General features: G+C 35.5%; 1 long non-coding RNA gene across 2 annotated transcripts; it reads left to right on the top strand.

Annotated features, from left to right (window-relative positions):
- Window positions 1-30076: 30076 nt before the first annotated feature.
- Window positions 30077-106743, top strand: LOC125094278 (uncharacterized). Of its 2 annotated transcripts, XR_007125438.1 has the most exons (4): window positions 30077-30141; window positions 37962-38028; window positions 86773-86969; window positions 106596-106743. It is a non-coding gene; the product is annotated as an uncharacterized LOC125094278 (long non-coding RNA). The 2 variants fall into 2 exon arrangements; XR_007125439.1 differs by lacking the exons at window positions 86773-86969; window positions 106596-106743 and adding an exon at window positions 40688-40698 and having other exon boundaries at window positions 37962-38032.
- Window positions 106744-144179: the final 37436 nt, after the last annotated feature.

The following is a 144179-nucleotide window of genomic DNA, read 5'->3' as shown; positions in this document are numbered from 1 at the left end:
TGCCTCTACCTTACTGCTGCATGATGATCAAACTCAATTAGCCCTGTCAGAACAGTGCTTTCATTTTCTGCCCACTGGTCTAAAATAAGGACTCTGAAATGACTTACGTATGTTTTTTGATGGAGCCAGTCCCCCAGAACCGTAGAATTATAAACCCTAAAATTCTGGAATACCAAGCAAAAATTGTGAATAATATGACAGGGCCATTACTACCTTCATCTGTTTTTCAGAACTAGTATGTTGTACTACTTGAGATAATACCATGTAATTGTCATTGGCTGAAGGCAGGTGCCAAATACTGTGTACCATCCATCCACACAGGATGTCATCTCCAAGTTGGCATCTCAGTAACATTTTCAGAAAACAGTTCCATTACCCTGTAAGTCTGGCAGGTTATGGTAGGTATGATAAGTGGCAGAATTAGCATCTGGCATGATCAGGACCAGGATCCTATTTTCATGGTGCACTGCCATAACTCTTGCTTAAACATGAATCCTTTGGTCAGAGGGAATGTTATGCTAGATCCCTCTATGGTAGGTTAGATATTCTGTGAGTCTTTAGGTAGTATCACTGACTGAAGAACTGGATGCAAGAAAAAAAATAATTCATACGTGGAATATAAGACAATTCCAGCCAGTATGAATTGATGCTCTTTCTAGGATTGAAGGATATGATGTAATCAACCTCCCGCTTAGTGTCTGGCAGACCTTCTTGAGGAATTGTGGTATCCTGGAGGTTCAGCATTGGTATATTTAGCTGGCAGGTCAGATATTCAGAAGCAGAGATAGCCAGATCAGACTGAGTGGGAGGAAGAAGTAAGGGTGGGAGGGATTCCATTTTGCTGGCATAGGCTCCATTTCTGCTACTGTGTTTCTTTCATTCATGAGCCCAGTTTGGGCTGGGATGGCTGAGGTCAGAAGAGAGCTGGCATTACAGGTAAAGTTATCCTATCTATATGGTTGTTCAGTACCTCTCTGGATGTCCTTTGATTGGCAATTCACATGTTTGTCCCAGTTCCCACAGGTCCATACGCATGCCTCTTCCTCAAATATTCTTACACTTCATCTTCCAATCTTGCTCATCCTGGGTTTCTGACCTGTTAAGACATTTCCAGTACTCATGAGTCTATGTGAATTCTTACATTGTGTCACCCCTCTCTGTACACAAATGAGAAGATTGGAAACACTCTCCAAAACTCTATCCCTGGGGAAAATTATACTTGGAGTGTATATCATGTATATTCTAAAAAGTCCCCATAGTAGCAGTGGCATCACAGTGCAATTTTCTCCTTGATGCTACATGACAGGTCAATTTGTATACCAAGCTTGAACTTTTTTCTCCTCAATCAAATAGTCAATAAGAAACCCCCATGAGGCCATAGATGAATTGTGCCAAAGGATAGGTATTGATGCATTGATGCAATAGAACTATGTGTCATGAGGGACATGGCCATGTAATCATTCAGCTAACCTTTGCCCTTGGACATTTTTGAACATGAACACATATGTGCTACTTCCATATTACTCTGAGATGATGCTGAGCCTACCTGACTTGGGGGATCTAATATCACATGCTCATAATTGGATTTCTGACTACATAGTCATTTCATGTCTAAGGGTCAGACACTCTGTCTCTACTAGGATCTAATATAACGCTAAAAATGTTACTTTGTTGCAGATGGCATGATGTTGCCCCAAACTCAAATAATCTGTGCTAAAACTTTCAATATTAAGGCTCAAAATGATAGCTTTACCATAGATACCTTTTGCATCATGGAATCTGCCAGATGAAATGGTCAAAGAGGCATGTTGCCTGAACCACAGCTTGGAAATGCTGAGAAAATTTTCTTGCTCTGAGATGCATTCAAAGTTAGCTTTATCAGAGTTCCCAGTTTTAGAATATGTTCCTTTCAAAATCCAAGGAGGCCTACAAACTATTGTACACTTTTTTCTTAGTATTAGAAGTTACAAATTGTGGTAACATCCCTTATTTTGAAGCGGTGTCTAAATATGCCACAGATTGTGGTTTCCTAAACCCTGTATCAATGTGGGCATAGCCTAACTTCAGAACTTTTTATGTTCTATTGTTCTACTTTTTCTCCTTTCTCCACATTGAACTTCAGCTGGTTAGCTCTGCCTGATCCTTCCAATTTTAGCACAATCAGCATTGCTTTAAACAACTGACGTCTGACTAACCTTCCTAGATCCTTCATATGATGTCAAAATCTTGTACTTTCCTTCACTGCACTTGTCACTTTCAAATTTACGTTTCTTTTTGTGGCAAATGTTTCTCTGGCCCACCATATCAGGTGGTTCTTTCTTCCTAATTGTTAAAGATACACTCCAGAAAATGACTGAAGAAACTCTATATGGAGTTAAGAGGGAGACTAAATAAGAATGATTCTTACCATCTTTGTGTTTCCATAGTCACATGTTCCAGTGAAAATCCTTTATCTTAATAAAGGCCCTTGACACCAGACTGGTTTACCCTGTGGAAGTTTGCCCAAAGACAACGCAATATTTACAAAAAGTTTAAAAAAAAAAAAGATAAACAAAAACTTTAACTTTTAAAAATATCCTGATATGTTACAAACTATGGTAAAGTAAAAATAATAAATAAATAAATAAATAAATAAATAACACCAAAACCTAGGGTAAAATGCTGGCAAATTATTTGATAGGTAACTCTTTATATCTGAAAAAATGGAAATCATAACTCCTGCAAGCACTGTGGATGTAGGGACCTAAAGATGAGACTAAGTCACTGGAGTTATATTGCCATCATGTGGTCTTAAGAAATAAAATATTTTTAAATACAGATATCTCATGTAGAAAAGTATATGGTATCTACTGAAAAGATGACATTAAATTTGGACATAGGAATTTAGTTCTTTGATTAGAGATATCACCTCTGAAAATGTAATTAATTCCTTTTATCCAAAATTTGTATGACTTTTAGTATTAGAAAAACCCTTTAGTTTTTGTTCTTCAGATAAAAAATGCATTTTAAAAACTAAAATAAATTATGATGCATGAGAATTAAATGACAAAGCAAAATGGAAAAAGATATAAATTGTACTAAAAGAGAAAAAGAATATTTATAATAGAGGCAGTTTTCCCATGAAGCTTATGAAGCCTAAATTTAGGAACTGTCTCTTATATCCCTCTCCTTATTTTTGTATTAGCCATTTAAAATTTTCTTTTTAAAAACAACCTCTTAAGACTGTGTTTATCTTGGATCCCAGAATCTGAAGCAGAGTCTCATATGTGTTGTCTTTACCATTTACCATATATATATATATATATATGGTATATATATATACACACACACATACACGCACATGCACACACACACACACACACACACACACATATATATATATATATATATATATATATATATAGGAATCCGATGACACAGGAAAGGGACAGATCCAGCTTTTATGGAACCTAAATCTTATTAACTTTAAGAGGTTGTGAAATCTTCATTCCCTACAGCTCTAGGTTTCCCCTAACTATAATCCCTGCTGGTTTTCAAAGCCAGACATACTGAGGGCTCATCTTTCTGGTGCAGGATCTGAGAGTTGGGATGCCTGCTGGCACGTATAAATCCCTTGCTCCTTAGAGAAAAGCTCTGGGTTCATTTGTTTGTTTGAGATCGCTCCCATTTGTGGGTTACTGCAACATGGGTATGATTTTTGGTTAGAGTATGTCTCTGCCCCTCCTACTCATTGAAGTGAAGTCCTTCTATCTTTTGTTGCAGAGCAGGTGTTCTTCTAGGTCTCAGGTTCTTTTGAAAGGGAATTGTTCCATATATAGCTACGTATTTGTTGTGTACACAGGAAAAGGTGACTTCAGCCTCTTCCTATGCCAGCATCTTGGACTCTCCATAGATGTTAGACATTGTAGATTAAAAAATATAGGAAAATGTTATCTTCCTCCTGTTCTTCTGGACAGGTAGCAAGCAAGCAAATCACCTTAATCTTGCTGATGTCCTTTTAGGTTTTGTTTTTTTTTTTTTCAGGCTACTCTATTTTAGGTCTTTCTGGCCCTCCAAGGCAAGGTTGAGATGTTTATGTCCAAAGGACTTGAGCTTCAGCCTCTTTCTCTCCTCCCTGAAGTCCTGTTACAAATGTTGGCTCAGCTCTTTAGCTTCCTGGCTGGTGTCTTCTGCTGGGATTACTATAATTACACCCTGGGCTTGTAGCTTTAGAGTTGTACTAAGGAGGAGGTTGCAAACAAATTCAGAACCTCATTTCCCAAGTAGTTTCCTCCTCTTTGGGATTCTGTGCCTCAATTCTCAATTTCTTTAGATGCTTCCAACTACAACATTTGTCTCTACAGAAAAAAGGTAAGACTGCTACCACTTGCTATGATTCTACACCAAATAGGGTTTGGGCAGCACAATTAACTTTCTGCAGATTAGCCCTAAAAAGGTGAAAATTCAAATGTAAACAAGTTCAGGTGATCAGCCAATTACTGAATCTCATGCTAATATAAAGCTAAACATGCTTCAGAAGAAGATAATACAGTCTAAAGACTTAACATATCCAAAATCCTCAGCATGTAATAAAATATTACAGAACATTCAAGGAAAGGGGAAAGTGTTACCCATAGTCAAGGTGAAAAGCAGTCACCAGAAAACAACTCTGAGGTGCCCTAAATGTTGGATTTAGCTGAAGAAGCTTTAAAGTAACTAATACAAATATAATCAATTAATGAAATGGATGTATGTTCAATGAATTAAAGGGAATTAAGGGAATGAGTAAGGGAAATTAATAGTGAATGAATAGAGAATCAATGCAGAGAAATGGAAACTATAAAAAATTATAAATTCTAAAACTGCACAAAGTATATCCAACATCTCAGAAACCATGAGAGCAAGAAAAGAATGGATTGAAATATTTAAAGTGTTGAGAAAGAAAAACTCACCAACCTAGAATTCTGTATCCTTCAAAATTATTCAACAAAAGTGAAGGAAATAAAGGCATTTTTAGACAAATAAAAATTGAGGATATCTGGGGTGCCTGGGTGGTGTATTTGGTTAAGCATCTGACCCTTGGTTTTCATTCAGGCTGTGATCTCATGGCTTGTGGGATCGAGCCCTGCATCAAGCCCTGGCTCCATGTTCAGTGGGGAGTCTCCTTGAAGATTCTCTCCCTCTCCTCCAACTCTTTCTCAAATAAATAAATAAATCTTAAAAAAAAAAAAAAAAAAAAGCCCAGAAGGTGCCTGAGTGGCTTAGTTGGTTAAGTGTCTGCCTTTGGCTCAGGTCATGATCTTGGGGTCTTGGGATCCAGTCCCACATCAGGCTCCCTGCTCAACAGGGAGTCTGCTTCTTCATTTCACTCTCCCTCAGTGCTCTCCCTCTCTCTCCAATAAAGAAATAAAATCTTTAAAAAAATTTTATATCTTATTAAATTGGTATTTTCACATTCTTTGGGTAAATACCCAGTAGTGGAATTACTAGATCATATGGTAAGTCTGTTTTTTAACTTTTTGAGGAACCTCCACACCATTTTCCACAATGGCAGCATCAGCTTGCATTCCCAACAATGCACAAGAGTTCTTTTTCTTTACACCCCTCTCTACATTTATTTATTTGTTTCTAGTTTTGTATTTTGTTTTTTGTTTTTGTTTTTATCATTCTGAAAGATTCAAGGTGATATATCATTGTGGTTTTGATTTACATTTCCCTGAGGATTAATGATTTTGAGCATCTTTTCATGGGTTTGTCGGCCATCTGTATGTCTTCTTTGGAAAAAAAAAAAGAGTCTATTCATGTCCTTTGCCCATTTTTAATTGGATTATTTAGGTTTTTTGGTATTGACTTGTGTAAGTTCTTTATATATTTTGGATATTAATCTTTTATTGGCTATATCAATTGCAAATATCTTTTCCCATTTGGTAGGTTGTCTTTTTATTTTGTTGATGGTTTCCTTTGCTATGCTAAAGATTTTATTTCGGTGTAGTCTTAATAGTTTAATTTTGCTTTCGTTTCTCTTGCCAATGTGACTGTAGAAAAATGTTTTTATGGCTGATGTCAAAGTGATTATTGCCCATGTTTTCTTTTAGGAATTTTAGGAGTTCAGGTCTTACATTTAAGACTTTAATCCATTTTGAGGGTGTGTGTATGTGTGTGTGTGTATGGTGTTATAAAGTGGTCTAGTTTCATTGTTTTGCATGTAGCAGCCCGGTTTTCCCAACACCATTTCTTGAAGAAACTTTTTCCCATTGTATATTCTTGCCTCCCTTGTCATATTTTAATTGACCAGTGAAGTGTGGGTTTATTTCTAGGCTCTCTATTCTTTCTGTTACATTGATTTATGTGTCTATTTTTGTTTTAGTATTATACTATTTTGATTATTATAGGTTTGCAGTATATTTTGAAATCTGAAATTATGGTAGCTCCAGCTTTGTTCTTCTTTTTTCAAGATTGCTTTGGCAATTCAGGGTCTTTTGTGGCAATTCAGGAACAAATAATTTAAAAATTATTTGTTCTAGTTCTGCGAAAAATGTTGGTATTCTGATAAGGATTACACTAAATCTGTAGATTGCCTTGGGTAGTATGAATATTTTAATAATAATGGTTCTTCCAATCCATGAGTTTGGAATATCTTTCCATCTGTTTGTGTCATTTTCAATTCCTTTCACCACTGTTTTATGGTTTTCAGAGTACAGCCCTTTTGCCTCCTTGGTTAAGTTTATTTCTAGGCTTTTATTTATTTTTATTATTATCTTTGTTTTGGTTGCACTTCTTGATATTTATCCGAAGGAGTTGAAAACTATGTTCATATAAAAACATGCACATGGATATTTGTAGCAGCTTTATTCATAACTGTGAAAACTTGGAAACAATCAAGATGTTCTTCCGCTGGTAAATGTATAAACAAACTGTGGTACATCCAAACAATGAAATATTATTCAATACTACAAAGAAATTAATTGTCAAGTCTTAAAACGACATGGAGGAAACAATTATATTACTAAATGAAAGAAGCCTATCTGCAATTGCATTACTGGGTATTTACCCCAAAGATACAGATGTAGTGAAAACAAGATTCATATGTACCCCAATGTTCATAGCAGCAATGGACACAGTTGCCAAACTGTAGAAAGAGCCAAGATGCCCTTCAACAGATAAAGAAGATAATATGGTCCATATATACAATGGAATATTATGCCTCCATCAGAAAGAATGAATACCCAACTTTTTATGAACATGGACGGGACTGGAGGAAATTATGCTGAGTAAAATAAGTCAATCAGAGAGAGTCAATTATATGGTTTCACTTACTTCTGGAGCATAAGGAGTAACATGGAGGACATTAGGAGAAGGAAAGGAAAAGTGAATTGGGGGAGATCAGAGCGGGAGATGAATGATGAGAGACTGTGGACTCTGAAAAACAAACTGAGGGTTTTGGAGGGGAGGGCCGTGGGAGGTTAGGTGAGCCTGGTGGTGGGTATTAAGGAGGGCATGGATTGCATGGAGCACTAGGTGTGGTGCATAAACAATGAATCTTGGAACACTGAAAAAAATTAAATTAAAAATAAAAAGCCTGTCTGAGAAGGCTACATACTGTATGATTCCAACTATATGACATTCTGAAAAAGGCAAAACTTTGGAGACAGTAAAAAGATCAGCTGTTAAAGGTTAGGGAGGAGGAAGAATTGAATAGTTGAAGTATAGAGGACTCTGTTCTGTCTGACACTATAATGGCTGAAACATGTTATACATTTGTCCAAACCAATAGAACATATAAATCAGCAAACTTATTCTTATATTTTATTAAGAAGGAAAGGATCACATGGCCATTATTATCTAAAAGCTGTTGCTGTGAAATAAAGATTTTAAGAGAGTATTTTGTTGACTTCTTTACATTATTCTCAAGGTTACTTAGTTTCATATTTCTTCTTTGGCCACTTCCTACAGATTTTTTTTTTTTTTCAGAAAATTGTCATTTTGTCTGTTTGCAAGCTTAGCACCATAAAGTGGTTCAAATGTTTGTTCTGTTAGTCATTTCCCTTCCTTCATTTCTAATTTTGGTTATTTGTGCCTTCTTTTCTCTTATTCCCTAAATAGTTTTCCCATCAGTTTACCTATTTTAGTTGTCTTTTTAAAGAACTGGGGTTAAGAAAGACAACTATCATATGATCTCCCTGATATGAGGAAGTCGAGAAGCAAAATGGGAGGTTTGGGGGGTAGGAGAAGAATAAATGAAACAAGATGGGATTGGGAGACAAACTGTAAGAGACTCCTACTCTCACAAAACAAACTGAGGGTGACGAGGGGGAGGTGGGTAGGGAGAGGGTGGTGGGGTTATGGACATTGGGGAGGGTATGTGCTATGGTGAGTGCTGTGAAGTATGTAAACCTGGTGATTCACAGACCTGTACCACTGGGGCTAATAATACATTATATGTTAACAAAAAATTTAAAAAAAAAACTGGTGTTAGAAAGAAATATATTCTTCATGCTTCAGAATTCAACATAAGAAAAATATTAGAGGCTAATGGTAAATTTGCTGCCTCCATCTCTAACTTCAACTTATTAATTATAATTTTAATTATAAATCTATTGTTAGCAATTGTTAATACATAAATGGTTAATATTTATGTTAAATTTTAAGTAAATTTTGAATAATATTAAATACTGTTAAATTATGAAAGTTTTTCAGAGAGAGAAAAAAAGTAAAACATCATAGCTATTGTGAAAGGTGTAAATATTTAGCTTTCTATAAATGTTGTTTCTCCTCCCACTCCTTCTTCTAATTTTTCTCTTTCTTCTCAACATTCATATCAATTTTTATAGAAGCTAAAGTGTTAAATAAAGGAGAAAATAAAAGGATCATAATCAAGCTATTGGGTTTGATGTTACTGTGGGGAACACTGCAGAGAGCAAATTGATAATATAAACTGGTTTTGACTTGTGAGGCTATTACTAAAACTACAGGTTGTATCTCAATTTTCACTCACCTTTAAAAAGAAAATTTATGAGTTTAACCCCAAACCCCTTTTCCTTTTTTTTAATTTAATTTTATTTTTTCAGTGTTCCAAGATTCATTGTTTAAGCACCACACCTAGTGCTCCATGCAATCTGTGCCCTCCTTAATAGCCACCAGCATGGCCTCCCAAACCTCTACCCTCCTCCCCTCCAAAACCTTCAGTTTGTTTCTCAGCGTCCACAATTCTCATCATTTGTCTCCCCCTCTAATTTCCCCCAACTCACTTCTCCTCTCCATCTCCCAATGTCCTCCATATTATTCCTTATGCTCCATAAGCAAGTGGAACCATATGATAACTGACTCTCTCTGCTTATTTCACTCAGCATAATTTCCTCCAGTCCCATCCATGTTGATAAAAAGTCAAGTATTCATCCTTTCTGATGGAGGCATAATATTCCATTGTATACATAGATCATATATTCTTTATCTGTTCGTCTGGTGAAGGGCATCTTGGCTCTTTCCACAGTTTGACGACTATGGCCATTGCTACTATGAACATTGGGGTACAGATGGCCCTTTTTTCACTACATCTGTATCTTTGGGGTAAATACCCAGTAGTGCAATTGCAGGGTCATAAGGTAGCTCTATTTTTAATTTCTTAAGGAATCTCCACACTGTTTTCCAAAGTGGCTGCACCAACTTGCATTCCCACCAACAGTGTAAGAGGGTTCCCTTTTCTCCACATCCTCTCCAACACTTGATGTTTACTTGTTGTCATGTTAATGTTGGCCATTCTAACTGGTGTAAGGTGGTATCTCAATGTGGTTTTGATTTGAATCTCCCTGATGGCTAGTGATGATGAACATCTTTTCATGTGTCTGTTAGTCATTTGTATGTCTTCTTTGGAGAAGTGTCTGTTCATGTCTTCTGCCCATTTTTTGACGTGATTATCTGTTTTGTGTGTGTTGAGTTTGAGGAGTTCTTTATATATCTTGGATATCAGCTCTTTGTCTGTAGTGTCATTTGCGAATATCTTCTCCATTCCGTGGGTTGCCTCTTTGTTTTCTTGACTGTTTCCTTTGCTGTGCTGAAGCTTTTGATCTTGATGAAGTCCCAAAAGTTCATTTTTGCTTTTGTTTCCTTTCTCTTTGGAGACATGTCTTGAAAGAAGTTGTTGTGGCCGATGTAGAAGAGGTCACTGCCTGTGTTCTCCTCTAGGATTTTGATAGATTCCTGCCTCACGTTGAGGTCTTTTATCCATTTCTCCAAACTCCATTTTCAAATACATGTTATATCACTTACTTGCAGTGGATAGAGTTTTAACACAAATTATGTCAAAATTGATCAATTTCACAATTGAGTATTTCATCATGTAAGCCTTACAAAATAAATCTGACAGTCCAAGAGCAACATTAATTAAATAAAAAGTCTGTGTGTGTGTGTGTGTGTGAAAGAGACAGAGACATATAGACAGAAATTTATGTTAAATGTTTAACAATACATGGCCTTGTTTTTCTTTTCTAACATCAGAGATTGTGTTGATAATAAAAGACCAGAAATAAAAGATACATACATACATACATACATACATACATACATAAAATCCAAGGTTCTGAAAAGCAGAAACTATTAAATCACATGCAGTTGTAAGTCTAATAAATGACACAAAGTCATAAGTACCTTTAGGTGCAAGTATTACCAAATCTTCATTTATTTATTTATTTTAAAAAGATTTTATTTATTTATTTGACAGAGAGAGAGGTCACAAGTAGGTAAAGAGGCAGGCAGAGAGAGAGAGGGGAAGCAGGCTCCCCATTGAGCAGAGAGCCTGATGCTGGCCTCAATCCCAGGACCCTGAGATCATGACCTGAGCTGAAGGCAGAGGCTTTAACCCACTGAGCCACCCAGGTGCCCTCAAATCTTCATCTAGAAAAAATAAACAAAACCCTATAAAAACATTTTCTCCTTTCTTCATGCCCAGAGCACCTAAAAAGAAATACATAATTAAAAGTACTACATTATCCATGGAGACATCTAAAATGTTTCTTTCATTTCTCTCTTTGACAACAGAACCTTTAGGCTTTACCTTAAGAGTGGAGTGAATGCCTCCCAAATTTACCCTCTGTAGTACTTTTTAAAATCTAACTCTTGAATTGGATATAATGGGCTTAACACCTTAGACACTTCAGGGGGCAGAAATCCTTGCCTTTCTAAGTAAGAGCAATCTTCTGCCAGCCCACAGAAATGTTATCGAAAATAGAAAGTGTCAATAGAAATGTCATCTAAAACCAGAGCTTATAAGCTGCAAACTATTCTGTAAATTGTTTTTGACACTTGGCTATGCCTGCTATGCATTGGTTCTATCTACTAATGCCCCCGCTTTATAACCAGTCCACTTTATTCCTGCAGGTACTTCATATTTTACATTCAATTTGTAATATCATTCTCAGATGGTCTACACTAAATTGAGCCAGATAATAACTGATTACCTTGAATGCTATTAGGATTTTCCTCTGATGGTTCTCTCTAATTTCCTTACATTGCAATTTCAAAATTTTTATGAGATTCCTAAGATGGGTCCCTTGATAGAGTAAGTTTGGAAAATGATCTATTGACTAGCTCTCTTTTTAAAATAAAATATTAAATTCTCTGAATACTAAAAGAATCAGAAAAAAATATTTGTTTAATGATGTTATTCCAAAGATTCCCTCTTATGCTACACACTTCAAATTAAACATATTAACATCTTGTAACACTGATTTTTAGTAAACACTTTTTGGGAAAAAACTATGTTGTTGTGCACATTTGTATTATGTATATGTTTTAAAGCCTCTAAAATTTGCTTTAGAAGCTGTTTTTGATGGTTTTATCTGTTTCAATAGAGTATACTATCTAAATTAAAAATGCATCCACATGATGGTTCTAGTTATTGTGTCCATTTATTAAAAACCTAAAAGCAAACAAGATGGGATTGGGAGGGAGACAAACCATAAGTGACTCTTAATCTCACAAAACAAACTGAGGGTTGATGGGGGGAGGGTGTTGGGAGAGGGGGTGGGGTTATGGATATCGGGGAGGGTATTTGCTATGGTGAGTGTTGTGAAGTGTGTAAACCTGGCGATTCGCAGACCTGTACCCCTGGGGATAAAAATATATGTTTATAAAGCTGTAAAAAAAAAAAAAAAAAAAAAAAAAAAAAAAAAAAAAAAAGAAAGGATGAATCCCCAAGTTTTGTAGCAACATGGACGGGACCGGAAGAGATTATGCTGAGTGAAATAAGTCAAGCAGAGAGAGTCAATTATTATATGGTTTCACTTATTTGTGGAGCATAACAAATAGCATGGAGGACAAGGGGAGTTGGAGAGGAGAAGGGAGTTGAGGGAAATTGGAAGGGGAGGTGAACCATGAGAGACTATGGACTCTGAAAAACGATCTGAGAATTTTGAAGGGGTGGGGGGTGGGAGGTTGGGGGCACCAGGTGGTGGGTATTGTAGAGGGCACGGATTGCATGGAGCACTGGGTGTGGTGCAAAAATAATGAATACTGTTATGCTGAAAAAAATTAAAAAATTAAAAAAAAAAAAAAAAAAAAAAAAAACCTAAAAGCAATGATTAGGGGAAAACTTTATAGACTAGGATGTGAGTGGTACCATATAAAGTTGGGCAACATAGCAACCTTGTAATGACAAAGTTAAAATCAAAAGCAGAATGTGGTTGTATCACCACAATTGATTTATTCTTTATTAGAATGGTGCAGTTCTCTATTCTTTCTGCATGCAAAATGACAGATGTAGATTAAGTAGGCAAGAAGACTAATCATTACAGTTTAGTTTGTAATATTATATTAAGAATAAAAAAGTTCAAGACTACCTCACTCATATATTTCTGATGGGAATGCAAAATTATAGAGCCTTTCTGGGACACAGTTTGACAGTTTCTTAAAAATTTAAGTATACACTCACCATTAGATTCACCAATCTCACTGTTAATGTGTTAACTGCAAAGAATGAAAATTTATAATCACACAAAATGCCCGTGTTTATAGCAATTATGTTCATAATGGCCTCAAACTCAAAATAACAAAATGTTCTTCAGTGAATTAGTGGAAAAACAAGTGGTACATTCATGTAATGAAATACAACTCAGCAATAAGAAAATAATAACTTAGATGTCTCTTAAATGTATCATGCCAAGTGAAAGTAACCAAAGCCAAAAAGTCCCTTACTAAATGATTCCACTAATATGAAATTCTGTAAAAACTAAAACAATAACGATGGAGACGATATAAGTGGTTGCCAGAGACTAGGGTTGGGGGGTGGATTTGATAAAAATATTAAGTAGCATAGGGGTGCTTGGGTGGCTCAGTCAGTTAAGTATCAGACTCCAGATTTTGGCCAATGTTCATGATCTCATGGGTGGTGAGATGGAGTCCTGCAACTGGCTCTGTGCTTAGTGTGGACTCTGAGTTTCTCTCTCTCCTTCTCCCTTTGCCCCTCCCTCCACTCATACTAGCTCTCTCTCTCTCTGAAATAAATAAATAAAATCTTTTCAGAAAATTAAGTAACATAAAGGAATTTTTGAAGATGAGGAATCTGTTCTATATTCTGATTGTGGTGATGGTTACATGACTCTTTCTCTTTGTCATATCTCACAAAATTATAAAAAAAGTGAATTTTACTGTATAGAAATTTAAAAATCAGTATGTTAAATATACAACATGTGATTAAAAAAAATGGATGGCAATATATTTATTTTAAAAGTAGTCTCCCCAAAAAAAAAAAAAAAAAAAAAAAAAAAAAAGTAGTCTCCCCAAATAGATATATATAGAGAGAGATAGATATAGTGATTATCTTTTTATAAAATTATGTTAAAATTATAATATATAGTTATTAGAAATACAGACAAATTCAACAACACTATACAAAATGGAAATTAAGTGACTGTAATGGTTTACCTCAAGAAGTAGAATGTATGGCAACAGGATGGGGTGCCCACATTTTTGGATGAGGATTGCTCTCAGTTCCCTGGCTTTTGTTTCAAGTGGTGAGTTTTGGGTACTCATATTCTAAAAATATTAGAAAACCCTAAATGTTTTCATTAAATAATCAAATAGACAAAACTTGATAGTAAGTTAGTAAAAGAGAAAATATTTCTAGTAAAATTATCTTGCAAGCAGTTGAGAGAGAAAGAGAGAAAACAGAAAAATAAATTGTCAAGGAAGAGAAAATACAAGTTGTAATCAAGGTTTCACCGGAGTCCTCGAAAGAAAAAAGATAAGAGAATAAAGGAACAGTATTATTTGAAAAGATAAAGAAGAGAAATTTTCAAAATTGGTAAAAATCAGAAATCCTCAAACCTGCCAAGAATGGACAGCAATCCCTGTACCAATGGATGAAAAATTACTCTAAACTTTGCTGTGAAAGAAAGAAGGTGTGGGGGGTGGTGGGAGTCAAGGCTCAGAGACAAAACCCTTTGCCCTTCTTTGCTTCTGCTTTTATTGGTCCTTCAGGATAAACACAGAACTTTATCACTGTTTCTCAAGCACGTGATGTATGACAAAGGGTCTTACTGGAACTAGGAGGATGTATTTACAGGAATGATATAATATGCTAATCTCTGTGTTCTAAACTCTGCCAAACATAGCCTAGGGGACAATGCATACATCTCTTAGATCACAGGGCAGGTGTTTGGGCTAGGAAAGCTTTGGGGAAGGCAACTCCCTACTGCATTCCTATGGCCAAGTGGTCACACAGGCCTTGGTATTCCAAAGACCTAAACCCTTCTCTGAAAATTAGACCCCTTCACATGTCACATTTTACCAAGCCAGGTATTATGGATGATTTCATGCTGTACATTAACCCCAACACAAGCCCATAAAGTCAAATATTTAGAAAGCAGAATAAATACAAAGAAACTGACACCTTTATACATTGTAGTATATTTCCAGAATATCAAAAACAAGAAAAAGTCCTAAGAACAGAGAAAAAAGATAACTTGACAGCAGTCTTCTCAATAAAAACAAGAATGAAGATAATGATATCTTTAATATGTTGTCAGTAAATAACTGTCAAACTATAATTCTATAATTAAAAAAGGTATCTTTTGAACATGCATGCAGAATTTTTGTCCTTAGTAATAGCTAAGTAAATTATCACATTGCCCTCCAGCACATAAAAACTTGAGATGATGTACAAAAAACACCCTGCTTTTAGGCACTAGAGAGTGACAAAAGCAGGTCTTCTTCCTTTTGTCTTCCTTGACACAGAGTTGACACACTTGGAAATATGAAACAGTACTGGATAAATTTCCTGTTGTCATGGCACCTAGCATGAGGGCACACAGAGTCTTAATCATGTGGCATGGGTAAATCTTCTGTAGACTTCCTTTACTCTTTCTGGTTTGAAGAACAAGACAACAGAACTGGGAAAACCAAAACTGCTGAAAAGTGTGGGAAGACCACAATAAAGGAGTAGGGAAAAGATACCCCCAATTCTGTTTATTAACTTCCCCAGTATTTGGGTGAAAGTGGAGCTACCACATGAAAGTAGAGTCTAGGGAGTCCAGCTAAACTGTGCTGAGGTTTTACCTGCCACCCAAGAAATACGGTCTAACCAATTTAATAGTCTATTAAAGTAATCAACTAACAATTCAATTTTAAAGAAGTAAAACCAACCAACCAACCAACAATGACAACAATAATGAAAGTCTTCAGATAATATAACACAACATAGATTCCCCACACATAACATTTACAATGTCGAGAATAAAATCTAAAATCACTCAACATGAAGAATCAAAGAAATATGACTTATTCTCAAAAGAAATGATTATCAAGGTTTAACAACCCTATAATGGCATAGATGAGGGAGATGTAATTAACAGAAATGAATTTTGAAGGATATTATATTTATGCTTAATGGTATAAAGGAATATATGTTTAAAACAAATGAAGACATAAGAACTCTAAAGAGAGAAATATAAACTATAAAAAATAACCAATAGAAATTCTAGAAACAAAAGTACCATATCTGAAATTAAAAATTCACTGAAAAGCCTTAACAGGAAAATGGAATTGACACAAGAAATAGTGAATTTGAAAATAGATCAATTCAAGTCATTTGGTTCAAAGAAAAGAGAAAAAGATTTGAAGGAAAAAACAAAAAACAAAAAACCGAGCCTCAGAAACAAGTGGAACATTATCAAAAGGTATAACATGTGTAACTGGAGTCTCAAAAGAGAGGACCAAAAAGAAAAAGGCAGATACAATATGTGAGAAAATAATGATTAAAAACCTACATAATTTGATGACATATATTTATTGGAGTCCCAGTAAATTAGAAAAATATTAGAAGATATAATGACAAAAATATCCTCAGATTTGTGAAAGACATAAATTTATAGATTCAAGAAAGGAGTAAATTCTAAGAACAAATATTACAAAGAAGAAAAAAAAAAACCCATTCAGACACATCAGAGTCTAGCAAATAACTAGAATGACAACAACAACAAAATGTAACTCATTACATAAAGAGAAACAAGAATTCAAATGACCACAATTTCCTGGTCAGAAACTAGAGAGGCAACAAATCAGTGACAAAAATGCTGAAATGAGGAAAAAATAAAATTAATCCAGAATTTTTATCTAGCTAAAATTTTCTTTAAGAATGAAAACAAAATAAAAACACATTCTGACACAGAAAACTGAGAACTGATCACCATCCTACTCATACAACCTGAACTACTAAAGGATGTTTTTCAAGCTGAAAAATTATATCTAAACAATACATATCTTTGGAAAGAAATAAAGAGAATTGGAAGTGGTTTGGCAAAATATAAACACTGTTTTCTCCAAATTTCTTTAAAACACAGAACTGTTTTGTTTGGCCCTATTTGTTCATGGCCCTGTTTGGAAGATGGCCAGTTTGAGTTAAGACAACAAATAGTTTTACCAGCTTTAGAGCTATTTCTCTCACTGTACCAAAGCAGGAAATCTAATTCATAACCCCACTCATTGTTTTTGCAGACTTCAGCTGGTCTGATGAAAGTATCTAACCAGAGGACATAGAAAGTTGCATAGCTGATTCAATAGCCCTGTGTACAATGGCACTCAAACACAGCCCATGGTTATCTGGTCTGCAGAGCAAAAGTGGTAGCCTCACCTGACCACAGCATTCAGTACACACTCTGGCCTGATTAAGGTCTCCAAGCAATGGGCTATACAAGCACTGAGTCTTATCTTGCTGCTCTGCCAGGAAAGGAAACCATTCATAGCCCCATCTGCTACCCATCTTCTTAACAATGAGTAATTACTTTAAATGTAAATGGATTAAATTCTTTAATTAAAAACACAGAAATATTGAATGGATTAACAAATAAGATCCAACAATATGCTGTGTACAAGAGACTAAGAGTAAAGCAATGGAAAAAGACATTTCCAGATGCCTGGGTGGCTCAGTTGGTTAAGCGGCTGCCTTCGGCTCAGGTCATGATCCCAGCGTCCTGGGATCGAGTCCTGCATTGGGCTTCCTGCTCGGCGGGGAGCCTGCTTCTCCCTCTGCCTCTGCCTGCCACTCTGTCTACCTGTGCTCACTCTCTGACAAATAAATAAATAAAATCTTTAAAAAAAAAAAAAGAAAGAAAAAGACATTTCAATCAAATAGTAACCAAAAAAAGCAAAGGTAGTTACATATGCATCAGACAAAACAGATGTTTAAAATGGTAACAAGAGAAAAAGAAAGTCATTATATAATGGTAAAGGGGTCAATATATCAAGAAGATAGAACAGTTGTAAATATGTACCCAATATTGAGGCACCTAACTATATAAAGCAAAAACTAACAAAGCTAAAAGGATATATAAACAATAATACAATAATAATCGAAGACTGTCTCTCAAAGTGAATAAATCATGTGGAGAATCAATAAGGAAATGGTGCACTTGAACAACACTCCAGACCAAATGGACCTAACACACAGATACAGAACAGTATACTCAATAACAATAGAATGCACATTCTTCTTAAGTTTACATTTAATGTTTTCTAGGAAAGATCATATGTTAGGCCATAAAACAAGTCTTAGCAAGTTCAAGAAGACTGTGATCATATCAAGTATCTTCTTTAACCACAATGGCATGAAACTAGAAATCAATAATGAGGAAAACCAGAAAATTCATGAACACAGAAATTAAACTACTCTTCCCAGACAACTAGTGGATCAAAAAATAAATTAAAAACGAAATAAAAAAGGTTTCTTGAGACAAATGAAAATGGAAACACACACACCAGAACTTGTGGAATGCATCTAAAGTTATTCTAAGACAGAAATTCACAGCAATAAATACATATATTAAGAAACAAGAAAGATTCCATATAAACAACCTATCTGTGCTTTAATGAATTTAAAAAGAAAAACAAACTAAACCCAAAGTTAGCAGATAAAAGGAAATGATAAAAATTAGAGCAGAAATGAATGAAATAGAGAAGAGGGAAACAATAGAAAAAATTAACCAAACTAAGAATTGATTCTCCGAAAAGCTAAACTAAATTAAAAAACTGTTAGCTAGAATAACCAAGGAAAATGAGAGCACTCAAATCAACAAAATTGTAAATGAAAAAGGACACATTACAAAGGTTCCTACAGAAATTCAAAGAAACTACTATGAAAAACTATATGCTAACAGGTCAAACAATGAGTATAAATGGGAAAATTCTCAGAAACCTACAACTTACCAAGACTGAATCAGGAAGAAAGAGAAAATCTAAATAGACCAACTACTAGCAAGGAGACTAAATCAGTATTAAAAAAAAAATCTCCCAACCTTCAATTTTTTTGGAAATAGCTTCAGGAGAATAGGTATTATTTCTTCTTTGAATGTTTGATAGAATTCCCCAGGGAATTCGTCAGGTCCTGGGCTCTTGTTTTTTGGGAGGTTTTTGATCACTGCTTCAATCTTGTTATTAGATATTGGTCTATTCCAGTTGTCAATTTCTTCCTGATTCAGTTTTGGAAGTTTATAGGTTTCCAGGAATGCATCCATTTCGTCTAGGTTGCTTAACATTTTGGCGTATAACTGTTGATAATAATTTCTGATGATTGTTTCTATCTCCTTGGTGTTAGCTGTGATCTCTCCCTTTTCATTCATAATTTTATTAATTTGGGTCCTTTCTCTTTTCTTTTGGATTAGTTTGGCCAATGGTTTATCGATCTTATTGATTCTTTCAAAAACCAGCTTCTAGTTTCAATGAAGTGTTCTACTGTATCTCTAGTTTCTATCTCATTGATCTTTGCTCTAATCTTGATTATTTCCCTTCTTGTGTGTGGGGTTGGCTTAATTTGTTGTTGATTCTCGAGTTCTTTAAGGTGTAAAGAGAGCTGGTGTATTCTGGATTTTTCAATTTTTTGAGGGAGAATTGGATGGCTATGTTTTTCCCCCCTAAGGACCGCCTTCGCCGTATCCCATAGGTTTTGGGCCGAAGTGTCTTCATGCTCATTGGTTTCCATGAATTGTTTAAGTTCTTCTTTGCTTTTCTGGTTGATCCAAGCATTCTTAAGCAAGGTGGTCTTTAGCTTCCAGGTGTTTAAATCCATTCCAAACGTTTTCTTGTGGTTGAGTTCCAGTTTCAAAGCATTGTGATCTGAGAATATGCAGGAAATAATCTCAATCTATTAGTATTGGTTGAGTCCTGATTTGTGACCCAGTATGTGGTCTATTCTGGAGAAAGTTCCATGTGCACTTGAGAATGAGTATTCTGTTGTTTTAGGGTGGAATGTTTTGTATATATCTATGAAGTCCATCTGGTCCAATGTGTCATTCAATGCTCTTGTTTCTTTATTGAAATTCTGCTTGGATGATCTGTCTATTACTGAGAGTGGTGTGTTAAGATCCCCTACTATTAATGTATTCATATCAATATTACTCTTTATTAACAGTTGTCTTATGTAGTTGGCTGCTCCCATATTGGGGGCATAAATATTTACAACATGTGTTGGAGAGGATGTGGAGAAAGGGGAAGCCTCTTATACTGTTGGTGGGAATGCAACTTGGTGCAGCCAATTTGGAAAACAGTGTGGAGATTCCTCAAGAAATTAAAAGTAGAGCCACCCTATGACCCTGTGATTGCACGACCCTGCAACTGCACAACTGGGTATTTACCCCAAAGATACAGATGTAGTGAAAAGAAGGGCCATCCGTACCCCAATGTTCATAGCAGCAATGGCCACAGTGGCCAAACTGTGGAAAGAACCAAGATGCCCTCAGTGGATGAATGGATAAAGAAGATATGGTCCATATATACTATGGAGTATTATGCCTCCATCAGAAAGGATGAATACCCAACTTTTTTATCCAACATGGATGGGACTGGAAGAGATTATGCTGACTGAAATAAGTCAAACAGAGAGAGTCAATTATCATGGTTTCGATTATTTGTGGAGCATAAGGAATAACACAGAGGACACGGGGAGATGGAGAGGAGAAGTGAGTTGGGGGAAACTGGAGGGGGAGACCAACCATGAGAGACTGTGGACTCTGAGAAACAAACTGAGGGTTTTGGAGGGGACGGGGGTGGGAGGTTGGGGGAGCCCGGTGGTGGGTATTATGGAGCACTGTGGGTATTATTGCATGGAGCACTGTGTGTGGTGCATGAATAATGAATTCTGGAACACTGAAAAGAAAAATAAATAAATAAAAATTAAAAAAAAAAAATCTCCCAACCAAGAAAAGCACAGCACCTGATAGCTTTTAAATATATTTATTTATTTATTTGACACAGAGAGAGAGAGATCATGAGTAAGCAGAGCAGCAGGCAGAGAAATGGGGGGAAGCAGATTCCCTGCTGAGCAGAGAGCCTGATGTGGGGCTCAATCCCAGGACCCTGAGATCATGACCTGAGCTAACCCACTGAGCCAACCAGGAGCCCCAGCACCTGATAGCTTTACAGGTGATTTTTACCAAACATTTAAGGAAAAAATAGTACCTATCCTTCTCAAACTCTTCCCAACAAATCAAAGAAGAAAGAATACTGTCAAACTCATTTTTATAAGGCTAGCATTATCCTGGTACCCAAAACAGAAAAGAACACTACTAAAAAAGAAAACTACAGGCCAATATCCCTGATAAATAAAGATGGAAACATTTTTGATAAAATAATAAGAAACCAAATTCAGAAGCAAAAATTGATCATTTTGGATTTATGCCTGGGATGAAAATAGGACTCAACATATTTAAAGGAATAGAGTAAATGTTGAAAGCAATAATGAGTGAAAAATTTCTAAAGTTAATGATAGACACCAAGCCACAGATTCAGGAAACATAGCAAAAACTAAGCAATATAAATTACAAAAATCTTTACCTAGAAATATTTTCACACTGCAGGAAACAGAAAACAACAAAAATCTTTTAAAAAACCAGAAGGAAAAAAATAGGATCAAGGTTAAGAATTACATCAAATATATCTTTAGAAACCATACAAGCAGGGAGAGAGTTGAGTGAAATACTTAAAGTGTTGAAAGAAAGAACCTGTCCTCCAGTTTTATTGGAAAATCTCTTATGAGAAATAATTCCTGAATTCTCTCCTATTTAAATGGTGTGCCATGCTTATATGTAGCAAATAACTTGTCTGGATATAAAATCATTGATTCTTAAATATCCTGTAGATGTTACCTCTTTCACTGTCTGCTGTATGTTGCTAGGGAGAAGTATAATCCCAATCTGATTTATTTTCCTTTACAAGTGACTTATTTTCACCCAATTGTTCAAAACATTCTTCCCTTAACTGAAGTCCAATGACTACTAGAGTATATTTCAGTGTTAAGAATTTTGGGTAAATATTCCTGGATACATGGTGTGCCTTTTCAATTTATAGATAAAGTTGTCTTTTAATTCAGAGAAGTTTTCTTGAATTATGGTTTTAAATACTGTTCAACTTTAATTTTTCTTTACATTTTCCATGATTTTGCCTTTTTTCTTCCTAATATACTGTGATCATCACTCACTGTTGCCTGGACATCTTTAACGAGACTTGCTGTACTTTTGATGTGATGATTTCCTTCATAGTCACAATCAATTTATTAAAAGACCATCAAATTTAGTTTGTAATGTTATAATCTAGGGTTCAACTGCTTTGTAATTACTTTTTAAAACTCATCTGTTGAAGTTAGGCCTTATTTTTCACCTTTCTTTCTTCTTCCCTTTTTCCTTAGAGTATTTTGGTTGTTAGAATTTTAAGATAACATAACTAAGTAAATGTTAAATTTGGTTACAGTACAATTAACTAACTCTATTATCATATTCCTGAACTGCTTACCTTGTTTGCAACACTGCTCCCCTAATTCCTGTAGCCACATGAGCTTTTTGTCAACAAGAATATATATTAGTTTTCTCTAATGAAGAAAAATTAGGTGTCCTTGATATCTTAGCACCATATATCTCACTAAAAATAGACTGAACTTACAATATTCTGCTCTTTCACTGGCACTTTGAAGAAAGGAAGTCTTCTCTCATCTTCAAACTAGATCCATGGACAAGTTAATGGAGATTCTCAGCTAGGTGATTTGTGTAAACTCTGGTATATGTTTGTACATATATATTTTATCCAGGGGTCGGGTTTGTGATTTTCCTTATGTTCACAAGGGAGTCCAAAAACAAAAACAACAATAACAAAAGTTAAGGATCATTTGCATGGAAGAAAGAGCAGTAAAATAAGACCTAAGGCAATCACAATTTGTACACTTACTGGCTATGTCAGTACATCACTTACTACCTCTAGGGAATCAATGATTTTAAAGCTTTTTGCCTTGAAAGTTCTGTGATTCTAAGGCTAGAAGTTTTTCTCAAATGCTGGCTGTCAACAAATCTATAAGAGCAATTCACAGATATCCCTTCCTTGTTACCTTCATTATGTGGCACAATAATCCAATTCTGCGTTAGTCAGAACTGTGGCCAGCTGAGCGTAAAGCTATAAAATACTCTTAGTCTTAGACCTAAAGGACAGTGAAGGTCCAACAGAGTGAACAGATTCCAGCGCTTGAAGCCACTATTTTTTTTATGACATTTAGATTGAGCTTTTAAGGTCAGAGTTAAAAGAGAACACTTAATTTAGAAGGAAAGCTGCTGTGGACAGCAATATAAAGTTCACACAGAAAAAGATTGGTCATTTTTCTCTGGTTATTTTTATGCTCAGGTTAGAAGTTAAGATATTCAGAAATCACTCAAAGGAAATTTCTAACAACTAGTCCTCCCCTAACCTCACACCCTTCACACCTTATTAAAGAAAAAAACAAAACAAAAACAAATCTGGTGTAAGAGATTTGAATCTATAAAAAAGCAAATATTCTGTAGGCAACAGCATAATCACTTGAATTATAAAAGAAGACTATCATTTAGAGTAGTGGTATTCAAACTGAATTCCTTGCAACTCTACCTCAGTAGCCACTTTCTCTGGCAAAGGACTATCAAACTAAATGAGACTTAAAGACCCTTCTTTAATCAGAATTTTCTTCTTAATCTATTATGATTGCTTATAAGGTTTTGAATGAAAAAAATTTCAGCACTAAATTAAATAAATAAATAAATAAATTTAAAGATGGTGTGAAAATTGTAACTACAAGGCAAAATGAGGTTAGAAAGTGCTGGTGTCTATTATAGACTGGATATCTGCACCCCTCCAAAATTTTTATGCTGAAGTCCCAAACCCCAATGCAATAGTATTAGAAGATGAAGTCTTTGGGGGAAAAAAAAAGATGAGGCCTTTGAGAGGTGTTTAGATAGTAAGGGCACAACCGTCATAAATGCGATTAGTGTCTTTATAAAAGAGACCTCCAGAGAGCCCTCTCCTTATTTCCCCCCAGGCCTTGTGATGACACAATGAGAAGATGGCCACCTATGGACCAGGAAGTGAGCTCCCACCAGACAGTAAATCTGCTGGTACTTTGACCTTTGACTTCCCAAGCCTCCCGAACTGTGAGAAACAAAATATTTGTTGTTTAAGCTACTCAGTCTATTAGTTTGTTACAGCAGCTTGAATATACTAAGATAGTGTCCGATATTAGAAAGTATTAGAAAGTTACATAAGACCAGACACTTTATTTTGATTACAGTTATCTTGTCTCACTTAGAACGGTGCTTGGGACTTAGACATTATTCAGTAAGTACTTCATGAATGTGTGAAAATAAATGAATAAATTAGTGCATTATATATATTATATATACTGTAAAACATTTCATATGTATGAAGAAAGGAAGTCATTTCTAACTCACAGGTTCTCTACATAAAAGGCTTATCTGAAAAAAAATATATGCTATCAGATAACACTTCAAAGTCACACTAATGAATTAACCATTAGCTGATAAAAGTAAAAGCTACAGATTATTCTTTGGTATTTCTGTATTCTTAAGATTCTCTAAACAAGGTTCTCCCAACTTTATAGACCAGGGACTCCCAACATATTTTGAGTATGCACCCTAATATTTATACCCCAGTTTAGTTTCTTTTGTATCCAGTTGCAATGGTACTCATGTATTGTCATATTGTAAAACATATGGAAAATAGAAATGCAAAAACAGGTGATAAAGAAAAAATATATAACATATACTTCAAATGATTTGTGTTTATTTGTAATGATAATCATTTTTCCTTTCAATAAAACCAGGATTAGTAAGAATATAGTTCTGTCAGAATGATGTGATTGAACTGGTATATTTAATTAAATCATCATGAATTTTATTTCCTTATGTCTAAAAAAGGGCTAATATTAGAAGTATCAAGTCAATCATTTTCTTACTGCTTTTCTCTTTAAACTTGCATTATCAGAGCTATATATAAACAACAATTTTACTGAAGGAACTTTTTAAGCTACTTGTCTAATTTTTTAGGATTAGTGCAGTTTACATGATATAATGTTTCTATAAACACATTTAATGGGGACAGAAAGGTTTTAATACTTGACGAACTTGTATTAAAAGACCAAAAAGTAAGAATGTTGCTTTCAAAATGTCAGGATGCCCTGGATGTTTTAAGGATTGTGGTAGCTATGCAAGGATCTGAACTGCAGAGCAGATGAAGGAGCCAGCATCAACCCATATATTCAAGAGTATAAAAGACTAATTTCTTTCTCATTTTAGAAAAAAAAATATTTAGAATTATGAATATTTTCCCCCACTATAGTCAAAGTTGTTTATACCTGATGATCTTTCTGAGAATTTAATAAACCTTATTTCAAGATACATATGGTTACTATGTTTTATTGTAGTCAACTGTTTAAGATGGAGGAGGATAATTCAATTATTAAAACTTAAAGGACACTAAGAGTCTCCTACTGTAAGATCTTGATTCTACCAATGATACAACTGAATTTCAGAGATATGTGGCATGCCTGCTATACAATAAATACTTCTTCTATCCTTGTATTTCTATTGTGGCATTTTTATTGTTAATATATTTTATAATTAATGCTAAAAAGAAGCACGTAGTTCCTTCACACTAGATTACTGCAACAAAAATCTTCAGAATGTAAATCTGAGAAAGTAACTTTGGGAATGTGTGTACAAATTAATCTTGTGAGGATTCATGCAGATTTAATTCTGTCATTGTAAGAGGAAACATACCATGACTGAGGAAATCATAAACTTAACCCCAATAGGTGAACACAAAATGTGTATGTATTGAAGTGTTGAACTATTGAAAGTAACAATCTAAAATGTATTTTCTTTTTCAGTCAAATGAAAGTCCTTTATTTAAGAAAGTAAACTATAAAACTGCATGTCATTTTTCTGCCTTGTTCATATTTTCCTACTATTTCAAATGGTAAGCATCTGTAGGGCTCATAGTTACTCCTGTAAGTTGGCCAGTGAGAGTTATGTCAACCTGTGTTTAAAACCAGGCCTATTATTTAAGGCAACACAATTTGGGGAACAGTTTTTAACCTCTCTGGACCTCAATTTCCTAGTCAGTAAAACAGGAATACAAAAAAGATGAAGAAAGAAGAAGGAGAAGAAGGAGAAGAAAAAGAAGGAGAAGAAAATAAATACCATCTAGGAACTAAGAGAGATGACATAAATAAATAATCTGGCACAGTGCCTGAACTCCAACTGCCTTGACTTCTTGAAGGTTTTGATGCCATCTGTGCCTGTCTTAAGCCTATTTGCCTTAAGATTCATTTCTTGTCATTTCCTTGTTCTGCTGTGTGTGGCAGAAGGCTGACTCTGCAGGCTATCTTTCTCAGGCTCCTGTATCCGCCAGTATTTAGCAGAGTCTGGCCAATGGGAGACCTTAGTGGAAGACTGGAAGGTGACAAGAAAGAAGATGCACACATTTCTGTGCTTCAGGCTGGGTGTCTAGAAGCTACCACAGCTCATGCAATGGCTCAGTGCTCCCTGGACAGGCTGTTGTGGCTCCAACTTCAGCTGTGTGACTTCACTCCTGGAACTCTGGTAGCACACTTCCCATTACCCCTCTGATTTGGGGGTGATTTCTGCAGTTGACACTCAGAGTTATCTCCTGTCTTCCATTTAGCTTCCTTCCTCATTTATCCTTTGTGTAACAAAATGCTTTTGCTGAAAGTTCCTTTTTCTTAAAATCTAAAATGCTTTCTGCTTTCAGGCTAGACCTAGTATTAGTTTTCTGTTGTTATAGACCAAATTATTCAAATTTAACAGCTCAAAAGAACATTCATTTATTATCTCATAGTTACAGGTAAATTCCGTGTGGCTTCAACCTCATTTCCCGTTTAGGGTCTCACAAGGCTGAAAGCAAGGTGCCTGCTGAGGCTGTATTCTTAACTGGATGCACTGGGGGAGAATCTGCTTCCAAATTCACATTGTTGGCAGAATTCAATTACAGTTACAGGTCTTCATTTCTTTGCCAGCTGTCACCTGGGGACTGCTCTCAGTCTCTGCTTTTCATACCACCCAGCTCCTCCATCTCAGCAATGGACATCATTTGTTCCTCATGTCCAATCTCTCTCATGCTTTAAACATCTCTGATATCCTCCTTGAAAGGGTTTATGTGATTAAGTTAAGCCCACCTGGATAATCTCTATTTTATTTTTTTAATTTTAGAAAAAGATTTATTTATTTGGGGGGGGGGAGAGAATGAGTGGGGGAGGGGCACAGGGAGAGGGAGAGAAGAAGACTCCCCATTGAGCACGGAGCCTACACAGGGCCCCATCCCATGACCCTGAGATTATGACCTGAGCCTAAATCAAGACTCGAATGTTCAAACAACTGGGCTACCTAGGTGCCCAGGGATACTCTCCATTTTAAGGTCAACAGTTAGTAACATTAATTGCACTGCAAAACTCCTTTTGCCCTATAAGGTAATTTAATCATTTAAGCAACACAAGTGGAGAAGGTCATCATAGAATTCTGCCTTCCACAGATCTTAAGTGATCTATTACTCTGGCACTTGCCAGGCTTGTGTTCTCGAGCCAACCATTTAACCTCCAAGGGCCTTAGATTCTTTATGTATAAAATATTTATAAATAAGAGACACAATCTGATTGCTAATTTTTTAGTTCTGTAATGCTATCATTCTGTGACCAGAGACCGACATTATTTGGGCCAGTGGGAAGACTAATATAGGGTTTTGCTCTCTTCTCTTGCGCAGTCCCCCTTTCACTGGGGAGCGTTTCAATTTCATTTCAGGAAAGGGGAACTTGTGTTTTATTAGAAACATTTCTTAAGTATAAGCATGATAAAAATGTTTATATTCCAACTGCATTAACTTCAGTATTTGGAAGTGAATTGGTACTTCTGGTGCTGCCAGTGCTCCCTCAGGTTCTGAGATAAGCCCCTATGTCAGGGTCCAGAGTGATGCCCTGATGTGATGTGAGCTGAAGACTATGGGAGGCCAGTCTGAGATGGGTAGTTAGAGGAGACTCAGTTTCAGATGACAGTGCCAGCCCTGGATCGCAGGCATACCACATAACATCTCTGGAAATTTAGTCGTATCATTGGTAGAATGAAGAGCTTAGAGTAGGGGCTTTTACTATCCTTTAAGTTTTAACAATTGAATTGTCCTCCTCCATCTTAAACCCTTGACTCTAATAAACCATATGTATATTGAAATAAAGCTTATTAAATTCTCAGAAAAAAAGCTGAATACTTTAAGCAATATAATTTGGAAAATATCTTCATTAGATGATTTCAGTGTATAGTGTTTGGATGCTATGATTCATCACTTTTTTTCACAGATTTAGTCTTCCAGATTTTTAAAAATGTATACTAACACACAATCATATGGCAGTCATGTAACGCCCTCTCTTGGCTAAAGATAAAAGCACACCCTTCCTCCCGACTACAGCATTATCCGGAAATTTACATGTTCTTAGTTCTTTTCTATACATTTATGTTGTAGTGCATCTTTCAACACTTTTAAATCTATCTATTCCTTATTAATCCTAAAAATGAATATGTTTTATTGATGATATTGGCATTCACCTGCCTAGTTTAACAGACATAAGCAGCTTTTTAAAAAATTTTAATATTGGAGCATAATCTATCTAGTTGGGATATTTTTACTGATAAAATTAATCAATTTTGGTGTGTCTGGGTGGCTCACTGGGTTAAAGCCTCTGCTTTCAGCTCAGGTCATGATCTCAGGTCCTGGGATCGAGCCCCGCATCAGGGTCTCTGCTCAGCAGGGAGCCTGCTTCCCTTCCTCTCTCTGCCTGCCTCTCTGCCTACTTGTGATCTGTCTGTCAAATAAATAAATAAAATCTTTCAAAAAAATCAATCAATTTACCAGATTCACATTTTTTTCCAGATTCACATTTTACATTGCACTCATAAAGGACAAAGTCATAGAGAAGTTCTAAAACAGCTTGGTATTGTTATAATTTATTTTTTCAATATGTTTGAGTTTCTGACTCCACATTTGTGTGGGAATTAGCTAAATGATTTGTGCTGCTCACTAACTGAGACAAACTGTACTGTGATACTATTTTCCCATTACTGTTCCTTACATTTTCCATCATCCTGAACAGTGATTATCAGCCCAGTATTAGGCCCATGTCAGAATCACTTGGAGGTATGGTGGGAAGATTAAATTTTTTCTAATAATGAAATGTTAAATATTCTTCCAATATGTTGAGACACTTTGATAGCCTTATATTTAAGGTTAATGATTTATCACCCAAACCTGGACACTTTTGAGGGTGAAGAATTATTGGTAACAATCATATTAGTATACCAGTCTAAATGAGGGCTATTACAAGCAAAGCAGCAGTAGATCATGATATTTATATTACAAAAATGTATCAGCTGGAGTAATGGAAACCTGAGACTTATTCCTAAAATTCTGTTTTATTTCTATTCTCAGTGGACTTTCTCATCTTCCACTTACAAATTCTGTTTATAACAATTAAAAATTGTGTCAAACTTTATATTCTCCTTTAGAGACAGATGGCAGAGTTTCAAATCCTGCCAAATTACTTAATTATTCTGCATCTCAGTTTTCTTATCTGGTAGATGGGAATACAATAGTACTTACCTTACAGAGTTGTAACTTTTTTTTTTTTTTTTTTTTTTTTTTAGGAGAGAGGGAAAGAGTATGTGCATGCCTGCACGGGGCGGGAGGCAGAGGGAGAGGGAGAGAGAGAAAACCCTAAGCAGGCTCCATGCTCGATGTGAACCTGATATTGGTCTAAGTCCCACCACCCTAAGACCATGTCCTGAGCCAAATTCAAGAGCTAGATGCTCAATCCACTGAACCACCTAGGCGCCTCTAGGGTTGTAAAAATTAATGAGTAAATATAGGGTTGTAACAATTAATGAGTAAATATATGATATATGAACATAGTAAACCCTATTATTAATAATAAAATTAGTAATTTCCACAAGTGAATGATAATGCATTTAAGCTTTTGTACAGTATGAGCATTTTAGAGGTTGTACATTTATTTCAGGAAAGCACTTGTAGTAGGCAGCCTCTAAGACAGTGACTAGTGATCCCTGCTTCCTGGTGTTCAGGCTATAGTGTAACCCTCGCCCCTTGAATGTGGGCTGGATCTAGTGATTCATTTCTAATGAGGAAAAATAAATGTAAAAGTGATAGGATTTCACTTCTGAGATTAGGTCACAAAAAGACTGTGACTTCCTTTTTACTCTTTTTTCCTTTCTTACTCTTTCTCTCTTGGATCCACTGCTCAAAGAGAAAAGCCAGATGCCATGTTGTGAGCAGTCATATGGAGAGACCCATGTGGTAAGGAAGTGTCTCTGGCCAAAGTCAGTGAGGACCTGAGGTCTGACAACACCCTTCTGGAGTAGCAAATGGTAGTTTAAAGATATTCAAAGAATCAAATTACAAGTAGTAGGAAAAATGTGATTCTTTAGTTTCTATACCAACAGTTTTAAAATAATCCACCTCTCTGTTCATGAAAAAAAATCATTAGAATTTCCAAGTTAAAAATGTCTGTCCGTGCTTTGAAACAAAGTCATATTATTACAGATAGAACCTTTATAGAAATTCTAGTATGGAAATGAAACTGAAATCTTCATGTCAATTTTACCACTTGATGGAGCCATAATGCCAGAGAACACTTCAAGAACAATCATGTTTATAAGGAAGCAATCTTTATGACAGATGTGAATAAAACGTATAATTCTAAGTTTTGGTTGGGATCATTCTAGCGATTACTTTCTCCTGTCATCAAGCAATTTCTATAACATGTCAAAGAGAAAACTGTATATAATAATCCCGAACTGTTAGGGGAGGAAAATTTGCTAATTTTTATTTTTAATAATCTAGAAAATTAAAAAAAGTTTATTCCCTGGAAAATACTTACTTGTGCTGGGAGAGATATAATGTAATAAAATGTAAAGATGAATATTAAATCTTCTAAATATCAATTGTTTAATATTATGAGAAGGAAATGTGAACCTTCTTGGAGAGCAAAGCTTATGAAAGATTCTTGAGCCCAGCAGTAGTAGAAGAAAACGGATTTTTTTTTTTTTCAAAGATGAAGGAAGATTCAAAAGGTGGAAGTGTTGGTTAGAAGCAAACATAATAGATTCATAGTCTCTATTCCTTATTAAAACTATTATGTTTGGGGGCGCCTGGGTGGCACAGTGGGTTGAGCCTCTGCCTTCGGCTTGGGTCCTGGGATCGAGCCCCGCATCGGGCTCTCTGCTCAGCGGGGAGCCTGCTTCCCCCTCTCTCTCTGCCTGCCTCTCTGCCTACTTGTGATCTCTCTCTCTCTCTCTGTCAAATAAATAAATAAAATCTTAAAAAAAAACAACAAACTATTATGTTTGGTAAACACAGGTCCCTTATCCCTTATCTAAAACTTTGGAGCCAACTGTGTTTTAGAATTCGAAATTTTTCAGATTATAAAAACCTAAATATGGCAGTTATATCATATAGTACATAACATTTTCAGCAATGTCTAAGGTAGTGCCCTTAAATAAATATGTTGTCTCGGGCTACTTGCTATAAGAATCAGACTCTGTGACAGGTTCAGGGAAGATGTTATTTGGATATACTCTTGGGACCAAAACCTGGTGAAGAGAACTGAAGGAGGTAGGATTGGGCAGAGGGGAATGTTCCAACAAGAGCTTTAGGCAGTTCTTGACTTGGTACAGTCCTTTAGAGTCGTCTCAAATTTGAGTGAGGAGGATGAGTTTTCATACCCTCGTTTTGACCAATCATTGAATAGAGGCTGCTGCTGGAAAAAAGGATTTTAGGTGCTGTTATCTTTTTGTGATCAAAAAGGGCTGACACTTGGAGGCCTTCTTCTGGCAAACTTTCCAGCAGCTGAGAGAAGAAATCCTTCATTCCAGTGGCATCACTCAGACCACCCTCGCCAAGGTTTCTGAGCCTTAGGTCACCAAGCACTTTTCAGAAAAAGGTTACTGAATTCTTCCATTAAACACCAAAACTTGGTGAGGGGGGCACCAAGAGGTATCCAAATGATTATCTGCATATTAAAAATATTGTTTCCTGTCCCCTTTGATTACTTCTACTAGTGAAAAGTGTCAATTACCCTTCCTGATATGCTACCACTTGCATTCTGGTCACTTGCAAGAGAAGCATGGAATATTTAGGAGGCAATTATTAGCTTATAGTTAAACAGGGGTCTTACTGTGTGTCTTGATGGAAAGATTCCCCTTTTGAGAGAAAAGCACCTGGGATGACAGGGATGAGAAGCACAAATTTGCCAAGTGAGTCACTGAGGATGATAGTAAGTGGAATTAATCCTGCTTCTACACTTTGGTTCCTGGACCAACATATTTTCCTTATTGAGGCACAGCATCATAAAAAGGTCTTTGAATTAAAGGGATACTGTCCTGGAGAAAATGGTATCACTGTAAAGTATCTCCTGTAAACTAGCTCTTTGCCTCTAGCAGGCTATTTCATTGCTCTATCTGGCCATCTTTCAATCTTTCAAATGACATGATATACAAGATGGCTGGTGGACCAGATTTACGCATCAGCTGCAAACCCCCTGTTCTATCAAATGGGTCCTTTGACTCAACCCAATATTATATGGTGAGAGATTATTTTTTTAAAAGATTTTATTTACTTATTTATTTATTTGACAGAGGGAAAGAGATCACAAGTAGGCAGAGCAGCAGGCAGAGAGAGAGCAGGCTCTCTGCTGAGCAGAGAGCCAGATGCGGGGCTCGATCCCCTGGGATCACGACCTGAGCCAAAGGCCGAGGCTTAACCCACTGACCCACCCAGGTGCCCCGAGAGATGATGTTTTATAGACCCTGGGACAGTGGTACTGGTTAGGGCTCCATCCCTAGGAAACACAACTCCATAGCCATAATATGTATTGATTCTTATCAAAATGAATTATTATTACTTTCAAGGTGGAAGAGATCCAATTTATTCAGCTGACCACCAAGTAGCTAGTTGATGCCATATAGAAGGCTCAGCTCTGGTCTCTGTTGCTGACAGGTTGGACATTCTAAGGCTTTGGAAAGTAGCAGTCCATATTATTGGCCCATGCATAACCTGTATCTCTGTTCTTATGGATACTTCTCTTAGGTCTCCATTGTGTCAACATGGGGATGGTTGCTGACCAGAGGCTGGCTCATTTCAACTAGCCCATTCAGTTTTGTTGATCAGGGTGTTTATTGGCTCTTCCATGTTGTTGGACTGCTGGTGCCCAGTATGGTGTGATATGAAGATCCCCATGGTACATGACTATTTTCATATGTCCATGTACAGGCCTCTACCCAGAACTCCTTAAAACTGATCTTTCATTTCATTTCTCTTTCCAGGCCCCTGATCAGTCAAGCCATTTATCATTGCCCATTATTCCATACATACACTAAGCTTGGGCCACGTTTCTGTTTACATAAAGTAGATTACCACGGAACTATCTGAACCTCTGCTCAACGGGATGACTTTCCATCACCATTATCTTTTTTTTTTTTAAATGTGTTGTTTTCTTATCTTTGTAAAAATTTTTTATTTAAATTCAATTTTGTTAAAATACAGTGTATTACTAGTTTCAGGGGTAGAATTTAGTGATTTATCAGTTGCATATAATACACACTGCTTATTATATTAAGTGCCCTCCTTAATGCCCATCTCTGAATTACCTCATCTCCCTCCACCCCACAACCTCCCATCCAGCAACTTTCAGTTTGTTTTTTATAGTTAAGAGTCTCTTATGGTTTGCCTCCCTCTCTGTTTTTATCTTATTTTTCCTTCTCTTCCCCTATGTTCCTCTGTTTTGTTTCTTAAATTCCACATATGAGTGAAATCATATGGTTTTTGTCTGACTTATTTTTCTTGGCATAATACCCTCTACTTCTAACCACATCATTGCAAATGGTAAGAGTTCATTTTTTGTTAGCTGAGTAATATTCTATTATATGTATGTTATTAATACATATATACATTTATAATGGAATATATTATATATATATACATACACATACATATATACATATATATGTATGTATATTACCTCTTCTTTATCCACTCATCTGTCAAAGGGCATCGGAGCTCTTTCTATATTTTGGCTGTTGTGGACATTGCTGCTATAAACATTGGGGTGTATGTACTCTTTTGAATCACTATTTTTGTACCCTTTGAATAAATACCTAGTAGTGCAATTGCTGGGTCATAGGGTAGCTCTACTTTCAACTTTTTGAGGAACCTTCATACGGTTTTCCGAGTGGCTGCACCAGTTTGCATTCTCACCAACAGTGTAATAGGGTTCCCCTTTCTCTGCATCCTTGCCAACATCTGTTGTTTCCTGAGTTGTTAATTTTAGCCATTCTGACCAGTGTGAGGTGGTATCTCATTGTGGTTTTGATTTTTATTTCTCTGATGTCAAGTGATGTTGAGCATTTTTTCATGTGTTTGTTAGCCATTTGTATGTCTTCTTTGGAGAAATGTTTTTTGGGTGTTGAGTTTGCTAAGTTTTTTTTTTTTTTTTTTTTTTTTTTACAGATTTTGAATATTAGCCCTTTAATCTGATGTCATTTGTGAATATCTTCTTCCATTCTATAGGTTGCCTTTTAGTTTTGTTGATTGTTTCCTTTGCTGTGCAAAAGTTTTTTATCCTGATGAAGTTCCAAGCGTTCATTTTGGTTTTGTTTCCCTTGCCTTTGGAGACGAGTCTAGCAAGAAATTGCTAGACAAGGTTAAGGAGGTTGCTGCCTGTGTTCTCCTCTAGGATTTTGATGGATTCCTGTCTCACACTGAGGTCTTTCATCCATTTTGAATTTGAATTTGAATTTGTTTTTGTGTATGGTGTAAGGAAATGGTCCAGTTTCATTCTTCTGCATATGGCTAACACCATTTGTTGAAGAGACTTCTTCGATTGGGTATTCTTTCCTGCTTTCCTGAAGATTAAGGGTCCATTTCTGGTTTTTCTATTCTATACTGTTGATCTGTGTGTCTGTTTTTGTGCTAGTACCATATTGTCTTGATGATTACAGCTTTGTAATACAGCTTGAAGTCCAGAATTGTGACGCCTCCAGCTTTGGTTTTCTTTTTCAACATTCTTTTGGCTACTAGGGATCTTTTCTGGTTCCACAGAAATTTTAGAATTATTTGTTCCATCTCTGTGAAAAATGCCAGTGGTGTTTTGATAGGTATTGCATTGAATATGTAGATTGCTTTGTGTGTAATATAGACATTTTAACAATTATTTGTTCTTCCAATCTATGAGCATAGACTGTTTTTCCATTTTTTGGTATCTTCCTCAATTTCTTTCATAAGTATTCTATACTCTTCAGAGTACAGATCTTTAATCTCTCTAGTTAGGTTAATTCCTGAATATCTTATGCCATCACTACTATCTTACCCTGGATGAGGATTTCATGCAGTTGTTATGCATATATAGTTCTCATCTATGTCCACATACCAAGTGGACCCATTTAAGAACCCAAACCTTTCCATCACTGGTTATAAGGCATCTCTGTTGCAGCCACAGATGTGAGCAGAGGAAGAGGCACTGGTACAACAGTGACAGATGACTCGAGGGTCATTATGAGCAATTGCATGAACCAGGTTTCTGATGGTTAACCAATGCCACTGACCTCTGTTGTTTGGGGATCTTATTCATTTTCTATTGTTAGTAGTGAGTTCAGTCTCCCTGTCCTCCCCTTTCCACAGAAGAGAGCCATCACCTAAATTCTTAGTAATGTTGGTGCTACTCTCACTAATGTCATCCTTACTGTGTTGGAAAATGATGTATCTTTGGGATCTTTAATTTATTGGCTTTATTAATAATAGTTAAAACCAGAACAGAGTAGAGATCCTAAAGTTAACCCATGCACATATGGTCAATTGATTTATGACAAAGGAATCAAGAACATACAATGGGGAAGGGCAGTTCCTTCAATAAATATTGAAAAAACCTTACAGCCACATGCAAAGAAATGAAACTGGATCACTATCTTATGCTGTATTCAAAAATGAACTCAAGATGGATTAAAGATTTGAACTTAAAATCTGAAGCCATAAAAGTCCTAGAAGAAAACATAGGTAGTAAACTCCTTAACATTGTAATTATGTGTGGTGATGAGGTTAACTACACTTACTGTGGTGATCAGTTTGCAATATGTACAAATATTAAAATGATTACCTTGTTCATCTGAAAATAATATAATGTTATATATCAATTTTATCTCAATTAAAAGTATACAATGAGAACTATGCAAGAAGAAAAATAACTGTTGAATTTCAGAGATCTTTGTATTTTTGGAATTATGGATAAGGTGTTGTTAGGCAGAGAAATCCCTCTATGAGATTCCTATGACAACCTTTCATAAACAGGATATCACATTCCTATGTCCAGAGAGAGCAATGTATCAGTGCTTTTTATTCTTCACAGTTCATGCCCATTCCCATTTGTCTAACAACATGTCTCTACCACAGACATCCTTCAAACTCCCTCAAGACCTTTTAATCTTTCTCTTTACAGGCCCTTGAGCAGTCAAACCATCTGCCATTGCCCATGATCCCAGATATGTACTTTTAGTTTAGATACAGTACTGGGTGACTCAGAAACATAGGGAAAGGGACAGAAGCAGATTGGATACCAGAGTCTGATGACACAGATGCAATAATTTAATTGCAACCACTCACCTATAACCCTGACCATCACGGGGCAGGAGCATTAATACACCATAGTAGGAAGTTGGAAATCTGAGAAAATCCTCTTTACCTAGTGGCTACTAGCTGACAACATAGCTATTGGTTAAATAATGAAACAGAAAAAAACCATAACTGGTTATTTCAAAACACTCATCAAAGATGTAGTAGAAAAAAAACTGTAAGAAATTTTCAGTGTTCGTTTTGTAGATTGTTATCTTAAACTCAATTTACTTGAAATCAAAACAAAATTTGAGACTCAAAGATAGAGCATTCCAATGTTTATATTTCTAGCACTGGTACAGATCCTACATTCAACCAATCCTTACCATTTTTTCCCTTAAAAATTGATTCATTCTGCTTTGTTTCTATTGTTGGCTTCTGACTGCAGACCCTTATTTCAGTTTTTGATTATGAATTAATGTCCTAATTGAGTTTTCCCTGTCTAAAGAAGCTGCCTACCACTGCCAGATTAGTTTTCCTTAAAAAATATTTTAACAGTTCAATTTTGACCCAAAATTACAAAAAACATAAATAAAGCTGCTCGTTAAATACCCTTAAACAGGTTTAAAAAGAAGGACCCAAATAGCAAGTTTATTTGCAACATATTTGCATGATTACTTTTTAAACTTGTTACTACAAAAGAGATGCTTGCAACTTATAAGCAAAAGGCTCCAAAGAAAAATAGGAAAATATCACCAGTGGTAATTCACAAATGAAGAAATATAAACAGACAATGCACATGAAAAAAAATTCTAAGTTGACAATAATGGAAATGTAAATTAAAATACAACTCACACCTTTCTGTGCTACCCAGAAAGGGATCCATATGATATTCTGGGTTCCCATTATAATTAAAGATAATTTTTCACAATATCTAGAGCCTGTGATATCCCACAAATGAAGGAGGACAATGTCCTCAAATCTCTTGTAGCAGGACTCCACTTACATGCGCCAGACTTGACTTCCAAATGGAATAGTACATCTACAAAGGAAAAGAGAGCATCTATATCATAAACCTAAAGAGAATCTGGAAGAAGATTCCGCTGGCAGTTTGTACCATTGAAAATGCAGTTGGTATCAGTGCCATATCCTCTAGGAATACTGACTGGTGAGATGCACTGAAGTTTGCTGCGCCACTGAAGTCACTCCTATTGCTGGTCATTCCTAGAAATTTGCCAACCAGATCCAGCCTTTGGGAGCTATGACTTGTAGTAGTTACTGATCCTGGGGCTCACCGGTAGCCTATCACAGAGGTGTGTTGTGTTAATCTGCCTACTGCTGCTCTCCGTGACACAGACTTTGCTCTGCACTATGTGGACATTGCCATTCCATGCAACAACAAGGGGATTCATTCTGCAAGTCTGATATGGTAAATGATGGCCCAGGGAGCTCTGCGCATGCATGGCAGGATCTCCCTTGAACATCAATGGGAGGTAATACATGATCTCTACTTACAGATATCCTGAAGAGAGTGAGAAGAACAGGCTGCTGCTGAAAAGCCTGTGACCAAGAAGGAATTTCAGGGTGAGTGGACTGCTCCAGATCCCTAAATTTCCTGCTAACTCAACCTGAAATCTCAGACTGGTTTGAAGGTACAGAGGTTCCCTTTGTGCCTATCCAGTAGTTTCTTATTGAAGATTAGAGTGCTCAGCCTGTCATGGAAGACTGGTCTGCAAGTCCTACTGCTCAGGCCACTGAATGAATAGGAATAGCCACTGAGATTTTAACCTCTTCTTCCATAGACTCTTAGAAAATGGAAATAGGGGTAATGGAAAGTATTTTTTTAAAGGATTTTATTTATTTATTTATTTGAGAAAGAGAGTGAGCAAGAGAGAGAGAACGAGAGCAGGGGGAGGGGAGAGGGAGAAGCAGAATCCCCACTGAGCTGGGAGCCCAATATGGAGCTAGATCCTAGGACCCTGAGATCATAACCTGAGCAGAAGGCAGACTCTTAACCCACTGCGCCACCCAAGTGCCCCTGGAAAATAGTTTCTTAAAAAAGAAAATTCAGCTCATTATTAACTGGTTTTCATGTTGGTCAAGATTACAAAGAATGATAATCAGTGAAGGAGTGAAAACAGATCCCCTCATGAACACTGCTGAATTGAATGTAAAGTAATGTCGATTTTCTAGAGAAAGATTCCATAATCTGTTCTTAAAACTGAAAAATATGATCTTTTATCTAGGATTTACACTTTTAGAAATTTATCCTAAGAAATAATTAGGCATTTTCCCAAGATTTAGCTATAAAAATGCTTGTCTCAAAACATTTATGCTGAAAAATGATATATGAAAAAAAAAATAAGCAAATAAGCTGGTTTAAAAAGTTGTGTAATCTGCATGTGGTAAAATACTTTATGCAATCATCAAAATGATGTAATAGAATATATTGTAGGGAAATATATCCAAGTTAGAGTGTTAGGTAACAAAAGCAAGTTTTTTTTTTTTTAAGATTTTATTTATTTATTTTGACAGACAGAGATTACAAGTAGACAGAGAAGCAGGCAGAGGGAGGAAGGGAAGCAGGCTCCCTGCTGAGCAGAGAGCCAGATGTGGGGCTTGATGCGGGGCTAGATCCCAGGACCCTGGGATCATGACCTGAGCTGAAGGCAGAGGCTTTATTAATCCACTGAGCCACCCAGGTGCCCCAACAAAAGCAGGTTAATAACTAATACATACAGTATGAAATAACTTTTATTTTTATTTTTTTTTAATTTTTTATTTTTTTTAAGATTTTATTTATTTATTTTGACAGACAGAGATCACAAGTAGGCAGAGAAGCAGAGAGAGAGAGAGAGGAGGAAGCAGACTCCCTGCTGAGCAGAGAGCCCGATATGGGGCTCGATCCCAGGACCCTGGAATCATGACCTGAGCCGAAGGCAGAGGCTTTAACCCACTGAGCCACCCAGGCGCCCCATGAAATCATTTTTAAAGAAAATAAACATGCATTAACAGAGAAAGGTCTCAAAATACATAACCCAAAATGCTACAGAAAATAGGATTTTCTGTAGTGACCTTTCTTTTCTTTTTTTAAGATTTATTTATTTATTTTAGAGAGGGAGAGAGTGTGGGGGTGGTGGGGAGAGTGGGAGAGCACGAGCAGGAGGGACAGAGGAAGAGGGAAAGAGAATCTTAAGCTGACTCTGGGCTCACTGGTTGTGGGGGCTTGATATCATGACTCTGAGATCATGACCTGAGCTGCATGCTCAACTGCCTATACTACCCAGGCACCAATCTTCCTTTTTAAAATAAAAAAATACATTTGAAATATGGAACATCTTATATAAAATGAATGAGTTTTTAATTGTAAAAATAAATGCTTATTACTTGCACTCTAAAGAGAATACCTGAGGACCACAGTCGTTATAGATCCCATTCTCCTGTAATTTTTCTTTACTTACCTTCCCTCCCACATAACCAGCCTGGGCCACTGAATTAACACAACCCCCTTAGTCTGGAGGCTCTCACAGGGAGAACAGACAACCTGGCTGCATAACAATTCTTCAGTGTTTGTGTCCATGGTCCTCTGCAACATTCAGCTTCAGGAATGGCATAAATAATATCAATCAGATAAACCAAATGCCAAATCTATCCAGTAAATTAACAGGGTGACAGATTTTGAAGTTAGATTTTCCTCATATTCAACTGAAAGAGTTATATTTAAGGATAGTATATTTGTTCTTCAAATGAAGGCTTTTAATAAATGTCTTCTCCAGCCAGTTTATCTTTAATTAAACTTGAGTAACAAATAAAAAATCCGTAATCTTTTGAAAAGTTAGAAGAAAAACCAGTAGCTTCCACTTCTTGTTTCAAGTTGTTATCATCAGTAAATTATATTCTCTTGGAATAAAACATATTTAAAAATATCTTGGGGTGCCTGGGTGGCTCAGTGGGTTAAGCCGCTGCCTTCGGCTCAGGTCATGATCCCAGGTCCTGTGTTCGAGCCCCACATCGGGCTTTCTGCTCAGCAGGGAGCCTGCTTCCTCCTCTCTCTCTGCCTGCCTCTCTGCTTACTTGTGATTTCTCTCTGTCAAATAAATAAATAAAATCTTTAAAAAAAATATCTCAAGCACACATAAGTAACATATACCTATAAACACAAAATGGCAATATATACACATCATGTAAGACAGAGATGGTATTTCTGAATGGTTTAATCATGAATGGCAGCAGGTGTTATAAGAAAAAAATTTCCTAGAATATGATCAATCTTCATTTTTAGCACAGGAGAACATTTCATTTCATAGTATACATTTCACAATGTATATTCATTTCACGATACCTGATTAAAATTCATTTCACAATACCTGATTAAAATCAGGGGGAAAAGGACAATGTTATGGAAAGCAGCAACGTCTGAAAAGCAGCCAGGGGCCATGCAGTGACCAGTTGGTGGAGGACCAGTTTCAAAGTCCTACCCATAATGCACAGGGACAAGTTGTCAAATATTTACCCGTGTAGATGTATCAAGAATTTACATGGAACTTTTATTTATTTATTTAAATTAAATTAAAAAAATTTTTTTCAGTGTTCCAAGATTCATTGTTTATGCACCACACCCAGTGGAACTTTTAAAATGTGCATTTCCTTATCTGTGTTTAAGATACTCTAATGCATCTTAGGGACGCCTGGGTGGCTCAGTCAGTTGGGCCGCTGCCTTCGGCTCAGGTCATGATCCCGGGGTCCTGGGATTGAGTCGGGCATCAAGCCCCTTGTCCAGCAGGGAGTCTTCTTCTTTCTCTGCCTCTGCCTGCCTCTCTGCCTGCTTGTGCTCTCTGACAACTAAATAAATAAAATCTTAAAAAAAAATCTTTATAAAAAAAGATACTCTAATGTATCTTAATAATGCATTTGATCATGATATTGACCAATTTGATAACGACCAATTTGGAGTAGAAGTGCTCCTTCAAAATAAGGAGTAGGATTGTTTCTAAATTCAATGAAACAGCAGTCCTCTTCTGTGTCTTGACTTCCAGTGACTGATGAATTACAAAATGTTTCCTTCTCCTGGTTTAGTTTCTCAGCCTCTTGTTGCTTCTGCTGTTCTGAACTTTTTAACATGAATGCCAATTGTTTGCTGACAACCATGGCTTCTGAAACACTCAATGTTCCATTTTTTGCTTCAAGTTGCAAATGATCTTCAAGGGTTTTATTCATCAGCTTCTGCTTTGTGGCAGAATCTTTGAAACTTATGATTTCTCCTGCTTTGACAACATAAAACGGGGGCTTGAGGACTGTCTGCTGGTTCTCCTTCAGTCGTTCTTACCTCTTCAACTTAGTCTTTTTTGTCATCTGAATCCTTAGAACTTTCTGCATCACACAGTTTTCCTTTTAGTTTTTCCTTCTTTTCTTTTTTTCATAAAGTATTTGTTACTTTAAGAGTCTTCTTTCTTCACTAACTTTTTAAACAACTGGATTCAAAAGCTTAAATTCTTTACTTTCTTTCTCTACTTTGAAGTCAGTATTCTCAAACAACTCTAAACCAATCATTGGTAAGGATATTAGAAAGGCTCTTAATTTTCTTTTTCCAAGTAGATTTCTGCTTCTCTTTCTCTTCCTCAATTAATTTAAGTGCCAGCTTTTTGTTAACTTCTGGCAACCCTTTAATTGGACTCTGTGCACAACATCTGTCTTCTATCAGATCTTATTTTTCTTATATTCTTCATATGCAAATCACTTTACTGTCAATTTCACCTGTGACAGAGTCTAACATCCATGAAAAATCCATGCATAGGGTGCCTGGGTGGCTCAGTGGGTTAAGCCGCTGTCTTCGGCTCGGGTCATGATCCCAGGGTCCTGGGATCGAGTCCCGCATCGGGCTCGATGCTCAGCAGGGAGCCTGCTTCCCTTCCTCTCTCTCTGCCTGCCTCTCTGCCTACTTGTGATCTCTCTCTGTCAAATAAAAAAAAAAAAAATCCATGCATACATGCCTGGTGAAAATGAGATGTATGAACCTTAAATTTTCAAGGTCTGTCTTAGTGACAAATTTGTAATCATCATAAACTGCTTTCTGGATTCTCTTACAATTCTTCTGTTGAGTTGCCTAAAAAGAAACACCACCTGGAAGCAGAACTTAAAACTAGATTATTAGATTTTATTTTTTATTATTTTTTATTTTATTTATTTATTTATTTTTTTTATTTGACAGACAGATCATGAGTAGGCAGAGAGGCAGGCAGAGAGAGAGAGGAGGAGGAGGCAGGCTCCCTGCTGTGAGCAGAGAGCCCGATGTGGGGCTCGATCCCAGGACCCTTAGATCATGACCTGAGCTGAAGGCAGAGGCTTTAATCACTGAACCACCCAGGTGCCCCAGATTATTAGATTTTAAAAGGATGGAAACTTAGAAATGGCCAGATTAAAGAGATGCACAAGGCATAGGAGGGGGAAAGGGCCCAGAGCTTCTATACTTTTTCCCAGTATGCTACTTCCTGAAACTCTACATGTTCACCAACCCAGAAGTTCCCGGGATAAAGTATTTTTGTGAACCAGAATATGAAACACGGATGTCATATATAAAAGTACACTTATGGGTACAGTGAAGCAGCTTATTTTAACTTGGAATTGTTTTTGGATAATCTGGGATATATGATTGGTTTAGAAACATCTTCAGAAAGTGGTGGAAACACTGCTTTTTTTCTTTTTTAAACTGCTTTTCAACTTATGTTCATTACTATCCCCAGGCTTTCAGAAAATTAAGGTAAGCAATTCTTAAGAATTTGAGAGTATCATGATTAAAAAAATCAACAATAAAGTATTTTTTAAAGAAACAAATATATCAACATTTTCAAAATGAAATCATAGGATTAAAAAGTGATGTGACTTTTTAAAATGCATGCCATATGCTAGGTACCTTCTTATATATTAGCTTCTTAAAGATACTATCAACTCCATAGGATATATATAGAAAAGAGTTTAGTCTAGCTAGTTTAGCAGAAATACTAAGGGAAATTAAAAATCTCCTGACTCTCTGGGAGAGCTGGAGGAGAACCAGACTTGGATGCTACACTGACAGGAATGGTAGAAAGGAGAAACTCCCAAAAAGGATTTATAAATGAAAATTATTCTGAGAAGTTTAAAAAGCATAAAGGAAGTATTAATAATAGCATCATCAGAAACTAAAATTACTTTAGAAAACATATTGAATAGCTTTTCTTAACTTTTACATGCTTGATCTTCATCCAATTTCACGGCCATTGTAGGTACCTAAAAGCAGTATGTGTCCTTCACACTTGCTGACATTAATTCTCGTTCTAATGATGATTAAGCAAGTGTTACAAATTACAATATGGTCAGTAAAGTGATTCTCAGTGGTGGATTGTATTATTTGCTCGCAATTACTTGTCTCCTCCCCATCCTTGTCATGATTCTCAATCTGCAGGGAACAATCTCTTGCCCACTAACACTGGTTTAGTCATATGACTTGCTTTGGTCACTGGAGTGTGAGTGGATGTGGTATACATTTGTTCAAGTAGAAGTTTTAAATGCGTTGCCTGGGTTGGCTCTGTCCCACCTGAGCAGCTGTCCTGTGCCATGAGAACATCATATCACAGATGGTGACTCCTCCTTCAGAAGGGATTCAGGAGCGAGAGGACTCATGGATCGGGGCTGAACCCAGTGGAGCCCAGCAGAGAACAGCCTCCAAATTATGCCCACAACAATAAAAACCGTGCACTGTGGAAGTGGCTGCAATTTTGTTGCCGCCATTTACAAAGTTGGCTAATACACAGGTAAGAACAACTTTTTAAAGTGGGCTTAAATTTAGAAGTTATTAAATTTGGAAAATCCTTAAGATTAAATTAAGACTGAACTAATTTTGCTTCCAGGCACCATCCCTAGTAATTTGCTTCTCCTTACAGAAACATATTTTAGCAAAAGAAATAGAGTCCACAGGGGCCTCAATCTTGTAAGAGTATATAGCATATCTTTCACTTTTTATATAATATAGGAATACCTTTTGAGAATTTCCTAAATTGTTTTTATAATTTTTTCTCAATCATAATCAGTTTCAGATACAAATAAAAATAAAATTAAATGTAGAATTCAGGAGCACTGATAATTAGTATGAATTTGTTTTAAAACAATCTCTGTGAACTAAAAATTATTATTGTTGGGTATGTTCAAATATAAGGCAAACAGTTTTTTCTCCTAAAATACTAACCCGCAGATAACAGGATATAGTTACTTTATATCCAGGTCTTACAAAGTCTACTTATTGTAGGTCTTCTCTCTGTTTACTAAATTTGACTAATCAAGTTCTGTTTAGGGAAAAAAATACACTCCTGAAACTACATATGCCAGTACTAGTAATTAAGTGATTCATTAGTTGGTGACAAAGCAAGAAAAAAAATTTTTTTTTTTAAAGATTTTATTTATTTATTTGACAGAGAGAGATCACAAGTAGGCAGAGAGGCAGGCAGAGAGAGAGGAAGGGAAGCAGGCTTCCTGCTGAGCAGAGAGCCCGATGCGGGACTCGATCCCAGGACTCTGGGATCATGACCTGAGCCGAAGGCAGCGGCTTAACCCACTGAGCCACCCAGGCGCCCCGAGAAAAAATTTTTTTAAGATTTGACTTATTTATTTGACAGCGAGAGCACAAGCAGGGGGAGTGGCAGGCAGAGGGAGAGACAGAAGCAGACTCCCTGCTGAGCAGGGAGCCCAATGTGGGGTTCAATCCCAGGATCCTGGGATCATGATCTGAGCTGAAGACAGCCACTTAACTGACTTAGCTCCCAGACACCCCAAGAAAAAATTTGACCCAGATTTCTTCATTACTCTAGTGAGCATGCCTTCACAATTACGAGTGTTTGATTATAAATAGGTCTTTTAAAATTTACCTAAAAAGCAAATCAGAAAGTGCTTATGTTGGGGAGATCACGAATGCATATACATAGGACAATATAAAAAAAAAATGTACTCATGTTTCTTGGTTGTATAGCTGTGTAGAGTTAGGATAAATTTTCCAGTGAGAATATCATATACATATCCAAAATGGTTTTATCTAAAAAAAAAAATGTAGACCAATAAAATGTGCTTTTGACAAATGCATTAGAGGATACAACAAGTAACTCTAACGATGATGAGACTATTTTAGAAGATGCATATGGAACAATGGAATACTATGCAGCCATCAAAAGAAATGAAATCTTGCCATTTGCGACGATGTGGATGGAACTAGAGGGTATTATGCTTAGCAAAATAAGTCAATCAGAGAAAGACAGTTATCATATGATCTCCTTGATATGAGGAAGTTGAGAGGCAATGTGGGGGGTTTGAGGGGTAGGAAAGGAATAAAGGAAACAAGATGGGATTGGGAGAGAGACAAAGCATAAGAGACTCATAATCTCAGAAAACAAACTGAGGGTTGCCAGGGGGTGATGGGTAGTGGGAGGGTGGTTGGGTTATGGACATTGGGGAAGGTATGTGCTATGGTGAGTGCTGTGAAGTGTGTAAACCTGGTGATTCACAGACCTGTACCCCTGGGGCTAATAATACATTATATGTTAATTAAAAAAAAAGAAGATGCATATGGAGAGCTTGGCTAAAATATTTTTGAGAAATGTAAAAAAACATATTTCTATATTAATAAGGTAATTATATAACTTTTGATTTTGAATAAATTTTGTAACTTATTTAACAACTTAAATATTAAAAGCTGATATTTAACCATTTTATATATATAATTAAATGTTAATATAGTAGAGTGAGTTTAAAAAAAACTCCTTTTGAATCTTCTTGTGAATGGAATATAGGGGTTAACTCATAGTAGGGATATATGGTACCTGACTCAATTTGACCCATTTCCCTTTAATATTGACTAACTACTATTAATCTCTCATACCTTTCTCACCTAAGATGAGTTCACTCATTTATTAATCAGTGAAGAAGACCAGAATGCAATTTGCAAGAAAAAAAATAATGTCAATCTCTCCTAACACCAGAAGCTTCACTAAACACTAAAGGTTCAATGGAAAGTCAGAGGTCTTATTTAATCATTCTAACATATGTAATTATTTTTTTCTTTTGATTAATGAAGAAGCAGCCAGAATTCAAGAGGCAAAGAGTATGCTGTCACCTCAGGCTCAGAACAACCCTTTGCTAATTAGGACACTGTTGAGCCCAACTAGACAAGTAATGATTTGACTACTATCAGTGGTAAAAGGGGACAGGCTAAATTGGTTTCCAGCAAACACATTTAAAATGAATCTTCATTTGATCCATAAAGGCAGATTTCTTTAAAAAATGGCAACAACAACGAAGGGAAGACTACATATTCCTTTTGGGGATCTCTTTCCCCATGGTTCTAATATTCCAAAATTAGAGGTTGTACTAATAGGAAAGGACACACAAATAGAAAGTACTTTCCATTGGTTTGTGAGTGTACTGAAATGAGCCCATGTAGGTTAATCCTTCCAGAATAATGATTAATAAGACTGTCAAAGTTACATCAGAAATATGCACTCATGTCCTTTCCAGAAAAACATGGAAGACATAAGATAATCCAATGATTCTCTGGGAGCTTACCTACAAAAATTTAATTTTGAGCCCTTCAGGTTAGCTTATTCCAGTATTTTAATTTTAAGAATTAGTCTTTTTAAGAAGCACTTGTGGGTTTAGACAACTTGATCTAAAACTATTGTAAAAATTAGTATTTTTTAAATTTGATTGGCTCCTACTCTCATCTCTTTTCCTGTGCTACTGATTCCCATGCCAGACAAATCATCCCCAGCTAATAATCACTTGTCTTTTCATATCTGTGAGTGATGTACCATATATGCATGATGACTATGCTCTAGAGCTTTGCTCTTTGAAGTGTGGTCTATGGTCAAGTTCACAGAAGAGCGGACTAGAAATGCACTCAAAGGCTGCACTCAAACCTATTCTATTAGAATCTGTGTTTTTAAGATGACTGGTTTGCACTTTTGAATTTTAAGAAACATTCCTCTTGGTATTTCTTTATTGTTACTCTTCAGAACAATAGTTCTCTGCCCAAGAGCTGCACATTAGAATCACCTGGGAGACTTTCAAAATCCCTAGTCCATAAGTCCATAAGACCAGGCCTTATATCTGACTATATCAGAATCAGTAAAGGTGGTCCCGGCATTAGTATATTTTAAAGATTCCCCAGATGATCTCAATGTGCAATCAAGTTTGAAATCCTTCAGTGTGAATCAGAATCAGGTAGTGGGATTTTTTTTTTTTTTTTTAATTTAAACTCAATTAGCCAACATGCAGTACACATCATTAGTTTCAGATGTAGAGTTCAATAATTCATCAGTTGTACATGGTGTGATTCTTAAAACAGATTCTAGCCTCTAAATGCCCAGCATTTAGTAGTAATAGGTAGGGTCTAAGATGTTGTATCAACATCTTGAACAACTTCCAAATCACTAGTGCTTGCTGTCCTAGTGGCCATGCTATGATAAATGTGAACTTAGAAGATGTGACTGAAAGGTAGAAATTCCAAAAATCATTATCTAAGATAAAGTTTCCAGCCTATCTCCTGCTATCACCTTATCAATAAATTGATGAACTCAATATTTATGATGCATCTGACACCCCAAACTTCTTTCTTCTGAAACCTCTATTACTACAATTCTTCAAAATCCCAATCACAGAACCACAACATAGACTTTTTTCACTTTTAAAGGGTCAAATTTCATGTTAGGTGGATACACGTGAATACAACACAACCACACCTGCCAATGTGGTCCTCTTTCTGGATTTTTAATCTCATTAAATGATATCACCATTTACCTCAGTTATCTAATCTATCAGGCATCAGTCATTTTTCATTATTTTTTTCTCTTTTACCTTATGTCCAATATGCCAATAAGTTCTACTGATCATTTTCCTAATCATTTCCTTTAGTCATATCTCCTCCTTACCCTATAAACCAGGGGCAATCAGCTTAGTCTCTAACTCTTTGCAGATGATTATATCTCTCTCTAGCCTCATCCAGTCAGGCATTGACTGAATTCCTAAAATATAAATTGCTTTGAACACAAAAATCTTGCTTTCATAATTAAGAAGTGCCAATAGTTATCCAATACTCAAAATAAAGTCCAAAATAAATATGACATACAGAAGGATACTCCTACAATCTCATCTTCTCCTTTAATCCACCTTTCCAGTCTGTCTCCCACAGCTTTTCTTTTTTTTAAGATTTTTTATTTATTAATTTGACTGAGATCACAAGTAGGCAGAGAGAGAGAGAGGAGGAAGCAGGCTCCCTGCTGAGCAGAGAGCCTGATGTGGGGCTCCATCCCAGGACCCTGAGATCATGACCTGAGCCACCCAGGCGCCCCTCCCACAGCTTTTCTTCATAAGCCTGCTGAATTTTCAGACCCACTAAATCTCTAATGATTCCACAAACATGCTATTAATTTTCAATCATATGCATACATACACACATATAACTACAACATACAATATAGAATATATTCTATATAATATACACTATATTGCATATATATGCAACTAGAATATATAATCTGTATTCTGTGTAGTTCTATATACTTCTGTAATACATAAGTTGAAACCCTCTGTTCACTCTTCCTTTAAAATCCAACTCAGTCTTCAGGACTCAGATCTCTTACTGCCTCAGATACAAAGTTTTCTTCAATACCCTCAAATAGAATTAATAACATCCCATTTTACATATTTTTATTGTTAGTTTTACATCCATATGTCTTTCTTCACTCATAATAGTATCCCTTACAGCATTTAGCAGTATCTGGCTCTCAATAGAAATTGTTGAATTTGTTATTATATAAGTGGCAGAATGATCAAATAGTAATTCCCTGTCCTTCAAGAGTGTTACTATGCCCCACTTTAAGCATACATAAAAAAGGCAGAATCATGGAAAATTCACTCTCCAATGTAGGTGGGCAATTCTTTTCCATTAGAAGTTCAAGTGGGTTAGAAATCCTGATAATATACTGCCATTATCTATTACTACAGTATTGCTATGAAAGATACCAATTGGGATTCTGACCATATTTTGTACCACTTCTATTATAAGAAAAAATTGGATAGGAAAAGGATGGAGAAAACTTCTGTTTTCTTTAGGTAAAAGCTATATTCCTCTGACCCCTGAAAATAATTTTTTTAAATGATCATCTGTTTTTTGTCAGTTTCAAATACAGTTCTTTCATCTACATTTTCACATCAACATTGAAATTAAGAGAAAAAATGTTCCTATTTTTTCCAGTTGAATGAACAGAGACACAGGGAAACTAAATAATTTCCATGTCAGGTGATTAGTGACAAGATTAAGATGTAGCTATGGGTTCGCTTCTTGACACACCAGAATACTTTACGGCCAATAGCTGCTTTCCATTCAATTTAGTGTCTAACTTAGAGCATGCTGAGAGAATGACAAGTAATAGAATATTTCTGGACGAGGGAGGAGTCAAGATGGCAGAGAAGTAGCAGGCTGAGACTACTTCAGGTAGCAGGAGATCAGCTAGATAGCTTATCTAAAGATTGCAAACACCTAAAAATCCAACAGGAGATCGAAGAGAAGAAGAACAGCAATTCTAGAAACAGAAAATCAACCACTTTCTGAAAGATAGGACTGGTGGAGAAGTGAATCCAAAGCGACGGGAAGATAGACTGCGGGTGGAGGGGCCGGCAACCGGCAAGTGGCAGAGCAACGGAGCACAAAATCAGGACTTTTAAAAGTCTGTTCCACTGAGGGACATCGCTCCAGAGGCTACACCAGGGTGAAGCCCACGTGGGGTCAGTGTGGCCTCAGGTCCTGCAGGGTCGCAGAAGGATCAGGGATGTCTGAGTGTTGCAGAGCTTACCGGTATTAGAACGGGGAATCCGGCTACAGAGACAGAACCGAGGAGTGAGCTCTCAGCTCGGGGTTACCTTGAACCAGCTGCAGGCTCAGTGAGCTCAGAGCGTGGCCGGAGGCCAGGGAGATTGGAGTAAATGGGCGCTGTTCTCTGAGGGCGCACTGAGGAGTGGGGCCCCGAGCTCTCGGCTCCTCTGGGCTGGAGACTGGCAGGCCACCATCTTCATTCCCATCCTCCAGAACTCTACAGAAAGCGCTCAGGGAACAAAAGCTCCTGAAAGCGAACAGAGCAGATTACTCAGCCCCGCCCCCGGTAAGGGTGGAGCAATTCCGCCTGCGGCAAAGACACTTGAGAATCACTACAACAGGCCCCTCCCCCAGAAGAGCAACAAGAAATCCAGCCAGGACAAGGTTCACCTACCAAGGAGTGCAGTTTCAATACCAAGGAGAGCATCGGAATTCCAGAGGAGGAGAAAGCAAAGCATGGAACTCATGGCTTTCTCCCCATGATTCTTTAGTCCTGTAGTTAATTTAATTTTTTTTTCTTTTTCAATTTTTTTTTCTCTCTTCTGCTAAATTTTTTTTAACTTTTACCCTACTCTTTTTTTAAAAGTTTTTTAACTAGCTTATCTAATATATATATATATATATATATATATATATATATATATATATATTCTTTTCTTTTTTATATTTTTTCTTTATTTGTTTTCTTTTTTTAATTGTTTCTTTTTTTTTTTTTCTCTTTTTTCTTTCTGAACCTCTTTTTATCCCCTTTCTCCCCCCCCCCCTCACAATTTGGGATCTCTTCTGATTTGGTTAAAGCATATTTTCCTGGGGTCTTTGCCAACCTTTTAGTATTTTACTTGCTCCTTCATATACTCTTATCTGGACAAAATGACAAGGTGGAAAAATTCACCACAAAAAAAAGAACAAGAGGCAGTACCGAAGGCTAGGGACCTAATCAATACAGACATTGGTAATGTGTCAGATCTAGAGTTCAGAATGACGATTCTCAAGGTTCTAGCCGGCCTCGAAAAAGGCATGGATGATATTAGAGAAACCCTCTCGGGAGATATAAAAGCACTTTCTGGAGAAATAAAAGAACTAAAATCTAACCAAGTTGAAATAAAAAAAGCTATTAATGAGGTACAATCAAAAGTGGAGGCTCTCACTGTCAGGATAAATGAGGCAGAAGAAAGAATTAGCGATATATAAGACCAAATGACAGAGCATAAAGAAGCTGAACAAAAGAGGGACAAACAGCTACTGGACCATGAGGGGAGAATTCGAGAGATAAGTGACACCATAAGACGAAACAACATTAGAATAATTGGGATTCCAGAAGAAGAAGAAAGAGGGGAGCAGAAGGTATATTGGAGAGAATTATTGGAGAGAATTTCCCCAATATGGCAAAGGGAACAAGCATCAAAATCCAGGAGGTGCAGAGAAGCCCCCTCAAGATCAATAAGAATAGGTCCACACCCCGTCACCTAATAGTAAAACTTACAAGTCTTAGTGACAAAGAGAAAATCCTGAAAGCAGGCCGGGAAAAGAAGTCTGTAACATACAATGGTAAAAATATTAGATTGGCAGCAGACTTATCCACAGAGACCTGGCAGGCCAGAAAGAGCTGGCATGATATATTCAGAGCACTAAAAGAGAAAAACATGCAGCCAAGAATACTATATCCAGCTAGGCTATCATTGAAAATAGAAGGAGAGATTAAAAGCTTCCAGGACAAACAAAAACTAAAAGAATTTGCAAACACTAAACCAGCTCTACAGGAAATATTGAAAGGGGTCCTCTAAGCAAAGAGAGACACTAAATGTAGATCAGAAAGGAACAGAGACAACATACAGTAACAGTCATCTAACAGACAATAAAATGGCACTAAATTCATATCTCTCAATAGTTGCCCTGAATGTTAATGGGCTAAATGCCCCAATCAAAAGACACAAGGTATCAGAATGAATAAAAAAACAGAACCCATCTATATGTTGCCTACAAGAAACTCATTTTAAACCAGAAGACACCTCCAGGTTTAAAGTGAGGGGGTGGAAAAGAATTTACCATGCTAATGGACATCAGAAGAAAGCAGGAGTGGCAATCCTTAGATCAATTAGATTTTAAGCCAAAGACTATAATAAGAGACAAGGAAGGACACTGTATCATACTCAAAGGGTCTGTCCAACAAGAAGATCTAACAATTTGAAATATCTATGCCCCTAACGTGGGAGCAGCCAACTATATAAACCAATTAATAACAAAATCAAAGAAACACATCAACAATAATACAATAATGGTAGGGGACTTTAACACTCCCCTCACTGAAATTGACAGATCATCCAAGCAAAAGATCAACAAGGAAATAAAGGCCTTAAATGACACACTGGACCAGATGGACATCACAGATATATTCAGAACATTTCATCCCAAAGCAACAGAATACACATTCTTCTCTAGTGCACATGGAACAGTCTCCAGAATAGATCACATCCTCGGTCCTAAATCAGGTCTCAACCGGTATCAAAAGATTGGGATCATTCCCTGCATATTTTCAGACCACAATGCTCTGAAGCTAGAACTCAATCACAAGAGGAAATTTGGAAAGAACCCAAATACATGGAGACTAAACGGCTTCCTTCTAAAGAATGAATGGGTCAACCAGGAAATTAAAGAAGAATTGAGAAAATTCATGGAAACAAATGATAATGAAAACACAACGGTTCAAAATCTGTGGGACACAACAAAGGCAGTCCTGAGAGGAAAATATATAGCGGTATGAGCCTTTCTCAAGAAACAAGAAAGGTCTCAGGTACACATCCTAACCGTACACCTAAAGGAGCTGAAGAAAGAACAAGAAAGAAACCCTAAACCCAGCAGGAGAAAAGAAATCACAAAGATCAGAGCAGAAATCAATGAAATAGAAATCAAAAAAACAATAGAACAAATCAACAAAACTAGGAGCTGGTTCTTTGAAAGAATTAATAAGATTGATAAACCCCTGGCCAGACTTATCAAAAAGAAAAGAGAAAGGACCCAAATAAATAAAATCATGAATGAAAGAGGAGAGATCACAACTAACACTAAAGAAATACAATTATAAGAACATACTATGAGCAACTCTATGCCAACAAATCTGACAATCTGGAAGAAATTAATGCATTCCTAGAGACATATAAACTACTACAACTGAACCAGGAAGAAATAGAAAGCCCGAACAGACCCATATCCAGTAAGGAGATTGAAACAGTCATCAAAAATCTCCAAACAAACAAAAGCCCAGGGCCAGACAGCTTCCCGGGGGAATTCTACCAAACATTTAAAGAAGAACTAATTCCTATTCTCCTGAAACTGTTCCAAAAAATAGAAATGGAAGGAAACTTCCAAACTCATTTTATGAGGCCAGCATCACCTTGATCCCAAAACCAGACAAGGATCCCATCAAAAAAGAGAACTACAGACCAATATCCTTGATGAACACAGATGCAAAAATTCTCGCCAAAATACTAGCCAATAGGATTCAACAGTACATTAAAAGGATTATTCACCACGACCAAGTGGGATTTATTCCAGGGCTGCAAGGTTGGTTCAACATCCGCAAATCAATCAATGTGATACAACACATTAATAAAAGAAAGAACAAGAACCATATGATACTCTCCATAGATGCTGAAAAAGCATTTGACAAAGTACAGCATCCCTTCCTGATCAAAACTCTTCAAAGTGTAGGGATAGAGGGCACACCCATACCTCAATATTATCAAAGCCATCTATGAAAAACCCACCGCAAATATCATTCTCAATGGAGAAAAACTGAAAGCTTTTCCGCTAAGGTCAGGAACACGACAGGGATCTCCATTATCACCATTGCTATTCAACATAGTACTAGAAGTCCTAGCCTCAGCAATCAGACAACAAAAGGAAATTAAAGACATCCAAATCGGCAAAGAAGAAAAACTATCACTCTTCGCAGATGACATGATCCTATATGTGGAAAACCTGAAAGACTCCACTCCAAAACTGCTAGAACTTGTTCAGGAATTCAGTAAAGTGTCAGTATATAAAATCAATGCACAGAAATCAGTTGCATTTCTCTACACCAACAAAAAGACAGAAGAAAGAGAAATTAAGGAGTCAATCCCATTTACAATTGCACCCAAAACTATAAGATACCTAGGAATAAACCTAACCAAAGAGGCAAAGAATCTATACTCAGAAAACTATAAAGTACTCATGAAAGAAATTGAGGAAGACACAAAGAAATGGGAAAATGTTCCATGCTCCTGGATTGGAAGAATAAATATTGTGAAAATGTCTATGCTACCTAAAGCAATCTACACATTTAATGCAATTCCTATCAAAATACCATCCATTTTTTTCAAAGAAATGGAACAAATAATCCTAAAATTTATATGGAACCAGAAAAGACCTCATATAGCCAAAGGAATATTGAAAAAGAAAGCCAAAGTTGGTGGCATCACAATTCCGGACTTCAAGCTCTATTACAAAGCTGTCATCATCAAGACAGCATGGTACTGGCACAAAAACAGACACCTAGATCAATGGAACAGAATAGAGAGCCTGGAAATAGACCCTCAACTCTATGGTCAACTAATCTTCGACAAAGCAGGAAAGAATGTCCAATGGAAAAAAGACAGCCTCTTCAATAAATGGTGTTGGGAAAATTGGACAGCCACATACATAAAAATGAAATTGGACCATTTCCTTACACCACACACGAAAATAGACTCAAAATGGATGAAGGACCTCAATGTGAGAAAGGAATCCATCCAAATCCTTGAGGAGAACACAGGCAGCAACCTCTTCGACCTCAGCTGCAGCAACATCTTCCTAGGAACATCGCCAAAGGGAAGGGAAGCAAGGGCAAAAATGAAGTACTGGGATTTCATCAAGATCAAAAACTTTTGCCCAGCAAAGGAAACAGTTAACAAAACCAAAAGACATCTGACAGAATGGGAGAAGATATTTGCAAACGACATATCAGATAAAGGGCTAGTGTCCAAAATCTATAAAGAACTTAGCAAACTCAACACTCAAAGAACAAATAATCCAATCAAGAAATGGGCAGAAGACATGAACAGACATTTCTGCAAAGAAGACATCCAATGGCCAACAGACACATGAAAAAGTGATCCATATCACTGGGCATCAGGGAAATACAAATCAAAACCACAATGAGATATCACCTCACACCAGTCAGAATGGCTAAAATTAACAAGTCAGGAAATGACTTGCTGGTGAGGATGCGGAGAAAGGGGAACCGTCCTACACTGTTGGGAATGCAAGCTGGTGCAACCACTCTGGAAAACAGCATGGAGGTTCCTCAAAATGTTGAAAATAGAACTACCCTATGGCCCAGCAATTGCACTACTGGGTATTTACCCTAAAGATACAAACATAGTGATCTGAAGGGGCACGTGCACCCAAATGTTTATAAGCAGCAATGTGCACAATAGCCAAACTATGGAAAGAACCTAGATGTCCATCAACAGATGACTGGATAAAGAAGATGTGGTATATATACAGAATGGAATACTATGCAGCCATGAAAAGAAATGAAATCTTGCCATTTGCGACAAAGTGGATGGAACTAGAGGGTATCATGCTTAGCGAAATAAGTCAATTGGAGAAAGACAACTATCATATGATCTCCCTGATATGAGCAAGTAGAGATGCAACATGGGGGGTTAAGGGGGTAGGAGAAGAATAAATGAAACAAGATGGGATTGGGAGCAGACAAACCATAAGTGACTCTTAATCTCACAAAACAAACTGAGGGTTGCTGGGGGGAGGGGGGTTGGGAGAAGGGGGGTGGGGTTATGGACATTGGGGAGGGTATGTGCTATGGTGAGTGCTGTGAAGTGTGTAGACCTGGTGATTCACAGACCTGTACCCCTGGGGATAAAAATATATTATATGTTTATAAAAAATTAAAAAAAAAACAAAAGAATATTTCTGGACTTACTGAAGTTTCAACTACAGTAAGTAAAACCAACTTGATAGAAATATATTAAATTACCAAAAATTTACAAATTACTAATAGCAATTTAGTAATTTAATTAAGTAAATGTTTAGTAATTACTGAATAGTAATTTAACAAACATATTTCAAGAAAAATAAATTAATCTTACAGCTTAAAAGCGTAATTTGTTACACACCACATTTAAATGTCAGCATGAGTCACAGTGAGGGAAAAAAAACACTTTAACTAGTTCAGAAGCTATTCAGCTAATATCATGTTATAATCACATAAATTAATGTTAAAACCACCAAATTTTGCAGAACTTAGGTACAAAAATTTTGTGTGCGTGTGTTTCCTCATAAAGTTCATTATATCCTTCCTTGCCTAAATAAAGATAATATATTAATTGTAATTAAGCTTTTACTTGATGACCCAGGGCAGTTAATTTATATCAGTTGTGGGCTACAGTATGGAGCCATTTCTTTTCTCCCTCCCCCATCCTTGACATAATCCTATGTGTAAGGTGTATCTTGCTCTTTTTACCCAAAATTCTGCCAGACATTTATGTTGCTCCATTTCAGCTGTGTCGTTGTCTTTTAAGACCAGTCATTTGTTATTGCTGTCAGATTTTCAGTTTCTTCTTATCCTATGTTTTTTTTTCTATTCTGCAGTTGTAAATCTGAATGGATTTAAGAATTATCAGGAGATTTCAGAAAACTGAGCCATAGAACTATCAGAAAAATATTGTCAAATACAGAGATTTGCTTTTTTCATTTTCACTTGAGAAAGTAGTGGGAGGACAAAACCCAGTGGAAAGAACTGGATCCACCCCAAAGATGATTAGTCACACTTGAGATAGAATCACAAAAGGACTTTAATTACGCCTAAAAAAGCCATCCTGGGCTATTCTGAGTATCTTGGATATAAGCAAACAAATGTGACCTTGTGGATGATTGGGGCCTGAGGGTTGTCTATTTTGGGAAGAAAACAGATTTTAGAACCTGAGGCAGGTTCTAACCTTGAGGTTAGGGGTGAAGCTTTAAAGGAACCACTCTCTGAGAGGATGACATGAGATTGTACTCCAGATGGAAATAAGACTAACAAGACAGCCAGCCCATGCAGGATCTTTTAGAGGTTATAAAGCTCTTTCTTGAACATCACATCCAGTCTTAGGTTTCCTGTCCACCCTCATACCATTATTCTAGACTACAGTTTCCCCTGATTGATTGTCATGAAGTTTTTCATTGAGTCTGTAACCTGTTGTTCTTGGTGGAGTTACAAGAAATTATGGGAGAGGGCAGTAAAGAGAAATGGGACTTTCCTTATATGACAATTGCAACATGATAATAGAAGGATAGTGGCACCAGTGTTTTGGGGGGTAATGATGATAAAGTGAGTGGTGGCCCAAGGCAGTGCTGAGAGAGGCAAGGAACAGAAGGCTGTGTGGAGAAGCAATTGCTACTTGGTTTAACTCAAGAAGTATATGAAATATACATTTTTTTACTGTCAGCTATATCATAGAAAGATGAACCTTGGTAGAAGAGGTCACAAGCTATAATTTGAACTATAATAAATAGACTTTATGACTACTATTATTTTATTAACTTTATAGTGCTTTACTGATTTGTTCAAGATTACTTCTGAAGTCTGAGGCCACTATAAAGCTTCTTTTTTTTTTTTTTGTAATTTAATTTTTTTATTTTTTCAGCATAACAGTATTCATTATTTTTGCACCACACCCAGTGCTCCATGCAATCCGTGCCCTCTACAATACCCACCACCTGGTGCCCCCAACCTCCCACTCCCCACCCCTTCAAAATTCTCAGATCGTTTTTCAGAGTCCATAGTCTCTCATGGTTCACCTCCCCTTCCAATTTCCCTCAACTCCCTTCTCCTCTCCATCTCCCCTTGTCCTCCATGCTATTTGTTATGCTCCACAAATAAGTGAAACCATATGATAATTGACTCTCTCTGCTTGACTTATTTCACTCAGCATAATCTCTTCCAGTCCCGTCCATGTTGCTACAAAACTTGGGTATTCATCCTTTCTTTCTTTCTTTTTTTTTTTTTTTTTTTTACAGCTTTATAAACATATATTTTTATCCCCAGGGGTACAGGTCTGCGAATCGCCAGGTTTACACACTTCACAGCACTCACCATAGCACATACCCTCCCCGATATCCATAACCCCACCCCCTCTCCCAACCCCCTCCCCCCATCAACCCTCAGTTTGTTTTGTGAGATTAAGAGTCACTTATGGTTTGTCTCCCTCCCAATCCCATCTTGTTTCATTTACTCTTCTCCTACCCCCTCGACCCCCCATGTTGCATCTCCTCTCCCTCATATCAGGGAGATCATATGATAGTTGTCTTTCTTTTTTTAGTGGTCACTTTAAACATTAATATAGTCATATAGCTTTGCCAAAGCTAAACAAAAAAACAAAAATCTCAGGTACTCTGGAAAGAAATTACCTTCTGCTCGAGATTTACACAGTTAACAACCACACACACACACCACAAAGACACACACAGACACACACACAAGGACTTTATAAAGAATATGCAGTTTGCTATAGATCATTTCCTTATTTTTGTAATATGCACATTTAGATATTTTGCTGGTCTAAATTATCCTTATCTGTTTAAGGCATACATTATACTCTTCCCAAGCAAATTGTTGTAATAAATATTTAAATGTCTAAAGTGGGTTACAGTACATTAGAGGTACATTTTAAGAATATTAATTCTCTTTGGTAGCTTTTACAATCTGTTAGGGAAGTACAGTCTAGGTACATTAATCATTAACTAGAATAAATTGAATGATGGTACTAAAATTGCAACATAAGGATTAGTTCTCCACTAGGTATTAGAAAATAGTCAAACTTGGAAATTCTTGGTATTTTTAATTATGTATCCCTTTTGAACCCAACTTCAAAATGGAGCTTTGCTGTTTTTGTGTCCATAGCTATACTAAGATGGTAGCCCCTAGTCATATATGGCTATTCAAATATAAATTTTTATAATTTAAGAAAATTAAAGTGTTCCTTAGTCATACTAGCCATTTATTTCATATGTTCAACAGCTGCCTTTGGGTAGTGGCTACCATATTGGAAAGTGCAGATTTAGAAACTTTCCTACATCCCAGGATATTCAATTGAATAGTGCTGGTGTATAGTAGGATTTTCTTTTTTCCTTTCTTCCTTTTCTTCTACATTATCCAGGTACACATTGAAATGTAAGCCATTATTACAGCATTTGTGAGTGGCATATCTCAATATTCTGGCTAGCTAAAATGGAAAGCAGTTTAGTAATACAAGCACATTTTTCCCCATTTTATTTCTTGGACTTAAGATGAATAAAGTTAAAAGCATTCAGAGTTCATTCAGTCCTTATATATACCTAGATTATGACTATGCCCCTGAGAAAAGGGAATCCAGTTGTTTATTCTTTGCATATGCTGGCATATTTTTCTTGGATTCACAGAATCCTAGGGAATAATAATATACAATTTGGGAAATAACACACAGTTATAACAAAAGTACACTCCAATCCCCTTCTAGGAAACAGGAGAGCATAGAGATCTGTACTTGCTCATGGAAGTATCAAATAATTCCATCAATCAGAGATCCTTGTATTAACTTCAGGCCTCTTCTGTGAATTCTCAGTGGATATCAAATTTAAATAGCTCCCAGCTTCTCACCATGTTGCCATTAGGACAAATGTAAGGTCTTTGTTGGTATTATTTCCTTTCTCTTCCCCAGGTAATTGTATTTTGAAAATGTAATCAAGATTAGAAATTACCTTCAATCAGAGATGTGATTTGGTTAAATAGTAAAACTTAGTTCAACCAAGTAAAAAATACCCTATTTGAGGATGAGAAATCTATTAACTGGTTTGAGGCATTACTGTTAATGTAATGAACAGTGGATGTACAAGTTCTAGTTTGAGCTCCAGCCTAGTATAGCCAGAGGGCTATTGAGATTTCTTGGAGTCCTAAAGTAAATTATAAAGTGACCAAAATTTTGCAGGATTCTATGGAGGTGTTGAAAAAGAGAACTACACCAGAGGTTTAGCTATGGGTTAGTTGTGCCTACAGTACTCAGCAATTAGGATTTCTTTTTTTTTTTTTTTAAGATTTTATTTATTTGACAGAGAGATCACAAGTAGTCAGAGAGGCAGGCAGAGAGAGAGAGGAGGAAGCAGGCTCTCCGCCAAGCAGAGAGCCCAATGTGGGACTCCATCCCAGGACTCTGAGATCATGACCTAAGTCGAAGGCAGAGGCTTAACCCACTGAGCCACCCAGGCGCCCAGCAATTAATTTCTGACGAGACTGGAAAACCATGCCACCTGATAGTTGCTAATTTGGATTATCAGTATGTCTTGGAGGCAGTGGCCAACCTATAGAACTTTCTTGTGACCATGTGTCCCTGATACAGTCCTCACCCCTTTTGGAAAGGAAAAAAAAAATGTTTCCTTATTAGTCATCTTATATTATCTTAATTGTTTTCAGAGGTCTGGTTGACCCAAATACCATAACTTCAATGTCTCACATAAAGAACATAGGATCATCATTGAACAAAAATGCCATATCGCACTCACCTTGAGTACCATGCAGTTGAGATCTGATGTATGGTTAATACGGTTTGTATGAATGAGTTCTTTGTATTGGTCAAGAACATATAAGGAAACCATCCATACAAATCACTATTGCTGCTCTTGCTGATAGATTTCTGGGGAGAAAAAAGAAACATAGTTTAGAGAAGCTACCTCAGGAAAATTTGTGGCAGAAACTCTGCAAATTACCTCTCTCTTAGAAGACTGCCTAACATATTCACATCACTTCAGGACAATGTTTGAGATATTACCAAGCAGACCTTTCCCTGGCAAAAGAAACTTTTCTGTTACAGGAAATCTTCTCAGAAGATTAAAATGATAAATACAATAAGCTTGTAGAAATTATTTTAACTGAATTGTTCTTGTACAAAGACCTTGCCCATATCATCTAAACCATGGCAGCATTGGGATTGTTTAACATTAAGGGTGGGAAATTAGTTGGAAAACTAGTTTGCAGCAGGAGCATCTTATTTATTCTGTAGTCTAGAATATGGAAGCTCAGTGGCATAACAAAAGACAGTGCCCAAGAGCTGCTGTGGGATTGCTCCATGTATATCATATCTGTGATTTGGCAGGCCCAAAGACCCTGTAAGATAGGTAGGGAAATCAAAGAATATTGATGAACAAAAGTCTTTTTTCTTTTTTTTTTTTTTAAAGATTTTATTTATTTATTTGACAGACAGAGATCACAGAGAAGCAGGCAGAGAGAGAGGAGGAAGCAGGCTCCCCGCTGAGCAGAGGGCCTGATGTGGGGCTCGATCCCAGGACCCGGGACCATGGCCTGAGCTAAAGGCAGAGGTTTTAACTCACTGAGCCACCCAGGCACCCCTGAACAAAAGTCTTTATCCTCTACGACAGCCTCACACATGCTAGTATTAGTAAACACTTGAATCTCTTAAGCCTAACAATAAAAAAAAGAGAGACTTATTTATTGGGAAAAGAGCAGGCTCATCCCTATATACCATATACCATTTATAAAGGCCATCCATGTACCATATATTTAAGCATCTAAAAGTTATACATTAAAATAACAAACTATTAATTCAAATATTCCCCTCTAGATAAATATATCTTCCTAACTAAAAGTTAAAATATGTATAAAATTGTTTTTATGTTACTGAAAGTTGGCACAAAAAAAAACAGACAACTAAATCTATTATTATTGCTCACTTTTTGATGTTCTATTGATGAGATAGCAATGTCTGAGTAATAAATGGAATTAATGATTTATAAATGTTTTTGTATTTATCCCATAAAATTTATTTCTTGACTTACATATAGAAAAATCACTATTCTGTAATAATCAAGATACTCATGTAATACTTTTGCCCCTCTAGTAGGAAGAATTCTAAGATGGCCCCCCAAAATTCCTAGCCCCCGATGTACCAGTTACTGCATTCAAACTCTAATCTAGGTATTGCTGGGAAGGGATTTTGCAAATGCAATTAAGATCCAAAATCAATTGACCTTAAAACAGGGAGCTTATTTGTGATAGGCCTGATCTAATCACATAATCCCTTTAAAAGCTGAGGGCTGGTCAAAGAGGAAGTCAGGAAGACTCAAAGCATGAAAAGTATTTATTGCATCAATGCCAACTTCTACACGATGAGGCCACATGACAAGGACTGCAGGTTGCCTCTGGAGCTGGAAGCAGCCCCTGGCTGACAGCCAACATGGAGATGGGGACCTCAGTCCAATAACCCCCACCTCCAAAAGAATGAACTTGGAAGCACTTTTTCCCATTTCCAGATGAGAACTCAGTCTGGCCAACATCTTGATATCGGCCTTGTAGTACTCTGAAAACTCAGCCTCACTGTGCTGGACTTCTGAACTACACAACTGAGTGTTAACACATTGAAGGTTGTTTGAAGCCACTGATTTGTGGTAATTTGTTGTGTGTCAACAGATAACTAATACACCTTCATTAAGATACTACATTGACATTTTTAGAACAATGTGATTGAACGGCCACTTTGTTTTTTAAATCTTGGTTTAACATTTTGTCATAAAGAGATTAGAAGATCTGGCTTAGTTTATTGTGATACTTGGCTTTAATCACCGATAGCTAATAAAGATATCTCACAAAGATATGTAAATCTTGGCTGAACTTATTAAATAATTTACTTATTTTTTACTTCTATCCATCCCAAAGGCTATTGTTGGAATTCAGGCAGCATATTTTGTATTTCCTAATGTTAATCAGTCATCCTCAAAATTAATCAGAAGATAGTATATTTTTGTATTTGTAATAAATCTGTTTGAAATTAACCAAAATTCTTCATTTATAAGATTTTTAAACAGCTTAGAAATTTCTCTTGCCAAGTTTTTTACATTTTTAAAATCTGTGACATTTTCAGCAACAAAATCATATAATGCAAAGTATTTCCTAATATGTAGATCCATTTGCTATCTCTATTTTTGCTTGAAAAGCATTTGCTTACTCAGCTCTTTGTTTAAATTCACCTTCACTTTGAAGGGAAAGATTGTGTTTTGTTTTGTCTTTAACTGTAAGTAGCTTCTTGGAGTATACCACTGCCAGCCAGTGGTTATCACACACACACAAAAATGGAAGGAAGGAAGGAAGGAGGGCAGGCACGCAGGCTAGGGGAGGGAGGGAAGGACGAAGGAAGGAAAGAAAGAGAAAGAAATGTGAAACTCTTCTTTTTTGTAAGATAACTCTGTTTGGCTTAATCTTTAAGTCCTTTGTCATGAACTAGCAAGTAAAATTCTATAAATATCAAAGATTTTCCTGATCATCTACATCTTACTATGAAATATTACACTATCCTACTCCTTAAGAAAATGAATTCATAAATCCTTTTAATGGGAACATGTATACTATAATGTGTCTCAAAATGGTGAAAGCAAATGCACAAATGCCTTGGGTATATGAATGTTTTTTTTTTTTTAAATAAATGATGCTTGGCCTATGAAAAAGGGTCAAGCCTTTTTTGAAGCCCCATGAAAAAAAGACAAAGTGTGAACAAATATAAAAATTAATTCCAAGTAGGTATAAACCTAAAAAAAAAAAAAACCCCATAAATATTTTAGATGATAAAATGGAGTATGTCTTCACCATCATGAGAGTAGGCAAAAATTTATTAAACAGTCACACACAAAAGAACTAACCATAAAAAAATTGATAAATTGGACTTGACTAATATTAAGAACTTTTGTTTATCAAAAGATGCTAGTAAGAAAGTCAAAAAGGCAAGCCACAGAATGGGAAAATGTATTTGTAATATATTTACCTGAAAAAGGACTGACAAAGTCCTTGTATCAAGAATACATAAGAAATGATTAAAAAATAAGAAAAAAAAGATCATCTAAATAGGCAAAAGACCTAAAAGATGTTTTGGAAAAAAAAAAAAAAAAAGTTTCCCAAACAGCCAATACATATATGAAGAAATTATCAATCTCATTGGTAATCAAAGAAATAAAAGTTAAAATCAGTTATATATTGCCATATATCCATCAAAGTAGCTAAATGAAAGAAAATAATGATGACTTTGGTAAGAATATGAAGTAACTGCAATACTCATGATCTGATGGCAGGAGTGTAAGCTACAACAAGCACTTTGCAAAATAAGAGTACATGTCCTATAACCCACTTCTAGATATATGCTTTCCAGAAATGTGCATATATTCACCAAAAGACAAGAAAGTTGTTAAAACAGAATTATTTCTTAAGATGTCTGGGTGATTGAGTCAGTTAAGCGTCTGCCTTGGCATGACAGGTCATGATCCCTAGGTCTTGGGATCCAGCCCTGCTCAGCGGGGAGCCTGCTTCTACCTCTCTCTCTCTGCCTGCCACTCTGCCTACTGGTGCTCTCTATCTCTCCATTAAATAAATAAATAAAATATTAAAATTAAAAAAAAAAAGAAGAACAGAATTTTTTCTAAAATCCCCAAAATTGAAAGGACATAAATGTCCATTAGCTTACAATAAATGAACAAATTACAGTAAATGAAAGCATGATATATTTACATAATGGAGTAATACACAGTCACTAAAATTAACAAAGTCTTTAGAACAACTTGGAAGAAATCTTATAAGGTTGAACAAAAGAAATTATACACAAATAAATACAGACTACACGATTCCATGTATATAAAGTTCAAAAAGCAGGCAAAACTAAGCTATGCTAATTGAAGTCAGAAAAGTGTTTACTTTCAGAGGAGGGGAAAGATGAATGAGATGGCACCTGAGGAGGTTTCTGAGCTGTTGGTGAAATTTCCATTATCAATCTGGGTATGTTCATTTTGTGTATATATTTATATATATATGTATATATATGTATATATTTTTTATATATATGTATATATATGTATATATATACACTTTGTGTACATTTATATTTAAATATATATTTAATATTTATATTTATACATAATATATAAAGTATATAAACATTATAATATATAAAGTATATATATACTTTATGTATATACATTTTGTATTCACCAAGGTATATAATGATTTGTGTACTTTTCATATATTTCAACAAAGAGTTACTTTAATAAACAAGAAGAAAAATACCACCACTAGTATACTATCATTCCCTCAATACCCCCAAATACTAAACATGGCATCAAAGGACTCTAGCTTCAATGGGCTATGAAATATTAAGATAGCTTAATTCCTTTCTATCTTATGCACATAAAACATATGCACATATGCACATAAAACACAGTATGAATTTCTTCTTTTACCTCAATGGATTGCTTTGCATACTTCCTGGGATGTGCACACTCCACTGTAGAGACCATTGGTATATAATACAGAAATATATATATATTATATATATATATAATATTCTCTCTCTATATAAGAAATAATATATACTAATATATATTAGTATATAGTGTAGTATATAGTATAGAAGTATATAGTATAGTAGGGATCTGTGGAACTAAGAATGTGTACCATACTAATCACATGTAGGGGAGCAGTCGTGGGCAGTCTTCTCATGAAATTCATCCCTCAATTCTTGTTCTCCCAAGTGCTCCTCTGTGATCCATCCATCTCAGAGGAGTTGTATCAGAAGCAGAGATCTACATTTATTTACTCAACCATTTTATCGTATTTCCTGAGCAGAGTTTCATAAGAAGAAGAACTGAAATATTCTTATAGGTTGTTTTCTTATCTATTATTTCTTATTTTAAATAGAGAACTTCTATTAAATATTTGTGGGAAATTGAATCTTTCTCCTCTACCTTAACTCTTCTGAATTAGTAATGACCTGTTTTGAAGACTGGGGACTTGGGTAATATTACAAGTACTATATAGTTCAGCTTTCATTATGGATTTTTAAATCTTTATGACTGTCTCAGAACAAAATGTCCATTTTCAACTTTGTTTATAAGAACTAATTTTTCCAAGTTTCGAACTGACCTATAAATTAACCTTTCTAGAACAAATCTATCTGTAAACTAGGGATTTCTTATGTAACTGAATTGTGGGAAATGTAAAAAACAGAAACATATTTTTTATATTTAAATAGATTTAAAATGTGTTTTAGAAAACATGTTTTTCAAATGTAATACATGTTAAAAATATCATAGGAATGGCATAGGTAGGGATCATCTTCTGAGATTAAGGCAAATTAATTATCTTCAATCTGGGATGGAGATGACTAACAAAGCCAGGAATAGAATAGTAAATGAAAATCGAGAATTTTTCCCATTCCAAGAATAATATAAGGTCAACACAGGATTATGTATAAATAAATCTTCATTATTATAGTTGGAGAGTAGTTTTAGATTCAGTGAAATATCACAATGAATGAAAAACATCCTTTTAAAAATAGAAGCTAGAGATCAAGCTAGGCAGATAACATTGTTCCTTCTGATTGTTTTATTTTATATAACTCAGTAGGATTTCTTGAGATTTAAAATTTCTTCAACCACTTCTCTGAAAATAATTAAATGCAGCTGTTGAGAGCAAACATTTTGAAATCATACCTTTATTAAAATCTCAATCTACTACTTTTCAGTGCTTGGCTTTTGACAAATTCTTTGACTTTGCTGGGTGTCAGTCTCCCCACCTGTGAAATGGAGGTAAGGACATCCCTCTTGCGACATTGTGAGGATTAAATGAGATAACTCATTTAAAGCATTTGGCACCATACCTAGAATATCCTAAGTGTTTAACAGATAGCGTTCTCTGTAAATCTTTATATTTAGTATGGGTTTAATGTTGTCAAGTTGCTTTCACTTGCAGGAAGGAAACATGAAAGGTTAACCTTGGATCATGCTGTCTCTTCGCTGATATTTAAATTATCATATTCAGCTGTAGGGAAATAAGAACCCTTCGTTCAAGCACAATGAAAATCATGATTTCATCCAAAAAAGTGGAAGTAGTAGATGTTTTATTCAATAAACAGAAATTGCTATAAAACCGAGGTAACCCTCAATTATGTCCATGCAGATGACATAGCTGATAAAAATGTACTGGAGTACTCCAGAACAGTACTGGAAAAACTGCCTTTACCATATTTTTCCAAAAATTTATTACACCTAGTTATGAGAAGTAAAGTTGCTTCTTTTGTTGCTTTCTGTGAAAGATGTAAAATCTACACCTTAAAATCTGCACAATTAATAGATTTCGAAGAAAAAATGGAAGGGAAAAGGAAAGCATTTGTGCTTGAGTTCAGCTTGTGAATGAGAACTGAGGAAAAACAGAGGTGAAAAGGGCAGAGATCAGGGCTGCCTGGATGGCTCAGTCGTTATTAGGCGCCTGCCTTCTGCTCAGGTCATGATCCCAGGGTCCTGGGATCTAGCCCTGCATCAGGCTCCCTGCTCAGTGAGAAGCCTGCTTCTCCCTCTCCCACTCCCCCTGTTTGTGTTCCTTCTCTCGTTGTGTCTCACTCTGTCAAATGAATAAATAAAATCTTAAAAAAAAAAAAAAAGGGCAGAGACCAGATATAGGTACAACCCTGTTGGTTCTGTAACATTAAAAATCCAGATGACAATCTGTAGAGAATTAAGTCCAGGTTTTCAAACAGTGCCAACAATGATGGTTTTAACTTCAAAAACACTGATTGGGGGCTTTATTTCACATCTGAGTATCCCTGTGTATCTATTGTCTGTCTGGGCCACTCAGCTCTCCCAGCCAGATGTTAATCCATTTTCTCTCCTTCTTCCAAGCATCTTCTGGCCATTAAAACCACCCAACACCACACCTCTCCATGCTCTTCACTTTCACTTCAATCAGCAGAAAAGTTCTGGATCTCCTGATACTCATTGGAAAACAAACAAATTCCATGGGTTATTTTGTTTTGATTTTCAAAATTAGAAGAATTAAAGGGCTACTGAGGTAAAGTAATCAATAGAAAAGAATGAAAACAGAGGATTTGTTGACCTGCGATGACAGGATATAATATGCAGAGAATGATTTCTTATCCTTACACAAGCCATCTGTGGTTGCAAAGAGAAGACTTTTCAAATGTGTTAAAGGACGTTTCTTCCTTTATTTTGAATGATGTCATTTGTTTCAAGTATGCTTTTTAATGACACCAACTCGAGAAGAATAATTTCTTATAATCAGATTTACATGCCATCATCTTTCTTTTTTTAAATAGTTAAGAACCACTTAAAATGGCAGAATTGGTGACTGAGTGCTGGAAAGTTTGCTGAGTTTATCATTTTACTTATAATAATTAATAATAATAATATTATATTAATAATAATAATAACATAATTGTGGCAGCAAATGGAGTAGAAAATACCTGTTTTTTCTTCTGTTCCCAACACATCCTCATTTTCATTTTTTTTTAAGATTTTATTTATTTATTTGATAGAGAGAGAGAGAGATCACAAGTAGGCAGAGAGGCAGGCAGAGAGAGAGGGAGGCAGGCAGAGAGAGAGAGGGAAGCAGGTTCCCTGCCGAACAGAGAGCTCGATGCGGGGCTCGATCCCAGGACCCTGAGATCATGACCTGAGCCAAAGGCAGAGGCTTAACCTACTGAGCCACACAAGCGCTCCCTCATTTTTAATTTTTACAATCAAATTATTTGGCAAAGAAGAGCATTTTCCTCAACTTGAAGCCAACTCTTCACGTCCAATCAGCCTGGAAATTGTCAACAGTATTATTATTTACCAACTAGTTATGTTCCATACTTCATACTTCTATCACATGCCAATCTATAGATTTCAGGACTGTGGGAATGAGCCCAAGTGTTTTTACGTGAAAATGATTATCTTACATGGTGCAATTACAAAATACCATTTCCATCTAGAATGAGTTTAGTGCTGCTACTCCTTTAAAGAGGAGAGCAGAAAAGTGAATTCAGAGTGTGGTACAAAGTTAGCAAAAATGTCTCAAATATCAAGACAGAGCAGTGAAATAATTATAGGAAATCATTCAGCATTCTCGTTTCCAAATGAAATCTTCTACAGGTCTGGTTAGATTAGCTCCTTAAAAGGTAAGATGGAACGCATTTAGACATGTCTTTCATAATTGTAACTTATAGACACTTTTTAACAGCATTTTCTTGTAGGTCTCAAAAGAACCTATGAAATATATTTACCTCTTAGATGTATATGTTCATTCCTGACTTGTAAATAATGGGACACTCATAGCCTTTATGAAACAATGAAATTTCACTGGGTTATTCAAATGATTTATGTCTATCTGATTCAATAGATGTCTGTGTTTACATTCCAGTAGCACACACTGGTATTTATATAAAGTGAGCTATAAAATGAGTCATTATATATAACATGTTGGGATTTTTGCTTCTTTGAACAGAGGATGAGATACATATTTTGTCCAGACTTATTCTCAATTAGTGTTAACATACATTCTAAATCTTTTTCTGCAGGTAAATTATGGGCAGTATAAGATGAATATATACATGCCAACATGAGTGAGAGACACACTAACAATTACTTACATTAGTGTTTGTGTAGCACTGGCAATTGCATTGGACTACTTAAGAGAAAATACTCATATCAGGAAACAGATGTCATCTTTTTCTCTGTTTGATTTTAGTTTTTACTATAGGAGAAAGACTTACTCATAATATTAACAGGCAATTCATGTCATTTGTTCTACATGTTAAAACTTTTTTAACCCTCATTCTTAATCAACTTAAAACTATTTTCTAACCCTTCCTCCAAAAAGAATGCTTCATTTAAAGAACATCATGTTTCTATATTCTGGGAGCCTTCTGACATACTTGGTTATTTGTGCAAAGAGCCAGGAACTTACTTCTTTCTTAAAATTCTCTTTCTTTTCAGTAGCAAAGAAATCTCCAATATATCTGCATAATTACTTTACCATGTTTCTTTTAAGGAAATATTGGTATCCCTCTTTTACAAATATTACTCAATAGAATTTTGGACAGGCTATCATCGTGGTTCTAACATTAGCTTCTTTCAAGTTAAAAAGAAAAATATTTTTCTTTAATTGACCTCAGTTAGATTACTTTGTAGAGCTAACTCTCTTGACTTTGTGAAAATATTCAAGTAAAATCCTATACATGTTCCTAAAAAGGGGAATGATTTCTGACATGGTGATTTAATTTGGTTTGTGCATTGATTTCCAAAGCAGCACATTCATTCACGTAAACTTTACATATAGGCAAGTCATGGGATTTTTCCTTTTTTTTTTTTTATCTTCTTCATTAGAAATTCTTAACCTTCATTAACCTTTGGAGATCACCTTTTACTTTTTTGATGAAAGTTTCTCTTATAAGCCATGGAGATCTTTTCATAGAGAAACTTGTAAGTTTTTTTTTTTTCTTTTGCCTTCCCAAATAGACACCAATCATTTGACAATGTCTCTCCATTATTGCTATTCAATTCCTAATCTATACCTCACGGTCTACTCGACATTTCCTCTTGGATATTTAATAAGCATCTTAACCCAAAAGCCCGATCCTCCTTTTCTGTCTTAATGAAAGACTACTTCTTTCTTCCAGGTTTTAGGCAAAAAAAAAAAAAAAATTCAACTCTTTTTAAAAAAAATTTAATTTCTTTTCAGTGTAACATAATTCATTGTTTATGCACCACACCCAGTGCTCCATGCAATACGTGCCCTCCATAATACCCACCACCAGGCTCACCCAACCTCCCACCCCCACCCCTTCAAAACCTTCAGATTGTTTTTCAGAGTCCATAGTCTCTCATGATTCATCTCCCCTTCCAATTTCCCTCAACTCCCTTCTCTTCTCCATCTCCCCATGTCTTCCGTGTTATTTCTTATGCTCCACAAATAAGTGAAACCATAAGATAATTGACTCTCTCTGCTTGACTTATTTCACTCAGCATAATCTCTTCCAGTCCCATCCATGTTGATAAAAAAGTTGGGTATTCATCCTTTCTGATGGAGGCAGAATACTCCATAGTATATATGGGCCACATTTTCCTTATCCATTCATCCGTTGAGGGCATCTTGGTTCTTTCCACAGTTTGGCGACCGTGGCCGTTGCTGCTATGAACATTGGGGTACAGATGGCCCTTCTTTTCACTACATCAGTATCTTTGGGGTAAATACCCAGTAGTGCAATTGCAGGGTGATAGGGAAGCTCTATTTTTAATTTCTTAAGGATTCTCCACACTGTTCTCCAAAGTGGCTGTACTAACTTGCATTCCCACCAACAGTGTAAGAGGGTTCCCCTTTCTCCACATCCTCTCCAACACACGTTGTTTCCTGTCTTGCTAATTTTGGCCATTCTAACTGATTTAAGGTGGTATCTCAATGTGGTTTTAATTTGAATCTCCCTGATGGCTAGTGATGTTCAACTCATCTTTGACTCTGTCTCTCATATCCCACATTTAATCTATCATCATATCCTCTCAGTATACCCTTCATAATCTATTCAATATCTTATTACTTACCACCTACCTCCACTGCTACCTCTACCTTCTATGAACAAATCATCATCCTCCCTCCCCTGGACTATTGAAGTCTCCTTACCTTACTGTAATTTTTGTGAAATTATAGGTTATTTTCAACACAGCAACTACAGCAATTCTCCTAAGAAATGGTAGATCACTTCACTCGCCTGTGCAAAATCATCCAATGCTGACCATCTCACGTCTCATGCAGAGTAAAGGGGAAGATCCCTGCAAAGGCCCACACATCCCTCCTAGATCTGCCCACCTCCCCACCCCCCATACCCTCATGCTCTAATTCACCTTCTATACTATCTCCTCACTGACTCTAGACACACTGAACTTCTCATTGTTTCCCCAGTAGATCAAGTATGCTGTCTCTGGATCTTTTTTTCTTTTCCCCCTCTGTCTATAATGCCTTACCTCCAATATCCACTGGCTCACTTTGTCATTTCCATTGATCTCTTCTCAAATGTCATCTTATCAAAGAGATCTTCCCTGAACACTCTATATAAAATACCATCCTGTCACCACCACCAATCTCTAAGCATTCATTCCATGGATTGCACTTATTACTATCTGACATGTTATATATTTCTTGAAATTTGTTTTGAGTTTGTCAACTTCAAAACTGACTATAAACTCCATGAGAAAGGGACTTTGTCTTGTTCAATCTGTATCCTAGTAATTGGCATATAAAAGAGTCTCAACAAGTATTAATTGAAAGGATGTGTGAATGAACTGCACAATGTTCTGTATTATATGCTCCTGGCATTATAACACATGTCTGAGGTTGAAATAGTCATGTAAAAAGTATTATCCACAGCCTAATTTTTCTTTAAAATAACCCCTTTTACACAGACTATTTTAATGAAGTGTGGCTACCTGTGGAGTCCTCAAACGCTTGGTTAAATAGTTTTTACTTTAACTTCTAAAACAAAACACACAAAAAGGGTTCATCATTATTCTGCTAAATGCTTTCTTTATGTTCCCTATCAGCATCACCTCAACTAATATTTATTGTTCACTTGCTGTGTTTCAATCTTTGTCACTATTACTACTCCAGTGGCTCACACTTTGTCTCTAGAGAAAAAAGTAAAGTTTGTTAGATTAAAAGAAAGAGAATATGTATACCCTAATACGAGCAATGATCAGAATTATTGTCAAATAACTGTAATTTTATTGGTTCAGAGCAGACTCTGAAATATTTCCAGATAGCTCTTTCACCTACCAGGATGTTTTAATAGTCCTCTATTTTCATAATTATTTCATTCATTTCTTACTAATTCCAGGTGGTAGGATTGTGGTTAAAAAACGGATGCACATTTGACTGATGATCAACTGATGAGAGTGTAGGGCCTCACAATATAAGGAATCATGAAGAAACCCTCTGCGTTATTTTTGACACTGAAAGCACTGCTTTACTACTTGTTTTCATTTTTTTCTTGCCTTCCACTGGGAGTATGTTCTAGTTCCTAGTCACCTCACACTTAATCCTTTAATGCCTTAGCATCTTGGCCACTCAAATTTAATCTTAAGATAACAACCTTATAACTAATATCCATATTTAATTTTCTTTTTGTAGTTTTCTCAAAACTCCTTCTTCAACACTTGTCTTTAAAAATAATACCTGAGAATGAATTATTTACATTAACCATAATGATTTTTAGGCTTCTATAAACCTTAGGTTTTATAAAATTTATTAAAATAGTATACAGATGAGAAAATATGCCATCACAAGCAAAATATCCCATTACCTGGTGTAAGACTTTTCTTACTTGGGTAAGCAGATACATAAGGCCTACCTTCTGTACTACAAGGATTTCAAACACACTAGCAAGCTTTAATTCCTAAACACAGAAGACTATTTTATTTACTACATCTATTGCCTATATGATTATAAAATAATGCTGGAATTTGACATGTTAAAGAATAGGCATCCTTCTTTAGGCATAATTATTTTAGACCCTAACTGGGTCTGTAATTATTCATTTACAAATGAGATTTTTTTTTTTGGTCCATCTACAAAATGATTTGTGAGTATCTGGCAATATTTAACACTGTACTTTGTTCTTATTGGTATTGTATGATCTGTTTCAAAGTTAAAAACAAATATGTTTATGATGCATTTGAGAGTCTAAAGTTGCTTGGAGCAGTGATAGAAATATTTTTTACATTACTGGGTGCTTTCTAATCTTTCAAACTAGAAACATTTTTCTGCCTTTAAGCTCCCCTTAGATCATCAAATGCTAACAAGTTTTATTCCTCCGGCTCAGCTGTGCATCAGTTCACCAAAGGATTAATGACTATTTTTAAAAATGGTCTTTTGAGATCAGTCTAGGATGGGGAAAAATATTTTACTAAACCTTCTCCGCCTTTGTAAATGGTTGGGGACCACTAGAGAACATGCTTCCAGGAGGCAAGACATTAAAACTCACATCAGCAAGCCACTTGGGATGAATTTTAAACAAGTCAGGACCTTGACTCAAAGATCACATTTTGTAGGTGAAGAAATGAGCTGTTTTCAATAACAAATGGTGTTTTGAGAACTAATTAGAACTTGGAATAAAAGAAGGCAGTGATTGTGGCTAGTTATGAAATTAGACTTATTTGTAGAAGCTTAAGGAAGATGTGAAGAAAGGTGAACCAACTGAACATTTTGGTTTCTGTGAGAAGCTGTGTGATATGAAAGAAAGAACAGAAACTTTGGAGAGAGACAAGGAACTGTGTATCTAACCTTGAACACTTAGCAGCTTGACACCTTTGTTATCTTGGGCAGACCACATATTACCACAACTATATTTCTATTATCACTGCTATTATTACTACTAACTATACCTTAAATAACTTGCTCAATCCAAAGAGAAATTAACTTCTCTAAGTCTCTAATTTATTTTAGTATTTATCTTATTTTATTTTATTTAACTCTACCTTTCATGTTGTTGTAAGAATTAGAGTTAATTTCTGTAAAGACGCTGGTTGGCATTTAGAAGAACTTTATTATTTTTTTTAAGATTTTATTTATTTATTTGACACAGAGACAGCAAGAGAGGGAACACAAGTAGGGGGAGTGGGAGAGGGAGAAGCAGGCTTCCTACAGAGCAGAAGCCGGATGTGGAGCTCTATTCCATTACCGCAGGATCATGACCTGAGCCAAAGGCAGACACTTAATGACTGAGCCACCCAGGTGCCCTGTCATTTAGCAGAACTTTAAAAATTGAGTACTCTTCCGTTAATAGTGGGTATTAGGACACCCATGTATAGATCTTAAATCTCAACTTACTGAATTTAGCCAGAATTTAATTGTAATAGTGGTAGAAAGCAAGAATTCTTTTCCCATAATCTTAAAGCTTTTTGAAATCCAAGGAGCTTACATGGAGTTTAAGGCTACTTTTGATCATAATCCAGTTTCCTAAAGACTATCAAATGGGCCATGTTTACATACTTGACTCTCAATATATATTTGTTGAATAGACTGTATTGAATCCATACATACAAGTAAAAATGCTAAAGACTTTAGATATCTTTTTTTTTTTTTAATGTAGGCTCCACACCCAGCATGTAACCCAGTGTGGGGCTTAAACTCATGACCCTGAAATCAAGACCCAAGCTGAGATCAAGAGTCAGACACATAACCAGCTAAGCCACCCAGGTGCCCCTTTTCATATCTTTTTTTAATGAGCATATTGAATTTACAAAGTTGCACCAAATCTGCCGGGGAATTGGAAGTGATTTGGGAGAGAAGAAAATATTGTTTATAATTAACTTTTATGTCCCAGGTAACCAACTAAACACAACTAGAGGGGTATCAAGGTCAATTATGAATATACAAATAGTTTTTTTTTTTCAACAACTGTCCTAAGTATGCTGTGTTGAACAGTCATTCCACCCACAATTAACAGTGAACATCTACAGTGAACATCTCTAGGGGACACATTCACCTTAAAGTTCTCTTCCATTACTTTATTTCAATCCACATGCACAGTTTATTTTCAATAATTTTCTATTACTAAACAATCACTATTGTTTTCCTACTCAATGCATCCTGGGAGGTTAAACTTCAGCAGCTAGGAGGTTTAAAAGTGTGTGTGTGGGCGGGGGAAGGGATACTCTGGTTTCCAAATCTCTGCTCCACACTGTCCCTAATGTGTGCCTTTCTAGGAAAGTTAGAGTTGGGTTAAAGGAATAGGGAGGCAGTCTCCTTGTTTTACTGCCCAAGACAAAACTATGGTCTCCTCTTTAATTGGTGCAAACTCCTCAAATTGCTCATTGTCTGTGGGTTGATGTTGACCTATTCACCCTGTAGGTAAAGGTTCCTTCTTATGCAGCTCACGAAATTAAGCCACACACTTTCATCCTTCTGGCAGCCTCATACTTCATTCTTCTGAAAAGTACACACCTCTGACCCACACCCCTATGATCCCCTATAATACTATGGCTCTATGTATTATCTAGTCTCTTTGTGAGTTCTCAGACTAGAGACACCTATGGGATCAGACTCTGAGGTGACACTGCTTTTCTCTTCTTCTCTTAGCCTGGAAATCCCTGCAAAATCTCATCTGTAATGTTTTCACCCATGCTTTGTAGCACAAAGAAGCAGTAAGTCTGATGGCTAAGTAGATATCTAACCAGAAAACAAAAATGTAGGTCTCTCATTTCACAGGTACCCCAAAGTGTTTATAAGAGATTTTCTTTGGGCCTCCCACATTGGTTTTATGGAGAAAAAACATGCCACCCATTCAAAAGGGAGATGAACAGATGGAATGGCTACTTTTTATAAAATGTTCTATGATTTTTTGCTCGTAATCTTCATTTTGCATCAATAAGAAATCGTAATGATAATTGTATCAGAAACAGTAATGGTAATAGTATCAGAAAGGAGGTGGCCTTAACAGTCAGAGATTCTCTGAACTTAAGACATAAATTTCTGATTTGTCAGTCTTACTCATTAATTTTGATGCATATTCTATTATCCTAGATGGATTTTTACATGTTTGGCATTCACAATTCAGTATGCTTTAAAAGAAAGAGTATATAATGATTTTGTAGTTAAATTGGACCTGGATTTCAATCTCTACTTTACTATCTATTAGCTGTATTAATTTATGCTAAGCTGGGGCACAGGGGTAGCTCAGTAGGCTAGGCCTCTTCCTTTGGCTCAGGTCATGATCTCAGGGTCCTGGGATCGAGCCCCACATTGGGCTCTCAGCTCAGCAGGGAGCCTGCTTCTTTTTCTCTCTGCCTGCTGTTCTGCCTACTTGTGATCTCTCTCTCTCTGTCAAATAAATAAATAAAATCTTTAAAAAAATTAATGGCAAGTTTATTAACCATCCTGAGCTTCAATTTGCCCTGTTGCAAGATGTAAATAATAACTTCCTCCTAAGTTTTCAAAATAACTTGACAATGTATGATACATATAATATATATCTATATACATATCTATATCTGTATCTATATCTATCTATCTATCTATACACACACATATACATACATATGTATTTGGAAGAGAGTGAGCAGGGTGGGAAGGGGCAAAGGCAGAGAGAGAGAATCTTTTTTTTTTAATTTGTTTTTTAATTTTTTTTTTTTAAAAGAGGCAGGCAGAGAGAGAGGAGGAAGCAGGCTCCCTGCTGAGCAGAGAGCCCGATGCGGGACTCGATCCCAGGACCCTGAGATCATGACCCGAGCTGAAGGCAGAGGCTTTAACCCAGTGAGCCACCCAGGCGCCCAGAGAGAGAGAATCTTAAGCAGAGTCCACACACAGCACAGAGCTGACAAAGGGCTCGACTGCATGATTCTGAGATCATGACTCCAGCCAAAATCAAGAGTTAGCCTCTTAACTTACTAAGCCACATACATGCCTGACAATGTATATCTCATATCAATAATTTGACAATGTATATTTTATATAAATAACTTAGGAATATGTATGGTAAATAAATACTTAGGGAAGTTTTTTCTCCATTTAAAGGTTAGGAAACCAATGCTCCATAGAGATTTTAAAAAGCTGTCAAGATCACTGAAGGTAGCAGAGACAGTATTTGAACTCAGATCTGTCTAAAGCTAAAGCCTGTATATTTTCCACCACCACATGTCACCACTGCATTTGAAATTTAGTGAGAGAAATGAATCAGTTGACCTATTTTCCTTTTGTACAAAAGCAACTTCTAATTAAAAATATGTATTTTTTTATTTCTAAGGAAGATTTAGGATATTGTTTAAAGATTTATTTATTTTAGAGAGAGCGAGCACGCACATGGGGGTGGAGGGTGGGGCAGAGGGAGAGAAAGAGACTCTCAAGCTGAGCATGGAGCCCAACTCGGAGCTCATCGCAGGACCCTGAGATCATGACCTGAGCTGAATCCAAGAGTCTGGCACTCAACCAACTGAGGAACGCAGGTGCCCCAGGATATTTTTTAAATATACAGTGCTATAACCCAAATTAGAAGCAGTGAGAAAAGTAGAGCAAAGGAAAAACAAGAATCAATGTAAAATGAAGTTAGCAATGGGGCAAGTTCACAAAATAAGTGCTATGAAGTCCTATGTATTTGATAATAGTGGGAAGCTGATAAACCTCTCAGAGAAAATCATAATCAATTACACAACTCAGATCTAAAGATGAATACCTATTGTTTAAGGGAAACACAACACTGGACTGCTCCTTAGATCAAAATGTATTTCCCTCAAGGCTTTTTATGAAGAGGATGCTGAGCAAAGGATTTCAATGTCCCTAAGTGCATCCTTACAGCAATAATAGAATACCTCAATGTAGGCTAATGACTTATACCAAATGGAGATTATGGGGAGCCAAAAATATTCACGTGCAGCTCTGATAAATTGGTAGTATAACTGAAGAATCCTTTGATCAACCTTAGGTTTTAAAAGAGTCCTTGACTCCCTGAAATTATGTGAGATATTTAAATATGAATATGTACATGTAATATCCTTAGGTATTCAAACTGTTTTCATCAGAAAATTAAATGCAGACCTTTTGTGGTTAAACAATCATGGAGACTCACGCTAGCATCCTTTACAAAGGATCTGTGTCCCCTGGAAGGTCACCTCACCTCAGCTTTAAGCTAAATGTAACTAGAAATACCTTCCAGGATTTGAATATATTCTTACATCAGGCACAGACATCATCTCTAAAATCTGGATTTATGCACACTATTTGATCATTATCTGTCATTACAAATTTGAGGACACCGATCCAAGGTTTGGGGCGGGGCCAAAAACTGCCAAAAGTGGCTTGTGTCTCAAACCTAATTACACAGAAAAGGATAAAAAGACTTTAACAAATATTCCTCATTATTCCCAAGTTAGATTTCTAATAAGCATCTATAGAAAATATTCAGGTTTTTGTCTTATAAAAGCTCTTTTATATACCTAAAATCTTTAAAAGTTTTGAATAGCAAAAGCTTTAAAATTTCTGTTTATATAAAAATATGTAATTATTATAGATTATCAGAGCTTATATTGTCCATTGCTTAGCCCAAACTCATTTACAGATACCAATTAATTTACTGCATGAATCAAATTCCATTTTTCATCTACAATATAGATGTAAATATTAGATTAAAAAAAAACTTCAGCAAGGCATTTTCAGCCTATCTCTTAAACTTATAATGCTATTCCTTTCTAAATAACTTAGGATAATTAAATACTTTTTAAAACTAATAGCTTCAGCAATAAATTCAGCTCTCAGAAATACTAAACTGTCTTAAAATGTCTTAAAGTTAGGATGCTTCTCTTGAATATTTTTTCTTTTTACTTTATCAAATGTAAAATAGTATTTAAGTTCATTTTAGTTTTAAGGAGGAATCAGCTATTCTAATCATCTCTGTGGAAAAATATATTGAAAGCCATAAAAATCTTGAGAAAAAGTAATGGAAGCATACATTTCATCAATGGGAGACCTATAACTCAATGCTAATATTATAAAGATGAAGAGAATTTAAATTTTATTGAAATCAATATATTGACCAAATTATTACCTACTATAGTGGTGGCAGAATATTTCTGATATGCCATTGTAAAAAAATGAAACAACTTTTAATGTTAAATTAGATAATATTAGTTACCAAGCTGCTTCAAAGTACCCTAATTATACGATTCACTCCAATTAATAATTACCACATATTCAAGAATATCTCTTAGACACCTTATTGCTACAAATCATGCAATTATATAATATTAGAAGTTGAGCTTTTATTATTTAATTGTATCCTCATATCCATTGGAGATGAGAAAGTTGAAAATAACATGAGTATTGGATTAGCATAAGATTTGATATCTCTGTCCTCCGGATAAGCACTTATCACATGACTAGAAGAATGTTACTTCATTTCCTTGACTCTGTTTTCTTGAAAAGTGTTATAAGGATCAAATGAGATGATATGTATGGAAGTACTTTATAAGTGATGAAATTATTGTTTTGTGAATCATGGAATGCTACATATCCTTGCATAGTTTGCATATTTACACACCACTGAGAGACTCTATTTTGTGCACACTAGGGGACTTGGAAGGACAGCAACGGAGTTTGTACTTAGACCACCAACCGTAAGTCCCACTGCCACCAGTTATATTCACCACTGTAGAATGGCTCAGGAGGGAATACTCCAACAAGACAAAAAAGAGGTGGAGAATCCTTATCCTTCTTTAGGAGTTAGCCAAAGAAGTATTAAAAATGATCTTATCCAGGATGCCTAGGTGGCTGTCAGTTAAGCATCCGACTCTTGATCTCAAGCTCAGGTCTTGATCTCAGGGCTGTGAGTACAAGCCCTATGTTGGGCTCCACACTGGGCTCCAAAAAATTATCTTGTACTTTTGTCTTTCCAGAATCTGGAAAGCCTAGAACCTACTTTTCACAAGATCCCTTTGCAGCAGGGTACTAGTTTAGGTTCCACCTCTGGGAGGCACCACACAATATTTGGAAGGTGACAGTAAGATAAACATGTTTTTCAAGCAGCTTCACGTATTCTGTGAATCACCTATATCAGTGGTGCAGGCAACTGATGGTTTGCAGTGGTGTCCTGAAACTGATTATTTCCTTTGTCTTTGCTGCAACTTCTAGATTTCCTGAATGTTAGTGATGCCTTTCTTGACCTTTGTTTTTCTAGCTTTTCTAGTGCCTTTGTATGCACATAATTTATTATGTTAAAGTTCTTCTGTTTTCTTTACAAAAGCCTGACTGATATGATATCTCACTTTGCTGAGATATTTGTGAGAATTTCTTTATCAAATACCTAATTGCTGCATAACACACCACTCAAAAACTTCATGACTTAACTGAACAACAATGGAATTGAACTAGGAATCAATTAAAGAAAGATATCTAGACAATCCCTAAACATTTGTAAACTAAATAGCACACTTTTAAATAACCCATTGGTCATAGTAGAAATTGAAATAGGAACTAGAAAGTATTTTCAACTAAATAAAAATTGCAGCACAACATATTAAAATTTGTGAGGAGCAGATAAAGCACTGCTTAGAGAGAAATTTATAGAACTAAATGCCTGTGTTAGAAAAGAAGTAATATTTGAAATTAATGACTTCAAATTCTATCTTAAAATATTAGAAAACAAGCAAATTAAATTCAAATTAAGGACAGTAAATAAAAATTTAAGAACACAAATCAATAAAATAGAACATAGAAAAATAATAGAAAAATCAATGAAGCAAAAACTTGTTAAGAAGATCAACAAAATTAATAAATAGCTAGTTAGACTGCTCAGGAAAAAAAGAAGGCACAAATTAACCAATATCAAGAATGTTACAGGTAACATAACTACAGGTCTTGTAGATGTTTAAATTATAATAAAGAAATATATTGAACAAATTTAACGATGATAAATTTGACAACCTAGATGAGGTACATTGTAAGACACCAACTACCATAGCTCATCAGGAAAAAACAGTTAAACAGAATGGTCCTAGATTTATTTAATATGTTGCATTTGTAGTTAAAAACTTTTCTTCAAAGGAAACTTGGGGCCTAGATGGTTTCATTGACGAATTCTATCAAATATTTAAAGAAGAAATAATGCCAAATTTACATAAATTCATCCATAAAATTAGGAAGAGAGAATACAATTTATCCCATGAACTCAGTATTTCTCTAATATCCAAGAATCTAAAAAAAGAAAACCATGGACCCACATACCTGACAAAAATATGCAAAATTTCTTGGCATCTTAGCAAACCTATGTTAATGATTTACAAGAAGAATAAAACATAATGATCAAGTGGGGATTATCACAGTAATGTTTTGTTTAATATTCAAAAATCAACCACTATAATTCACCCTGTTCACAGAGTAAAATATATGTATATATATTTTACCTCATTAGATGCAGAAAAACTATTTCTATCAGCAAATAAGAAATAGAAGGCATTTCCTTGAATGTAACTAGGAAAGACTGAATCCCTTCTTCAGTATCAGGAACAAGGAAAATATATCTGCCTCTGATTTTTTTTTTTTTTTAAAGATTTTATTTATTTATTTGACAGAGAGAAATCACAAGTAGGCAGAGAGGCAGGCAGAGAGAGAGGAGGAAGCAGGCTCCCTGCCGAGCAGAAAGCCCGATGTGGGGCTCGAACCCAGGACCTGGGATCATGACCTGAGCCGAAGGCAGCGGCTTAACCCACTGAGCCACCCAGGCGCCCCCTGCCTCTGATTTCTATTCAACATCATATTGGAGATTATATTCTATTCTATTTTGTTGCAATAAGGCAACAAAAAATATATAAAATTATCCAGATTGGAAATGAACAAGTAAAACTCTATTTACAGACAATTTGATTGTCTATGTAGAAATAGGAAGGAATCTATAAAAATAAGTCATTTGATAATCTTTGAAGGAACCCAGAAATTCACCTCATAATCTAACCTCCATTTATGTTCTTATTTCCATCTAACAATTTCTGTTTGTCTTCAAGCACCATCATTAAAGATTTCGATCATTCAATATCCTGTTATCATTTCATGTATTTTATTATTTAATTAGTTTTTTATAATAGTAGTCTTTATTTTTTTTTAAAGATTTTATTTATTTATTTGACAGAGAGAGATCACAAGTAGACAGAGAGGCAGACAGAGACAGAGAGAGGGAAGCAGGCTCCCTGCTGAGCAGAGAGCCCACAGCGGGACTTGATCCCAGGATCCCGAGATCACGACCAGAGCCAAAGGCAGCGGCCCAACCCACTGAGCCACCCAGGCACCCTACAATAGTAGTCTTTAATGTATGTATGTATTTGTTTAAACTAATACACAGCTTTCAAGCTACATTTTAATTTAAATTAATTGGGATAAACCTAAAAAATATTAGTCATTTTAGCAAGGTTGCACAATACAAGGTCAATATATAAAAGTCATTTTTTGTATACTAACAATATGAAATCTAAAACTAAAATTTTAAATACCATTTCAAATAGCATCAAGTTAAGAAATTCTTGGTGAGGGGCGCCTGGGTGGCTCAGTGGGTTAAAGCCTCTGCTTTTGGCTCAGGTCATGATCCCAGGTTCCTAGGATCGAGCCCCTAATTGGGTTCTCTGCTTGGCAGGGAGCCTGCCTCCCCCTCTCTCTGTGCCTGCCTCTCTGCCTACTTGTGATTTCTGTCTGTCAAATAAATAAATCTTAAAAAAAAAAAAAGAAATTCTTGGTGATAAATATGTCAAAAATATTCAAGACCTATAAACTGAAAACCACAAAAACATTACTGAGACAGAGTTAAGAAACAAAACAAAACCAAAATAAAGGTATGTATCATGTTCAGGGATGGAAAACTCAGTATTGTTAAGATGTCAATTCTCCCCCCACTGAATCTATAGATTAATTCTAATCCTCACTCACCCTCCAAAAAAAAAAAAAAAAAAAAAAAAAATCCAAACACCTTTTTTTGTAGGAATTCACATGGTGATTGTAAAATTTAGATCTACAGAATCCAAAATTATTTTGAAGAAAACAAACTTGGAGACTTAAAACCTAATTTCAAAATTTATTAAAAGGTCATTAAAATAGTGTGTTATGTTATGTAGATAGAGAAATATATCAATGAAACAGAAAAGAAAGACCAGAAGTAGACTCACACATATATGGTCAATTTATTTTATTTTATTTTATTTTATTTTATTTGTTTTTGTCAATTGATTTTTGACAAAATTAACAAAGCAACTCAATGTGAACTCACATTTTCAGTGAATGGTGCTAGGACAACTGATTAGCTATATGCAAAAACACGAACTTTGATCCTTATCTTTTGACTAACACAAAAATTAATTCAAGATGAATCATTGACATAAATGTAGAACATTTTTTTCTATAAACAAACATAGGAAAAATATTTGTGAACTTGGGCAGGTATTTTTTTAAGATTTAACAGTAAAAGCATAATTCCTAAATTAGTATGTATCAGATGGTGAGTGGCTGAAAATGGCCCGAGGTCACTAAAGATGGTGGTAAGAAAATAAAAATTAAGAAAGATATTTATAGGGCGCCTGGGTGACTCAGTGGGTTAGGCCGCTGCCTTCGGCTCAGGTCATGATCTCAGGGTCCTGGGATCGAGTCCCGCATCGGGCTCTCTGCTTGGCGGGGAGCCTGCTTCCCTCTCTCTCTCTCTCTCTCTCTCTGCCTGCCTCTCTGCTTGCTTGTGATCTCTCTCTGTCAAGTAAATAAATAAAATCTTTAAAAAAAAAAAAAGAAAGATATTTATAAAATGTTGCCTTTGATTCTCCCTCTGTTATCTTTGCCTAATTATTGTCTGCTTTTTATTAATGGAAATTGGCAGCAACATCCTACACTGTTGACATTGATTCTGATAGAATAATAACCACAGAGGAGAAAATCCCTGCTGAGGTGATGGAAATACTTACAGATTGCCTAGGCTTTTGCTTTTTTACTACTTCCCATTCCAGACCTCAGAGTTGGGACTTATTTCTCTCTATAGCTTACACAGCTGGGATTTACTTCTCTATACAGCTTACAGATGAAACTGTGATCAGAAAATCTGCCTGATACCGAGCAAAAATAATATATGATAATTCAGACTTCTGATTGGATTCAGAAACAGAAACCATTAATATGTTCCATACAAAAGATCTACTTAAAAACACCCAATCTGGGTGAAAATAAAAGGATGGAGAGATATATACCAGGTAAATATAACAAAAAGAAGGCTAGGGAAATAGTATCAGTACTTGATAAAACAGATTTTAATAGAAAAAGATATGATAAGAGTAGTTCCTGTAAAAGATATAATAGGGCAAGGAAATCTATCTATCATAAGCATATGTCCATCTAGTAATATGGACTCGAAATATTTCAAAGCTATAGCTAAACAGCAGGAAAACAGGTATAAATCAACAACTATAGCTGTTGGCTTTTTGAAGACCTTTCTCAGAAACTGATAGAATAAGTAGACCAAAAATAAACATAGACCTTGAAGACTTAAAGAATATAATGAAAAATTTTGAGCTGGTATGTATTCGTATCAATCTATCATCTATCTATCTATATCTCAGCTTTACTCAACAGACATTAAATACATTGCTGATCGCTCCCTAGAACATACAGAACATTAATAAAAATGCATCATGTACTAAGCCATAAAGGAAGCTTAAATAAATTCCAGAGGATCAACATTTTATAGACTTCTTTGTTACCAAAATGAAGTGAAATCAGAAATAAAGAACAAGAGCACTTGGGTGACTTAGTTGGTTAAGTGTCCAACTCTCGGTTTCGGCTCAGGTTATGACACCAGGGTCATGAGACAGAGCATCAAGTGGGGCTCTGTGCTCAGCAGGGAGTCTGGTTGAGAGATTGTCTCTCTCTCCGCCCCACTCCCCACTCTCTCTCTAAAATAAAAAAAAAATCTTATAAAAATAAAAGAACAAGAAATAAAAAAGAACAGCTAAGAAAAACCTGTTATTTTTACACTAAATAACATTGTTTAATCATTTTTGGCAAAATGTGAAAACTGCAAAGGAGATGTAAAGATATTTAGAACTTGATACAGCTAAAGCCATACTTAGGAATATTGATACCTTTTAATACTTTTATTTAATAAAGACTAATGCACCAAATATTCAACCAAAGAAGTTGCAAATAGAACAAAAGAGAGAACTCAAGGAAAGAAGAAGTTGGGAAATAAGAGCAGGAATAAATGAAATAAAGTATAAATAGAAAATACCAACAAATTCAAAATCACATTCATTAAAAAGGGTTGAGTGGGCTAAAAGTGGTCCTATCTCTTTCTCCATTGCTTGATGACTATGAAGCAACACGTGGCATTTTCCTGGCAGAGTGTAGGTGTCTACCTCAGTAACTGAAGACCCTATCTGTGTTAGTAAGAGGCAAGTGGAGGCATGCTGGGGATTTTCAGAAACAGTTTTCTCATTCTCATTCTCTTGGTTGCCAGAAATCAGTCTACTCTTCCAGTTTGGGACCATGTGGTATAGAATATGAGTCCTAGAAGTGTTACAGCCACTTTTTCTTTCCACTGAGAAGTCAAGTCTAATGTTATGTGATCACCAAAACCTGTTTCCTATTTCTTCCTAGAGCTGTAAGGCATTTTTTATACCCTCTAATTTAGGGATATCACATATCCTTATAACTAAATTCTGGTGACTGCAATATATACTGAAGTGTTTGCGTTGCTTCTGAGCAAAGTCATAAGAATTAAATATGTCTCCCTTGTGTTCTCTTTTGTCTGACTCTAGAGAACCCAGGATTTAGAAGAGAGTGGAACCACAAAATTGAGAGGAGTCTGGGTCCTGAACTGGCAATATAGAAGGCAGCTTGACCGGAAACACTCACAGAATTCAAAATTATTTATTGCAGCAGCTAATTAAATTTCTTGCCTTGGAATTAAGTTGATACAAAGAAGACAGTAAAGATGGAAGAACAACTAGGTGATACCACTGAGCTGCTGAAACTCAAATTATCCTGAATCTTTCAGTAACAGGAATGAATAAATCCCCATTGCTGTTTAAATAGTGTGAGTTGGATTTTCTTTTACTTTTAGCTGAAAGACAATTTCATGAACAATAAGATCAAACCAACCAATGAACAAAGGGCACAAGACTAAGCCAAGCCACAAAGAACACGGCAAAGAGATACATCAACAGAACTATTACGCAAAATAAGCAAGGTTCTAGCAATAAAGCAGAAGAGCCAATCTGACCCAGAACTATCGAGCTAAGAATCCGTGGATCTGAGCCTGTATGTAGAGGTTAAGTAGCCCCACGTACACAGGAGGCTATACCTGAACTGTATAAATAAGCCAGCTTCCCATTATGACAGAAACATATATCAGAGACTGGCTGGCCAGCAGCCAATAGAAGTCTACTTTAAGTAACTGATAGTAACAGAATATCTTTTTTAAAGTCTATTCTGGGGCGCCTGGGTGGCTCAGTCATTAGGTGTCTGCCTTTAGCTCAGGTCATGATCCCAGAGTCCTGGGATGGATCTCCACACTAGGCTTCTGCTGGGCGGAAAGCCTGCTTCTCCCTCTTCCACTCTCCCTGCTTGTATTCCTTCTCTTGCTGTCTCTCTCTCTGTGTCAAATAAGTAAATAAAATCTTTAAAAACATTAAAAAATAAAGTCTGTTCTGCTCTAGCCAATGACTAACCTATAGATTCTTGCCAGTTCACCCTCTTGATCTCTTCTACTTACCCTTTATATATCCTTTCTTGCATCAGTGATTGTGAATATTTCACTCTCTCTGACTTCTCATACATATTTTCTGATATATTTTATTTTTTCATTAGTATAGTCTGTAATTTAGTATATATGTTCTTTACATTGTGTACTGTATATCTCTGTCTGCTGTCATTTTGGCTTCTGGCATTATTATTTATGAGACATTATGTCCTTGTAATACATACTTTTGATTGTTAAAATGTAATGCATAATGCTAATGTTATAGAAGTATCTTCAATTAACAATAAAAACACCTTGATTATTTCAAGCAATCCCTAAAGATAATGCTTTTTGCATATTCAAGGAAAATGGGTCAACAGTAATGAAGATCACTGTATCAATAAAGAATATAATTTATCTGAGATAATTAGATCACATTCCAAATCCTACTTTAAAACCTAATAGAAATAGCTTAACCGCTCCCTAGGTCTGTTTTATCTGTAAATTATGATGAATTTCAGGATTTTAAATTTCTATATTGTGTTATCTGAGATTTTAATAACTCAACATATCTTTATAATTGCAGCTGCAAGTGATCAAGATTGTATCATTCTACTGCAGTCCTAAGGAAAACTGGAAAGTATCCAAATATAAAGTTTTCCACAGTTAATCATGAATAAAAAAGAGATAAAATTACGTCCAAGTCAGAAAAATACTTGAGCCTCAATGAAGCAGAATTTCAAATATAATCATCTTAATTTGTTGTGTAGAAATAGAAATAGCACAGACTACCCTGTAAGTAAATTTAAAAATGCATTTTGACGATTTACCGGTGAGTTGTTCCGTTTTTGGACCTCTAGTAAATTAGCAGATATTAGGTGCACTCTCTCCCTTCAGGCAACTTAAACCTCAATAGTTTTATTAAGGATTTAGTGTTTCTATTAAGGAAAAAACCCACTATAAATTAAGTGAAAAATTACACCAAACAAGATAAAATGAATTGATTTAGACAAAACACAGAGTCTTTAGGAACCTGAAGAGCTCATCTCCCTTATAAGAATTATTTAATTTTTCTGTACCTGCAAAATGTGGACACCATGCGTCTAGTAGGTTATCATGAATCAGATAATCAATCTACCTACTACCCATGAAAAGAGATTAACTATAATAAGAAGAAAAATTATAACACATTAAAATGATTACATGATGAGATAGGCAGAGTTCCAAATCTTGTTATAAAACAGACTATTGTCTAAGGAACCCTTAATATTACTTTTATAAATAATGGCAAAGAGTATTTTGTTTTTTAGATTGAAGGACTAAAATGGATGGATGTCTAAATAAATTTTCAGTGGAAGAACAATGTTTCCTGGTATACTACAATGGAGTTAAGCAACTTGAATGCAGCTTGGTTAAAAGTTATTAAAACAGAGGCTTGGGGAGGAGGAAATCTTAAAAAAAAAAAATAAAGTCTTAAGAGAACAGTCCATTATCCAGCTCAACCAAATACAGGAAAATACTATTTTATTCTTTTTTATTATTCTTGAATTTCTAACTAAAGATTTGAAAAACTAAATACATTTAGAACACTTTCCATATAGCCTGAAAAATGGAATTTTGACAGAAAAAAATGGTCCTTAAGGTAAATAAACCCTTGATGTACATTGATTCATGAGCTTGTATCTAACTTGTATCTCATTAATGTAAAGGGCAGAAAGCATTGTAAATCACACTGTATGTCATGAAACTGATTTCATTATTGAAGTTTTCAATTTTCTCATACACAAATAGAAAAGCTAGAGATTTGAGAAATAAACTACAAAAAATAAAGATCTACTAGGATTTGGGAATATTATTATATTAGATTTTACCAGGTAGACAGTTCCTTAATGAGACAGAGTGTCTTACATATTTCAGAATACCTCTGTATATCCATTACTTTCCTAAGACAATGATCTTACTGCTTGTGAACACTGGTCTAAGGAGTAGAAAAGAGGGATTATAAAAGTAGTTTTGCAAAAGTAGAGGAGGAATTCCATTTTCTTAAGGGAAAGGGTATTGAGAACTTGGTTAAATTGAAATCACAGTAGCTCTTTTCCCGCTCTGAATGAGAACATTTATTTTCCCATACCTTGAGCTGAAGAAACAGCAAATGCCAGTATTTTTTTCTTAGAAAGAAACAGTAACTATCCTTATTTCTTTTAAGTTATTTCCAAATGTGAAATGTGTTTTATTTTTCAATTAATTATTTATTTACCTATCAACATATAATATAATTTGTTTCAGGGGTACTGGTCTGTGATTCATCAGTCTTAGACAATACACAGCACTCACCACAACACATATTCTCCCCGATGTCCATCACCCAGCTACCCCCTCCCCTCACCCCTCCTTTCATGCTCAGGCTTAAGAGTCTCTTATGGTTTGTCTCACTCTCTGGTTTCCTCTTGTTTCATTTCTTCCTCTCTTCTCCTATGATCCTCTGCCTTGTTTCTTAAATTCCACATGTCAGTGAGATCACTTGATAATTGTCTTTCTCTTATTGACTTATTCTGCTTAGCATAATACCCTCTAGTTCCAGCCACATCCTTGCAAGTGGCAAATTTCATTTTTTATGGCTGTGTAATATTCCATGCATATATATACCACACCTTTATCCATTCATCTGTCAATGGACATCTCGGCTATTGTGAACACTGCTGCTATAAACATTGGGGTGCAGGTGCCCTTTGGATCACTACATTTCTATCTTTGGGGTAAATACCTAGTAGTGCAATTGTTGAGTCATAGGGTAGCTCTACTATCAACTTTTTGAGGAACCTCCATACTGTTTTCCAGACTGGCTGCACCGGTTTGCATTCTCACCAACAGTGTAGGAGGGTTCCCTTTTCTTTGCATCCTCGCCAACATCTGTCATTTCCTGACATGTTAATTTTAGCCATTCTGACTGGTGTGAGGGGGCATCTCATTGTTGTTTTGATTTGTATTTCCCTAATGCTGAGTAATATTGAGCAATTTTTCATGAGTCTGTTGGCCATTTGGATGTCTTCTTTGGATGTCTTCTTTGGAGAAGGGTCTGTTTATGTCTTCTGCCCATTTCTTGATTGGATTATTTGTTCTTTGGGTGTTGAGTTTGATAAATCGGAGGGGGAGGTGAATCATGAGAGACTGTGGACTCTGAGAAAGAAACAGTGTTTTAGACCGGAAGGAGGTGGGGGATGGGTGAGCCTGGTGGTGGGTATTAAGGAGGGCACATATTGCATGGAGCACTGGGTGTGATACATAAACAATGAATCTTGGAACACTGAAAAAAAAAAAGATAAGTTCTTTATAGATTTTGGATACTAGCTCTTTATCTTATATGTCATTTGCAAGTATCTTCTCCCATTCTGTCAGTTGTCTTTTGGTTTTGTTGACTGTTTCCTTTGCTGTACAAAAGCTTTTTATCCTGATGAAGTCCCAATAGTTCATTTTTGCCTTTGTTTCCTTTGCCTTTGGAGACATGTCTAGCAAGAAGTTGCTGTGGCTGAGGTGGAAGAGCTTGCTGCCATGTTCTCCTCTAGGATTTTGATGGATTCCTGTCTCACATTGAGGTCTTTCATCCATTTTGAGCCTATATTTTTGTGTATGGTGTAAGGAAATGGTCGAATTTCATTCCACATGTGGTTGTCCAATTTTCCTAGCACCATTTATTGAAGAGACTGTCTTTTTTTTCCATTGGATATTCTTTCCTGCTTTGTTGAAGACTGATTAACCATAGAGTTTAGGGTCCATTTCTGGGTTCTCTGTTCTGTTCCATTGACCTATGTATCAGTTTTTGTGCCAGTACTATGCTGCCTTGATGAGCACAGATTTGCAATATAGCTTGAAGTCTGGAATTGTGATGCCCCCTGCTTTGGCTTTTTTTTCAACATTCCTCTGGCTATTCAGGTTCTTTTCTGGTTCCATACAAATTTTAGGATTATTTGTTCCAGTTATGTTATCCTTATTTCTACTCTTGTTCTACTCTATCCTTTGAAGGAAGGTACAGTGGACATTTTGAAGGAAGGTACAGTGGACTGAATGTCCCTCCAAAATTCTTATGTTAAAATCCTTATCCTAATATAATAGTATTTGAAAATAAAGCCTTTGGCAGCTATCTTGACTATAAAGGTGGAGTCCTCATGAATAGGATTAGAGTCCATATAAGAAAAGGTCAGAGAGCTAGCTCTCTCTCTGCCATGTGAGGGTACACAAAAGTGTCAGTCTGTAACTCAGAAGAGGAACCTGAGTACTGACCCTTTGATCTCAGACTTCAAGCTTTCAGAACTATGAGAAATAAATTTCTCTAATGTATAAGCCACCCATTTATGGATTTTTGTTATAACAGCCTGAGCTGACTAAGGTAAAAAGGCACCCAGAGCTGGCCTGGTACTCATATTGTGGCCATGGTGTTCTTCTGTTAAACATAATCTCACAGATGACCAATATCTGACAAGGCCACTCTGTGATCATAGTGCAGCAAGACAAAGCAAAACCGATTCATAATCATTTTTGAGCACAGATACATACTAGGTCACTGTGAAAACCTAAAAACTACCAAACACCTCTCTCTCTCAGGTAATACAAATAGCTGACTTTTTGAATGTAAAACTAAACCACTTACAACTTTAGCCTTACTCTTCTGGCTTCTGAGATAAAATTCATTAAGATATCCAATCATATATACCACATCTTCTTTATATATATATATATATGTGTGTATATATATATATAAAATGCTGGGCAAAATAAGTTGATCAGAGAAAGACAATTATCATATGGTTTCACTCATATATGGAATATAAGAAACAGTACAGAGGATCTTAGGGGAAAGGAGGGAAAACTGAATGGAAGGTCATCAGAGAAGGAGAAAAACCATGTGAGACTATCAACTATAGGAAACAAACTGAGGGTTGCTGGATGGGAGGTTGGGGGCTGGGTAATTGGTGATGGGCATTAAGGATGGCATGTGATGTGATGAGCACTTGGTGTTATACACAACTGATCAATTATTGAACACTACATCTGAAACTAATGGTGTACTATATGTTGACTAATTGAATTAGTCAATTAAATTAAAAAAGAAGATATCCAATCACAGAATTACTCATTCTTCCTCACAGCATCTTTGAGCCCTCCCCTAAATCACCTACCACAAGCCCAAATACTATAAAAAGTTCTTCCTATTATTTTCTTACCAAGGCACCCTATGGTTCCCATGGTTATGTTTTCTGTGCTGTAGCAAACATTACTAAGCCCAAGTTTGACTACGGTTGTGTTCCTGGTGATCTTTGACTAGTGGACACCAACTTTATGTAATTAGTCTCAATAATGTAGCATATTTCATTTTTTAGGACAATATAGTCTGATTAATTACATACAATCTAAAAGGCTTAAATTCCAGGTTCTACATATAGATTCAAGAAGTCCATATCACAAAAGCTGTAATTATGTGGTTACTTTTCCATCTGGCACTACTGTATCTCTAGCCCATTACATATAAACTATTCTTTGAGCCACTAATTAGAAGCTTTTCTCTGAGCATTACACAGTAAAATTTAAAAAAAAATTAAGAGGTATATTTTGGATTTGCATCAATTAACAAGTAAAGCATAGCTGCAAGATAATGGAAAATAACTAAAGAATCCCTCACTGAATCATTTTAAAGTATGCATATACTCAAGCACAGGAACTACTCTAGGATACTTTTTATATTCAACTGGGGTCAATAGTAGATAAACAAATACAACTATTCACATTATGTTGCAATTCTTTAATAGAGTCTTGATTAACATTAACCAAGTGAATAACACAGAAATCAAGTGATGCTTTCATACCACTTGATGGTATTAAATCTAAGCAACACAGGAAGTTCAAATCCCATCCTTCCAATCACTCATGATCAATCACACCTGGTTTCCAAATAGTTATTCACAAAGATCATGAGCTGAATGGGGATCTATAGAATTAATGCTCTTAGGTTCAGACTTTGGAAAATGCTAGGCAAGTTATAGTTACAAGATTAAAAAAAAAAAATCTCTCTTATACCAAAATGTACAGCAATGATTTATTTCTATCTTTATTCATGCTCTCATAATGTTCTACACTATTAATAGCAACACGGGCTCCAGATGTGCCTTTAAATACTTTTATAAATATGAATAGCTGACTCTGGAATCTTTCTTTGTTTCTCAGTTCACAATGTGTGCATTATGTTTGCTAAAGCTGCTGTAATAAAATACCACAGACTGGGTGGCTTAAACAAAAGTAATTTATTTCTCATAGTTCTAGAACTTAAAAGTCCAAGATCAAGGTGTAGGCAGGTTGATTACCTTTGAAGTCTCTGTCTTTGGCTTGCAGATGGCCAACTTCTGGCTCTGTTCTTGTATGGTCTTTCCTCTATATGCATGACCCTGGTGTCTCTCTGTGTCCAAATTTCCTCTTACAAAGACACCCATCAGATTCCAGTAGAGTCTACCAATATGACCTCATTTAATTTTAATTACCTATTTAAAGCCCTAATTTCAAATACAGTCATATTTGTAGGTACTGGGGGTCAGGATTTTAATATATGAATTTCAGGGGAAGAGTACACACGCATTCTATAACACATGTAATGTACTCCCTTTCCCAGCCCACCCCCTTCCTACTTTTATGTTTTCTCTTCATCACTAGTTTTCAGAAATTTGTATGATGGACTTTGGTGTGGTTTTCTTTGTGTTTTATCTTTTGGGGGGGGGGCTTTACTGTGCTTCTTGGATATGTGGTTTTATAATTTTTTAATAAATTCAGAGTATTTTTGGACATTTTTCCCCTCAAATACATTTTAGGTCTTCCCTTTACTTCTGGAATTCCAGTTACACATATTCTAGGCTTTTGTATCTCTGAATTGTCTATTTGAGTATTTTGTCCCTTTTTCTAGTGTTTATATTTAGCCTTTTAGCATACATTTTCTAAAGTTTATTTGTCAATAATATTGGTCATTTTCTATGAAATACATTGCATGTATTTTTTTCTCCAGTTTACCATTTGTCTTTTGAATTTGTTGTTATGCAGAGTTGGGGCTGGGGGAGCATAAAGAATTTTTTTTAATTTTTTAAATTTTTTTATTAACATATAATGTATTATTAGCCCCAGGGGTACAGGTCTGTGAATTGCCAGGTTTACACACTTCACAGCACTCACCACAGCACATACCCTCCCCAATGTCTACAACCCAACCACCTTCTCTCTACCCTACTGCTCCGGCAACCCTCAGTTTGTTTTTTGAGATCAAGAGTCTCTTATAGTTTGTCTCCCTCCCAATCCCATCTTGTTTCATTTTTTCCTTCCCTACCCCCAAATGCCCCACGTTGCCTCTCAAATTCCTCATATCAGGAAGATCATATGATAATTGTCTTTCTCAGAATGACTTATTTTGCCCAGCATAATACCCTCTAGTTCCATCCACATCGTTGCAAATGGCAAGATTTCATTTCGTTTGATGGCTGCATAGTATTCCATTGCATATATATATACTACCTCTTCTTTTTTTTTTTTTAATTTATTTTTTTAAATAAACATATAACGTATTTTTATCCCCAGGGGTACAGGTCTGTGAATTGCCAGGTTTACACATTTCATAGCACTCACCATAGCACATACCCTCCCCAATGTCCATATCCCCACCACCCTCTCCTGTCCCCCCTCCCCCCAGCAACCCTCAGTCTGTTTTTTGAGATTGACTCTTTTATGGTTTGTCTCCCTCCCAATCCTATCTTGTTTCATTTTTTCTTTTCCTACTCCCCAACCCCCCCCACATTGCATTTCCACTTCCTCATATCAGGGAGATCATATGATAGTTGTCTTTCTCCGATTGACTTATTTCGCTAAGCATAATACCCTCTAGTTCCATCCATGTCGTTGCAAATGGCAAGATTTCATTTCTTTTGATGGCTGCATAGTATTCCATTGTGTATATATGCCACATCTTCTTTATCCATTCATCTGTTGATGGACATCTAGGTTCTTTCCATAGTTTGGCTATTGTAGACATTGCTGCTATAAACATTCGGGTGCACGTGCCCCTTCGGATCATATGTTTGTATCTTTAGGGTAAATACCCAGTAGTGCAATTGCTGGGTCATAGGGTAGTTCTATTTTTAACTTTTTGAGGAACCTCCATGCTGTTTTCCAGAATGGCTGCACCAACTTCCATTCCCACCAAGAGTGTAGGAGGGTTCCCCTCTCTCCGCATCCTCGCCAGAATCTGTCATTTCTTGACTTGTTAATTTTAGCCATTCTGACTGGTGTGAGGTTATACCACCTCTTCTTTATCCATTAATCTGTTGATGGACATCTAGGTTCTTTCCATAGTTTGGCTATTGTGGACATTGCTGCTATAAACATTCGGGTGCATGTGCCCCTTCAGATCACTACATTTGTATCTTTAGGGTAAATACCCAGTAGTGAAATTGCTGGGTTATATTTTCAACTTTTTGAGGAACCTCCATGCTGTTTTCCAGAGTGCCTGCACCAGCTGAGCATAAAGAATTTTTTAAGGTGGCTGAATTGATCTGTTTTCTTTCTTTGCTTCTGATTTTTAATTATATAAAGACACTCCTTATTTCCAGAACATAAAGGAATTAACATGTTTTCTTTTAGTACTTCTATATTATCTTTTTAACATTTGGTTTTCTGGTTTATTTGGAATTCATGTTTTAAACTTTGTGAAGCATGGTTTTAAGCTTATTTTTTTTCCCACTGACTACCATTTTTCCCAACTATTTTTTGCTATTGCCTAGAGTTCCATATTTATCATATACTAAATTTCCATGTGGGTGTGTATCTGTTTCTAACTTTGCTATTCTTTTCCTTTGGTCTTCTGTTTATTAATGGGTCAGCATCACAGTTTTAAGTATGGAAAATTTGTAGTATTTCAATAACTAGTAAGCTAATCACTTGCAATTGGTCTTCTGCTTCAGGATTTACAAACAAAAATTTTATTATTATTATTCTGTATGAACTTTAGAGTCAGCTTGTCTAGCTCTATGAAAAAAATAACTTGGCTGATTTTTATTGAGGTCATGTTTATAAATTATCTAAAGCAGATAATTATACATGACATCTTTATAATGAATTGAACAACAGATTTTTTTTCATTTGATGCAGCCTACTTTTGTGTTTTTCACGAGCATTTTAAAGTTTTCTTCATATAGATTTTACATATTTCTTAGGTTTATTCATAAAAAATGTCTTTTATTTTGTAGCTTTTGTAAATATGGTCTTATTTTCCATTATATCTTCTCATTATTGTTGTGTTTTCATGTGTATTGATTTTGTATGTTAACTTCTTTTTCTGCTACTGTACTTCATTTATTGTTTGAGTTCATAGTTTCATTGGTAGGTATTGGGAGGTATAACTTGAATGAGTGTCCGGGGAGCTAAGAAGCACAGAAAGCAAAGTGTTAGTAGACACTTAGAATTTTTATCACTTCCTTTGATTCCAGTACCAGATGGCAGGTCTAGAATCATAAAACACTAGCTAAGATGGACAGCACTTGTGAAAGCATGGTAGACTGAATTACAAATGGAAGGCAGTTACTATGCCTTTCAGGTATTCTCTTCTAATAAGAAGAGACTTTTCTAGAAGTATTCATACAACATGTTTTGCCTTGCCAAGGCCATTGCCTTTTTAGAGACCCGTGAGTCCTCAAGAAACTATTAAATTATTATGAGTATTCATTTGTATTCGTCTCAATTGTCAAGGGATGAGGAAACCTGGACATAATCTTTTCTAGAAATATAAATAATGTTGAGGAAGATGCAGGTAATACACATAAACATAATTTGATGAGCAATGAGCCAATAGTCAGACAAAAAGGTAGGAATGCTTCCAAGATGGTGCTTCACCACAATTACCCTCCAGTTTAAGGTCCAATTTGGAGTAGAGGGGAAAAACAATATGAGACATCTAAGTGCAATGCAGTGTGTTGTTCTGGGCATCTCTCTACCCTCTGACTTGCTGGGTCACTAACTGGATGGCTATCCTCAGGGCATGCATAGGATTAGGTAGGAAGTCCAGCTTACCTGTCACTGAGTGGTGATTCATTTATGCTGGTACAATGGTATTTATTTCCACTGTTCTATTCCCCCATTTTTCTGTAGGTAGAATAATACTGAATTACATGTAACATATATTTTACCAATATAGATTCAGTGGTGATTTTGGCAGATTAATTCTTGCTGTAAGACCCCCCCCCTCCAAAAAAAATAGCAAAGGAAAACTAAATGGGATGACATCAGAGTCAAGGCTACTGAATGCCTTTTGATCTATTATTCGTTCTTGGTTTTGGATGCTTCTTGCTAGCAACTGGTAGAAATTGGAAGGTAGGGGAAAAAAGAAAAGTGTAGAAAAAAGACCAAATGACTAAACCCTGGACCTGACATGACTAACTATTCATCAACTCTATCATCCAGCTTCATTTCTTAAAAAACATTAATGAATAAATTAAGTGAATGAACGAAAAAGGAGCTCAATATACATGTTATGGATATAATGCAAAGCTGATGTAAATAAGACATTAATGGTAATGTCTTATTTACCATTTTCACTCATATTCACTCACTATTCGTATCATCTTTATATTCTCAACAGTCTTTTTTTTTTAAGAAAATGGACTTTAGTATAATAACATTTAAACCTGGCAATTACTATTTATTTAAAAATTTTTATTTGAGTGTAGCTGACACACAATGTTAACATTAGTTTTAGGTGTAGTATAGAGGCTCAACTTCTCCATACATTATGCTATGCTCACCATAAATGTAACTACTATCTGTCACCATACAATCTTATTAGAAAATCATTGACTATATTCCTTATGCTGTGCCTATCACTCCCATGACTTATTTATTTCAGAACTGGAAGACTATTTCATATTCCCCTTCACCCATTTTGCCCTTCCCCAATTCCTCTCTCCTCTGGCAACCATCAGTTTGTTCTCTGTATTCACAGGTCTGATTCTGCTTTTTGTGTGTTTGTTTATTCATTTTTGTTTTTCAGATTCTGCATGAGTGAAATCATATGGTATTTGTTTTCTGAGTCTGATTTACTTCACTTAGCATAATACACTCTTATTTATCCCAGAAACAGAAGAGCCCATGATGTTAAGCTCTTTAAATCAATGTTTAACTCTCAGATGATTATGTTTAAAGCAAATACATCACTTATTGTAAAACTGTAATTCAAACTTTACGTTCCTTATTTTCCAAAACACATTCTTTTAAAAATGAGTAACAGCCCCAAAATTTCAGAAACATGATTCTGCATGAATCTAAGTCAGAAAGTCCCTGCAAAACTGTGTGGTTTTGATATATATTTATGTCTATTATATATGCAACTTAAATTAGATATTTCCTGATTACATCATATTTGCTTTACTTAGCTTAGTTTTATGCTTGTTACACACACATATTTTAAAATTAACGCCTTATAAAATTCCAAAATGCAATTCTAACTCATTATTTGGCTATGTGTGGTTTTGTACAAATTCCAGTAAATTTTCTGCCTGAGTCCTACTAATAAACATCAACTTAAGAATGAAACCATATTCCAACACATCATTTCTTCTAGTGATAAACAGCATGCTAGCTCTGGAAAATATTTAGCACAACATTGTGCAGTGTGACCTTCCTCCAAGGTCAGTCAGAAACAGCTGGTCATCCTAATTCCCAGTGTAAGCATTCTATTAAGGCAATGTAAATTCTCCTTAGATTGTACCCAATACTTGGCAAGACATCAAAAGTGGGTGTGAGAGAAGGCAAACACCTAGGAATCAAGATAAATAATATTCTAATAAATTCAATAACTGAATTTCAATAAGCTCAAAAACTGAATAACAGACTTCAAATTATTATTATTTTTTAGATTTTTATTTATTTACTTGACAGACAGCAATCACAAGTAGGCAGAGCAGCAGGCAGACAGAGAGAAAGGGGGAAGCAGGCTCCCCGCTGAGCAGAGAGCCCGATGTGGGGCTCAATCACAGAACCCCAAGATCATGACCTGAGCCGAGGCAGAGGCTTAACCCACTGAGCCACCCAGGAGCCCCAAATAATTTTTTTAATGTGATAAACAAACATCAAAATTTTATATGAAGACAAGATCCATCTGTACTTGCAAGACCCCATCTCACTCAACTCATCCTACTCTAATTTCTGGTTTCAATTCAACTTTATTTACAAAAATAGATGGATAGCCCATAGGACATAGCTTGTCATCTTTTTTTTTTTTTTAATATTATTTATCTTGAAAAATGTGTGTTTTGGTGCTCCCTGAAAATGCATTTGAGATGAGTACTTCACTCATCTCACTCTATAAATAAGTATACAACTGGCTCTTGTGTCTATGTATGTCAAGCCCTATTGAACAGTATACTTCAAATATCTGTAGTTGATTTAACATAAAGTATATCTCAATGAAGCTGTTAAAAATAAAAATGAAATCTCTTCAGTTGTGAAGCAGTAGAAACTTTTATTTACTTTCACTCCCATTCACTAATCGATTCACAGGGCATAAATTTTACTGGCTTGTATTTAAGGAGAATGTTATCTCCTCTATTTCCATGTTCTTCTCTGTACTGATGTAGATTATGGTAGAGTATGAAAAAGAAGGGACCTATGATTACTTTCTGACAATGTAGTTGTGTACTAGTTGGAATTAGGTTTATCTGTGAGTTATAGAATAATAGAGTAGTTTAAAAAAGGTAAAGTTTATTCTCTTCTCTTTCTGATCTACAACCTTCATCCTTTTGGCTTAAGTAGGTGACCTCTGAGCTCCTGCAGCAAAATAGGAAAACATAAAGAAGAGGATAAAGGGGACATTCCAGCTGTCTCTTTGGGAAGGTTTCTGGAAGCTACTAGCATAACATACTTCTGTTTTCATCTTTTCCACAGATTGTAGCCACATGGATACATAACTTAGTTATAAGGAGCCCCATAAATTATTCTGGGTGGCCATACATACAGAATAATGTATTATTATTCATTAATAATAATGAATTAATCCACTATTAATTAATAATGAATTATTATTTCATAAATAATATGAAATATATTATAAATATTATAGTACTATCAATATTAATATAATTAAATATAACATAAATATAACATTATAAATGTTGTAAATAAATATAATAAATAAATTATTAATAATTTATGAAATTATTATTTCATAAATAAAGGTAATTTATCTTTTATCTTTATGGGATTGGGAGTCACCTTTCTCCTCTCTAAAATAAGGGGGTTTGCTTCATGACCTTGAGGTTTTCCCAAAATTTAATATTCTGTATTGTAATTCAATCAGAAGCAAAAGTGAACCTAATTTGGGGGACATTGGGAATGAAAGGAGGTAATAGTAATAAAGTTAAACCTGAGTGAAAATGGGCTCTCTGGTTTGAGTTCAATAACACACAAGGAAGTACATTTTAAAAAGTAGTTATATTGAATGGTTAAAATGCCTCTTTAAATCTGTATTTATATATTCTAAACTGGATATAAAAACTGGGAGTTATTTTAATAACGCTTGTCACTTACATCTGAAAACATGTTTAATTTTTCCCATGCATAAAGACCAACCTTTCTATCCTTTTTCTCTTGATTGGAAACTATTTTAAGCTAACTAAGATATGCATGTTCAATCTGATGTTTTTTGTCTTTTGGGGAAGATTTAGTAACAAGACTAATTTGTTCAAATGTCATATTGCAAGACAACAACCAGTATTTAAAGATATATCTGGAAGATGTTAGAATCATTTAACCTTAAGTAGCTAAAAAGAAAGCATGGAAATAAAGATATTAATGTATTTTTTAAATAACTGTAAAGATCTCTGACCATAAAAATTTAATAAAGAGCAGGAAAGTTTAGTGATTTTGAGAAGACACTTGGGAACTGGAAACATTTGAATTAGAGCTTATTTTGTAAATGTTTAAAACTTCCTATTTTCCTAAGGTCTCAACAGCCTCATAGACCTGCTATGAGAACCCCACCCAGGTGACCAGGTATGGCAGTATGATAAGTAAGGTTGGTCTCTGCCACAAGTTCCCCTTCTTACCCTCTCCTGACTGTGATCTAGTGACATTCGAATACATCAATGAAATCCCCTCACCCCTTTGCTTGTACACTCCACTCTGATCCCCAATAAAGGTACTTGCCCATAGATACTCTCTCTCAGTTTCTCACCCACTACACTAAGTCCACTTACACAGAGCTCCTCCTGGTTGGCTTCCTGAATGGTATGCAGGTAACTTCCTCTTCTAGGACCCTGAATATAACAAATCTCTTTTATTTTCATATGCCTCTCTATGCTGTTATTTTATGTCCATACCAGACTGAGCATCAAAAATGGTCCACTTTAAGTAACATAATTATCCCTTATAACACGGAGTCCTTGAAGCTGTGCTGGAGTAAGTGACTTAACCTCTTTGAGCCTCAGTTTCATCCTCTAAAACAAAGGGTTGAAAATATAACCTGTATAATAAAGTAATGATACTGCCTTAATACCATCATGCCTATGAACTGCTTAACCTGAAGCCTGACACATGGGGGTTACTCAATAAATGTAGTTGTTATCATTGCTAAAATAGGAGAGAACCCAAAAAAAGGGGGGGGGAGCAAGAAAGGCAAGTAGGTTTGTGATGAGGAAATGTAGCAATTTTTTATACTCAGGAACAATAGCATTTGTGAGGAGCATAACGTGCTGGAATCATAAACAAATGACTTTAGGAAAAGCCATGATTCCTAGGTGCTGGCGTAATGATAATGGGAAGGAATATATGTAGGTGACACAATCCCTGTGTAAATTCACCACACTCAGCCTGTGTTCCATGTACCTCAAGCCCAGAAGCATTTGAAAAACATGAAAAGTCTCGTGATGTATGGGTTTTAACCAGGAAGCACCTCAGCTGTCTTACTGTGGAAATCACACGATCAAAATGTTTCCCAACCATATTTTCTCACACACACTTATTCCTTACATCTGCAGAATGGCACCAGAGGTATGATGTCTGTGAGTTTTATCTGAATAGTGGATGACCACAAGTCCAGCATGCCATGAAATACCCATGTTGCCTGGCTTCACAGAAAGAAAATACACAATTCTTAGCCAGTGTGAAACAGTTTGATGATACATGCAAGAGAACAAGGAAAGGGTGAAATATATGCATTGGCTACTTTTGCAATGCAAAATATAGTAAATATCCACTACTCTGTATTTGTAAAAATAGAAATATACAGTATAATGCAACAGAGAGACATAATAGACTAAAGACAAAGGGCATAATTTCTAGGAATGAGTTAAATTAATAAATGTATTATTGAGTCATCAACAAAATGCTGGAATAAATTAGGTACTCATAAGTTTAACTCTTAGTTTAAAATATCAAGAGGAGGGCACCTGGGTGGCTCAGTGGGTTAAAGCCTCTGCCTTCGGCTCAGGTCATGATCCCAGAGTCCTGGGATCGAGTCCTGCATCGGGGAGCCTGCTTCTCCCTTTCCTCTGCCTGCCACTATACCTGCTTGTGTTCTCTCTCTCTCTCTGTCAAATAAATAAAGTGTCATTTCCAAATATCTTCTCCCATTCTGTAGGTTGCCTCTTTGTTTTGTTGACTGTTTCCCTTCTCGTGCAGAAGCTTTTGATCTTGATGAAATCCCAAAAGTTCATTTTCACTTTTGTTTCCTTTGCCTTTGGAGACATATCTTGAAAGAAATTGCTGTGGCCAATGTCAAAGAGATTACTGCTTATGTTCTCCTCTAGGATTTTGATAGACTCCTGCCTCATGTTGAGGTCTTTTATCCATTTTGAGTTTATCTTTGTGTATGGTGTAAGAGAATGGTGGAGTTTCATTCTTCTATATACATAGCTGTCCAGTTTTCCCAGCACCATTTATTGAAGAGACTGTCTTTTTTCCACTGGATATTTTTTCCTGCTTTGTTGAAGATTATTTGACCATAGGGTTGAGGGTCCATATCTGGGGTCTCTACTCTGTTCCACTGGTCTCTGTGTCTGTTTTTGTGCCAGTACTATGCTCTCTTGCTGATTACAGCTTTGTAGTAAAGCTTGAAATCAGGCAATGTGATGCCCCCACCTTTGTTTTTCTTTTTCAACATTTCCTTAGCAATTCGGGGTCTCTTCTGGTTCCATACAAATTTTAGGATTGTTTGTTCCAGCTCTTTGAAAAATGCCAATGGAATTTTGATTGGGATGGTATTCAAAGTATAGATGGCTCTAGGCAGTATAGACATTTTAACAATGTTTATTCTTCCAATTCATGAGCATGGAATGCTCTTTGATCTTTTCATGTCATCTTCAATTTCTCTCATGAGTGTTCTGTAGTTCTTCAAGTACAGATCCTTTACCTCTTTGGTCAGGTTTATTCCCAGGTATCTTACGGTTCTTGGTGCTATAGTAAATGGAATTGATTCTCTAATTTCTCTATTTTTTCATTGTTAGTGTAGTAAGAAAGCAACCGATTTCTGTACATTGATTTTGTATCCTGCCACATTGCTGAATTGCTGTATGAGTTCTAGTAGTTTGAGGGTGGAGTCTTTTGGGTTTTCCATATAAAGTATTATGTCTTCTGTGAAGAGAGAGAGTTTGACTTCTTCTTTGCCAATCTGAATACCTTTTATTTCTTTTTGTTGTCTGATTGCTGTTGCTAGGATTTCTAGTACTATGTTGAACAACAGTGGCAAGAGTGGACATCCTTGTCGTGATCCTGATCTCAAAGGGAAGGCTGTCAGCTTTTCCCCAATGAGGATGATATTCACTGTGGGTTTTTCATAGATAGATTTTATGAAGTTCAGGAATGTTCCCTCCATCTCAATACATTGAAGAGTTTTAATCAGGAAAGGATGCCATATCTTGTCAAATGCTTTTTCTGCATCAATTGAGAGGACCATGTGTTTCTTTTCTCTTCTCTTATTGATTTGTTCTATCACATTGATTGATTTGTGAATGTTGAACCATCCTTGCATCCCAGGATAAATCCCACCTGGTCATGGTGGGTAATCTTTTTAATGGTCTGTTTGATTCTATTTGCTAGGATCTTGTCGAGAATCTTGGCATCCATATTCATCAGGGATATTGGTCTGAAATTCTTCTTTTTGGGAGGGTCTTTGGTGAAGATATTCGCCAATGACACTACAGACAAAGGCTGATATATAAGATCTATAAAGAATTCCTCAACTCAACACACACAAAACAGATAATCATGTCAAAAAATGGGCACAAGATATGAACAGACACTTCTCCAAAGAAGACACACAAATGGCTAACAGACACATGAAAACATGTTCATCATCATTAGCCATCGGGGAGATTCAAATCAAAACCACACTGAGATACCACCTTATACCAGTTAGAATAGCCAAAATCAACAAGACAGCAAACAACAAGTTTTTGGAGAGGATGTGGAGAAAGTGGAACCCTCTTACACTGTTGGTGGGAATGCAAGTTGGTGCAGCCACTTTAGAAAACAGTGTGGAGATTCCTTAAGAAATTAAAAATAGAGCTACCCTATGGCCCTGGAATTGCACTACTGGGGTATTTACCCCAAAGATACAGATGTAGTGAAAAGAAGGGCCTGTGTACCCCAATGTTCATAGCAGCAATGGCCACAGTCGCCAAACTGTGGAAAGAACCAAGATGCCCTTCGACCAACGAACGGATAAAGAAGATACAGTCCATATATACAATGGAGTATTATGCCTCCATTGATGAAAGGATGAATACCCAACTTCTCTACCAATATGGATGGGACTGGAAGAGATTATGCTGAGAGAAATAAGTCAAGCAGAGAGAGTCAATTATATGGTTTCACTTACTTGTGGAGCATAAGGAATAACACGGAAGACGTTGGGAGATTGAGAACAGAAGTGAGTTTGGGGAAATCGGAGGGGGAGACAAACCATGAGAGACTGTGGACTCTGAGAAACAAACTGAGGGTTTTTTTTTTTTTGGGGGGGGGTGATCCTGGTGGTGGGTATTATGGAGGGCATGTATTGCATGTAGCACTGGGTGTGGTATATAAACATGAATTTTGTGGTGTAAAAAATGAATTTTGGAAGACTGAAAAAAATTAAAGAATGGAAGAGCAAATCTAGCTTATCATATTTCAAGTGGTTTGCCTAATACTTTATTATTGTTTTATCCACTGATTTGAAATGTTACCTTAACCATTAATCAATTTCCCTTAAATAATAGGGTCTCTTTTGGAATATTTATTCTATAATATTTTTTGTTCATTTATTTATTGTGCCAATGCCAAACTATTCTAATTATTGTACTATTGTATTTTAATATATGGTAAAATTAAATTAGCCCCTCATAACTCTTCATTTTCAGAGTATTATGGTTATTTTCACATTTATTTTATTCCAGATAAACCTGGAATCATTTTGTCACATTTTATATCTATGTTACATTCCAAATAACTTAAATTTATATGTTAGTAAAAAAAAAACTTTTATTTAAATGTATTCCTACCTAAATAAATAAATAAATAAAATGAAATAAAATAAAATACCAGAATTGTAAATATAAAGGCCTGAGCTGTAGCAGACTGGCCTCTGATGTCATAGGAAAATCAAAATATCATCAGTAGTATGTGTAATGCTGTATTTATGATGCCTTTTTATGAACATTGGCTTAATTATAAAATTCTATTTTTTTCTTCTTTTAACTTTAGAATCAAAGGAACCCAGGAAATGAGGACAAAGAAAAAGAACATTAATTAGTAGGGTCTCAATGAGCATTATCGTAATAGGATATCATGCTGGTCTTTCTAATACACAGTAGAAACTCAGCCAGTCATGTCCATAGTGCTTAATTCATAGATTCATAGTTCTAGATATTACATTTCTCAGTCAGGATGAATGAGTCCAATCAGCCAGGTCTGCAATGATTCCTAGTTTTAGTATGAAGACCAAGTTTTGATAGATGAACAGTTTAGAATGTCTAAAATTCCCAGTGAAAGCTCCTGATTATAGTTGAATTAAGATGGCCCAATTAAAAAAAAAAAAGATGGCCCAATTATATATATATATTATCGTTAACAAATATTTTTAAAATGACAATTATTATTAAGTTTTCCTAAAGAACTATGTTGTCATAAACGGATTTTTTTTACTTGACTGTTTCTAGGTGCAAAGTGATGGTGAAATACTGCTTAGTCTAATACTCCTCTCACAATATACTACATAAAAATGGAAATGCAAGAACTGTGATGTGTTACCCAAAAGTCCAAGCTGATAAACCAGTAGAGGCAAAGAGACTCCAAAACTGGATCTTCTGGTTGTATGTTACTTCTTTCTTATACATATACATTACTGTATTTTTAAAAAAAAAAAAACTATATTTAGTTCAAAGTGTATTTAAATAATTATTTTAAAATATTAGAAATCATCTTTAAAATCTAGGCTTCAAATGAAATAATCAGAGATTTTATATAAATTTGTCAATACACAGGCTTGGTATTTCTCACCTCTTTTTCTACTCTCCATATTCATTGGCTAAATATATAAATATATTATATAAAGTCAACATGTTTACATTAAGCCCTCTCATTTTCACACATAGTGCCTAAAAAATCAAAATTAAACCTTTTTCTTTTTTTTTTTTTAAGATTTTATTTATTTATTTGACAGAGAGAGGTCACAAGTAGGCAGAGAGGCAGGCAGAGAGAGAGGGGGAAGGAGGATCCCCGCTGAGCGGACAGCCCGATGCGGGGCTTGATCCCAGGACCCTGAGATCATGACCTGAGCCGGCAGAGGTTTAACCCACTGAGCCACCCAAGCGCCCCAAAATTAAACCTTTTTCTTAATGGCAGAGTGATTTATATGTTGCCTAAATTTTCATAAGACAAGAAGCTAGAAAAATCAAGGAAACAGACCCTCTATGCTTTAGTTTTCAAAATAGAATCTGCCCTGCCAACACCTTGATTTTAGCCCAGTGAGATCCATGTTGGATTTCAAACCTATATAACTATAAATAATATATATTACATGTTATTTATATATAAATATATTATATATATTTTATTTATATATTATGTATATATTTACATATTTATCTTATATACTTTATGTAATATATAAAATATATAATATATAGTCATATATAATATATAATTTATATAACTTACATATAATATATAATTTATATAATATATAATTATATATAGTTATATAATATGTAATATATAATATATATAACTATGAATAATACATCTGTGTTGCTTTAAGCTACTGAGTCCATCATGATTTATTATTCTAGCAAAAGACATCTAAGTAACAGCAAATATAAGCAATATATAAAATATACAGATAAATCTATGGTAAATATAAGAAATATAAATTAAATATTATAGATGTATATATATTATATATGTGTATATATATTACACTTATATTCAATAATAGCTCACCTTGCTAAAGCGAGCAAGGCATCCAAACATGAAACAATTGGAAGGTAATAGAAATTACTGTGTAACCAAGTGCTAACTTGTGCGATTCAGAGAAAATATAAGACTTCAGAGAAAGATGTGTTTGAATATCAGTATGAGCCCATGGAATTAGATAAGACTTCTCCTTAAGGAGAGAACTGCAGGATTATATGCAAGATGCAATTAAGAATTCCTTGATAATATTGACCATGAAGAATAGCTGGAATTACATAACACAATTAAAAAAAAGAATAACTGGAATTAAAGAAAATTTGGAATTCTCATCTTTTTGTAATTCTTTTTTTTTTTAAGATTTTATTTATTTATTTGACAGACAGAGATCACAAGTAGGCAGGTAATTCAGATCACAGATGAAGTTTATTGTTTTACTTTAAAAAAATTTTTTTGGCTTGTTGTTGGGTTTTGTTTGTTTGTTTTTTCTTTTTTTTCAAAATAGACAGCTTGCTTTGATTGATGGTGAGGCCCTGGAGGTCCGGGATAGAATTTGAGACCTTATTTGGACTCAGAAGGAAATGGTGCCATGGTCATTTAGAGGTGTGTATTAAGGTCCCAGAAAAGAGTAAGACTTCCCACACTTAGTTTGTATATTACCACAGCTGATATTCAGCTCATACCAGTTGATAAAATATGGAACTATACTGAACTATATAAACTATTCACGCTGATAAAAAGTGACTCCCTAACTTCCCAAATAACTCGCTATTACCTTGGCTACTTTGATTCTACCATGGGACCCTGAATCACCCCTAATTCAGCAACTATGGAACTAATGTGCAGTAGCCATACTGGTTGCTTTATTGAATAAAGGTAGGGTGTTAGACTAGATGATTTTTCAAGGTCTGTTTGAATCCTATGTTTATGTAGTATCTAGAACAAACAATATATATACTTGGTTAAAAGAATATATTAATTTATGTTTATAGATGTAATTTATTCTGAATCAAATGGAAAAGTAGCTGTATTAAAATTTAGTTCTTAGGAAAAGCCTGTTAATCACCATCATGGAAAAGCTGTTGGTATAAACACTTCATAAGATGCTTAGCAATGACCTCACAACAGTAGCAGGAGTTGGCAGATGCATGCCATTCAGTTTTCTCAGGCCAAATAGTACAGTTTCTTGGCACACTTTGAAAAAATTCTAAAAATGGCATTTTCCATGTGTAAAGCAATGAGAATGGAATGTCTTTTCTGTTACCACCATATATAGAAGGAATCTGGAGTTTCTTACAAACATGTAAGTTTTGTTGTAGTAGCTAGACACAATACCAACATATGGTGGCTAGAGAAACAGACATTTAGAATCATCTTATGTAACAGAATTAAAAAATGAAAAACATTTCATTAGCAGTCACGCTGGGAGAATGTATGACTGTATTTAACTCATGACCATATAAAAACAATTAACTAAGGAAATGGCACCATATTCAGGTACAGCTGCTGTTCTCATTTATGCTTTTATCTATGAGGTCATGGTTGACTTGTTGAACTAGCCCAAACTGGACATTTTCTGTAGAAAGCAAACAGGTTGCCAGAAGTCATTCTGTGAGAACAATTCCCTCTATGTCTCCCAAGCCTATGCAAAATTACATATTTCATATGTTTATCCCAGTCTTCATCCAGATTATCTATTTTACCTGAAATCTTTGTGCAATCTGGGCACTAAGGCAGTTGAATAAGCCTAGGATCTATGATATAGAACTTGCTTTTAAGGTAAATTAATAAAAATATCAGAAATGAGAATGACCCAGAACTTTATTGCTTAGTTATACTCTGCCATTAATGATATTTAAATTGCCTTGTTGTTAAATCTAAACTTAAAATTTCTTTACTACTTTTTATCAAAGTTCTTCTGGGCTTGGCAATATGTTAAACTTCAAATCTGAGTAAAAAACGAACATATACAATCCAAGAGCATAGAATGGTCTTCCATCTTTTTGTGTCTTCTTTGATTTCTTTCATGAGTGTTCTGTAGTTCCTCGAGTACAGATCCTTTACCTCTTTGGTTAGGTTTATTCCCAGGTATCTTATGGTTCTTGGTGCTATAGTAAATGGAATTGATTCTCTAATTTCCCTTTCTGTGTTTTCATTGTTAGTGTATAAGAAAGCCACAGATTTCTGTGCATTGATTTTGTATCCTGCCACATTACCGAATTGCTGTATGAGTTCTAGTAGTTTGGGGATGGAGTCTTTTGGGTTTTCCTATTAAGTATCATGTCATCTGGGAAGAGAGAGTTTGACTTCTTCATTGCCAATTTGGATACATTTTATTTCTCTTTGTTGTCTGATTGCTGTTGCTAGGACTTCTAATACTATGTTGAACAAGAGTGGTGAGAGTGGGTATCCTTGTCATGTTCCTGATCTCAACGGGAAGGCTGCGAGCTTTTTCCCATTGAGGATGATATTTGCTGTGGGCTTTTCATAGATAGATTTTATGAAGTTCAGGAATGTTCCCTCTATCCCTATACTTTGAAGCGTTTTAATCAGGAACGGATGCTGGATTTTGTCAAATGCTTTTTCTGCATCAATTGAGAGGACCATGTGGTTCTTCTCTCTTCTCTTATTGATTTGTTCTATCACATTGATTGATTTGCGAATGTTGAACCATCCTTGTAACCCAGGGGTGAATCCCGCCTGGTCATGGTAGATAATCTTTTTAATGTGCTGTTGGATCCTATTTGCTAGGATCTTGTTGAGAATCTTAGCATCCATATTCATCAGTGATATTGGTCTGAAATTCTCCTTTTTGGTGGGGGTCTTTGCCTGGTTTGGCGATCAGGGTAATGCTGGCTTCATAAAAAGAGTCTGGAAGTTTTCCTTCTGCTTCAATTTTTTGAAACAGCTTCAGGAGAATAGGTGTTATTTCTTCGAAAGTTTGGTAGAATTCCCCCGGGAATCTGACAGGTCCTGGGCTTTTGTTTTTTGGGAGGTTTTTGATCACTGCTTCAATCTCGTTACTAGATAATTTGTATGTATAATTGCAAACTTTAATTATAGCATCAGAGTTTGACTTGTATTATAATTTATAGTGTATATGCATGTTTTCCTATGAGACTGGGCTTCTTATGGATGAAATCCATAATCCACTTTTATTTACCAAGAACAAGGAGTTATTCTTGAAAGGAGCACTCAAGAATTGAGTTCAGTTGAATTGGATTTCATATTCCAAGTTTTATAATACATATATTTTAGGGACAACATTCTGCTTGGATGATGCCTTGCATTGCTTATGCAGGACAGTATAGTTAAGTGTAACAGTATTGAATTGATTTTTTTTTATGAATTTAGGCAAACCAAAATGCATTTTCAGAGATATTGCTATTGTTTTCCATCTTTTGTTACCATTATATTCATAATGTTAAGTAAGAATAAAATATCTTTATTTTCTTTTCAGCCCTTACAATTATCTCCCAAACACAAAACAGTGTTAAAGAACTGGGTTTGAGCCTAGTATTTGTTGCTAATTAGTATCTGAATCTAATTTCTCAAGGCTTAAAATTGCAATGAATTTTTAAGATGGGGAAATTGGTCTACATAATCCCTAGTGTCTCTTGAAATCTAAAGTTCTATTTTCTAACATGTCATTTGTGTTTACAAAGTCCAGTAAGATATGGGAAACAGAAGTAAGGCAAGCCCTTCAATTCTAACCTCAGTTTAAGAAAGAGAAATTATATTAAGTATCGTTAGTATTTACCATTGTACTTTCCCAGGCAGTAGGTGTAAATACCTATCAAGATTCCTCTTCCTTGACCTAGAATACAGTACTCAAATATTTGGGCTCTGATTTCTTTATAGGCAAAAGAAAAAAAAATCCTTCTTCCTTAAAGCTGCAAAATGGTAGAACAGAGATAGCAAGAGATTTGAACGAGCTCATTGAGTTGATGGTAGAAATAGGATTAAATCAGTTCTGAGTTCAAGTTCTTTATTTAACTTACATAAATGACATATTTTCATATATGCAGCTTTATTTTTTCACATTGCTCTATATAAAAGATTCTCTTCAACTCTGACACATTTCCACCCCCTTTAATAGTGCTTTCCTTCCTATGTTCCTTATCCTTATTTCTTTCCTTTTAGGTTCCTTTATATTTTTATTTATTTTAAATTTTCCATTCATTCATCCCCATGAGAAAAATCACAGAAACAACTCTTAATTATTTTCGCCTTTTAACAGTAAATGTAATAGAAAAGCATTAAGTAAATACATATTTAACAGCATGCATTAAAGTGTACATTTTAATGGACCTTGAGCTAAATGAAAATACATAAATTCTTTCCCCTCTATCAACTGTAAAATTCTACTTGAGATGATTTCATCAGTGTTGTGTTGAGTCTTTTTAAAAGTATCTGAAAGCTAATTACTAATCTGTTCTCTAATTAAACATAATCTTTTAAGGTAGGGATTCAAGCTGAGTGCTTAAATTAGTGGTACTTAACTTTTAGCAGTGGCCACATTTAATGAAAGAAGAAACATATTATTGAAATAATAGAGAATAGTGAAGGTATAAAAGAAGAGAAAGAAGCAGGATTCAGGAGGTTAAGAAACAATGTGACATAATTCTAATACATCTTTACTCTTTTGAGTTCTTGGCAATTTTTTTCTTATGGATCCCTATAAGCTAAGAGAGTTCTCAAATTTTAGAGAATCGGAATCCCCTGGAAGGTTTATTAAAATACATAAACTGGGTCTCACCCCCAGAGTTTCTGATTCAATAGATCTGGAGTAAGATTCAATGGGTCTACTTTTCTAACTGGTTCCTAGGAGGCGCTGATGCTATAGCCAGGAGACTGTACTTTTGAAAACTGGTTGTTACATGTTGTCTAGTGACTTCTATCTTAAGAAAAAAAAACTTTTTAAATATCAAAATTGTTTTTTTTTAATTTAAATTCAATTTAATTAACATAGAATGTATTATTAGTTTCAGAGATAGAATTTAGTGATTCACCAATTGCACATAACACCCACTGTTCATTACATCAAGTGCCCCCCTTAATGCCTATTACCCAGTTACCCCATCCCCCCATCCACCTCCCTCCAGCAACCCTTAGTTTGTTTCCTATAGTTAAAAGTCTCTCATGAATTGTCTCCTTCTCTGTTTTCATCTCATTTTATTTTTCCTTCCCTTCCCCTATATTCATCTGTTTTGTTTCTTAAATTCCACAAATGAATGAAATGATATGGTCTTTGTCTTTCTCTGACTGACTTATTTCATTTAACATAATACCATTACGTTATTAGAGTTCCATCCACACTGAAAATGATAAGAAAATGATAAGACTTCATTCTTTTTGATGGCCGAGTAATATTCCATTGTATATACATACCACCTCTTCTTTATCCATTCAACTGTTGAAAGACATCTGGGCTCTTTCCATAGTTTGGCTATTGTGGGTATTGCTGCTATAAACACTGGGATGCACGTGCCCCTTTGAACACTACATTTATATCCTTTGGATAAATACCTAGGGCTGCAATTGCTGGTCGTAAGTTAGCTCTATTTTTAACTTTTTGACATACCTCCACACTGTATTCTACAGTGGCTGCACCAGTTTGCACTCCCACCAATAGCGTTAAGAGGGTTCCCCTTTCTCCACATCTCTGCCAACATCTGTTATTTCCTGAGTTGTAAAAACCAGCTCCTGTTCTGCCATCTAAACTTAAACTTTGCAGTCAGTATTTTCTTTCCTGGACTTAGATGGTATGAGCTCTCTTTTTACAAAGATGCTTTTTTATTAACACTCTTTAACTGCTTTTAGCAAGATTTTAATGCAAGGGTGAGAGTTTTCTTTAAGTTCTGGTTTGATCAAGCAACAAAGTCAGGCTGGCTGGAAACCTGATTACAAATAGAGAGAATTTGCAATCACTATAACATTAAAATAAGTATCTGAGATATATTAGGAAAGTATCCAGAGAAAAAGTATGCTATTTTCAAAAACCAGAAATCGTTCCAGACTTCTGAAAAGAGCAGCAGCAGGCATAGAGACATACAGATTATTACATTTACCATGATTTTGAAAATTCCCCAAGGGTATATAATATGAAAATCTTAATGTTATATTTTTATTTTTTTTTTTTTTTAAGATTTTATTTATTTATTTATTTGACAGAGAGAGAGATCACAAGCAGTCAGAGAGGCAGGCAGAGAGAGAGGAGGAAGCAGGCTCCCTGCTGAGCAGAGAGCCCGATGCGGGGCTCAATCCCAGGACCCTGAGACCACGACCCGAGCCGAAGGCAGCGGCTTAACCCACTGAGCCACCCAGGCGCCCCGAAAATCTTAATGTTATAGAGGTGACATCATGCATATTGCTGAAAGGTTGAACCATGCAGTCACTCATTTTATTCAATTTAGATGAAATAATTTGTTACACTAATAAAAAGAAAAAACTTACTCATCATTATATGACTCCATGTATATCATCAGAATCCCATAAAGTATTTATTTGAAATTTTTTTATATCTTATTTTATTGGGAGTAGATAGGTTTGGTGTAATCAAAGTTGATTAACAATTACAGCTAAACTAGGGTTTTAGAATATTCTCTCTTCAAAATGAACAAACCTTTTATCACTGGATTCAAGCTTATCAATTTTTTACTTTTTAGAAGTCCAAAGGGTGGCATAATTCCTTAATGATTTCAAAGGTGACAGGTAAAGGGGATCAGAGACAAAACAATTCTGATTTAGATGACAGAAGGGCTACTGCATCACTGGGGCACCTGGGTGGCTCAGTCAGTTAAGCCTATGCCTTAGGTTCATGAAAGCAGGGTCCTGGAATTCCCCCACCCTACTGGGCTCCCTGCTCTGCTCAGTGGGGAGTCTGTTTCTCCCTCTCCCTCTGCCCCTTTCCTGCTGGTGTTTACTCCCTCTCTCTTTCTCTCTCAAATAAATAAAATCAGTCAATAGAGCCGGTGCTAAGATAATTATACTGTATCTCTCTGTCTTTGTCTCTCTCTCTCTGTTTTAACTTTATGTAATATGTCAGAGAACTCAGTTCTTCTTAACAAAGCCTGAACTGAGTCTAAACTTTTGGGAGTTTTATCAAAGCCTAACCAACCCACAGGATCCCTGGATGGCTCAGTTAAGCAGTTAAGTGACTGCTTTCAGCTCAGGACGTGATTCCACGGTCCTAGGATTGAATCCCGCACCCGGCTCCTTGCTCAGTGGGGAGCCTACTTCTCCCTCTGCCTGCTGCTCCCTCTGCTTGTGCTCTCTCTCTCTCTAACATAAATAAATAAAATATTTTTTAAAATGATAAAGAGGTCAATTTTCCAATAAGACATAATAATTCTTAATATTTATACATGTAACAACAGAGCATTAAAATACATGGGGCAAAAACTGATAGAAGTGAAAGGAGAAATAGATAAATCTACTATTATACTTGGAGATTTCAATACCCCTCTATCAGAAATGGACATATCTAACACGCAGAAAATCAAGAAGGACACAGTTGAACTTAACAGCACCATAAATCAACTGAATATAATGTACCTCTATCAACTACTTCATCTAACAATGGCAAAGTTCAATCTTCTCAAGCTAACATAGAACACTCACCAAGACAGACTACATTCTGGGCCATAAACATGTTACAAAATTTAAAAGAACAGAAATTTTACAATGTCTGCCCTCAGACCACAATGGAATAAAGCTAGAAGTTGATAACAGAAAGATAACTGAAAAATCCTCATATAATTGGAGATTACACAACACATTCTGAAATAACACACAGCTCAAAGAAGAAATAACAAAATAAATTTAAAACTCTGAACTAGATTAAAATGAAAATAGGACTTACCAAATCTTGTGGAATGTAGTGGAAGCAGTGATTACAGAAAAATTTATAGCAGTGAATGCATATATTAGAAAAGAAGAAAAATCTAAAATCAATAATTTAAGTTTCCACCTTAGGAAACTAGAAAAATAAGAACAAATTAAATCCAAAGTAAGCACAAGAAAAGATATAATAAAAATTAGAGCAGGAATCAATGAAACTTAAAATAGACAGTGAATGGAGAAAATCCATTTTAAAAAAGATGATATTTTGAAAAGACCAATAAAATCAGTAAGACTTTAGCCAGGCTAAGAAAAACAGTAAAGAAAAGACATAAACCACTAATATCAGAAATGAAAGAGAAAACATTACTACATATATTGGAAGGATAATAAAAGAAATTATGAAAAACTCTATGCCCATGAATTAGATAACCTAAATCAGATGAACTAATTCCTTGAAAGACACAATTGGCCAAAAGTCACACAAAAAGAAACAGATGATCTGAATAGGCCTATATCTATTACAGAGATTGAAATGAATAAATAAACTTCTAAAACAGAAAGCACCATGCCCATATGAGCTCACTGGTTAATTCTATCAAATATTTAATAAAGAAATTATACCAATTCTCCACAATCTGTTTAGAAGATAGAAGCACAGGGAATACATCCTAACTCATTCTATGAGACCAGTATTATCTACCAATACTGGTCTACTAAACCAGACAATGACATTACCAAAAAAGAAAACTAAACCCCAATTATCTCCCACAAAAACAGATTTAAAAATCCTCAACAAAATATCAACAAAATGAATCCAGCAGTGCATTAAAAGAATTAAACATCAGAACCAGTTGGGATTTCTTCCAATAATAAAATATTGGTTCAGTGTTCAAAAATCAATTAATGGAATTCATCATGATGACAGACTAAAGAGGGAAAATCATATGATCATATCAATAGATGTAGAAAAAGATTTGATAAAATCCAACACCCATTCATTATAGAAACCCTCAGCAAACTAGAAAATGATGGGAACTTCCTCAACTTGACAAAACACCTATAAAAAACTTATATCTAACATCATATGTAATAATGAGACAATAGAATATTTCTCCCTAATATCAGGAACAAGGCAAAGATGTGTCCTCTCACCACTCACTTTTAACATTGTATTAAAAGTCTTAGTTAATGCAATAACACAAGAAAAAGAACTAAAAGGTGTCCTGATTGGAAAGGAAGAAATAAAATTGCTTTTATTTGCAGATGATGTAATTATTTATGTAAAAAATCTGAATGAATTTAGGAGGAAATTCCTGGAACTAATAATCAGATATAGAAATGTCGCAAGATACAAAATTGATATACAAAAGTCCATTATTTTATTATACCATACAAATGAACAAGGGGAATTTGACACAAAAAAACACATTGTCATTTATGTTACCATCTCAAAGTATGAAATACTTAGATCTAAATCTAAGAAAATACATTTAAGATCTATATAAGGAAAATTACAAAAATCTGATGAAGAAAATAAAAAAATTTTAAAAAATAAACAGACATTTCATGCTAATGCACAGGAAGTCTCAATATTATCAAGATGTCAGCTCTTCTCAATTTTTTTTTTAAAGATTTTATTTATTTGACAGACAGAGATCACAAGTAAGCAGAGAGGCAGGCAGAGAGAGAGAGGAGGAAGCAGGCTCCCTGCAGAGCAAAGAGCCCGATGTGGGGCTCCATCCCAGGACCCTGGGATCATGACCTGAGCCGAAGGCAGAGGCTTTAACCCACTGAGCCACCCAGGCGCCCCAGCTCTTCTCAATTTTATCTATAGATTCAAACAATCCCAGTCAGAATCTCAGCAATTATTAAATTAATAATAAGAGTAATAAATGAATAAATAAATAAGGGGTGGAAAGAATCTTTTAGGGGTGATGGATATGTTTACAGAATAGCTTGTGATGATTGTTTCATGAGTACATACTTGTCTTTAAACTCATGTTGTATGTATTAAATACATAAAGTTCTCATATTGATTATATCTCAATGAAATTGCTAAAGAAAGGAAGCTATAAGTAAGTGGAAGAATATACAATGAAAAAAAATCTCTGCAAGTTATTTTGTGAAATTCAAAAAGTTGATCCTAAGGTTTATATAGAGAACCAAGAGACCCAGAAATAGCTAACACAATATTGAAAGAGAATAAAGTTGTAAGATTGATACTACCCAACTTCAAGACTTACTATAAAACAATACTCAAGACAGTGTAATGTTGGCAAAAGAACACACAAATCAATGAATGCAATAGGACAGAGGGCCCATAATTAGGCCCACATAAATGCAGTCAATTAATCTTCAGCAAAAGAGCAAGGACAACACAGTGGAACAAAGACAGTCTTTTCATCAACTAGTGCTAGAACAACTAGACAGTCACATGAAAAAAAATTAGTCTAGACATAGATGTTAGGTGGTTCACAAAAATTAACTCTAAACAGGATCACAAACCTAATTATCAAATGCAAAAGTATAAAACTCCTGGAAGATAACATAGCAGAAAATCTAGATGATATTGTATATAGCAATGACATTTTACGTAAAACCCCAAGGCACAATTCATGAAATAACGAGTCAATAAGTTGGACTGCATTAAAATTAAAAACTGCTTCATGAAGCACTGTTTTTTTTATGCACAAAAAATAAACTTTTCACAAAAGAATAAAAAGCCACACACTGAAAGAAAACATTTCCGAATGATGTATGTATCTGATAAAGGATTGTTATCCAAAATATACAAAGAACTCTAAAACCTCAACAATAAGAAAATGAATAACTGATTAAAAACGGGCAAAAGATCTTAATAGACACCTCACTAAAGAGGATATACAGATGGCAAATAAGCATATGAAGATGTTCCACATCATATGTCATCATGAAAATGCAAACTAAAGCAACAGGATATACACTACAAATCTATTAAAATGGTCAAAATCCAAAACAATGACAATTCCAAATGCTGGCAAGAATACAGAGAAGCAAATACTCTCATTCATTGCTGGTAGGAATACAAAATGGGGTACAGCTACTTTGTAAGACAGTTTGGCAGTTTCTTTTCCTTTTTTAAAAATTTTACTTTTTCAGTGTTCCAAGATTCATTGTTTATGTACCACACCCAGTGCTCCATGCATACATGACCTCCTTAATACCCATCACCAGGCTCACCCATACCCCTACCCCCCTCCCCTCTAAAACCCTCAGTTTGTTTCTCAGGGTCCACAGTCTCTCATGGTCCGTCTCCCCCTCCGATTTCCCCTGATTCACCTTTCCTTTCCTTCTCCTAATGTCCTCCATGCTCTTCCTTATGTTCCATAAGTAAGTGAAACCATATAACTGACTTTCTCTGCTTGACTTATTTCACTCAGCATAATCTCCTCCAGTGCTGTCCATGTTGATACAGAAGTTGGGTATTAATCCTTTCTGATGGCTGAGTAATATTCCATTGTATAGATGGACCACATTTTCTCTATCCATTCATCTGTTGAAGGGCATCTTGGCTCTTTCCACAGTTTGGCAATTGTGGACATTGCTGATATGAACATTGGGGTATATATGGTCCTTCTTTCACTACATCTGTATCTTTGGGGTAAATACCCAGTAGTGCAATTGCAGGGTCATAGGGTAGCTCTATTTTTAATTTTTTGAGGAAACTCCACACTGTTTTCCAAAGTGGCTGCGTCAACTTGCATTCCTACCAGCAGCGTAAGAGTGTTCCCCTTTCTCCACATCCTCTCCAATATTTGTTGTTTCCTGTCTTGTTAAACTTTGCCATTTTAACTGGTGTTAAGGTGGTACCACAATGTGATTTTGATTTGAATTTCCCTGATGGCTAATGATGATGAACATTTTTTTTTTATGATAAATATTTTTTCATGTGTCTGCTAGCCATTTGTATGTCTTCTTTGGAGAAGTGCCTGTTCATTTCTTCTGCCCATTTTTTGACATGATTATCTTTTCTTTGGGTGTTGAGTTTGAGTTCTTTATAGATTTTGGATACCAGCCCTTTGTCTGTAGTGTCATTTGAGAATATCTTTTCCCATTCCGTGGGTTGTCTCTTTGTTTTGGTGACTGTTTCCTTTGCTGTGCAGAAGCTTTTTTAATCTTGATGAAGTCCCAATAGTTGATTTTCACTTTTGTTTCCTTCGCCTTTGGAGACATATTTTGAAAGAAGTTGCTGTGGCCAATGTCGAAGAGGTTACTGCCTATGTTCTCCTCTAGGATTTTAATGGATTCATGTCTCACAGTGAAGTCTTTCATCCATTTTGAGTTTATCTTGTGTATGGTGTAATAAAATGGTTGAGTTTCATTCTTCTGTATGTAGCTGTCCAATTTTCGCAGCAACATTTATTGAAGAGACTGTCTTTTTCCCACTTTTTTTCCTGCTTTGTTGAAGATCATTTGACCATAGAGTTGAGGGTCTATATCTGGGCTCTCTGCTCTGTTCCTTCGGTCTATGTGTCTGTTTTTGTGCCAGTACCACGCTGTCTTGGTGATCAGAGCTTTGTAATATAGCTTGAAATCAGGCAACATGATGCTCCCAGCTCTGTTTTTCTTTTTCAACATTTCCTTGGCGATTTAGGGTCTTTTCTGGTTCCATACAAATTTTAGGATTGTTTGTTCCAGCATTTTGAAAAATGTCAATGGAATTTTGATTGGGATGGCACTGAAAGTATAGATTGCTCTGGGTAGTATAGACATTTTAATGTTTATTCTTCCAATCCATGAGCATGGACTGTTTTTCCATCTTTTTGTGTCTTCAATTTCTTTCATGAGTGTTCTGAAGTTCCTCAAGTACAGATCCTTTACTTCTTTGGTTAGGTTTATTCCAAGGTATCTTACAGTTTTTGGTGCTATTGTAAATGGAATCAATTCTCTAATTTCCCTTCCTATAGTCTCATTGTTAGTGTATAAGAAAGCAATTAACTGGGGCACCTGGGTGGCTCAGTGGGTTAAAGCCTCTGCCTTTGGCTCAGATCATGATCTCAGGGTCCTGGGATAGAGCCCCGCATTGGGCTCTCTGCTCAGCAGGGAGCCCGCTTCCCTTACTCTCTCTCTGCCTGCCTCTCTGCCTACTTGTGATCTCTGTTGGTCAGATGAATAAATTTTTAAAAAATCTTAAAAAAAAAAAGAAAGCAACTAATTTCTGTACATTGATTTTGTATCCTGCCACATTATTGAATTGCTGTATGAAATCTAGTAGTTTGAGGGTGGAGTCTTTTGGGTTTTCCATGTAAGGTATCATGTAACCTGGGAAGAGTGAGTTTGACATATTCTTTATCAATCTGAATACCTTTCATTTCTTTTTGTTGTCTGATTGTTGTTGCTAGAACTTCTAGTACTGTGTTGAACAATAGTGGCAAGGGTGGGCATCCCTGTCATGTTCCTGATCTAAATGGGAAAGCTCTCGGCTTTTCCCCATTGAGAATGATTTTACTTGGGGTTTTTCATAAATAGGTTTTATGAAGGTGAGGAATGCTTCCTCCATCCCTATACATTGAAGACTTTTATTCAGAAAAGGATGCTGTATTTTGTCAAATACCTTTTCTGCATCAAACGAGAGGACTATGGGTTCTTCTCTCTTCTCTTATTGATTTATTCTATCACATTGATTGATTTGCAAGTGTTGAACCACCCTTGCATCCCAGGGATAATTCCCACCTGGTCTCATGGTGGATAATCTTTTTAATGTACTGTTGGATCCTATTAGCTAGGATCTTCTTGGGAATCTTGGCACCCATATTCATCAGGGATATTGTTCTGTAATTCTCCTTTTTGATGGGGTCTTTTCCTGTTTTAAGGACCAAGGTAACGCTGGCTTCATAGAAAGAGTCTGGAAGTTTTCATTCTGTTTCTATTTTTTGAAACCGCTTCAGGAGAATAGGTATTTTTCCTTCTTTGAAATGTTTGGTAAAATTCCCCAGGGAATTCATCAGGTCCTGGACTCTTGTTTTTGGGGAGGTTTTTGATCACTGTTTCAATCTCGTTACTAGATATTGGTCTAGTCATGTCAATCTCTTCCTGTTTCAGTCTTGGAAGGTTATAGGTTTCCAGGAATGCATCCATTTCTTCTAGGTTGCTTCACTTATTGCTGTATAACTGTTGATGACGGTTTCTATTTCCTTGGTGTTAGTAGTTTGGCAGTTTCTTACAAAACTAAACATACTCTTACTGCTTTATGGTCTAGCAATTACACGCTTGGTATTTATCCAAATGAGATGGAAACTTATGTCCACACAAGAATCTGCGTATGAATCTTTATAAGTAGCTTTATTCATAATTGCCAAAACTTGGAAGAAACTAAGATGTCCTTCAGTAAGTGAATAGATAATTAAACTGTAGTACATTCAGAAAATGAGATATTATTTCGTACTTAAAAGAAATGAGCTATAGGGCCACCTGGGTGGCTCAGTGGGTTAAAGCCTCTGCTTTCGGCTCAGGTCATGATCCCGAGGTCCTGGGATGGAGCCCTGAATCAGGCTCTCTGCTTGGCAGGGAGCCTGCTTCCTCCTCTCTCTCTGCCTGCCTCTCTGCCTACTTGTGATCTCTGTCTGTCAAATAAATAAATAAATCTAAAAAAAAAAAGAAATGAGCTATAAAGCCATGTATACATATGAAATTTTAATCAGTTAAAGAAAGGAAGTGGAATAGAGAAGGACTACATAAAAATTAAAGTATTTATTTATATTACACTACTGATCTAAAAAAATAACTGTTTATAGCAATAATAGTAGCAATGTATTAGGTGCTTATACCATATGGATAGATAAAATGAGTGACATCATTGTCACAAGTGATGAGAGGAAGGAATTGGAAATACCTTGTTAATAAGTTGTCTTCACTACATATGAAGTGGTACCATATTATTTGAAAATGAATTTAGATTATATAAAAATATATATTTTAGACTCTAGGGCAACCAAATATTTTTAAGAAGTATAACTGACACATTAAAATAGAAGGTAAAATGGACTCATGTAAAAATGTTCAATTAAAACCAGAGAAGCCAGAAAATGGAAAAACAATAAAAAAAAATTCCAAGAATAGAAAACAGTTACAAACATGGTAGATGTTGTTCAGTTGTATCAATACCTACTTTAAATGTAAAATGGTCTATATATACCAATTAGAAGAGATTATCAGAGTGTGTACAAAAAAAACCACCCAAGTATATGTTGTCTACACTAATCTCACTTTAAATATAAAGATTCATATAGGATAAAATGAAAGATACAGGTACAGATATGCCATGCTAACATCATTAATCAAAAGAAAATTTAATAACTTCAGACAAAACAGACTTCAGAATATTATCAGTCATAAAAAAGACACTGCATTATGCTAAAGGGGTCAATTTTCCAAGAAAACATATTAAGCCTAAATGCATTCATCTAACAAAAGAGCATGAAATAAATGACACAAAAGCTGATGGAACTTGAAAGCAGACAAAACCACTATTAAAGTTAGAAATTTCAACACATTTCTTTACGTTATTAATAGATAAAGTAGGCAAAATAATCAGTAAGAATATAATGACAGCACCATGAATCAAACTGATTTAATTCGCATTTCTAGAACACTCCATCCCACAGAAGAATACATTCTTCTCAGACTCAAATGGTATATTCACCAAAATAGATTGCATTCTAGATTATAACACATACCAAAACAAATTTAAAAGAAAAGAAATCATAAATAATACATTATCTATCAGAAAAAGATGAAAGTGCACTGGATATCAATAATAGAAATATAGCAGAAAAATCCCCCAATATTTGGAAATTAAATAGCACCTTTTTAAATAATCCATAAATAAAGTAGAAAGTTTAAGAGAAATTTTAAAATATTCTGAAATGAAAGAAAATGAAAATACACCTTATCAAAATCTGTGCTATGCAGCAGTAGCAGTGATTGGAGGGAAATTTATAGCCTTAAATGCCTATTTCAGAAAAGAAGAAAAATCTCAAATAAATAACTGAAGTTTTCATATTAAGAAACTGGAGAAAGAAAAGCAGAAATCAATGAAATTTGAAAGAGGAAAATGATAGAGAAAATTGGCAACAACAATAACAATGAAGATGGCTCTTTAAAGAGCCATAAATTCATGAAACTCTAGTCAGTTTATTAAGAAAAAGAGAAAATACACAATTTACCACTATTGGGAAAAAAGAAGAGGAGTCATCACTACTTATTTCATGGACATTAAAAGAATAATAAAGGAATGTTATGAGAAACTCTATGTCCTCAATTGGAAAACATAATTGAAATGGACCAATTCCTTAGAAGACACAAAAGTACCAAAACTCACACAAGAATATCTACCAAAGAAACTATGTCAATAATTAATAACCTTCCAAAAATAAAGCACCAGAGGGCAAATAATACATTAAATGTTAATATAAAAATAAAATAAAAAAATAAAAATAAAGCACCAGATGATTTCACTGATACATGGAATTTAACAAAGTTGATCTCACAGAAGCAGAGAATAGAATGGTGATTTCCAAAGGCCAAGAGGTTGAGGAAAATGGAGAAATGTTGGTGAAAGGGTACAAAGTTTCAGTTATTCTGGATAGATAAGTTCTGGAGATCTAATGTTCAGTATGGTTCAGTATAGGTAATAAAATTGTACTGTATACTTAAAAATTTTGCTAAGATGGTAGCTCTTAAGTGTTCTTACCACAGAAGAAAAATACTATGTGAAATGATAAATATGTTAATGAGGTTGATTACTGTAATCATTTCACAATGCATTTATATATCAAAACATCAGGTTGTATACCTTAAATATATAGAATTTTTGTTAATTATACCTCAATTTAAAAATAAAATAAAATAGAGCATGAGGCCCAGATCGCATCAGTGGTGAATTCTACTAAACATTTAAAAAAGAAATAACAGAAACTGTCTATGGTTTCTTCCAAAACATAGAAACAGAAGAAACATTTCCTAACTCACGTAGGAGGTAAGTATTACTCTGTAACAAAGTCCAGATCAAGATATTGAAAAAAACAAAAACAAACAAACAGAAAGACAACTACAGACCAACATCTCTCATAAGTACAAATAAAAAAACTCCTCTAACAAATTTAATCCAACAGTATAAAAAATATAACATCATGACCTGGTGGGATTTATTCCAGGTATACTGGAATGATTCAATATTTTATAGATTATATTTATATATATTATATATAATAAATATATTATATATTTATATATTTATATTTATATATAGATTTATAGATTATATTCAGTCAATATAATCTACATATCGACTAGCTTTAGAAGAAAATACATATATTAATTTATGCAGAAAAAAAGCTATTTGGCAAATTCCAACATTCATTCATGATAAAAAAATCTCTCATGTTGGATTTCTACTCAAAATATACAAAGCTTCTTAAAATTCAACAATAAGAAACAAAAATCTCAATTAAAAATTGGGCAAAATATATGAACAGACACCTTATAAAAACATACAGATGACATATAGCATGTGGGAAAATGCTAAATATCATATGTACATTAAAATAGTAATTAGATATGTCAGATACAATTACACACTTATTAGAACAGCTTCAAAAGAAAAGAACTGCCAACTTCTGGCTAGGATGCAGAGCAAGAGAAACTCTCATTCACTGCTCGTGGGGAAAAAAGTGGTATGGTCACTTTGGAAGACAATTTGGCAGTTTCTTATAAAGCTAAATACACTCTTAACATTTGATCCAGAAATCACTCTTCCAAGTACTTATCCACCTGATTTGGAAACTTATGCCACTAACAATCTGAATGTTTCTAACAACTTAATTCCTAATACCAAAAACTGGAAGCAAACAATATGCTCTTCAATAGGTTAATGGTTAGCAAACTATGATATATTCATACAATAGAATCCTATTCTACAATAAGGAGTGAGCTATTGAGTCATAAAAAGACATGAGTGAACTTCAAATGAGTACTGCTAAATGAAAGATTTAGTCTGAAAAATGCTGCAGACTTTACAATTTAATTTATATGACATTCTGGAAAAGAAAAAACTATAGAGACAGTAAACAAATCAGTCATGTCAGAAACTTGGGTTTGGGTGAGGGTGTTAAATAGGTAAAGCACAGAGAATTTTTTTAGGATGGTGAAACTCTTCTATATAATGATGTTATGGTGGCTCTCTGATACTTTATATTTACAAAACCCACAGCACTTTACAGCAGAATGAGTAAACCTTAATATATGTAGATTTTTAAAAAATCACATACAGGTTAAAGGATCCCTGCATAAAATTCTGTGACAATAAAAAAATCTGACTATATTACAAATATATGAACTAATCTCATTGAAGGAGTATGTGAAAAAGTTGTTCATTTAAGCAACTTGGAAAACAAATGGAGTCTGTAAGACTAAAAGCAAAAGGAACTTCACGTAAGTAATGAACTCTAGTTCATAAAGTTGTTTCCTACAGGGTTATGGCTTAACAGACCTGACACCACTACACATGTGTACTGCACTTGAACAGTTAAGTAAATGAATGGCGGGTGTTGGGAGTCAGGTTTATCACTGTTGGAATGAAAGGTTTTAGACAAGCAAAGGGAGAAGGCTTCAATGACCCATGTGGTAATTGATTGGTTAGAGACATTAGTATGAACTCATGCTCAACAATTTTCATAAAGATAAATAATAAAGGAGGTAGATTAATATTAAGCATCATGTTAACAAAATGTTTCTATAATTTGAATCTAAATATGATAGAGTACTATGTGGCAAACAATTATAAAACAAAAAAAATTTTTTTTAAATGCTTTAAAAGAGAAACCTACTTTGTAGGGCTATTTCAGCTTCTGTTTTTCTTACCATTTTCTTATGATACAGACTATAGGCTTACATCTGATGTAAAGACTTTTTTTTAAAGATTTTATTTATTTATTTATTTATTTTTAAGATTTTATTAATTTATTTGACAGAGATCACAAGTAGGCAGAGAGGCAGGCAGAGAGAGAGAGGAGGAAGCAGGCTCCTTGCTGAGCAGAGAGCCCAATGTGGGGCTCGATCCCAGGTCTCTGGGATCATGACCTGAGCCGAAGGCAGAGGCTTTAACCCACTGAGCCACCCAGGCGCCCCAGATTTTATTTATTTATTTGACAGACAGAGATCACAAGCAGGCAGAAAGGCAGGCTGAGGCAGGCAGAGAGAGAGGAAGCAGGCTCCCCGCTGAGTAGAGAGCTCGATATGGGGCTCGATCCCAGGACCCTGGGATCATGACCCAAGCAGAAGGCAGAGGCTTTAACCCACTGAGCCACCCAGACGCCCCCTGATGTGAAGATCTTTTAAGAAGACTTAGGTCTATTATGTTTACTTCTTTGATAGTAAAACTGTATTTCTAAGATGACTTAGATGAACAGTAATTTTAATATTTTCTACATAGACAAAAATTTAAATATAAGCTATAAATATTTATAGCTATATAAATGAATGTTAGTATGTATGCATATATTTCTTTTTGTTAGCTGAAGGTGCCTAGTAGCAACAAACCTACTAGTGCTCAGATTTTGGTTTCTAATACTATTTTCTAATTAAAAAAATCAGGCTTCTTGGATAAATGGCTTATATAGAACTGAGGCATAAATACATATGAACTTGGAGCATTTTGTAGAGTCAAAAAGTATTTAAACACATACACATTCACACACATACACATACAATGATGTGGGTATATCAAAGGGACATAGCAGCCAACTGAAAGACCTTCCAATAACCAAAGCTGGAACAAGTTTATGAATAAATAAGTAATATTATATAATAACCTAAACTATAAAATAAATATCTCTGAGTCCTCACTGATATATAAATAATTGAATAAACAAACAAATAAATAAGACAAATCTCCCATCCAGTAGAATTGCAAATTATTGTAGATACTCCACCATCAAGAAAGTGGAGTGTAACTCTTTACTCCTTCAATATGGGTTACTCATAATGACTTCCTTTCAAAGAGAGAATATAGAAAGGCAGAAAAAGGAGTACCTTTATTGTTAAGAAACACTACACCAGGTCATCAAGGTTAACATTGACAGTGATAAATCATGTTGATAGTATGTACCTTTGATGTGATGTGGTGACATTGACACTTTACTTCCGTGGCCTTCTTAAAAACCTAGGCCCTCAGCCTAGTCACAAAAGAAACACAGACAAATCCCAACAGAAAAAAATTCCATAAAATACTTCCCTACTTTTCAAAATTGTCAATGTCAAAAAAACAAATAAATAAAAACAATCTGTCCATGTAATCAAAAACAAGGAAAATCTGGGATCACAGTCAAGAGGAGCCCAAGGAGATGTGATGACTAACTAAATATAATATGGTATCCTATATGAGATGCTGGAATATAAAAAGAAGACCATTAGATAAGAATTAAGGAAATCTAACTAAAAATATAAACTTTAGTTAATAATTATGTATCCATTAGTCCCTCAAATGTGACCTGTATTTCACACTAATATAAGATGTTACTAACAAGGGTAATAGTGATTGATATTCTTTCACAACTTTTTAAAATCCAAATATATTCTAAATACAATGATTATTAATATTTTTAAATTTATAGATAAAACAACTTAAATTTTAGACGTACACATCTATAAGAGACCTTATACATCAACTATTCCAACTTCCTCTTTTTACAACATAGAAAACTGACACCAGAGGTCATGATTAAGTCAAGTCCACACGAGTCTAGAACCCTTGTCTCTACTACTCAACTTTGCCATTATGCCTGTTCCCACTGGGAAATTTCAGTTTCTTCAAAATTCAAAGTGTACAACTCATTAATATTAATAAATATGTAAGATGTCTATAATATATTTTATAAATCCTTTTAACATAACATGTTAACTTGAATTCTCCCTAACGTATGTTTTGTCAAGTGTGTTGGGTTCAAGGAAAGCCGTAAGTGCTTAAAAATCATGAACTTAGTATAACCCATAAGAGAACCATTTATTCAGAGTAATGGTTATATAAGTTATGCTGCCCTCTGAGTCAATCTTCTCCAGGAATAACTTTGCAAAACAAGCCTGACTTTCAGAATAGACTTTTAGCTAAAGAAAAGAGCGTTCAAAAAATATCCTGTGCTTTTTTTTCCTGTTAGAAAAATAAATACCCTAGGAAATTATAACCCAAAGGAGTTACATGAATTCCTTGTAGTAATATATTAAGTCAATGGCATAATTAATGCCTTGTTAATCCATCTAGTTTATATTTCTAAATTCTGTATATGTCATAATCATACTAAAATAACTGAAATATGATTCTATGACATAAAATAAAATTGAATATATTGGAGCCCAAGAAATAAAAGAGATCTTTATTGAGGGCCTCACAGGAAAACAGGGAGCATGCCTTCTCTTAATACTTTCTCTAATGCCTACTTTGACTTCTTTCATTAAATATTTTGAAAAGTTTTGTTCCCAGAAATAAAAGTAATGAAATGATAGGATACCTCGTAGGACCTATAGAAATATTAAATCTATTTTGCTAGGTTAGCCAGTACGTAAAGCATTCAATATCACTCAGTTATTTTCATCCATCTGTTCAATATTCAGGAAAGTGGCCTTTCTAATCATCCTTTTCTCCATGAAAAGAAACGAAGAGAAAAACTCAGCAATTTTCATAAAGATAAATAATATAGGAGGTAGATTATTATTAAGCCTCATCAACAGTTGTTAACAAAATGTTTCTATAACTTGAATCTAAATATGATAGAGTACTAATAGGCAAACAATTGTAAAACAAAAACGAAAATTTTTTTAAAATGCTTTAAAAGAGAAACCTACTTTGTAGGGCTATTTCAGCTTCTGTTTTTCTTACCATTTTCTTATGATACAGACTCTATAAGCTTACATCTGATGTAAAGATCTTTTAAGAAAACTTAGGTCTATTATGTTCACTTCTTTGACAATAAAACTATATTTCACTGATTTGCTTGCTTTTTTTCCTCTGTCTACTATAATTCCTGATTATTCTATCACCTTTTAGATTATTTTACTAATACCAAACCAGTTATATTATTTTCTCCTTTTAATTTTTTTTCATGGCTTAAACTAGCCACAATTTCCTTTGTAGACTTCATTCTTTTTTCATACCAGGACCTTCTTCCCCTTCTTTAATTCAGCAAATCAACTTATAACCACATGGAGTTCATATTACACATTCAGTTTAAGGATTTAAAATAACACACAATTATACTAAATTTTATTTTAATTTTGCCCAACTTAATTTTTTTTTAGGATATGTGCTGCCAAAGTGAGCAAAATTGCTCAACTTAATTTTTTAAGCTGCATAGGCCAATTCTTGTAAAATGTGTGAAAACCTGGTTCATTATAATTTCATGAGTAAAAAAATGGCCTTAATAAACTTATACCATATTGGAGAGGAGATGCCCTAAAAATGACATGCACTGCTTCTTCCATATCATACTGATAGGCTGATTGACAATGTTGAATACTCCTGAAACTGCCAGCTTGCTAGGTAAAACTAAATGAATGGTGTAAATGATGGTGAGGTATTAAGTGGTTTTCTCTTTTTTTCCAAAAGCTGAAGTAAATTAGCAACTGAAAATACAACATAGCCTTTTCCTTCCTCCTATCACTCCCTAAAGCAAAGTTTCCAAAAACTAGAACATGGTTGACTAGCTTGTAAATTGTTTAAAGCCAAAATCAATCATTCATATGTTCTGCAATGATGTGTGTGCATACATGTAAATGCACACATAATATGATACAACTAGTTTAGGTAAAATAAAAGCTCACCAAAATCATCTTCCTGTGATGCAATACCAAACAATCTGTTTATTTTATTTAGTTTATTATTTTTTAAAGTAGGTTCAATGCCCAGCTCAGAGCCCAATGCAGGTCTTGAACTCGTGATCCTGAGATCAACACCTGAACTGAGATCAAGAGTCAAATGGTTAACCAACTGAACCCCCCAGGTGTTCCCCAAAATAATCTATTAAAGAAAGAATTCAAATATAAATTAATTACTTTTTTTTAATGTTTTCAGCATAACAGTATTCATTATTTTTGCACCACACCCAGTGCTCCATGCAATCCATGCCCTCTACAATACCCACCACCTGGTGCCCCCAACCTCCCACCCCCCACCCCTTCAAAATTCTCAGATCGTTTTTCAGAGTCCATAGTCTCTCATGGTTCACCTCCCCTTCCAATTTCCCTCAACTCCCTTCTCCTCTCCATCTCCCCTTGTCCTCCATGCTATTTGTTATGCTCCACAAATAAGTGAAACCATATGATAATTGACTCTCTCTGCTTGACTTATTTCACTCAGCATAATCTCTTCCAGTCCCGTCCATGTTGCTACAAAACTTGGGTATTCATCCTTTCTTTTTTCTTTTTCTTTTTTTTTTTTTTTACAGCTTTATAAACATATATTTTTATCCCCAGGGGTACAGGTCTGCGAATCGCCAGGTTTACACACTTCACAGCACTCACCATAGCACATACCCTCCCCAATATCCATAACCCCACCCCCCTTTCCCAACCCCCTCCCCCCATCAACCCTCAGTTTGTTTTGTGAGATTAAGAGTCACTTATGGTTTGTCTCCCTCCCAATCCCATCTTGTTTCATTTACTCTTCTCCTACCCCCTCAACCCCCCATGTTGCATCTCCTCTCCCTCATATCAGGGAGATCATATGATAGTTGTCTTTCTCCGATTGACTTATTTCGCTAAGCATGATACCCTCTAGTTCCATCCACGTCGTCGCAAATGGCAAGATTTCATTTCTTTTGATGGCTGCATAGTATTCCATTGTGTATATATACCACATCTTCTTTATCCATTCGTCTGTAGATGGACATCTAGGTTCTTTCCATAGTTTGGCTATTGTAGACATTGCTGCTATAAACATTCGGGTGCACGTGCCCCTTCGGATCACTACGTTTGTATCTTTAGGGTAAATACCCAGCAGTGCAATTGCTGGGTCATAGGGTAGTTCTATTTTCAACATTTTGAGGAACCTCCATGCTGTTTTCCAGAGTGGTTGCACCAGCTTGCATTCCCACCAACAGTGTAGGAGGGTTCCCCTTTCTCCGCATCCTCGCCAGCATCTGTCATTTCCTGACTTGTTCATTTTAGCCATTCTGACTGGTGTGAGGTGATATCTCATGGTGGTTTTGATTTGTATTTCCCTGATGCCGAGTGATATGGAGCACTTTTTCATGTGTCTGTTGGCCATCTGGATGTCTTCTTTGCAGAAATGTCTGTTCATGTCCTCTGCCCATTTCTTGATTGGATTATTTGTTCTTTGAGTGTTGAGTTTGCTAAGTTCTTTATAGATTTTGGACACTAGCCCTTTATCTGATATGTCATTTGCAAATATCTTCTCCCATTCTGTCAGTCACATTAATAAAAGAAAGAACAAGAACCATAGATACTCTCCATAGATGCTGAAAAAGCATTTGACAAAGTACAGCAGCCCTTCCTTATCAAAACTCTTCAAAGTGTAGGGATAGACGGCACATACCTCAATATTATCAAAGCCATCTATGAAAAACCCACCGCAAATATCATTCTCAATGGAGAAAAACTGAAAGCTTTTCCACTAAGGTCAGGAACACGGCAGGGATGTCCGTTATCACCACTGCTATTCAACATAGTACTAGAAGTCCTAGCCTCAGCAATCAGACAACAAAAGGAAATTAAAGGCATCCAAATCAGCAAAGAAGAAGTCAAACTATCACTCTTTGCAGATGATATGATACTATATGTGGAAAACCCAAAAGACTCCACTCCAAAACTGCTAGAACTTGTACAGGAATTCAGTAAAGTGTCAGGATATAAAATCAATGCACAGAAATCAGTTGCATTTCTCTACACCAACAACAAGACAGAAGAAAGAGAAATTAAGGAGTCCATCCCATTTACAATTGCACCCAAAACTATAAGATACCTAGGAATAAACCTAACCAAAGAGACTAAGAATCTATACTCAGAAAACTATAAAGTACTCATGAAAGAAATTGAGCAAGACACAAAGAAATGGAAAAATGTTCCATGCTCCTGGATTGGAAGAATAAATATTGTGAAAATGTCTATGCTACCTAAAGCAATCTACACATTTAATGCAATTCCTATCAAAGTCCCATCCATTTTTTTCAAAGAAATGGAACAAATAATCCTAAAATTTATATGGAACCAGAAAAGACCTCGAATAGCCAAAGGAATATTGAAAAAGAAAGCCAAAGTTGGTGGCATCACAATTCCGGACTTCAAGCTCTATTACAAAGCTGTCATCATCAAGACAGCATGGTACTGGCACAAAAACAGACACATAGATCAATGGAACAGAATAGAGAGCCCAGAAATGGACCCTCAACTCTATGGTCAACTCATCTTCGACAAAGCAGGAAAGAATGTCCAATGGAAAAAAGACAGCCTCTTCAATAAATGGTGTTGGGAAAATTGGACAGCCACATGCAGAAAAATGAAATTGGATCATTTCCTTACACCACACACGAAAATAGACTCAAAATGGATGAAGGATCTCAATGTGAGAAAGGAATCCATCAAAATCCTCGAGGAGAACACAGGCAGCAACCTCTTCGACCTCAGCCGCAGCAACATCTTCCTAGGAACATCACCAAAGGCAAGGGAAGCAAGGGCAAAAATGAACTTTTGGGATTTTATCAAGATCAAAAGCTTTTGCACAGCAAAGGAAACAGTTAACAAAACTAAATTAATTACTTTTATCATAAACATCTATTGACTATTTTACACTTTATACATTATTAATTATTTTTCTGGGAATATAAGGATTAAGGAAAATTTTTTCAACTTAAGAAACATAAAATGTAGTTGAACACAGGAGCTGACGTGGGCTTCAATTAATATATTATAGGATGTAGAATAAGCAACTAAGAGAAGAATGAGGACAGGATTGTGGCAGCTTGGATGTAAGAGTTTCTGTGTGTGTGTGTGTGTGTGTGTGTGTGTGTGTGTGTGTGTGTTGACAATCTGAGGAAAAATTTTAGCTGACTCCTGAAAGTTCACTAAAATTAGAACATATTTTGAAAATGGTAACATAAAGACATTTTCTGGGGGCGCCTGGGTGGCTCGGTGGGTCAAGCCGCTGCCTTCCGCTCAGGTCACGAGCCCAGGGTCCTGGGATCAAGCCCCGCATTGGGCTCTCTGCTCAGCAGGGAGCCTGCTTCCTCTTCTCTTTCTCTGCCTGCCTTTCTGCCTACTTGTGATCATTCTCTCTCTCTCTGTCAAATAAATAAATAAATAAAATCTTAAAAAAAAATAAAGGCATCTTCTGGCACTTAATAGAGCATGGAGGAATGGCTGCAAAAAATACATATATGAAACATATTAAGGAATTGAAACATATTAAGGAATTGAAATTTGCCAAGAGGGTTGAAATTAAATGGAATGGTGGAAAGTAGAGTTGAGAAGACAAATGGGTCAGATTATTTAGGAGTATGAATTTGTAAGCAATGAGACTAAGCACTCTTCTGTAGGCAATGGGAAGCCAATAATGATTTTATGATAAAGGAGTAACCTAATGCAGTCAGCATCAGGAGGACAACCTTGACAACAGAGTGTAAGAATGGAAGGGAAGACAAGACACTGACTATGCATTATTATTATTATTTTTTTCAATTGGCAGTGAGAGAGAGAGAAGAGGGCAGAGACTTGGTTAGAGAACCACGGGAAGATTTTACCATCTTTCATTTGGGTTGAAAGATATAAGGTCACTATTGGCCCAAATGGGCCAAGTTGTAAAGTTATCACCATTAGATGTAAGAAGGAAAGATTTAGGAGAAGACACCATGAAGCAGAGATAGTAATAATTCTCTCTTAAAGGAACTACACATGCATGCAAGATTCTCCAAGATGGAGGAAGGGAAAAGAGTTGATGTTTCAATGTTGGTCACAATGCCTCTGAATTCTCCCACCGCTCTTGGGTGAGTCTCTAGATGGAGGTGAGGGCTGAGAATGACCTAAAACCACCTTAATTCTCTGCTGAATTCTGAGGGCCAGAAGTCTTTGGAGAAATTTCTCATGTCAGGGTCATGTGTTAACAATAGATTAGGAATGACAAAGTCTAGTATCTTGGTCAGAGAGAAATGTGATATCCACATCCTGAATCCCCTGAGTCCTGAAGCCTAAGTGTCACTGGAAAGCAGGTGAACCTTCTCCAGCTGAACTGTCTCTATCAGAGACTTAAGAAGTTAGCTGAGGAGATAGCACAGTGGAAAATGGAGTGAACATTTGAAGACTATGATTGGGTCACAGATACCACAGCAAAACAAATGGGATGAACACTATGACTAGACTTTATGGTTCCTGATGACTAATTTCTGCCCCTCACTAAAGACCACTATCTCTCTCTGTGGTGTCCACATTTCCAAAGGAAAATAAATTATTTGTTCAAATGGAATTTAAGTGTAAATATTATTGAAAGGTAGAATCTGAGAAATAAGAGACCCATGTAAAAGTTTTTTAAACACATAAACTGTCACAATGTAATCCATAAGACAGTGAAATACATTTTGTAAACAGGTAACAGAAGTGAAAATACAGATAAGGGTGGCCCACCAGACAAAGATACAAGTGATACATGCTGAGGAAGTCATTAAGGGTTGCATTAAATTGTCCATGTGAGCCAGTTTCTGTGATGTTTTGTCAACGCCCCACAGAGTACTGAGATGAGGCTTGATGGAAATGAGCATTTGACATGTACAACCTACAGAGGTTATAGTTTACTGCTATTAACACAAAAGACGAATTCTGAGCAAATCTCAACAGGAGATACGAAGCTGGATGATAGTGTGTGAACTGGGCTTCTGTAGTCTCCTCAGTTCTTCAAGGGAACTATGTTTAGATTGGAAGTGACAGTATTCAACCTGTCCCAGATGAGGTCCTGCCAAATATTTTATACCCTAACAATATCAGCTTGAAACGTATAGTGTATTTACACATAAGTAGCAAATACTCCCTTTAGAAAGCTTCATCACCCAGCTTCTTAGTGTTGGGTTCAGTTTCTTAAACTATAACCCACGGCTTCTTCACACATTGTCCATATGTTATACAGGAATGTCACACACAAAGGACCTCACACTGCTACTATGTGACAGCAACTAGATGGTGAGCAAGTGAAATCAGTTTAAAGCCTAGTTGAAGCTGAGCACTGTGGGTCTGGTTAAGGTAAGCTATAGGGGTGACAATGTACAAGTTTAGGTTCTTGTCTCCCTTCCTCATTTGTCCTCCATTTCTTACTGCAAACTCAGTATGTCTTGTCTTTACAAAATGGATATTCCCAAAAAACTGAACTTTCCTCTGCTTCCCATCTTTCCTACATATCCTACCAACAACTTACTTCTTTTGGAGAATATGGAAATTCATTTATACTATTTTATCCCCATCATTATTGGTATCTGCTAATTTTCAGCAAACTCTTCCCTTTCTGTAATGGTTTTAGTAAATACTTAGTACAGTGAGTGTAAATTTAAATGCATAAAATTACATATGCAAAAACATATTTTTTATTTTTTTAAAACTAAATTTAATTTTTACTTTTGAATCTTCTTTCCACCTGAAACCACAAAATGTATCCATGTCACCATAAGAAAATAATGAAACTCTTAGGTGGGTCAGCCACAGCATTAAATGGACTGAGAAGCAGACACTCACAGGGCACTTGGGTACCTCAGGTGGTTAAGCATCTGCCTTTGGCACAGGTCAGAACCCCAGGGTCCTGGGATTGAAGACCACATTGGGCTCTCTGTGCAACAGGGAGTCTGCTTCTTTCTCTCTCACTCTCCTTCTGTGCTCTCAATCTCTCTCAAATAAATAAAATCTTAAAGAAAAAAAAAAAAGCAGATACTCCCTTTCCTGCTGAGCTGTGGAAAAGGAAAACATCAACCCCAAGGAAGAAGAGAGAGAGGGGCAAGATGTCAATTTTTTTAATGAGTTGAAACCTAATTTAATCTGGAAATGACTAGGGTTATCTAGTTTTTTTCTCATAAAATAATTGCCTCTAATTGTCAACTTTACAGTAAGACCTAAAAGATGTGATTCAGGAAACAATAGGAAGTCCATCCCTCATTCCACAATAAGAATACACTCCACAATTTATTACGACCATCTTTCAACTTCATTTCCTGGACTTGTGTTATTTGGAGATATACATACTGTCCAAAGAATCTTATTTAACTACTCAGTGATACTGGTGACATTCAAAATCACATCAATAAGACTATCTGTCTATCCTATTTATCATTCACTATTTTAGTCCTCAGCTGATCATAAAACAATAATTGATTTTCTCTCTACTTTCTGGTCTCTTATAAACTGAATCCTACTCTCTCTTCACTGCTCTTCCCCAAAACTTTCATCATAATTGGAATTATATTACCTTTAAAATAGGATATAGGGTCTAAGAAGGCAGGTACCTTTTTCTGTTTTACTCACTATTCACAGTGTAGAAAAGTGGCTATTATCTAGTACATGCTCAATAATGAATGTGTGTCTTCCCCCACTGTATTGGAAGGTCCACATAGCATAAATGCATCAATACTGCATACTTTCCTCTTCATGGTACAAAATTCATTTTGGAGATTTATACAGTAGTCATTTCAACTTCTTACTGTTTGGGCCCCACTTACATTTTCTCTCATTAACTATTCTGCACACACTAGAAACCTCACCCAGCTGGCAAAGCCCCAACTCTGTTGATACATGCCATGCATTTCTTTTATTGAATTCTCTCACCACTAATCTTCTATTTAAAACCCAATCAATCCTTTAAGATCTTGCTCAATTTGGGCTCTAGGTCAATATAATTAAAGTCCTGTAATTAAATACAAATCCATCTAATGTTTAATTCACCTAACAAAGTATTTGAAGAATTCATTTTGCTAAAATATAAAACATCTTCCATGTAATGAGTTAATTTCACCCTTTAAGAATTTTTGCATATGTATTTGTATTTTGTGTACTTTTGAATATTTCAAATGTCTTACTCAATTTATTTAAAGCATCCTGTAAAGCCTTAATTCTATATTGTTTTATTTTTCAATTTAATGTGTTATATTGACAAACTGTGGAGTTTTTACTCATTTGGATATTTTCAAATATTTTCATAAATTTTTAAGTACAATCTAAATGGCTCTGATTGGTTTGCTCATGAAGGGGGTACACTACAATAGGAAATGGATGGTTTTTTAGAACTTCAGTTCTTTGGATTCATCCCTTAAGCGACATCTGCCACAAAGAAAATGATTTGTTGAACACTAGTTGTGAACAGAGACAACAAATAACAGTAAATGTAGCAACAGCCAATTAGCAGAATCACTGCATTTGTTATGTTAACTGACTGTGAGAAGCTGTGATTCTGGGACTTCAGAAAAATCTCAGAATCTTTCATTTCTTTGATTGGCTTTTGTTGTCTTTTTCCAAATCAGAGAACAAAAAGTAAACCCTAAGTACCATTACACAAGAAACTTACATGTTAAAGCTTTTTGTTCTGATTCATTAGTTGGATTTCAGTTTAAATGCCCTCTTTGTGTTCCCACAGTACCCCATAACTTGTAGAACTTATCCATATCCACAATGAGAACATCCATTTGACAGTGTCTTCCATCAGAATGTGAATTCAATGAATATAGCAATCATATCTCTATTGTTTACCATGGTATCTTTAATGAAGTTCCTGGAACAAGGTAATTTCTTAGGAAATATTTTTGCATGAATAAGTAAGTGAGAGCATTCTAAATTCTACTTAAACAGAGCATGCTAACATCAACCCTAATTTATTTCAAATTATAGGTTAGATAGTTTTCTGAAACTATCAAACACATGTAATATCATATATTCAGTTTATCACAATTTATACATTGCATCATTCTAGTGATGCCTCACACATCAAAGTCTAAATAAGATGCCCTTATGTTTATGCATTATCAGTCTGAGTGGTTGCACATGGAAGTCCTGATAAATGCTGACCTATAGCACCACCTAAGATCATAATGGAAGAACAAGAATACAGGGTTTAAGAGCACAGGAAACCCATGGGGAGTCTTAATCTTACTAAAAACCCTTAATGATATACCATACTAACTTTTCAAAAATAATAATGTTTTAAAAAGAGTGATTTTCATTAGATGGCAGTTTTGGGTTTTATTTATTTTGTTTTTTGTTTTTTTGTGTTTTGTAATGATTTTAGAAACAAACCTTCATATAAGATGTGACTCTGTCCTAGTTAAGATCCATCAAAAACATGAATTTTAAAAATGTTTTCCCTCTACTCATTTAAATTATACCAACCATTGTAGAGAATACTTGATCTTATTCATTCAGCTTTTATTCACAGCTCCAACTACAAATACAGCTCCTCCTTCTGAAAGTATTTTAATACATTTTGTTTATATAAGCCTTTGGCAAGACATCCTGATGCAAGAATGAGTTGTTTTACACATACATGTTCTCATTCTTAAAATCTTGGTATAATACACATCTCTTTGCATCTTCCTAAACACCAAACTATGTGATTTATGTAGAAGGGGCATTGACTACTTGATCTGAGTTTGTATTGAGCAACTGACAAAATTGAATGTAAATTAGCTTGTACAAAAGTTATTATACTCCTTTGACTCATGTAAGAGGAAAGTTAAGAAAGGACCTGGCTTCAGGATGACTGGATCCAAGGATTCTATGATTATTGCCTAGAAGCTTTTACTTTTCTATCCAGTTTTCATCTGTGCTCTTGTTTTCATTGTTGATTTTCTCAACATGACGCCAAAAATGGCTTTCATAAATCCTCATTTCCACCCTCTATTTTAAAAAATGCATATAAGCTTCATACCTACATTTCAATCACTGTTAATCTTTACAACTTTAATGCAAATTTCATGTGCTTATCATATTGTAATAAAGAATCCCTTTAAAGTACTCAGTATTGTGGTGAAACAGAGTGTTAAAATGAATTTGTAATAGAATCTAAACTCTTAGAAATATCCTAACTACACATTGTTTTCCATGTTAGAACAGAATGATTCTTTTTTTATCAAAGCAATACAGTAAATAAAACCTATTTCATCACATTCAAGTTTTGTGATAGCAGAGAATAATTCACTCACTTTCCTACCTGAGATCAATATGCACCTTTGTTTTTGTGCTTGGAAAAATTTGTATGATGTTTGTTTAAAATGCAACGTTTCTATGTGTTGCATTTTCCTGGGAACACAGATTCCTGAGGTAATTAGGATGGAAAGTCATAATATCAGCAACCATAAAAAAGAAATCCTTTTTGCTTATGTATGGTCATAGGAAATTTCTACAGTTGTAACTTAGTTTATTATTTCTGTAACTTAGCTGTTTACATAAAACAGAGGCATATTGTTCAAGAATTAGTATCTATTTTCTGTTGCTGCTTCTCTTTGGAGAACTCAGGGATGAAGTAGAGAAAGCATAGTCCCAGATGGCATATATATATTCATTTATATTGACATTGAAGCACAGAAAACATGTCCAGAACTAGCCATCCTAATAACTGCCCAAACAGCAGACATAAATTAGACTACAACACACATTTTCCAGCTATTACCTGCTTAGGTATGCACCAGGCATACTTCAACGTGCACACAATCTAGAGCTGTCTTGGGTCTTCCCAGTGAGTGGATCAGAACAAAGGTGGCATGATGGGCAAACAACTGATATCTCAAAATGAGGAAGGTAACAAGGCAGCCAAACCAGGATGAAAGGAGGCCTGGTCTAAGTGGAAAGTGTGACAAAGCAGTTCAGGTGCCATTTCTCTCCAAATACTGTCAACAGGTCTTAGAGATCAGAAACATGGCTGAAAGGTAGGTATATGTGTAACCTCTCTGACTTGAGAAGCAGTGCATTTATGAAGTCTTTATTTCAAATTTTGCTGCCTCTTTCCAGGAAGGCACCATTATTCCCCTCCTCCTGCATTCTCTTCTGCTAATATCCCAAATCCTATAATCCATCAATGCGGAAGACTCTCTGTGGCATATGGGGCCCTGAATACAGAGGAAAATCTCTTTGCTCTGGAATGATTGTGAGGCCTCAAGCAATTCCCATGGTTCTGTGATCCTTCAGACACTGCATTTCCTTGGGCATAGGGAGAAAATTTATACCTTCACTTAATATTTTTTTTTAAATTACCTTCACTTAATATTTTGAGCCATCTTTCTTAAATCAGAAAACTAAAAAAAAGCATGAAATTTCACGAGTGCATTTTGTGCCATGGATTATAAATATTAAATGTATTACAGACGATTGCATGATGTATTAGTTTTCTATTGCTGCTAAAACAAACTGCCACAAACATCACGGTATAAAAAACCCACATTCATGACCTTAGAGTTCTAGAAGTCAGAAGTCCAAGGGATCTCATCAAGGTGTTAGCAGGTTGCATTCTTATCTGGAATCTCTAGAGAGAATCCATTTGCTTGCTCATTCAAGTTGTTGGCAGAATTCAATTCCTTATCATTATAGAATTAGCATTTCCATTTAATTGGTGGCTATTCAAAGACCACTTGATTCTTTGACTCATGGCCCCCTTCTTCCATCAGCAAAGCCAGCATCTGTGGGCCAAATTCCTCTCATGCTTCAAATCTCTCCTATATCTTCCCTGGTCACATCTTTTACTGAGTTTTCTGTCTTCCTCTACCACTGAAGAGTCCATGTAATTACACTAGACCCACCCAGGTAATTCAGAATAAAATCCCTTCTTTAAGTCCGCTAATTAGCAATCTTAATTACATCTGCAAAATCCCTTTTCCTATATTTAGGTTCAGGGGATTGGGATATAGACATCAATCAGGACCTACCACACACACTTATAAAATTCTCTTTAAAAATATTTACTCGCATAAAGATTGATTTTTATGAACTGGCACATACAATAACCTCAATCAGTACTAGACAAATTGTTTTCCTATAAAATATCGGTTATTATTTTCTTTGTTGGAAGTATCTACTGTTAAAGAAGAGACAGCAAGCCCATAAATGGAGGCACTTGTGCTAAAACCTGCATCAGCAACCCAAACTTATTAACCTAATTTCAGTTTTACCCCCCTAGGAATGTAACCTTTGACTAGTCAATATGGCATTACCTGATTATTCCTATAGATGATCTGCCCAATAGACCCCCTTTTCCCATTCTCCTTAGGAAGATCCAATCTTTACTAAAAATTTCTTTTCACCCTCTTTCTGCCCTTAAAAACTTTCCTTTTCTACAATTTAACAAAACTCCCTTCTGTTCTCATGACTCATGAGTCATTGAATAAAGCCAATTTAATCTTTAAATTTATTCAGCTGAATTTTTGTTGTTTAACACTAAGAAGGAACTAAGTTTCTGTTACCCTTATTTAAATCCCTAAAATTTCTCAAGGGATAAACAAAAACAAAAAGAATTGTTGACACTTGTAGGTTATTACTTTACTTCATTCATTTAAAGAATTCAAAAACCTTTCTAAGATCCTGAAAGACTCTTCCAGAAGGCACCCAGCTAATGTCATCCTTTCTGCCCTACCTCATATACTTGGCAGACATTACCTAATTTTAGCCATTCTAAGCAGATAGGAATCTCCATGTTTCTTTAATAGCAATGAGGCTCTAGAGACTCTTAACTATAGGAAACAAACTGAGGGTTTCTGGAGGGGAGGTGGGTGGGGGATGGGGTAACTGGGTGATGGGCATTAAGGAGGGGACTTGATATACTGAGCAGTGAGTGTTATATGAATATGAAACTGATGAATCACTAAACTCTACCTCTAAAACTAACAATAAACTAATGTTAATTGAATTTAAATAAAATAAATTTTAAAAAAATAACAATGAGGCTCTAAAGCTTCAGTTTATCATTTCCTGCTCATGAGTATCATATTTTACTGTCAGGAAATCTTTCTTGGTATTTCACACAAAAACTCCATGATATAATTGAAAGCTTTCTAACTTCCTCCTTTGGAAAGTAATGGATTTGTACCTTGAAGTGCTACTGAAGTTTTGTAAGTTCTTCTCATCTCTTCTCCCTCAAAAGTCTTTTAAAAACCCAGAAGTTTCTTATATTGAGCTATGTTCCCTCTAAACCTATTTTTTGAGGGTTTTTATCATGAACGAATGTTGTACTTTGTCAAATGGTTTTTCTGCATCTATTGAGAAGATCATTTGGTTCTTAATCTTTCTTTGAGGGGCGCCTGGGTGGCTCAGTCATTAAGCATCTGCCTTTGGCTCAGACCATGATCCCAGCATCCTGGGATCCAGCCCTGAGCTCTGCACCGGGCTCCCTGCTCTGCAGGAAGCCTGCTTCTCCCTCTTCTACTCCTCCTGCTTGTGCTCCCTCTCTTACAGTGTCTCTCTCTGTCAATTGAATAAATAAAAATCTTAAAAAAAAAAAAAAGTAAAAGAAAAAGAAAACCTTCCTTTGATTAATGTGGTATATCATGTTGATTAATTTGTGAATAGTGAACCACCCTGACAACCCAGGAATAAATCCCACTTGATCATGGTGAATGATTTTTTAAGGTATTATTGGATTTGGTTTGCTACTATTTTAGTGAGATTTTTTTACATCCATGTTCATCAGGGAAATTGGCCTGTAGTTCTCTTTTTTTTTAGTTGGGTCTTTATCTCGTTTTGGTGTCTGGGTAATGCAGGCCTCATAGAATGAGCTTTTTCTATTTTTTGGAATAGTTTGGAATAGTTTGAAAAATAGGTATTAACTCTTCTTTAAATGTTTGATAGAACTTGCTTGTGAAGCCATCTGGCTCTGGCCCTATGATTTGTTTTTGGGGAGTTTTTTGATTATGGATTCAATTTCTTTTCTGGTTATTATTCTGTTCAAGTTTTCTATTTCTTCCTATTTCAGTTTTGAAAGTTTGTATGTTTCTAGGAATTCATCCATTTCTTCCAGGTCATCCAATTTGTTGAAAGACTCCACCAAAAAGTAGCTAGAACTGATACACAAATTTGTCAAATATTGTCAAAACGTCTTTTCTGTAATCTATACATTTAATGAAATCCCTATCAAAATACCAACAGCATTTTTCATAGAACTGGAACAAACAATTCTAAAATTTGTAAGAAACCATAAAAGACCCCCAAATAGCCAAAGCAACCTTGAAAAAGAAGAGCAAAGCTGGAGGTATCACCATTTCAGACTTCAAGTTATATTTCAAAGCTGTAGTGATCAAAACAGTATCGTACTGACACAAATATAGACACACATATTAACAGAACAGAATAGGAAACCCAGAAATGAACCCACAACTATATGGTCAATTAATCTTCAACAAAGCAGGAAAGAATATCCAATGGGAAAAAGACAGTCTCTTCAACAAATGGTGTTGTGAAAACTGGACAGCGACATGCAAAATCATGAAACGACCATTTTCTTATAC

This window comes from Lutra lutra, chromosome 2, assembly GCF_902655055.1.
Source record: "Lutra lutra chromosome 2, mLutLut1.2, whole genome shotgun sequence".
Taxonomy (NCBI): domain Eukaryota; kingdom Metazoa; phylum Chordata; class Mammalia; order Carnivora; family Mustelidae; genus Lutra; species Lutra lutra.
This window is presented reverse-complemented; position numbering and strand designations above follow the sequence as displayed.